Source organism: Rhipicephalus microplus, chromosome 10 (assembly GCF_043290135.1).
Source record: "Rhipicephalus microplus isolate Deutch F79 chromosome 10, USDA_Rmic, whole genome shotgun sequence".
In the NCBI taxonomy this organism is placed as follows: domain Eukaryota; kingdom Metazoa; phylum Arthropoda; class Arachnida; order Ixodida; family Ixodidae; genus Rhipicephalus; species Rhipicephalus microplus.
The window spans coordinates 27,843,702-27,987,880 of record NC_134709.1 but is presented as its reverse complement, the minus strand read 5'-3'; the positions used below and the strand labels follow the sequence as shown (position 1 = coordinate 27,987,880).

General features: G+C 46.6%; 3 protein-coding genes across 9 annotated transcripts in view; 1 reads left to right on the top strand and 2 right to left on the bottom strand.

Moving 5' to 3' along the window:
- Positions 1–2,059, top strand: part of LOC119181309 (microtubule-associated serine/threonine (MAST) protein kinase dop) — a 259,056-nt gene extending 256,997 nt beyond the window's left edge. For all 5 annotated transcript variants that reach the window (XM_075875311.1, XM_075875310.1, XM_075875312.1 and 2 more), the window contains one exon: positions 1–2,059. This exon is cut by the window's left edge and continues 194 nt beyond it. In XM_075875311.1, the coding sequence (XP_075731426.1) occupies positions 1–1,615 (1,615 nt within the window). In that variant the 3' untranslated portion in view covers positions 1,616–2,059.
- Positions 2,060–6,658: 4,599 nt separating this feature from the next.
- On the bottom strand, positions 6,659–10,136 carry LOC119181308 (isochorismatase domain-containing protein 2). The gene is made up of 3 exons (XM_037432517.2): positions 9,855–10,136; positions 8,580–8,829; positions 6,659–7,382 (listed from the first exon to the last, which is right to left on the bottom strand). Exons 1-3 carry the CDS (start codon positions 10,048–10,050, stop codon positions 7,199–7,201), a joined length of 630 nt encoding a protein of 209 aa, XP_037288414.2. The 5' UTR covers positions 10,051–10,136; the 3' UTR covers positions 6,659–7,198.
- A 31,201-nt stretch (positions 10,137–41,337) lies between these two features.
- On the bottom strand, positions 41,338–137,708 carry LOC119185003 (crustacean hyperglycemic hormone). Of its 3 annotated transcripts, none has more exons than XM_075875308.1 (4): positions 69,532–69,675; positions 67,203–67,334; positions 53,112–53,347; positions 41,338–42,042 (listed from the first exon to the last, which is right to left on the bottom strand). In XM_075875308.1, the coding sequence occupies exons 3-4, from the start codon at positions 53,345–53,347 to the stop codon at positions 41,934–41,936; spliced, it is 345 nt and encodes a 114-aa protein (XP_075731423.1). In that variant the 5' UTR covers positions 67,203–67,334; positions 69,532–69,675; the 3' UTR covers positions 41,338–41,933. The 3 variants fall into 3 exon arrangements, with proteins under 3 accessions (XP_075731423.1, XP_075731424.1, XP_037290033.1); XM_037434136.2 differs by lacking the exon at positions 41,338–42,042 and adding an exon at positions 51,638–52,047; XM_075875309.1 differs by lacking the exons at positions 67,203–67,334; positions 69,532–69,675 and adding an exon at positions 137,476–137,708.
- Between the last annotated feature and the right edge of the window lie 6,471 nt (positions 137,709–144,179).

The following is a 144,179-nucleotide window of genomic DNA, read 5'->3' as shown; positions in this document are numbered from 1 at the left end:
CCTCGCCGACCCTGGCAGCGCATCGCCGCCGTCACGGAGCAGCGGCATTGTAGTCAACTTCAGTAAAGAAAGGTCATCGTCAGACTCGTCGCACTCGACGAGCAATTCCTCGCCGAGCAGCTCGCCCAGTTCGAGCGTGCCAAACTCTCCTGCCGGAAGTGGAGCAATACCACCCGGGGTCGCAAGCGGATCAGTGGCGACTGCAGTCGCGTCTGTTCAGGCGCACTTCCAGCGGCCTAGCTCGCTGCATGGGCTCAAGCACAAGTTGGCCCAGACCTTCCGGTCGCCGCGTCGGAAGTCTGTCGGTCACATTCCACTCTCGCCACTGGCTCGCACCCCATCTCCTTCGCCACTGCCGGTGATCAGTCCAACTCGGTCACCGTCCCCGCTAGCCTTCCCACCAGGACAGGCTCCTCCGTCTCACCACCCGCATCATCCGCATCATCACCACACACATCACCCGGCGTCCGTAGTGGCGGCCCAGTCGCCTCAGGTATTCACGGCAGGCCGGAAAGCATCGCCTCCGACACTCGTGCCCGCAGCGGCCACCGTAACCTCGTCGGCACGGAAGTCGCTGATGAGGCCCAAGAGTGCAGAGCCCGGCTCCCCCTTGTTGAGGCGAGCCCTCTCGCCAGACCGCCTCCATCCAAAGTCGGCGGAATCCAAACCACGACGAGAATCTTTCTGCACGCACGCGTCACCACTGGCCCTGACGTCGACACCGTCCACGTCACAAGGGTCACCTCCACGAGTGGTGTCTACTAAAACAGGCAGCTTTCTGTCACGAAGCACACTCACACTGTCGCCAGCTGGAGGCACCCGAATTCCAAAGTCAGCGAGTACGCTGGCACCCGGGGAGGAAGGCGGTGAGGAGAAACCGCAGGGTGGACGAGCCCGCAGTCACTCGCAGAGCGAAGTTGAGAGCTTCGTTGACGGCGATGAAGATGTGGCTGCAGCCACCGCTGATCCGAGGCCCCCCTCGCCACTGCAGCGTTCTCCAAAAGAGCAGGACCTGGCCACCGGCCACGTCGAGCTTCCTTCCGAAGTCCCGTCCTTTACAGTGACACCCAGCACTCCCCTTCCGACTGCAGACAGTGAAGACTGTTCTTCCGGTGGTGAAGTGTGTAGTGACGTGCAGTGCAACAGTGGTGTTGCTACGACGATTACGGTCACTGCCTCTACGAGTGTGGCCACAGCACCAGTGCCCTCTACGTCAGTTACAGCTGCAACTGCGAAAAGAACTGTTTCAGCTACAAGTGTGTCTAATGCTGTGACAGCCACATGCGCGACTCCACCACCTTCACAGACATCTGCTACGCCGTCTGCAGCTGCGATTGTGAAACGGCCTCAATCGACAGCAGCAGCACAACCTAAAGGCAGTTCTACTTCATCATCACCGCAACCGGCTTCTTCAACTGGTGCTAGCAAATCCCAGCCTTCACAACCGCACTCAGCAGAGACTGGAACGAAACAGGTGCAGGCGGTGGAGATGAAAAGGGCGCCCTCGAAACAGCCGGCAAGCACTGATCAGAGGGCATCTGGTGCAGTGCCACAGAACAAGTCAAAAAGTGCACCAGAACAACCTGCGCACACGACGAAGCAGGCCAAGTCATAGCGGCGCTTGCAGAAAGGGTGATGCGGTTTGCTGCTCGTAACGTTCTCCAAGTGGCCCTGCGCTCTTGAGAGTACTAGCACGAGGCATGTCCGCAGTATTTATTATTGTATTGAGGTGTCACGCTATCCCAGATCTCTCTCCTACTCCTAGCTCCTTAGTGGCCTGACCAGGCTTGCGGTGTTGCCCCTCCCCTTCCTCCTCCTGTTCCTTCTCTCTCTTTTCTTTTATCTCCCCAAGGAGACAAACTTTTTGTGGGGCCCGCATCATAGATGCAACCAGTCAGTCAAGTCAGTGACCAGGCCATTCACATGTGTAAAGTGTGCAACCGTTGATATGCCTAGCCCTTTTTCCTCCTAGCTTTTAGACTGTTTCACTTTTTTGTTTGTTCGTTTTTCTTTTTCTTCGTTTGTTCATATGATGAAGAGTGAGAGATGTTTCTTGCAACCTGTTGAGTCTGCGGTTTTTGCGTTGCGCGCGTTCTACACTTGTTGAAGGTTGTTACGTTTTGCCATAGGTGCACCCGGCGTGATTATCCAGTACGCGACCCGCCGGTGCCGCTGTATTTACGATATTACTCTTGTCCAGCTGGGCTTTATTACCTTTTTCTCTAGTTGTTAAGTAGCTGTTGGCATCCTTTTGCTGCTATCCTGGTACGACTCCATTGCATGGAAAATGCAGTCAGTTCTCAAGGGAAATGGGGCCAGGTTTTAAACTAAGTTGCCATGCAGCTATTCAACTGTAAGACCAGTAGAATTGCAGCACCGGTTCTTGTAGCACTGGTTCTGGCAACACTGGAATTATATCATTGGTGCGAGATTAGCAGCCACAAACACTATTGTTTCAAAATTGTTCTCTATTCGAGTTATCAAGAAACTCGCTGCTGATGCTTGAAAAACAATGAGCATGCACTCGTTTCAATGTTTAATTGCCGAGGAAAGCTGCTGAACATAAGAACGTGATTTCCCGTAGCAGTACAATATCGACACGCGGAAATTTGACAAACCCCACCTCCATGCAGCGGAGTGCGACAGGAAAGCCATTCTTCTTGGGTGTGTTCTCTTTGCTGTGCGTTGTACGTGCCGAGTGCGTGAGTATATATATTCTCCTCGCTTCGTTTCTCTGTGGATTACCACCTGGCCAACTTCGTGTGAACCCCTTTATTTCCGGCAGCGTGCAATCACACCGTGATCATTCTCCTGTCCTCTCTTATGTGTCGCCTAAAAGCGAGATCACATTGTTGTCCAGAGGCTGTCCCATTCTCTCTCCCTAATGTAGTGCAGTTTACATTGTTGCAACAGCCACCACTTTGTTTTTATTACCCCCAACATTGCAGGTTCCTTTGATATCTTCATTTCTTTTGTCATCCATGCCCCAATATCAAACCAATAATTGGAAAGTGCTAAGGCCAAGTTCATTGGGTGTTATAACAATGGTATCTAATAAACACCAGAAGTGCAAATCAACTCTATTAAGACCTAGGCACTTTCATGCATTGGTTTGCTATGGGTTTTTGGGCAGAGGCAAGCGTGTGATTATGTACAGCAGTTTTGATATCACTGGAACTCTTGTCATGTACTCGTGCAAGTACTTCTCATTGCTAGAAATCCATGTGCCAGCCCAAGCCATAGCCAATCGTTCAATGTTATCCGCAACCGCTGATGCAAATTCTCATACTAAATAGCCCGTCGTTATCCGTAGTTGTCCATTGCGAGAAAAACTTTCGCAGGCAAATGTCATTGTAAAGCTAGGATCTTTCAAGCAAGAACACATAGTAAACTTTCACTGAACAAACAGTGAAGGGTTATATTTGGCATTCTAGACATCACAATGAAGGGCGCTAATGAGTTTGTAGCTACTAACCTCATGTACTCAAAAGGCACAAGAATCCACACCAAATGGTTGGCATTTTAGCTGTACAAATAGCCTGCTTGCGATAATTCGCTTGTCCATCTTACGAGCTGTTTCAGTGATTAATAATCAAATGTCTTAGCATACTATTATCATCCGCTTCCAACTAGCATCGTCAATTTCATTACTTCGGCGCACAACATTCGCTTACATCCTCCGTTTCGTTTCAGCGCTAAGCCAGTAGAATCGCGATCATGGGTACTTCTCGAGGGACTGGTGCTTTATATTACACCGCACCGACATATCAATCGTCAGCATTGTTTTTGGCGACACTGCTCCTTTCCGGCCACCACGTTTTTTTTTTTCAGCAGCGTTGCTGTAAGTTTATGATAAGCTCGCAAGCATGCCGCACCAAGGCGGGGCAGTCTCGTGATGACTGTAGCGTGCCAGCATCATGCGGTTGCTGCAGAGTGTGGCACAGAAACTGCCGTGGGTGTTTGTTTCCGTGATTTTGTTTGTTCTCGGCCTGCCACCTTAGCCTCTGGAGGTGACAGCAGGCATTGCCGGGGGACTGCGCCGGCATTGTTCGTGCCATATGATGCGTGACGAGAGCCGATCCTGTCTCGATGTCATGTGGTCTTTTGTAACATATTTCTTTTTTTCTTGTCACCCCACGCACCTGTTTGAGTTTCAACTGCATGGGTGGTTGACATTTCTAGCCCTTTCTGTTCGCTCTGCCTCTAACGCTTCCTTGTTTCTGTGTTGTCTCTGCATTCAAGGCATGGATGTAAGCAGGCTAAACTAGAGTTATGTGTCACCATACCGTTCCCCCTTTCATTCTCGTCCTTCCTCAAATCAATCGTCTTTGGCGATGTACCTTTCTTTCTGATATATGAATAAAAAGAAATCTTGTCATCTCTTTCCCTTTTACACAAACTGTTTCCTATGCCGACCTCTGTTTTCTATTTTATCGGCACTGCTATTATCAGGCAGCCTGATTTATGTGTAAATAGCCTGGTTACCAGAGTTTGCAGCTAGGCACGCATTAGCCTCAACTCCATAAACTGGGGCCAATAGCCTAATCGATGTATGCTGCGCGGTATAAAACAGGGACAAGAAGCAGACAAGGATAAGCGCTCATGATCGATCATGAGGTGTTCAAGGTTGCTGTAAATGTGGGCGGCCTATCGGAAAAATATTGTCATCATAAACAGGTATATCCCACAGAAATAGGGTACTTCCCACTACTTACCACAGTTGAGGAATGCACCATAGGCATGAAGGGGGGGGGGAGAGAAGGGGTTTCCTGTAAGGTGGGCAAAATCTCACTGCAGCCTCCCTCCCCCCCCCCCCCCCCCCCCCGTTGGCTCATCCAACAGGAAACAAGCTTCCCGATGGTTACAAGCATGAAAATTAAGGAGCAACAACGATGTCTCACAATTACATGCCTTTGGTCCCCAACTTTCTCTGTGCACAAGCATGCGCAGAGTTCCCGATCAGAGTAAGGTTCTTCAGTGCCCTTACCCCTACTTGGCCATTGTGCAGAGCAAATTTTGGACACCCCCCTCTTAGGTGACTAGGGAAGCACATCCTTCTCCCTTTCGTGTGTATGCCTATGTCTGCAGGTACAGTTGGAATGATGGTATAGGTCCCGGTTACTGAAGGTATGGACTATGAAGCAGACTTGGCAACCCCACCTCCCTCAAATGATTGGGGGTGGGGGGGGGGGCTTCCTTTCCCCTCAGCATGCACATGCCTATAAGTATTGTGACCAAGAAATGAACAGCTAGTATCTTTGCAATGTGCGCAGTTTATCTAAGCTGGACCTCGCAAGCAGCCTCTTTTTTTTTTCACTTTTGTCATCTTTTCCTGTTTACTAAGTGTTAACAGTCAAACTATTAAATGTGCAAATTGTCGGGAAAACAGGAATGGCCACACATTACTGAATGAAAGAGTACATGCTTAATTGCAGTGTTACCAACCTGTAAGCTTTTAATGCTTTTATGAAGAACTTTAGGCAAAGACCCGTGTGCTTAGATTTAGGTGCATGTTAAAGAACCCCAGGTGGTTGAAATTGCCGGAGCCCTCTACTACGGTGTCTCTCATAATCATATGATGGTTTTGGGAAGTTAAACCGTACCAATTATTATTATAAAAAGCTTTAGGCCAGTGTGTTATTTCTGAAACATATAAGGCATATGTGTGGTGTCTAGACCGTATCGTAGATTTCGGTTAATGTTCCTTTTCCCTTCAATATGCAGGAAGCCGGGAAAGTTGCTTTGGTGGATGATGCATTTTCTTCATTCCCATACGTTAAGATTTCAAAAATGCCCACGAAATGTGAAAAAAGTCACGTGAAAAAGCAAATGCACACGCTATTGTTTTGCTCTCAAATGTGCAATCAGTGAGCAAGGCCCCTTTTCCACCCGTGATTACCTCCACATCGTTGCCCTCGGTCTTGGTTGTCTCATCAACAGTGCTTAGCCAGTAGCATGCATTTTCGACACCATGCGATGCAAGCCAGAATCCCAGATGCCGGTTATCGTCAAAACTTTCCCATTGCCACAGTCGTACTGCATATTATTTAGTCTATTGTACAAGCGTACAATAGGCAGAATGATAGCACTATGCAAGTGCTCCATCATGTCACTTCTTTTATAGTTCGTGGGCTTTCTCTGCAATGCGGAAAAAAGTACTACTACGCAAAATGTATCATACCGGAAACAAACCAGTGGGTGCTTCATCAAAAGTGCTCCACAATTCTGCAATCATACTCTGAGCCTTTCTTCAACAATTAAGAAGTTATGTATTTAGACATACTAAATTAAGGGGCAAATAAATATAGCCCGAGTATCTATACGGTGAACGCACACGTTACGTTCAATTTAGTTCTGACACATTTTTCATTCTCAGTCTTGCCTAGAGTTACGTGAAATGACCCGTAGAATCAATGTGACTTTGTGGGTGCAGATTGCAACGTATTGAGAAGCTCGGAGGAAAACACAGCTTAGCATTTTATTCAATACACTGCATCATTGTTGTGTACTCTTGAACACAGGCTCAAACTCAATATAGTTCAAAATAACGTAGCTTTATTCATAGTTTTAACCTACACCATTTCGTCGCTCAGCGAAGGAAGCACTTAAACTGATGGCGATGGCTATTGGTCTCTGCCAACACAAACTTCACATATCGTGTTTTACACATATAAAAAATAAGCCAGCACGAAACAGCAATCTAAGTTTACTTAAACGAAGCGGTAGACATTTTGAATTTGCTAACTGAGTACTTTGATACGTGGCACCTTCATTTAACTATGCACCTTTGTATTATGTAACAAAACAGGCTGGCATAGCCAGCACTCTTGCTTTCTGGCAGCACGCATTCATATTGTCTTGTGCCCGGTGGAGAGTAAAAACCCACCTCATGCACCCGTTCGCACATCTTTGCCCAATCAGTCGCATTATATTTATGTGGACACTGGTGATTCATCTTCCATCGAACCAGCATGTTCTTTTCCGATGTCGTAAAGTCTGCAACACTTTAACGTTTGCATGTATCTCAAGATTTGCTTAGCTCATATAAAAAAGAAACAATGTCCATTTAGTGCTCTCTCGTACCACATTCATAAGAACTCCCCAGTAAAACAGGAACAAAGCTATACTAGTATACTATCGTTGCAGAAGAATCTATGCTGCTCTAAATGCAGCGTAGAACTAATGCATAACACTGTTCCTATAAGGCACTCGTGTGTTTCTGAGCGAATCCAAGCAGGCCGCTGTCGGGAGCCGATTCCATGATGAGCTTCTGGACTTCCTTGAACTTTGGGTGCGACGAGCCTCCGAGCAAGCTCAGGATGACACTCTCGCTCGTCGTCAGCCAAGCCCCACTCGCTTTCATCCGCTCGAAGCCAAAGAATCTGGTGAGGAGCAAAAAAAGACTCGACCTGTGGGCCAACCTCTCCTGTTATATTCTAAAGACTTGTGCACCACAACAAATATTGAATGGTGAATGAGACACAAAAGGATGCAATATGCACTTTCTGTACTAGTATTGGTACACTGCTTGAAGACTGCTACTGCGCTTTACCAACAAGGCTGGACAAGGTCCTTGGGAGGTTTGCGCTTCCTTGTTATTTATTTAGTTTATCGGATACCTAAGGTTTAAGTCAGTGGAGGCTGGGTTGGCAAAAAGTGAAATAATGCAAAAAGTGACTTGTGAAAGGCAGTTTTTAATAAAATGTGTAACTGCACCAAACAGGTTAGCCAGTTCCATAAAGATCGGTGTCATTCAATTCTCATGAAAGAAAGAGTAACATGTTAACGGTGGCACTTTCAGCAAAATGGTGAGAACTTAATGTATTCTATACTCTTTACTTATTACTGGATGTGGTGCAATTGCAAAATGTGGACCTCGGAGGCATTTTTATTTTGGAGCATAGTGTGTTAAGTCGCACATAGTGGCTAGTACATTCATCCGTATCAATCAAATGTTTGTAGTTTTCGACAATATCCATTAGAGATAACAGTGGTATTGCAATTATTCAGCCAGCATGGGAATGAAGGGTAGTTACATGGGTTTGCCTAGTCTTCATGCTTGCACCTCTGAACATACTTGTGTTTTTCATATTTTGAGTTCTGTTTGGGATTAAAGAATGGCTTGTTGTGAGCCTTGCACGGTGATTTGAATTGGCCAGCCTGAAAGGGGTCAAGGTCGGGAAGTAGGACTTCCGAACGTCATCTTTGACAAAGCAGCTACAGGCCTCCCAGCGATGAAAGACCAAAGCTTAAGCAAATTGATGTACTACCCACGATTCCCACACTAGATGAAGCACCTTGTGTTGCTGCCCCCATAGACAGTAGCGCCAGAACTCCCTCTAGTGGACTGTTACGAACCTCCCCGCAAATAGCAATAAAAGTCTCATTTAAAGCCAAGATATGTTCTATACATCGTTCATCGTAAACATACGTTCATTTTATGCTGCTTTCCATGGGTATTTTAGTATACGCATTTTTTGTGTCGCAGTTTATATTTGTTAGGTTTGACTTGGTGCCCACGCCTTACTTTCTGATCGTGGGAGTGACCGATTGCCTTCCACCCAGAGCTGCGCACTCACCGGTCAACCATAGTGCGCGAGGAGCAGGCATCAACAGCAATATGTACATTGAAGCCTCGCTCGAGCAATGCCAGGGCCGTGTTCTGGACGCAGACGTGCGTCTCGATGCCACACAGCACGACCGAGTCGAGTCCTTTCTCTTGCATCGTCTTGGTCACTTCGTCAGTCATCATGGAGAACTGTGTCTTCTCAATCGGCTTGATGTCTGGGAACTCGGCAAGGCCCAGCTCCGGAACTGTGTTACCAAGACCTGCAGGATGAAGTTTTAGTAGAATCATAGCAACCGGCTAACAAAGGAACAAACTTTGGAAGTGCACAGGGGCACAGATGCAGTGAGATGGCATTTTACTGGAGGTGACCGGCAACTTTGCCCAGACCTAGGGAATCGAGGCTTGAAGTTGAACCGTTGCTACCAGCTAGTTAAGGAGCTAACAAACTTGAGTACTGCATAGTATAAGAGGAATAGGAAAGCTATAAGCAGAATTCGTTAACACTGGGTAATAAATACAGCTTTATTAGTGGCTGGGGTACAAATTGAATGAGATGGCAACTTATTTCAGGTGTCTGGGAACTCTGCTAGGTGTGTCACCGAGACAGAGCTACCGAGTCCTCATCGTAGTTAGTCAGGCAAAAAAGTTTAAAGCTGAGGACTAGTACGTTATAAGCAGTCATGGGTAGAAGTATAGTAGGACGTATCAGGGATAAAGCGCAGAGGTAATTTCAATGACATTACCACTGAAATAGACCAGGTTATGTATAACCTAACGTGAGCAGCAGCGAACCAGTGATACGGTCGTGCATCTATCGCATAGTGTAAAAAGGCGTTGGCGCGCTGAAAATTCGACGTAGTTAGGCAATTTACAGGAGGTCTAGAAAACGCGCCAATGTAAATTCGGTGAGCGCACAAGTGGCAGAGCACAGAGCTTGGGTTACAGCTTTAAATAGTGAACATCGATGGTGGTGTAGTTATGGTCAGGAAAACGAAATAAATTTCTCATCCGAAGTGCAACCTCAGATTGCCATTGAATGTTTCGTTCGGCGCCGACCAGTGTTCGGTGAGCTTCTTGAAAGGCTCTTGACCTCAAACGTTATCGTTCACCGTCAGTGAACAAACTGTAGGAAGGCACGTTGGTAATGCGAGAGCGGTGCATTAGCTGTAATGTCTTATGTAACTCACAGCGTTACACAAGACGCGCATCACGACACGACTCGCACACAATATAGGGTGAACAGACGGCTCTGTTGTCGGCATGTGCGCATCTCGTGTCCGCGTACCTTTCGGATACTGTTCGGTGACGATGACAGTCATGTCGAGCGCGCGCCCGGCTCTCAGCAGTCGCTGAGAGACCGCCACGATCTGCGGGAAGTACTGTATGGTCTTCCTGAACTTCTCCTGCATGTCGCAAAGGAATATCGCCGTCTTTTGGGTAGAAAGGCGGCCCACATTTCTCACAGCTGCTTGCGTCGCCATAGCGGTAATGTTTGCGTGCCGAAGATTTATCGATGAGGAAGAACTGTCTGCAACCTATGTTGGCGCGCATCGGCCGATTCAGTCACAAAGTATCCGACGTAACGCCGAGCGCGTCGTACGCTTGCCTGGCGGTGGCCTTTAGTTTCGAATTACGCGGTAAATTTGAAGCAGGGGTTGACTCCAGCCAGAGTGGTGTAGGGGCGGTATCTTAGTGCGTCTTTTACTAGTTATGGGTTACAATTGAGTTGTATTTGATAAATGAGCATAATTATTAATTGCTGTTACGGCATTTAAACAACTGATGGGTATTTACAACGGAATAAAAACTTTAAAACAGTATTTTGAGAAAAGGTACGGAAAAGGCGAAGGGGAGAATTTTTTCTTTTTTTGCGGTTGTAGACAACGTTTGTTGTAGGTTAAGGCGGATGAAGTGTGATACGTCAGCGGTACACTGCAGGGGTGTAACGTGTATCCTGCAATTTGTGTGTGCATGGGAAAGGTAGGCGGAGCCGGGGTCGTGCCAGCCTTTTCGTGTTCGTGTGTTTGCGCTTGCAAGTACGTGCGTATGTGCAAAACTGAATATTTTCTCGCCTATGTCGATTCTGTAAAGGAGTAGCTGAACTGCCTTTTTTTAGGAAAGCTGATTTAATGTCACATTGATAGTACTCGGACCCTTGTTTAGTGAATTCATTTACATCACTTTTTAGTGCGGTTATCTGTTATCGCTACTTACCTGCGGATCTCCCGGGCCGCTCCTAGAACCGTGAGTTTTGTTCTTTTCTTGGTTTTTCCCCCTTCGCATGCAAGTTCTGCTTATGCACCAGGGCTGCTTGCGCATCTTTATATCTTATGTCATTCATACATCGCCTATATACCGGATGCTTCAATAAATGTGTCCGAAACTCTCAAAAATCAGGGAAATGCATTAATTGCCCAATGTCTTCCCAATTACTCCTGCAGGCTCAGCCATATCTTGATATAGCTAAAGGCATCATTTAATTAGAAAAGTTGATTGATTTGTGGGGTTTAACGTCCAAAAACCACCATATGATTATAAGAGACGCCGTAGTGGAGGGCTCTGGAAATTTCGACCATCTGGGGTTCTTTAACGCGCACCCAAATCTGAGCACACGGGCCTACGACATTTCCGCCTCCATCGGAAATGCAGCCGCCGCAGCCTGGATTTGAACCCGCGACCTGCGGGTCAGCAGCCGAGTACCTTAGCCACTAGACCACCGCGGCGGGGCATTAATTAGAAAAGTAATTAAAATATAATTGAATTAACTTTTTTATCACAGGAGCTAGGCGGTTATGTCAAATGGGAGATTCGAAGTTTTTCGTTGTAAGAACCCATTGCAGCCTTGAGATTTTGAACGAGTGGCATCGAACAGTTATTGGGGCGTAAGGAAACCCAATTGCAAAGGCGAAACCGAAGCACCAATGAGCGCAATTAACAAGCAGATGACCAGAATGACGTCACTGCAGTGACAATGATTGTAGATGTGTGCATTTCATCCGCGTTCGTTAACGTATGTGCGTTAGAGTGCTGAATTGCAAACGCACCCGCACACCCACACAGCGAAGTCATGATGGGCTAAAGCACTCGTTCTAGACTTCTCGGAAAGACGGCGCAGTTGCGTCGTATCGCGTTTAGGTTTAAGTTTGGTCGCTGAGAGAGGGTGGATGTCATTACTTCAGGGTGAAAATCGGGGTGAATTTCATTTCGGATGGTCTGTCAACTGGGGCAGTAGCAAACACTCGCACCCTCACAACCTCTAATTTGATTACGGCAATCGACCCACGCCTCTTGCATCTCTGGAACGCTCGCCGCGGCCTCATAAAGCGGTAGAAGCGTATAACAAACTCAATCGAAAACTTCGCGCTTGCATCGACGCGCTCACTGGAGAGGTGGTGGCATACTGTGCGCAGCTTGCCGATTCAAATTGGACTGACACCTGCACGAAGGCAACGAACCAGACGAGCTCTAAGAGCACGTGGTGGCTCTTTCGTAGCCTTCCGGATGCCTCCACCACCCGGGCGGAAACGCAACGGCAGCTCCACCGCGCTATGCATGCCTATCTGGACACTACAGATAAACTCGCGCGAATAGCGCGACCCAAACATCGATCGTACATTTGACCCTGCAGGCCCAGAGTATAGCCCCGCCGCGGCGGTGGTCTATTGGCTAAGGTATTCGGCTGCTGACCCGCAGGTCGCGGGATCGAATCCCGGCTGCGGCGGCTGCATTTCCGATGGAGGCGGAAATGTCATGTAGGCCCGTGTGCTCAGATTTGGGTGCCCGTTAAAGGAACCCCAGGTGGTCGAAGTTTCCGGAGCCCTCCACTATGGCGTCTCTCATAATCATATGGTGGTTTTAGGACGTTAAACCCCACAAATCAATCGGGCTCAGAGTATACGTATTTTGGAGACCCCAACGCCGAGCTCGACACCCCATACACGCTTAAGAATTCGCGGGCTGCACTGCGGAAATTCGACGGGTTTCGGTGGACTCCTAGCCAACCTTCCCGGCCAGGCACCCCTCTCGCTGCTTCACCTGATAAATTCAATATGGGATGGTTCCCCGGTCCTATCGGAATGGACGACACCACTCATTACATTCATACCCAAATCGGGCAAACCGGTCAGCATCGATGCGTTTAGACCCGTTACCTACTGCACCGGAAAGCTCATAGGAAACCATGGTAATTTCCGTCTTCCTGCATGCCACGGGGACCTTTGGCAACACAATGTCTGGCTTTCGCCCGCATTTGTTGGCGCAGTACTGGATATTGTACTCCAGCTTTAACCCGACTATGGAACCGAACATCGGGAACACTATGCCCGGTAACGATAAGGCCGTGCTTGCTCGCTCTCTGGATTTCGTGCCGACCGGTTGTGCCATCGCGATCTCCGACGACAGCGCAGCTCTGGCCGACTGGCTCGCCCTACGCCATCTCCTGACGCCGACAAGAGCTCTTGCCGAGTGGTGCCCCGTTCTCGGACCCTTGCGACCATGTCCACCTTTTCTATCTTCTCCTTACTTCCATGTGACTTTCCCTGCCCCTCTCTCTATCTCTATACCTTTAATTCCTCCCTATCATTTTGATCTTTCCTTACCCCCATCCCTCGTGAGCTACTGTTGAGGTGTCCTCCCCATGAGAGACAGTTACGGGGCTCACTTTTATCTTCTTTTCATTTAAGAATCACTCCCACCCCCTCTCGACCTTAGAGGGGCGTTTGATAACGTCAGACACAGGTGTATTTTTTTTAAATCTCTCTACCACAAACTCTAGACACAAGAAATTTTAATTACATTCGAGCATTTCATTCTCATCGAGCCGCCTTCATCCACCTCAATTCTATCGAACATGCCCCCCACCCCCCACCCCCTATTAGGCACACGGGGTACACCCCATGGGACAACCCCATCAGCCCTGCTTTTTAACCTGGTCACGAAGAACCTCTCATCCCTCCCTTTCGCTCGTGACTATAATACAATACGCACTAACACCGGCTTCCCAGCGCAAATCGATGAATTAACACCTACAAAAGGCTGCCCTTCTGGTCACTGGAAGATCCAGAGGGGGGGAGGGCGTTAGGGGCGATCGCCCCACCCTAGAACTTGTTAGCATCCCCCCCTTCTCTTCAGCGCTTACGGTTCACCTGCTATCCTTAATTTGTACTAATGAGCGGGACCACTTTGAGCACACAATAATAGTATTTATGCTCTGAGAGCGTTTTTGTGGTAGTAAAAAAATAATCACCACGCCCCCCTCTTCAGTGTTACTGCAAGCGACCCCCCCCCCCCCTTGAGTTGAGTGGCTGGATCCGCCCCTGCTTCTGGTGAACAACTAGTATACGCTGCTTCGGGCGGCCTTAAGTACTCTCCAGCTAAATCACCTATTCTCTCCACCCTAGATACGTATTCCGTGTGGCCCTGCCCCACCAGTCGAAAGAATTCAGATTCTTGGGCTTCATCTCGCATCACCATTAGATCCCAAGGGCACAATAGTAGGCATCCGACGCACCAGCGAACAGGTGAGCCGTATACGCTACGGCGAGTCTCTATACGGCGAGTCTCTATACGGCGAGTCTCCATACTGAGCGTGGTGGTCTCCGTGGGATCCAGTCCCTGCGGTTGGCCTATGCGTTTGCGACAAGTCACGTCCTGTACGGCTCATCTTACCTTCGCCTGCGTCGTCACCACGAGCAGCAGCTGGACGTCCTTCTTCTTTCAATGAACAAACGTACACTCGACCTTTCCATTGCCACTTCCAACAGGCAGTCCGCGGCACTGGGGGGCATTACTCTTTTGCAGAGCTGCGAGATGCTCATCGCGTTAGCCAAATTATACATCTGTCGCAGATGCCCTCAGGGCGCCGTCTGCAACACAGGCATGCCCTAAATGCGATCTATAACCAAGACACTACGGCACCCCTGCCGGAACTACAGCACCCATGCCGGAACTCGCCAAATTTTCCCGGGCTTCGCGCCGCTTCTACCCGGACCTCGCTCGTGGTATGGAGAAAGCGGACGAGCGTATACTACGTCACCTCGAGACGAACGCCTACATCAGTCTGGTGGTGCCAGACATTTTTTTGCCGGAAACCAGTAGCACGTGCTCGACCCGTCTGGCCCTAGCCAACACCTACCTGATGATAGTTATAGCGTGAGAACAGAACGAACACACAGAGACAAGAAGGACACGAGCGCTCGTATCCTTGTCTCTGTGTGTTCGTTCTGTTCTCGCGCTATAACTATCATCATGTCATACCAACTAGCCCAAGCTGCCACACTTATAAGACACCTACCACGTCGTCACTTTGTGCCTCGCCAACCCCCTTCCTTATTTTCCTTCTTCACCCCCTTTCCCAACCCCAACTAGAGGGGCTTGGGAGGAGTATACCTATGGCCCCTAGATAAAACAAGTTTTAAGTGTGAATACACTTTATAAGCGACCCCAAACTATCCACCGCCGTCGGCGGCGTCCGCAGTCTTCTATCTATCTTTAAAAGAAAGAGGACTTGGCGGGCCGCAGCGAGACGCTCTACCGAATAAGCCACGGACGCGACGCTGATATCGGTGTCAGTAAGGCGCCTTATATCTTTAACGCCGCTGCGCGCATGCCCCTCCCCCTTCGCTCACTGCAGCTGCGCGCGCACCCCTCTCTCTCGCGCGCCCGCCTTCTCTCTCAGTCTCCCGTCGAGAGCGGGTCGTGCGATGGATGTCCCGGAGGCAACGCTACCATCTGGATATAAGGCACGTTACTGACACCGATATATATATATATATATATATATATATATATATATATATATATATATATATATATATATATAAGAGAGAGAGAGAGAGAGAGGACTGCGGACGCCGCCGACGGCGGTGGATGGTTTGGAGTCGCTTATAAAGTGTATTCACACTTATTATATACATATATATATATATATATATATATATATATATATATATATATATATATATATATATATATTCTCAAGGGACTTGTTCGGCTGCTCCACCTTGAATGCTCAACGCTCCTTGGTGAGGCGCACTCGGGCAGCGACCAGCTTTATTGGCGTCCCGGTATATAGGGTCTGGCCACTCAAGCATGCAATATGCTGCAACTCTCTGGCTCATTCTCCAAAAAAAGAAAAAAAAAGTATTCTACCACCACTACCACCGAGTCAATGAGCCCCCTATTTCCAGCCTCCCGTTGTCCGGATCCCGGAAAAGACTTGAAAAGACAGCTGAACACTGTTGATAGCGTGCATGTACAGTCGAGTGCATAATTTTAGAGACCACGGGAGCCCGTGACGAGGTGCGTCGCTGCGCCTTCTGGCGGCTGAACGGCTCTGTCCGGGAGCGCGTACTGCGCACGCTCGTCCCATATCACCCGGCAGCCTGCCCTTTCGCTCGTTTCAACGGCGCGCATTTCGGAACGATGCGGACGGCGCAAGGTGTCACTTCTGTAGTCGCTGTGAAGACAATGAAAAAAGCCGAGCGCTAATGTGACGACAGCACATCATTTGCGGATTTCGGCGTGCTGCACATAGTGCACGTTACTCCTAGGCGATCCGCGGCGTGATCACATTTTGAATGTCGAGTTAGGCAATCAATAAGCTCAGCCAGCAGTGTTGCCTTTTGCGCTCTCATTCGCCGAACTAACGCACGTAGCAATACTCGGTCCAAATATCATGTGTCTATGAACATGCATGAAACCACCAAACGTCCAACAGCTGCAGAAAAGAGCCGAGGAAGAAAGGTGAAAACAAACTCGATTTATTAAGGATAAATCCTTTATTAAGGCCGCTGCGGTGGTGCAGTGGTTTCTATGCTCGGCTGCTGACCCAAAAGACGCATCTCCAAGTCTAGTCGCGCATGCCGTATTTCGTTAGAGGAGAGATACTTGAAACTAGTATACTGAGTGGACGTTAAAGAACCCCGAATGAGCAAACATTCCCAAGACGTTACTTTGGTGGAGCTCTATGTCATATCTCTATAATAAAATTTATTTCTCTGTCTATATCGTGGTTCTGTCACGTCGAAAGCCCGCACTTATTATTGGTAGGAGTCGAGCCTCGACTCAAGAGTTTCTAGGATTCGAATTTCAGATATTCATGTGTCGTCTTCTACTACTCGAACCATAAACCCCGATTGAAGTCAACCCATTAATTGGATGCATTATAGTAGATTAAGACAAGTAAGCGTGAATTAGTGCGGATTGAGACGTGCAAGAGATGTCATAGGCGTGACTTTCGAGTCTTTTCATATTTCGGGGTATCTGGGAATGTTTTTTTTTCCCGGAAACCAGAGAAAATCACGAAGGTTGAAAGGGGCGTCACCGCTTTCAGTATTTTAATAGAACTCTACCCATGACATATGCACGAAACATTCTTGAACGCGAACTAGTCGGGAATCGAGACTGCCTCCATTAACATCCGTCGCTCGAGCGTCATCGTGTATTCTGGTATTGTGGTCACGTTGTTTTGTAAAATACTGCAGTGAATTACAGACGAGCACATTTCAGTTCGAAGGGCTCAAATGTTGGAGGCCCCACAAGGAAACAAAAGTTAGTTCCTTAAGCTGTTCGACCAAATACCTCGCATGGCGGCACACCGCTCCTTTTGTACACATTTGCGTGGAAATGAGATTCTTTATTATAACTCTCTCAGAAAAATTGGGCACTCAGAAGGTTCACGCGTGCTTGCGGCGCAGGCGCAGTGCCATTTTTGTCAATTCTTTGCCTTGTTTCGTGGTCTTTCAAGCTTGGTGACGATAAGAAATTATCTCGTACAGCAAATGTTGAATGTGTTATGCCAGCGAGTCCTCGTCAAACGTCCGTGCCTCTGAAAAAGGCAATCTGGGTCAAGGCCAGCCCGCAGTCCGCCTGGCGCGATCAACTCGACGGCGTGAACACGCGCGGCGCCCCTCTGGCCCACGTGCATTGAGTCAGCTGCGCACGTGACAGCAAGCCGGCGTCCTCGTGTCTGGTGGTCTGACGCATGGCGCGGCGACCCCATTGGAGGAATCTGTCCTGACGACCAGCGGCGCTTCTGATTGGACATTTTGGTTGGACCCGGTGTAAATAAAAGAAGCCCTGCGGTGCGTCGCGATCGGCGGTCCTACGAGAGAGGAGTCCCCATGTCGGAGAGCCGACATGTGTGTGAGTCGGCGGTCTTAGGCGAAAAGTTGACCTATGTATTAGAGAGGAGAGCTCGGCTCTTCGAGTCTCTGTCGGCCCCAGTGCCGAAATTGTAACGCCTCTGTATATATGCTGTACATAAACCTTGTTTAACTCACCGTCGTCTCGTCCGCTCGTCTTATCAGCTCGGCGCAGAAGCAGTCGCGAGCTGAGAAACATACGCTACCAAACAGCTGGTTACCTTCCCGGCGGAGTTGAAAGCAGTGGCGCCTTCGGGGCCGTGTTGGCGTCCCCGTCTTTCGCAACAGTGGTGGCTTCGGCGGGATCGGTCCGTCTTTCGCAACAGTGGTTGGCAGCTGCGGGATCGACCGGCGTCAGCGACATCGATGCGGTGAGTGCCTGATGTTTTCCCCTCAGTTCACCAGACTACTCTAGCTCAGGTTGTAGTAGTTTAGAGAAGGGCTGTGTGAAGCATTGAAGGGAGCTTTGATCGTTTCAAGTCAAGTCGAAGCGCTTTGAAACCAAAGTTAATGCGGAGGGGGTAAACACGGGAGTGTGCAAAATTGCTTGCGCGTCTGGCTAGTAGGCTTATAGTGGGTACGGCAAGTAGATTCTTAACAGGGGCAAACAGCAAGAGGCTAGTGTGAACGATGGAGAACCTGAAAGTGAAGGAACTCATCGAAATTTGTGAGGAACTCGGCATTACTTTGGGCCGTGCGAAACGAAAGCAAGCGATCCTTGAGATCATGAAGGATGAGGGAGTGTCGGCTGAGGAAGTCGATGAGGCCTGGGTGGATATCAAAGCACGCCGCGAGGAGGCTGAAAAGCGAGAAGCTCGCGAACGTGAAGAATCTGAAAGGCGAGAAGCTCGCGAACGTGGAGAGGCTGAAAGGCGAGAAGCTCGCGAACGTGAAGAAGCTGAAAGGCGCGAAGCTCGCGAAGAAGCTGAAAGGCGCGAAGCTCGCGAACGTGAAGAAGCTGAAAGGCGCGAACGTCGCGAGGAGGCCGAGAGACAGGAGCGTCTCGAGTTGAAACGACTAGAATTGGCAATCCTACAGTGTTCGCAGGCGCCTAGCGTAGCTTCTCCAACAGTTCAGGTCAGCGGTTTTAGAATTCGGGACCAACTGCCACCGTTCGTAGTAGGCGAGGACATGGCGAAGTATCTCGTCAAGTTTGAACACGTCTGTGAGCGAAACGCTTTGGAGCGGTCTCTTTGGGCGCAGAACCTGTTAGCTCTTCTTCCCGGCGAAGTGTCCGACGCATTAACTTGCTTGTCTAGGGAAGCGTTTGAGAGCTATGACGAGGTTAAGGAAGTGCTCTTGAGACGTTATAAGTTGTCACCCGAGGCTTTCAGGCAAAGGTTCCGGTATGCTGAAAAAGGGAATGAGTCACACGTTGACTTCGCGTTTCGTCTTAAAGCCGATTTAATTGAATGGCTCAAGGGCGAAGGTGTGTATGACGACCGCAATAAAGTGGTGGAATGCGTTGCATTGGAGCAATTCTACCGCTGCATCGAGGAGGATGTCAAACTTTGGCTGCAGGACAGACTTGGGGAAGTACGGTTAAACAAGGCAGCTGAGTTTGCTGAGGAGTATTATACTCGCCGAAAGTTGCATAGCAGGGCAGTGCGCGTTGAAAAGGATGAAAGAAAACAGGGCTTTTCAAGGAAACCTGATCAACGGAAACCCGTTCCGCACCGTAATTTCAAAAAGGACCCGTCTCTTACGAAGGATAGTGTAGGGGAAGGGCAAACAGAAGCGGAGAAATCGAGTAAGGTTTCTACCACACAGGCAATTGAATCGGAAAACAAACGGAAGCCGCTAATCTGCTACAACTGCAAAAAGGAAGGACACATCGCGAGAAACTGTCAGGAAAAGTTTGCTTTCGCAACGATCCGAGAATCAGAAAAAAACATTCGGTTGTTGGAGCCGTATCTCCAAGAAATTAGGGTGAATGAGAAAACGTGCCGAGCACTTAGAGACTCAGCGGCAACCATGGACGTTGTCCATCCTTCATTGGTGTCTCCGGATGACTTCACAGGAGAATGCGCGTGGATCAGGCAGGTCGCCGAGGAGCAGAGTGTTCGCTTACCAATCGCCACGGTAGTCATTAAAGGCCCGTTCGGTGAGCTTCGCACCGAAGCGGCTGTGTCTGCCGCGCTAAATGATCGTTTCCCTTATCTTTTCTCCAACAACTCGGAGCAGCTTCTCAAAGAGCAGGGCAAATCGTTCTTCCCCAACTTAGCGTGCATGGCTCTCACGCGATCGCAAGCGCGGAAGCTATCGCGGCAGCTTGATCTGGTTCAATGCGGTGAACTCTCAAGTGACCTTGTGGGCGGGTCGACGGAACCCCAGAAAGGAAAGTTTCCGCATGAGTCATGTGAGCAGTCACGCGAGCGGCCCGTCGCCGACCCGACCGGCGCGGTTTCCGGAGAAAGGGGAGACGACATGGCGCCATTGAGTCAGAGCGAGAGGGCTGCAACGCTCTCGCCTGTAGCGGAAAGTTGGAGCGAGCTGCCGAGAGTTGATCGAGAGACGCTCATTCGAGAGCAGCGTGAGGATCTCTCGATTGAAGCGCTAGTGGAAAGCCAAATTGAAGCGCTAGTGGAAAGCCAGAAAAACGCGGCACAAGTGCTGTCGAAGGAGTACTACGAGAAATCTGTGAAGAAGCGCGCTTTTGAAGTTGATAATCAGGTAATGCTGCTGCAGCCATCCAAAAGGAACAAGCTTGAGGTTGATTGGGAAGGGCCCGCCAAAGTATTATCGAAGCCTTGCGATACAAATTATGAGGTGCAAGTAGGAAGGTGGCAGAACAAAATTTACAACTTGATGAAACCCAATGTTCAACATCAAGCGGTCGTAAATCAGCTGTTGAATGCTTCAGAGGAAGAGGAAGCAGAAATTTTGAGTTCTAGTGAGGTAATTGAAGGGGGATCGAAAGTAATCCGGGAGCAGATAAACCTAGAGCCTAGCTTAAGTGAAGGAGGACCTGAGAAAGAGGACCTGAGAAAGATTGTTTCCGAGTTTGGGTATGTGTTGTCGGACCGTCCCGGAGACACGACGGTGATCGAACACGATATCGAGCTAAGCGGTGAGGAGTCAATCAGTAGCAAGCCGTATCGTTGTTTCCCTGTGCAACGTCGCAAGTGTGAGCCGCTCTTGGTGCCTCATAGGTATCGTCGCCTAAAAGTGGCCGGTTACGGAGGTGGAGCATGTTGCTCCACAGCGCAACTTTGACGTTCGCTATCAAAAAAAAAAAAGGGAAAAGCTAAACGCTAATGCAGGTGCATTGAGCAGTGCGTTCTAGCTAGTACCTTCTCAACCTTTCGGTTTCTCGCTGGCGATTCGGGGCAAAATTTTGACCTCATCACGACCTGGGCTGAGCGCTCTCGTTCAGAGTGATCTCAAGGGGCCAACTTTGTGGTATTCTAATTCGTTACGTTGTTGTACGTGGAAAAAAAATTGAGTTGTCATTTTAAGAGTCTTTTGTCCCACATGTGCCTCTTGATATAGAGGGAACAAAATTCCGATAAACACGTAGATAGGTATATGTTGTATTATACTTTGTCTGGTGTTCTGTCGGGTGACCGAAGGCACTTGCGTGTGTCGTGTGTCGTCTGTTGTCGATCCGTTCTTGGCAAGTTGCAGAACCATCGACAAGTGCTGAAACCGAAGATGGTCCGAAGAGACGAGTGAAGCTGGTCGACAAGTTGTGGCGACAAGCCAGTGGAGCTGGGATCCGTCGTCAAAAAAAAAGGGGACGTGTTCCCGGAACAGTCTGGAGCTGTATTCTCCCCATGGCCCTGGAGGCGAACCTGGAGGGACCTGGCGAACGAGCGCACCTGACATCCGAGCCCCGTGGAAGCAGCTCGTCTTTCCGGTGCATTGTCTGGCGGCGGGGGTGCTGTTATGCCAGCGAGTCCTCGTCAAACGTCCGTGCCTCTGAAAAAGGGCGCGATCAACTCGACGGCGTGAACACGCGCGGCGCCCCTCTGGCCCACGTGCATTGAGTCAGCTGCGCACGTGACAGCAAGCCGGCGTCCTCGTGTCTGGTGGTCTGACGCATGGCGCGGCGACCCCATTGGAGGAATCTGTCCTGACGACCAGCGGCGCTTCTGATTGGACATTTTGGTTGGACCCGGTGTAAATAAAAGAAGCCCTGCGGCGCGTCGCGATCGGCGGTCCTACGAGAGAGGAGTCCCCATGTCGGAGAGCCGACATGTGTGTGAGTCGGCGGTCTTAGGCGAAAAGTTGACCTATGTATTAGAGAGGAGAGCTCGGCTCTTCGAGTCTCTGTCGGCCCCAGTGCCGAAATTGTAACGCCTCTGTATATATGCTGTACATAAACCTTGTTTAACTCACCGTCGTCTCGTCCGCTCGTCTTATCAGCTCGGCGCAGAAGCAGTCGCGAGCTGAGAAACATACGCTACCAAACAGCTGGTTACCTTCCCGGCGGAGTTGAAAGCAGTGGCGCCTTCGGGGCCGTGTTGGCGTCCCCGTCTTTCGCAACAGTGGTGGCTTCGGCGGGATCGGTCCGTCGTTCGCAACAAATGGCAGCATATCGCCGCACAGCCGAGCTATTAGACAGCTATTGGACAGTGCCATTCTCGAAAGAGTATAAGATCGGGGGTTTCAAGGCCCCCACATTCGTCTTCAAATATGTCGCCACGAGTATACCAGCTGATGGAAGGAGACGCATCGTAGAGTTAGGCATCCAAGGCTTTTCTCAGCGGGTCATCTGCCGGCTCCTTCAAAGGTCAAGAAATGCGGTGAGTCGTGCCATCCAAGCGTACCGACAAACAGGGGGGATCAGTGACAGAGACCGTGCTGGAAGGTCAAGATGCACAGAGGACGAAGTGGACAGGCTAATTATCACCACCATAGTAGCTGGAACCACTGGTTCTTATCGATGGGAACCTTTCAGCCTCCACGTACTCCCTTATAATAGAGAGAGAATTGCTTCCTTATGTCTTGAATGGGCCGTTCAAGGATGGTTGTTTCGTGTAGCAGCATGAGAGCCCGATTCACACTGCTCGCAGTGTGAAATCTTTGCTTGAGGGCCTTGGTGTTCGCACATTGGAATGGCCACCTGAAGGAGCGGACCTGAACCCCATTGAAAACGTCTGGGGTCTCGTGAAACGCCGACTTGCAGCGCGGAATCTTGGAAGTTCAACTAAGGAGACCCTATTCGCGGCCATACAGGAGGAGTGGGAAGCACTTCGTTCACGCCCCGAGATCGTAGCCGGGCTTTACAATTCGATGTCATCTCGTGTGGCGCAAGTGATTGCCAAATTGATTGTGGCGCAAGTGATTGATCAAATACTGAAAGCAGTGATCTTTCCTGGATAGCAGTTATAGCTATCGTTTTCTTTTTTTTTCTGGCTTATAAGAATAAACTGTTTATTTATCGCATTTCCTGGCTATTCATTCTGGACGCGCGATATTCAGTGGTTTACTGCATACCACTGCACGCGCGATATTCGCACCAAGAAATGCACCTGGCATAACGTCTCCGAGACAGAGCACAAAATTCATCACTGCAAGATGAGCATATCACGCAACTTCGTTTGAGAAAAGCTGAGAAACTGCATGTTTTCCGCGCTGCATCAAGGAAGAAAGCGTATTGCATGGCGCGTTCGAGCCATGCTATTACCTTAGAGGCATTACCGCCGCTATATTATCGCTCGGGAGTACCGGTGCTTGCACAGCGACTGCAGAAGTGGCACCTTGCACCGTCCGAATCGTTTCGAGATGCGCGCCGTTGAAACGAGCGAAAGGGCAGGCTGCCGGGAGATATGGGACGAGCGTGCGCAGTACGCGCTCCCGGACAGAGCCGTGCAGCCGCCAGAAGGCGCAGCGACGCGCCTCGGCATGTGCTCTGGTGGTCTCTAAGATTATGCACTCGACTGTACGTATTGCCGTTAATTTTCCTGCTGTACTCAGTGACACGGCTCTTATAGACTGGATGGCGAACGCTATAGCGCATTCAAGTTTAAAAAAAAATGCAGTTGCTGTTCGTGCGTGTGGAATATTGTTTTCAAGACAAGGCGCTCGTATAGCGATGCTTGCAAGAACAGGCTCGCACAACTGCGACCGATATGATAACGAGGGTGACACGTGAGCGAAACGCAGGTGCTCATTGGCACGCACGCCAACGCTTATCAGTTATCAGCTTCGGGTACGCAGTACCCATGTCACGCATGTTGAATCCCACCCACCCCCCTCGTCGCTACGATGAGGGATGGCTCGATCGGCAGGCCGGCGGCCATCGTTTGGTTTGGCATGTTGTGTAGCGTTTCCTGCTTCTCAGTACAAATTAGCGGCTTTTATCCGGAGTCAAGTAACCGTCCTCATTCTGTTTTCCGCATATCTTGCATCAGTGTTCCGCGAAACAAGTTCTTTTGTGTGTTTTCGCCGATGGTTCGTTTGAACAATGGCCGGATCTGCTTGCCGCCTTCGTTGCCGATAGGAAGCAGCTATAGGAACGTCGCACATTCGGATAAAGTACTTCTTTAGGTAAGTGAAATTAAGTGCCCCTGACTTTTCATAATTTCTACTGTAACGTTTCAGAATGGTGATTAAAACGGCAAATATGTCAGTTGTTTGCTTGTGGTTGAGTCTTGTTCGAACGCATAATTTTGGAGCACACGTCCGTGCGAATCGTAAGCCACACTGACTCGGGTCAGTGTTTCGGATAGCCTTGCTCTTCTGCGGGTTACAGCTCGTGTGTGGGTGTGCGCGTAAAAGTGACAAGCCGACATACTTGCAGACAAGCCTGCTTACAACTATGCTGACCTGTCGCTCACAAAGTGCAACGCTTCTACCGTAGGCGCCACGCCTGTGAGTGCAGTTATTTACAAATACATGACCGCGTTATGTCACATCTGTAATTGGAAATCCGGCTTTTCTAATTCATACTTAGCTTGCTTAATTTTTTTCTTGCATGCATCTTGTCACTGCTGTTTGTGCAAGACATTGGGCCATGGAACCACGCCTGCTAATGCGGCTGCCGGTGCACTTTCTTTGACGAAACCTGGAGTGCATTGTATGATCGTCATTGTTCGTGAAATTTCACTTGAAGACTTGTTTGTTTTTGAAAGTCACTTGTAGCTTTCAATATAAGTACAGATTGCTGCTAATATCTGTCACGTCCTTATATTTGCTTGATATCTTAGTTGCAGCATTACACGTTGTCAGAATAGCCAGGTAAATTGATGATGAGGTACCGAGGCCGGGGTGCAGGCAGTATTTTTTTTTTCTGTAAAAGGGGGGACTGGCGCTTGTCGGGGACAGGCAAAAGGTGATCTATGCCACGGAGAACAATATCTCAATGGGACACGCTTTTGTCAAGGCTTGCGTAAACACCCCCGGTCGTAGTGCGTACGTAGCACCCTCGACCAATCACGTGGACAAACATTCCATTAGAGAGCTTCAGAAATTTACCCCCGTATTCTAGAATGTCCCTTCATCAATTCTTCACCTTCACTTGAGAAAGCAGAATAAAGCGCCGCCTCTGGGCACGGTAAGTCACTGCATATCAGCAATATTCTGCTGTGATTCTCGAGCAGCGCAGCGTCATTTTCAGCTGCGCGGTGGCGCAGTGCTCAGCTCTGTCAAGTGAAGGAAGAAAGTTGAGTCGAGGAGTGTTTGTGAATAAGGCGGTTAGAGTCCCGTACTTCTAGTTACCTGCGTGCGCACACTCTCGCGTGCCTTTGTACTCACCGCCACACCTTTGGAGAATACAAGGAAACACAAGGGCCCAGGTGCGCAAGCCGCTTGGGGCCTTAGCACTGAAACTCTCTGTTGTGACAATGCGCACCTGACGAATGCTCTTTAATTTAAACAATATTACCCCGTACTATCGTGAGCAATATGAGCTCGAACATGCGAGCGCGTGGCAAATAGATTCAAAATCGAGATAACGTGCATGACGCTGCCGAAACTGGAGGGGAAAGGAGGGACGCTGTTCCACTGTCTGTTGGCACTTTCCGTTCGCCAGCGTTGCGGGAAAACGGCCGATGGTTGCGTGCAATCTGCAGCTAGCGATAATAACACGAAGAAAAAGACGGGCATTAACATGAGCAGCCAACACCACCTACACATAAAACAGACACGGCAGCTACGTCACAGCCGATATCTCAGCAGCTACATAGCCTGGTGGGTTATTGGGTGTAGCTGTGCGCGTTATGCGAGTTCATATCACCGCTGGCAACCCCTAAAACGCGCTATCAGCCGCCGTTTTGCAGCCACGATACCGAAGCGGGAGTGCCAACAGATGGGACCCGGGAGGAGCGCGCCCTTTCCACTTTGTTTCCGAGAACGGCCGATGCGATTCGGCCGAGGTAGGGTGCTAGGTTATTCGATATGCATTCGCGTGTTCGAACACACGATAGTACAGTCTGTTTCACGCTAAGGGGGAAGTCTCGGAGTGCATGGCATCTCGGTGCGGTCAGCGCTGCAGTCGCGCGCCGGCAGCAACTCGCGCAGGCGCTTGAGGAGCGTGGTGTCGAACCGCATCGTCTGCGACAGCGGTGCGCGCTGGGCACACTGATTGCTGATACGTGTGGTTTGTGTGTGTACCCCGCAGCGTGCCGAGGTACACACACCAGGAAATATACATGAACGCACTCAGTATCACGGCGTTTTGAATACTGTTTCCAGAACCCCGTTATCGCCAATAGAGAGTTTTAGTACTGCGGAATGGTGCTACGTACGCATCACGCAAGCGCCTTGCGTTACGTGGCGTCGTTTGCCACTAATCGGCTTTTAGTACGCCGTAGTACCCGCGTACGTAACGAGCGAGAAGCGTGTTGCGCCATCTGGTAGATCAAAATAGAAGCACGTGTTGTTGACAGCCAATGTGAGCCAATCCAAGTGTTATAGCCAGATTATGGCCATATTTTAAGCCACAGAGCCGGTCGGTGCTTGCCTTCGATGCCGCCATTTTGCAAAACGAAGTCTCGCGCTTTCGCGAACTTGTTCGAGAGCGGCGCGATAACCTCATACTAGAGTGCTAGAGTGCCTAGAATAATCTCCTAGTGTCATGAACAGGCACCTTCCCCATCGGCGACTGGGAAATTGATTTGGATTCAGCGTTAGGGGGCGCTACTTGCAACTGGCGCGTCAGTTTGCGTGCCGGCCGGGCCTTTCAACGTTGTGTCGGGTGGCGACCTGTCTGTGTGGTGAAGCGTGTTCTCGCTACGTTTCGAATATGTGCCTTGAATTCTCGTGCAGCGATTGTGTGTGACTATGCCTGAAAAAAAAAAGGAAGAACGTGCTTTGTGCCTTTGTGCAAAGGCGGGTACAAGTCTTTCAAGGAGAAGGTGTCTCTGTTCAGGGCTCCGGAAGACCCTGTTCGTCTTCGAGAATGGGCGCGAAACATCAAAAGAGGTGACAAAGTTCTAGACGAAACTTGTGTAGTGTGTTCTCGTCATTTTGATGATCGCTACATCCAAAGAACTTTCAAGCATGTCATCGACGGTGAGGACATCGAATTCGACCGTGAACGACCATCGCTAACGCCGGACGCCGTTCCTACCATTTTCCCGGATGGCCCCGCTTACCTGACTAAACCAGTGCCTCGAAAAAGAAGAGAGAGGAATATTGCTGACTGCACAGCTCCGCCTGCTAAGCGTAAAGTGCCGAATGAACCCACGACTTCCCAGGCCTGTGACGATGCTGCCGTTGGCGAGGAAACAGCACAGGCGCCGCACCCGTTTCACAGCATAACGCCGCCGTCAGCATTTTGCAGCAAAATTTGCTTGCCCAGTGACCCAGAAGCATTGTGATTTGCATGGCACTACAATACAGTGCCGGGTGACGTGTGCGTGTTGAAACACGTAGTGTTTTCGTCAAGCAAGGAAGTAGGTGCTGCAGATGGGTACCTTTGCAGTACTTACTGCCGCGGCATAAATGTGGGAGAGCACTATGTCAGCACCGAAACTGACGCACTCGCTTCGCTGAAAAGGGCCGACGATCTGCTTCTTTGTTGCGGCTGCGAAATTGAGCCTGCCGCTGGCACTAAGTGCGTCCGTTTCGGAAGCGGATGTTTTTCGCCCAAGTGCTTTGTTACTACGCAGGATGGGAAAGCTTGCTTGAGGTGCAAGTACCTGAGGAGACTGATTCAAAATCAGCGGAACAGACTGAAGAAGAAACGCAGAGGCACATTCAAGCAGCGCATTTCTAGGAAGTCTGTGCAGTTGTTCCGGGCCAAGAAGAAGCTGGCTAAGGCGCAAAGGAGCATTGAAGAGCTACGGGCAGTCAACAATGGAATTGCCAGGGCTGCTTTAGAAAAAAATTGAGTGGTCTGCCAGTGACGCAGCGTATTGCTGTCAAAACCTGCTTTCAGGCAGCCACTCGGAAGTCGACGAGAGGCATGTCGTATGACAAACTGTGGATATTGGAGTGCATTCTTATGCGAATGAAAAGTCCACAGCTTTACGAGCATGTCCGCAGGCACGAAATAATGGCTCTGCCAAGCAAGTCGTGCTTAGACAAGCATATGAAAGGCTTTAAGAGCGCATTTGGATTTAACTCCAAAGTCCTTTCAGCACTACAGGAGAAGACCAAGAAAATGGACGAGTTTAGCCGTCATGGTAGACTTGTATTTGACGAACTCAAACTTTCAGAGAACATTAACGTCAAGGCATCTGGGGAGCTGACAGGATTTGTGGACTTAGGACCATTTACGGATGACAGAAATAAGACCGAGGCCAGTGACCACGGGTTCGTGGTTATGTTTCAGCCATTCCAAGGTATGTGCATTTGAAACACAGCCGTATTGTGGATAAATGTTTACACACTCCGCATTTGTTTCGTTGGCTCCTTCGTCGGGTATACCGTGAAAGATGAGGTTGCACCTTCTGCTGCGGTTTTCAAGGTCGTCAACCTTTGACGTTAGAGACTTCAACACTCGTGCTTGAGTCTCACATTGTACAACGCACTCTGCTAAAGACGATTTCATTTCATCAAGGTTTGTGAACTTAGTTTCAAGGGATTTGATGGGGGCGTGAAACCGGCATGGCTGCAGCAGTACGCTTCACGCTGTTCCTACTGCTTATGCAGGTTAACGGCGCTTCTGCAAGACAGTGTCCCAGGAAAGCCGCAGCGTTTCTTCCACCGGAAGGAGCCACAACGCAAGGACTACGAGGAACAACCCTTAAAACCAACGTAGCACCTGATGACGACAGCGGGATGACGCCACCAGACGTTCCGGTATCCGGCGCATGTGCGATTCCTGTCAGTGAAAATCTGAGTGATTACCGGCTCGACGATAACGCTCAGCTTCATAAAGCGGGACTCTTCAGTGCGTCAGTGGGGCGTGAAACCGGCATGGCTGCAGCAGTACGCTTCACGCTGTTCCTACTGCTTATGCAGGTTAACGGCGCTTCTGCAAGACAGTGTCCCAGGAAAGCCGCAGCGTTTCTTCCACCGGAAGGAGCCACAACGCAAGGACTACGAGGAACAACCCTTAAAACCAACGTAGCACCTGATGACGACAGCGGGATGACGCCACCAGACGTTCCGGTATCCGGCGCATGTGCGATTCCTGCCAGTGAAAATCTGAGTGATTACCGGCTCGACGATAACGCTCAGCTTCATAAAGCGGGACTCTTCAGTGCGTCAGTGGGGCGTGAAACCGGCATGGCTGCAGCAGTACGCTTCACGCTGTTCCTACTGCTTATGCAGGTTAACGGCGCTTCTGCAAGACAGTGTCCCAGGAAAGCCGCAGCGTTTCTTCCACCGGAAGGAGCCACAACGCGAGGACTACGAGGAACAACCCTTAAAACCAACGTAGCACCTGATGACGACAGCGGGATGACGCCACCAGACGTTCCGGTATCCGGCGCATGTGCGATTCCTGCCAGTGAAAATCTGAGTGATTACCGGCTCGACGATAACGCTCAGCTTCATAAAGCGGGACTCTTCAGTGCGTCAGTGGGGCGTGAAACCGGCATGGCTGCAGCAGTACGCTTCACGCTGTTCCTACTGCTTATGCAGGTTAGTCATACGGAACCCCCTTTCTTGTTCCCCTTTTTCTTGCCGGTTTCACCCCAAAAGTTGTTTGACTGCATTCTGTCACATTCATGCACGCAATACCGTTCGCGGAAACAGTTTCGCTTGCTGCGTCGCTTCTCTTTTTATTTTTTACTTCTGCTAATATGTGGCGACGTAGAGGTGAATCCGGGACCGTCCACCGAGGCGACACTGCAGCAGCTCTTAGCAGGTCAAAGCATAATTAAGGATAAACTAAATGCTATTGAAACCGTTCAAGCTGCAAACAAGCTCGCTATAAACGATCTAGGTGATCGTATCAAATCCCTTGAAACTAAGTTCACAAACCTTGATGAAATGAAATCGTCTTTAGCAGAGTGCGTTGTACAATGTGAGACTCAAGCACGAGTGTTGAAGTCTCTAACGTCAAAGGTTGACGACCTTGAAAACCGCAGCAGAAGGTGCAACCTCATCTTTCACGGTATACCCGACGAAGGAGCCAACGAAACAAATGCGGAGTGTGAGAAACAGATCTTGGATATCTGTTCTTCGAAGTTAGGAATTCCCACTATAGGAATAGAAAGGGCACACCGGTTGGGACGTCTTCGAGCTGGGAGGAGCAGACCCATCATCGCAAAATTTTCATCTTTCAAAGAAAAACAGCATGTCCTAAGCAACGCAAGAAAGTTAAAAGGCACTACGACTAGCATTTCCGAAGATTTCTCCGAAGCAGTACGAAAGAAAAGAAAAATTTTGTGGGAATATGCAAAAGCACAAAAACAGGATGGCGTGAAAGCTATGCTTAGGTACGATTACCTTCTTTTGAACGGGCAGAAGTTTGTCTGCGATGATGCAACAATGCATGTGACCCCACAGAAATGACCGTGCCAGTCTAGTTCTGTGAACATTAGTATTCTTCTGCTGAATTGCAGGAGCATAAAGAATAAGAGAGATGAATTTTCCGCCTTAGTAGAAACTGTTAAGCCTTCCGTGATTCTCGGTACGGAATCCTGGTTAGATCCTGACATTGGTGACCACGAGGTATTTCCAACTGGTTACACCTGCTACAGAAAAGACAGGAACGGTCATGGAGGGGGTGTGTTCATTCTCATTGATAGTAGCATTAGGTCCTCCCAGATTGACGTTGATGCTGGCGTGAGTGAAGTAGTGTTGTGCAAACTAGAACTTCCGAACCGCATCGCCTTAACAGTATGTAGCTTTTATCGTCCCCCTAATGCATCGCCGGATGTTCACACTTGACTTCAAAGTGCGATTGATGAAGTTCACTCAGATACCGTGGTCATTGGGGGAGACTTCAATTTACCGGACTTGAAATGGGATGCATCGAACACCGCCACAGTTACTGGAATATGCAATACAGAAATGATGAACATGGTCAACCTGCATGCTCTGCATCAGCTAGTCCTCACCCCAACGCGGGGAAACAACATTTTAGACCTTCTGCTTACCAATCGACCAGAACTTGTTCAGTCAACGCTTGTGATTCCTGGCATAAGCGACCATCACGCTGTCGTGTCGACGATGTCGCTGGCCTATGTTAAAACAAAAAACCATGCTAACAGAAAACTGTACAATTATAAAAAAGCCAATTTCGATTGTATAAATCAAGCATTACAGGCTTATTTAGTAGTGTTCGAAACGGAAGCCGAGTGTAGGAGTGTGGACGGGCTATGGCGGTTATTTAAGCAGAAAATACTCGAATTACGTGAACTGTTCGTCCCAACTTGGGTGTTGACGGCGAGACAGGGTAGAAGCAAGCCTTGGTTTACGAAAACCTTGCGCCAGCTCACACAAAAAAGACAACGAACTTATCGCGCTTATTGCAGAAAACCTTCAAAAGAGACAGAGAAAAAACTGAAAGAAATAACTCGTGAAGTTAAAGAAGCAACACGCATTGCCAAAGACAGTTATTCGGGAACTATTCAAACAAGACTAAAAGATAAACCGAAAGTGTTCTGGAAGCACGTGAAGCAGAATGGCAGGGATGTTGTAACTATCCCTCCACTCGTGTCTGGTGACGTCATTGTTCGCGAAGACGCTGACAAGGCAGAATGCTTTAACGCCTACTTCTGCTCCGTCTTCACTCCTGCAGTAATGCCCTCTGAAGACGTCCCACCGGTACTTGAAACGATAAGCGACATGGATGATGTTGTCATATGTACACACGGCATTGAATCGTTGCTTCGAAGGCTCGACTCTTCTAAAGCGTGTGGTCCTGACGACTAACCCAATTTCCTGCTTAAATCATGCGCTGAATCGATAGCAAAGTACTTGAAAGTTATATTTGATATGTCACTACTCGAAGCTTCTCTTCCTGATGATTGGAAAGCAGGTATTTTGGTCCCTATTCATAAGTCCGGCCCTAGAAGCGACGTTTCAAACTACCGCCCGATATCGCTGACATCCGTTGCATGTAAAATAATGGAGCACATTCTATTCACGAGTATTGTAGCTCACTTGAATACTCATTCTGCGATTACGTCAGCCCAACATGGATTTCGTAAAGGTTTTTCCTGTGTTACCCAATTATTGGAATTCACAAATGATATTGCTTCTGCATTAGATAAACGGCTTGCGGTTGAATGTATTTTCCTCGATTTCAGGAAAGCTTTCGACACAGTACCCCATTCATTACTCATTGAAAAGATGCTCACATATAAAATAAATCCGGCGGTTGTCTCATGGATTAAAGAATATCTAACGTTACGCCGGCAATTCGTGGTTGTAAATGGGGTTCGGTCACGGGCACAAAGCGTTTCATCTGGTGTACCCCAGGGCTCCGTCCTGGGACCTTTGCTGTTCTTATTGTACATCAATGATATTGGCGACGGTTTGACATCGCAGTTGAGGCTGTTTGCAGATGACTGTGTGGTTTATAGGATCACTAACGGTACGGAAGACCTCAACCTGATTCAGCAAGACCTCGATCGAATCAGCACATGGTGCACTAGGTGGCGCATGCAGCTAAACCTCACGAAAACTGTCAATATGACATTCACTCGAAAGAAGAACCCTCTAAATTACTGCTACACCCTGAATAACATTGTAACTGGTAAAGTAACCGAATTTAAATACTTAGGTGTTTGGTATACCCCAGAATTATCGTGGCAGAAGCAGGTTAACTACGTAACCGGAAAGGCGGGAAAAATGCTGGGCTTCATTCGCAGGAACTCTGGTGCATTCAGTCAGTCCACACGTGAGCTACTCTACAAGACGTACGTGAGGTCCGTCCTCGAGTACGCTTGTGTAGTGTGGGACCCTACGACGGCGCGCGACGTTATTAAACTTGAAAGAGTTCAGAATCTCGGTGCGAGGTACGTGTCCCGTCAATACACAATTAATTTCAGTGCAGCAAGAACTAAGGAAGAACTCAAATGGGATACCTTGGTAGAACGACGCAGAAAGCTGCGCCTGAAGCTTTTTCATTCCATTTACTATGGTACGATTAACATGCAGAGAGACATATATATAATACCGCCTAACTATAGGTCCCAACGCGTGGACCATGAGCGAAAAGTAAGAGAGGTTCTATGCCGCACGGAACTTTTTAAGAAATCTTTCTTTCCAAAAACAATCCACGACTGGAATAGGTTACCTGCTGACATCGTCAACGTAGTTTCGAATGAGATGTTTTTTGCCCTGCTGAAATGATTGTTTCTTTGATCTTTTTAGGACGTACTGTATGTATTACTGTTCTTATTTTTTGTTCTTCTTTCTTTTGTCCTCACACTGTATGCAGAAGGGAATTGTGGCTATACTCCGATATCAAATCACTTATTTTTCCTGTTGAAGTGACTCAACCTTGTAGTGTTCTTGTTTCTCACATATACTGCATACTGCTGTGAATAACTTATATTGTCGATCTGCTGTAGCTGTTGTTGTTGCTATTACCGTTTTCCACGCTTTATATATGACAAAATAATGAACTGTCCAGACTGACTGTAAACCCCTCCCCCACTGTAATGCCTCTGGCGCTGTGGGTACTAAATAAATAAATAAATAAATAAAGTACTTAAATTTATCAGCAGTGTTTGGTACTATTACTCTATTGCCTCTTTGACCTGATTTCATCTGGGGGGCTACTCATGCATTGTGGGATTCGATATCTTTGCAGGAAAACGGACTCAGATCCTTGGCGTCTTTGCCTCAAAAGGCAATGTAAAAGCCTCGGTCCTGTCTAAAATTCTTCTGGAAGCCACAATCCTCGCGGAAAACGCTGGACTATTTGTTTATTATTGGACAAGCGATGGTGCAACCTGGAACCGGGCTCTCTGAAAGCTGTTTGGAATCAAAGGTGTGATATCTCTACTTTTAATTTTTAAATTAATTATATGAGCTGGTAGTCAACCAGGTGCTTTTTTTCTATTTGTGCAGCTACCTCCAAGAGAATCACCTGCAAAGTTCCACATCCGGTCGAGCCAGGGAGGAACGTGCACTTCATATCAGACTTTCCTCATCTGATCAAGTGTATCCGAAATGCATTTGTGTCGACAGGCCTGCAGATCCCAGATGATCACGTCCATGTTGATGTTGTCAGAGAGGCATGGATTAAGGACAGCAAGTCACTGACACTAAAAGTGATGCCGCACATCACGGAGTCACACGTGCAGCCAAAAGCATTTGAGAAAATGAGGGTAAACCTCGCATTTCAGCTTTTTAGTGAGCAAGTTTTGAAAGAGATTTTTCTTTTCAAGGACCACCTAGTTAAGACGTTTAAGATAACACAGTTTACGGAGAAGTTTATTCAAACGATGGAAAGACTGATTTTTATAATGACGGCCCGAATCCCTTCGAAAGGCCTTAGATGTGGTTCAGCAAGTGCAAAGTTTTTGGAAGACTTTCTCCCATTTCTGCGAGAGTGGGAAGAGCATGCTGCCAAGCACGGTGGGGGGGTTTTAAGCGAGAGTACTGCTTTAGGGCTCCGGGTGACTATTCAGAGCACACTGTCACTCCTCAGCTACGTTACTAGCACACTGAAGTACACATATTTGCTAACTGCAAACCTAAGCCAGGACAAAATGGAAAATGTGTTTGGTGTCGTCCGGCAGGCCTTTGGGAGCAACGATCACCCCTTCCCTGAGCAATTTTTGGTCGTAATTAATAACATGGCATTTTATAGCCTCGCCAGACCCCCTAAAGGAGGTAACTCTCCTCCTGAACTGGTTACTGCTCTTTTAGAGACTTCTGATGTGCCCGAACAAAAGGGAGCTCGTGTAACAGCCCTTGTTGATAGCCTTCTGGATGAAGGAAACCTGCCGCATGCTGAAGAAGTGCTGGAAAGGCATGCCTCCCTGCTTGAACATGATGGCATGGTAGAAGAAAAGAGCGATAGCCGGCTAATTTTCTATATAGCTGGCTATGTTGTGCGCAAATCTCTGAAAAAATTTCCATGCCGTGATTGTGCATCTTGTCTCTGCATTATGCCTCTGCAAGCAGAATCGAACTGCAATGCCACGCTGACCAATCAGTTCAACCATGGGGGCCTGCTCTACCCATCAGACGCTCTTGAAAAGCTCATCACAAAGCTTGAAAATGCTTTCACTGTGTTTTTCAGCCGGAACAAGCTTCATGCCGAAAGCTTGGTTAGCTTCTTGCTTTTTCTTCAGGGTCATGAGCTTGAAAAAGTTGGCTGCATTGAGCACGGTCGTAAGCTCACATCAGCGATTATTAAGTTTTACGCACTCACCAGACTGCACTTCTTCACGAAAGCAACAAATAAGAGCCTGTCCTCTAAGCGAGAGAAGCAAAAGCTCTTGAAAATGCGGTGGTGTCAGTAAGGTGTTCAGTGCTGTTCATGTAAAAAAATGTAAATAAGTTCCTGGTACAGTGGCTTTTGTAATTAAGAAATCTGGCATTGTGAATCTGTTAGGAGTTCGGAGCTGCCAAAGTGAAAATTGTAAATAAATTCTTGACACTGACTTCTGCAATAAATGTTGATATTGTAAATTGACATTTTGTATTGGTTTGTTTTTTCTTACTGCTGGTAACTCATTCGCAGGGGGTCCTGTTCGCCAGTGGTTTCGTCTGGCGCACTGTCATTGCTTTGGCATTATTTATTTTTCTGATTACTTCGAGGCGAGAAGGGCCAATCGAAGAGATAATGACCCTTGTACGTGGGTGCGTCCAGGCCTGCAACCGAGTGCAGGAAAAGTAAGTGTCCATAATGCATTGTATATATAAAAAGTTGCGAGAAGAGGGTTTGTACAGTGCCTGCGATTCTGCACATGACAACAAAGTCGCGACAGCAGCCTACGGGAGGGAATGGTGGTCGCGGATGAAGAGAGAAATATGTGATTTTTTGTGTTGAACAGTCGTACCGCTGGGAGTTCCCGGTTGGCCCCCCCTTAATTACCACAATTTAAAAAGTTGCATTGGTAACGCGCGAGCGGCCAATCTATGAAGAGGCGGCACGGCAGGAGGACACAAAATCTCAACAAGGCAGAGAGCTCGCATACATTTCATTCAAATTCACACGCTTTATTTACAGTCTGCATGGAAAACGCAGGATAACAAGGCAATCGCGTGCTAAGCCATCAAACCACCACTGCAATTTCAACGCAAAGCGTCTGCTCCGGCTTGCTGCCTCCCCAGCTTGCCGAAAAAGCAGCGCGCCAGAGAGCGGTACTGCCACCTGGCGGCTGTATCGCATACCGTTTCCCCTCGGCCGGCCCGTTCACGACACTAGGAGAAATATTCTAGGCACTCTAAGAGTGCCTAGAATATTTCTCCTAGTGTCGTGAACGGGCCGGCCGAGGGGAAATGGTATGCGATACAGCCGCCAGGTGGCAGTACCGCTCTCTGGTGCGCTGCTTTTTCGGCAAGCTGGTGAGGCAGCAAGCCGGAGCAGACGCTTTGCGTTGAAATTGCAGTGGTGGTTTCATGGCTTAGCACGCGATTGCCTTGTTATCCTGCGTTTTCCATGCAGACTGTAAATAAAGCGCGTGAATTTGAACGACATGTATGCGAGCTCTCTGCCTTGTTGACATTTTGTGTCCTCCTGCCGTGCCGCCTCTTCATAGATTGGCCGCTCGCGCGTTACCAATGCTACTTTTTAAATTGCGGTAATTAAGGGGTGGCCAACCGGGGGCTCCCAGTGGTACGACTGTTCAACACAAAAAATCACATATTTCTCTCCTCATCCGCGACCACCATTCCCTCCCGTAGGCTGCTGTCGCGACTTTGTTGTCATGTGCAGAATCGCAGGCACTGTACAAACCCTCTTCTCGCAACTTTTTATATATACAATGTATTATGGACACTTACTTTCCCTGCACTCGGTGGCAGGCCTGCACGCACCCACGTACAAGGGTCATTATCTCTTCGATTGGCCCTTCACGCCTCGAAGTAATCAGAAAAATAAATAATGCCAAAGCAATGACAGTGCGCCAGACGAAACCACTGGCGAACAGGACCCCCTGCGAATGAGTTACCAGCAGTAAGGAAAAACAAACCAATACAAAATGTCAGTTTACAATATCAACATTTATTGCAGAAGTCAGTGTCAAGAATTTATTTACATTTTTCACTTTGGCAGCTCTGAACTCCTAACAGATTCACAATGCCAGATTTCTTAATTACAAAAGCCACTGTACCAGGAACTTATTTACATTTTTTACATGAACAGCGCTGAACACCTTACTGGCACCGCCGCATTTTCAAGAGCTTTTGCTTCTCTCGCTTAGAGGACAGGCTCTTATTTGTTGCTTTCGTGAAGAAGTGCAGTCTGGTGAGTGCGTAAAACTTAATAATCGCTGTAGTGAGCTTACAACCGTGCTCAATGCAGCCAACTTTTTCAAGTTCACGACCCTGAAGAAAAAGCAAGAAGCAAACCAAGCTTTCGGCATGAAGCTTGTTCCGGCTGAAAAACACAGTGAAAGCATTTTCAAGCTTTGTGATGAGCTTTTCAAGAGCGTCTGATGGGTAGAGCAGGCCCCCCATGGTTGAACTGATTCGTCAGCGTGGCATTGCAGTTCGATTCTGCTTGCAGAGGCATAATGCAGAGACAAGATGCACAATCATGGCATGGAAATTTTTTCAGAGATTTGCGCACAACATAGCCAGCTATAGGCTGGCTATGTTGCGGCGCCTGTGCTGTTTCCTCGCCAGCGGCAGCATCGTCACAGGCCTGGGAAGTCGTGGGTTCATTCGGCGCTTTACGCTTAGCAGGCGGAGCTGTGCAGTCAGCAATATTCCTCTCTTTTCTTTTTCGAGGCACTGGTTTAGTCAGGTAAGCGGGGCCATCCGGGAAAATGGTAGGAACGGCGTCCGGCGTTAGCGATGGTCGTTCACGGTCAAATTCGACGTCCTCGCCGTTGATGACATGCTTGAAAGTTCTTTGGATGTAGCGATCATCAAAATGACGAGAACACGCTACACAAGTTTCGTCTAGAACTTTGTCACCTCTTTTGATGTTTCGCGCCCATTCTTGAAGACGAACAGGATCTGCCGGAGCCCTGAACAGAGACACCTTCTCCTTGAAAGACTTGTACCCGCCTTTGCACAAAGGCACAAAGCACGTTCTTCCTTTTTTTTTCAGGCATAGTCACACACAATCGCTGCACGAGAATTCACGGCACATATTCGAAACGTAGCGAGAACACGCTTCACCACACAGACAAGTCGCCACCCGACACAACGTTGAAAGGCCCGGCCGGCACGCAAACTGACGCGCCAGTTGCAAGTAGCGCCCCCTAACGCTGAATCCAAATCAATTTCCCAGTCGCCGATGGGGAAGGCGCCTGTTCATGACACTAGGAGAATATTCTAGGCACTCTACTCATACGTACGCACGCACGCATCTCATGCGTGCGTACGTAGCGGCTGCGTACGTAACGTGATACGTGCGCGTTGCGGTCTGCGCATGCGCACTACGCAGAACGTGGCGTTTTTACGTACACAACGCCGCCACGTACGCAGCGTACGCAGTACTAAAACTCTCTAATGAAAGCTGATAGGTGGGCATCGGACTACGTGTAGTACAGAATATCGGCCTAGTTCTGGCCAGAATATCGGCACCAACAATGGAATCAGCAGGCTGCCCGACAATGCGACCAGCCTCGCCGAGGTGGTCTAGTGGCTAAGGTACTCGGCTGCTGATCCACAGGTCGCGGGATCGAATCCCGGCTGCGGCGGCTGCATTTCCGATGGAGGCGGGAAATACTGTAGGCACGTGTGCTTAGATTTGGGTGCACGTTAAAGAACGTGGTCGAAATTTTCGGAGCCCTCCGCTACGGCGTCTCTCATAATCACACGCTGGTTTTGGGACGTTAAACCCCACATATCAATCAATCAACGCGACTGGCCGTTGTGGTAAAGTTTGAGGAAACTTTAGAGATCGTTAATCGGAGGATCACCATCTGATCTGCCTTTGCGCTGACTACTGTAAATGCGCGCCCAAATTCGATGAGTGCGCCGTTATATACAGACGTACCCAATGGTCGAGGCTTAAGCATATAAATGCGAGCTAGCTGAAGCGCACGCTGACGCCAGCCGTCGATGAATTTGCACATTACGTCTAGCAGCTCTGTCTCGCCTATTCCTCGCATGCATTCCCGATGAACAGGTGGCCCTCCATGCCTGCGTGCGCTTGCGTTGGTGAATTTTGTGTCTACTTTTCGTTTTCGCTGGGTCCTGTTCCGCTGGGTCCGTGTTTGAACGCCCACCCTAAAATTTTCCAACTCGTCTCGACGGTTATAGTGTTAGTCTGCTGACCCCAAAGTCCCAGTCGTGGTGGCCGCATTTCAATGGCGGCGAAATATGCTAGATGAATTGTGTACACTTAAATCTAACCCCCGTATTCAGAATAGCTCCTTGACTTGAAGCCGCCTTCAATGCAGCGCTTTTGAAACGCGTCTGTGCGTTTGTGCTACCTTGGCACCACCTAAAGACAGCGCATTCGAAACGCGTTTGTGCTGCATTAAAGTCGGTGGCAAGTCAAGTTCAAGTCAAGCAGCGTTTTAGAATACGGGGGTAAGTTCACATTAGAGAACCCCAGGTGGCCGAAATTTCCAAAGCCCTCAACTACGGTGTCTCTCATAATCATGTCGCGTTTTTTTTTTCTTGGCGGGGGGGGGGGGGGGCGGTAAACACTAACAATTATTTTTTACTACTACACTCTGTCCCGCGACGTGGGAGCAACCGGCATCAGTCCTGGACTGATCCTCAGGACCTTAGTAAAGTCCTTCATACCGTACAGACACCGATCTACAATCACGTGATTTCGTCACTTGTACAGTTGGGCATAATAATAAAAAAGAAGGGGCGGCACCAGCAGGGGCTTAAGCTTGTCCACCTTTTGCTCCCCCCCCCCCCCAAGAGCAAAATATAGCCAAAGCACAAAAGGCCCAACTACCCCGCTTGCCGTCCCGCTGAGCGAACTCACTTGTCTTCGGTACCCTTAGTAGAAAAATCTTGCTTCGCCCCTGATTAAGAGCGCTGATATAACAAATTATCAGTAATTTAGCGAATTAAATTCAAACTTTCGTTGGACATGCTTTATTTCAGTGACGCTCAATTATCGCGAAACTGAAAGTGCGAGCGCCACCGCTATATCGATTATAACGAAGGTATACTTAACTTACACATGCCCTTGGCTCACAACTAAAAGGGTATAGCATAAAACGCAATTATTCAAAAACAATTCACAACCACCCTTTTTACAGATTTGATTGTGACACTATAACTTTGGTTTAAAATGTGGCCACATTATTCTTCAAATACATGTTAGCGCAGGCCTGTTTTTGTCAAACTTACCTCGTTCTTTTGTTATTTTAGCTTGTTATGTTTCGGTCCCAATAGCTTGACATGCCACGAGGAGACTGGCACAAATGACCTCGTGAATTTGAAGAGCAGAATAATTATTTTTTTCTAGTATTTTCGTGGCAGACAGACTGCCGATTTTTCTGTGCCGATTTTTATCTCGACTTTTACAACGAATTTCGGATATAACGAACTAATTCATGGTCACCGCACCGCTTTGTTATAGTGAGGTTTTGTACCGTAGTTCAAGTACGCCGTAACGCAAAAACTGTCCGAGTTTCGCGTACTTCGCTGGCAAAAGCTTCTCGCTGGAAAGACCGGCAGAAGTGCGAGCAACAGCGGAGCTAACAGGACAAAGAACGGCGCCTCTGTTTTGTCCTGCGTGTTATTTTTTTATTTTTTTTTCTTTCACGATGAATTCGGGACGTATCCAAATTTGCTTCATGCTGTGCGCCGAGTGACAGCTTATGGGCGTTTGACTGAACGCTATAGCAATTACCGTTGCTGCCTAAAAGCTTCCGGAAGCTTTCTCAAGAACGAAACAAACTATCGTTGCACGGGCAAGACGGGCAAGTATAGTCGCACGTCTTCGATACGCTTGGCAATGCACTAATACTGGTGTGATTACTTACCGGTGCTACGTCGCGGATACTATTGAGGCTGAATATAAAAAAAAGTGCCTCTTCTTAAGCCTTGTTCCTCAACAGCGGTATACGAGCACTGCACACAACACGCGTATTTGCTTTTCGTATTTTTATTGAACATGGTAAGGTCGGGAAATGGAGGGCGCACAAACGAACAGAACAACGATGAACATGCGTATAGAGCATAAAAAGCACCAACTAGATTGATATTCTTCGGAACATTAATATATATATATAATACTCTTTTTATCTTTATTATCTACAGCTTCGAGCTGCCGCCATCACGGCAGAAACGGAAAGTATTGACGATGCTTGGCAGGCACTGGAGCACACAAATTACGCTTCGAACTAAGCCAAGAGCAGAAGTCCTTGAGGATCGCGAAGGCAGTACAGCTTTGTCACAGACGCAGAAGGACGCGAAAGCGGGGCTCCTCGTACCACGTGACCCGGACCACGTGTTGCGCCTTACCGGCGCTTGGGGGCACCACGCGCCGATGCAGCGTGAAGACCACTTTAATGCAGCGGCAGGCAGCAGACTGAGCTATAGTTTTCTAAGGGTGCAGGCATCAGCAAAATATGTTATTTTTTTAGAGATTCTTGAACAAGGCAGATGGCGCTGGAGATTTCCCATGGCTCCTTGCAAGCGTTGTGTTTCCGTAGTGATGTGTCCGGTGGCGATGATGGTGGTTCCGTTTCCGGGTGGTGCTGGTATGGTCGAATGGCGTTTTGGCGTGTTGTGTATTATTACAAATCAAAAAATAGATTGCCGAGCGAAGTGGCCCATACTCTCGTTAGTTTCTCTCTCTCTCTCTGTTGAACTCTTGCTCAGCGGCTGTAAAGGTAATCGACCTTGCTCTTGAGGCTGTCCATTTCTTCTTTTAGAAGCAGCGCCTCGGCACACTTCAAGAAGTTCTCGTTCTTGAAGCAGTTTTCCCTGCGCATGTGAAAAGAAGGAAGCGAAAAGTTGAGACAGGGGAGTGTTTCATCGACGCTCCGGAATGTCACAATTTTACACCAGAAATAAAAAAAAGCACTGCACATTCTGCTACAATAAAATTTTCACCGCAAGAAGAACATTGGTTGTGGAAGAAAATGCAACTTTATAGGCTTTAGGGGGGCTTTGGTCTGGGCAAGTTGGTGTGATATCTGCGAAGTTGAACAGCACGAAAAACGCGGACACCATTAAACACACGTGGGCTTTTTTGTAACCACATGGTTTGAGCACCGGAAAGCACAGAAACGGAAGGCGTTCTGCAAGAAAAAGTCCTTCACCAGCAACGATGCGTATGTTCCCTGCACCGAAGAAAAAAAACATGAAACGTATGCGCATGGCAACACGAACTTGTGAGACATATATGCTGTGCAGTCGGGCATCACTAATGGACATTATTATTGACAGGTTAGGTCTGCTGCATTTCTCTCATCGCGAGCAGATTAGCTTTGGCTCATGCCCCCGCTTTGTGCGAGTGGCTTTCTTACCAGGTTAGGCTGAGTGATCCGTGGGACAGTGTTAAATCTGCAGGGGGATTGAATATTGAAAAAAAAAAAAGTCGACGGCAGATTCGTCCAAGGTACCTTCATTACACGATACGTTGGGCATGAGCTTGTTCATTAAAGCTGTATGGAATTTTACGCTTGAAAACCACGCCATTATGATGGGTCATGCCGTAGTGTCCGTCTTAAATTTGACCATTTCTGGGTGTTTGGTTGATGTGCAACTTAATACCAGTACACAAGCGTTTATGCGTGTCATCCTCATCGAAAAGCACCCGCTGCAACGTGGATGGAATCGAACACGCAGCCTCGGGCTCGGTGCATAGCCGTGGGTATGCGCCATATACTCGGAGGCAAAGTACTCTCTTGGAAGTCCCAATCCGTTCCTGTAGTGAGGTTGAAGAACAAGTTTTACGCAGAACGTATGCTATAGCGTTTGTGCACAAGTAGAATATTGTGTCACTAACGACATGACGGTACAAGAAAAAGAAAAAAAAAGGTTCTGGACTCTATAGCATTAACATAAGGGGCGTAACCAAAATGTCCTTAGCAGATATGGGCAGTTTTGCCGGAAAGTAGACCTTTATTGCGTACGGCACACGCACGAATCTCGAAAATTGATGCGTAGAGACCAATACGCGTGCTATACATCCTTCACGACTGAAGAAAAAAACAACATAGCAATGGTAGATAGCCTCGCTGTTTGAACGGTCGTGCTTGTTTACAACGCGATATTGTTCCTATAGTAGTCGTTGCAGCGACTTCTTTTGCAAGATGCTTTTCCTCCAACTCCTTGTACTGCACATTATTTTCAACCAGATGTACGCTTATCAGGTAGATTTTTTTCGTCTCTCCTTTGAGACCAACAGCCACTAAAGCGTGCGGCGGCTCCAATCTATACATTGTATATGCCTTCCCTCCTTTTATTGGCTTATAAAACACGCCCCTGAGTGATTACCTCGATAACGAACAGCGTCTGGCAGTGATTTTGTTAGTCGCAGATTTTTTGTTTTTTTTTTTAGGGCGTACTCAGTTTTCCTCTGATTTTTCTGTTATTAGTCCTTCTCTGGCCATCTCAAACAATTCCTTCAATCATTCGAGTGGTTGCGTGCGCAACAAATAATGTTTTTTTGTCCTCACAGCGTTCGTTTAGGAGGTCTTGCACGCATTAGACCAATGTTATAACAGGTACTGAATGGTGCTGAGCAGGACAGTCACTGAGCAGCAGGTACTGAATGACAGGTATACTGAGCAATGCAGATACTGAACAGAAGGTACTGAACAGCAGCTGTTGAACAGAACCTACAGAACAGGACAGCTATACTGAGAAGCGGGCACTGAACAACAGGTACTGAACAGTGCTCCGAACATGACAGTATACTGAAAAGCATGGTACTCAGCAGCAGGCACTGAACAGCAGATACTGAACAGCGGGTACTAAACAGTGCTCTGAACAGGACAGCTATACCGAGCAGTAGGTACCGAGCAGTAGGTACTGAACAGCAGGTACTTAACAGCAGGTACTGAGCAGGACAGAACGAAGTAAAAACATGCAGACCACGGCTCTCTGAATTTATTCTTGCATAAATGTTTTGACTGTTTTATAACAATGTATAATCCAGTATGTGCCAGCACAACTTAGCAAACGCACGTCACGACCCGTTATTGGCCACGCCGTTTTCCTGCCCAGCACGACGTCGTGAAAGCACTTGTGTTGCTAGCTTAGCGACTGTTGCGCTGTTCGTGGGCGTGGGTTCACTTATCGCCCTCGGCAGCCGCGTTTCGTTGTCGGTGGCATGCGAAGACGTCCGTGAATTTGAGTTCTTGGTGCACGTTACTGAGTGACATGTAGTCAGTCATTTACAAGTTCTCCACTACGTAGCGTGTTATATTTCAGGACTGCCATCCCTAGAATTTATTTCTTTTACGACGTCACAGTTTGGAGCCCCAGTTGAGATCGCCACTCATGGGTGGCGTGCAACACAAACACGCTGGTGCACCGGAATTTACTATATCTTACTGGATTCTGCCAGTCATTCCTAGCGACGCTTTACTAGATACCATTAGTTATAACCGTGTTACAACGTAGGTGATTGACAAACGGAAAGTTTACGCATGTCAGTTCACAATAATAATAACTGAAGGGGTTTGCCTTTCTAAAACCATGATAATATTATCAAAGACGCCGCCCTTGCGGCGCACCTGGTGCGTTAAGTTTCGGTTTCTCTCGCATCGTGGTCGGAAATTCGGCGATAGCTCTCTGGAACTACGCGCAATATTTTCTATTTTCGAGCTGGGCTTGACGTAATTCGTGATGTCGAACAACTTTGCTATATTGTAATGCACTTTTCTAAAGCTTTGTTATCGCGCCATTACAAAGTGCGGCCTTGTGCAACCACACCGATGGACTCAAGAACCACCGAGATGATCGTAGAACCTTCCGACGCGATTACGCCCACAGCGTGAGCATTACCGATTCTTCTGGAACTTACGTGAACGCAAGCGGCAGCACTGGAATATTCGACAGCACACGCATAAATGCCGACGCGCATTTATACATGTGCCGTGTCAGCTGATTATTGTCAGCTGATCCATGGCCGATGCTTTGTTCGACCCTATCAGTGCCAGTTTGTATCGACGTAATCTGACTTTCTGGTTACCAGCCACAAGTTCAGCCAAATAAACAGTTTCATTTTGAACAAGTGGTTTCTGCCTTCGTCGACGTCACGAACCACTCTAAAGTGGTAATAAAAAGTTAGTTCCAATATTTTTGTTATTCATTTCTGAGTGATCTATAATGAGAGGCAAATCTTTTCGCTTTGGTCTAGAAATTGTCTGAGAATACTGTAAGAGCTTAACTATTAAATTTTTTGAAGGGTAGCAGATGCTTGCACCATTATTCCGCGAATGTTTGTTCTGGAATGTTTTACTTTATCTTCATGCCACAAACAGCAAATTGTCCTTGTTGTACAGAAGAGGATGACAAAACTGTTATTCAAAACCAATTAAGATGGCTTTCTTCATTTTCAAAGGCGACGAGGGCTATTGTCATACAGACTTCCCATCAGATTTGTTTTGCCTCGCCACGGTGGTCCAGTAGCTAAGGTACTCGGCTGCTGACCCGCAGGTCGCGGGATCGAATTCCGTCTGCGGCGGCTGCATTTTCGATGGAGCCGAAATTGCTGCAGGCCCGTGTGCCCAGATTTGGGTGCGCGTTAAAGAAACCCAGGTGGTGAAACTTTCCAGAGCCCTCCACTACGGCACTTTTCATAATTAAACGGTGGTTTTTGGATGTTAAAACCCCACATATAAACACATGAATCTCATTTCTTTCCTTTTTTGTCTACTTTTGGAACGTTGATGGTGTATTTTTATAACTTTCGAGTGAAGAGCCTTTGGCATGAAGGTCTCTGCGTCAAATAGCACATTGTTTATTTTTTGTTGTTAATTTGAGGATAACGACGCAGTGCAAGAACATTTCACGCATTGTATTGCAGTACACTATATTATTCAAATAATGAATTCTTCCTGTTTTCTTTCTTATAAATTGACCAATTGAACATTTTATTAGAGAATGTGAAACTGTTCGGTTCTTGGCCAATACACCAGCGTGGGTGTGTGCCACAGATTCAAGGATCTACTCTACTCAACAAAACATTGCGTTAGAAGGAAGTGCAAGACTGTGGCGCTGGCAGCGTACACCCAGAGCCGCAGTTTCGAATCGTGCGCCTCGAAAAAACATTTAACAATATAACATTCTGTTATATTACGTGCCGAAAATCACCCGTAAGAGTCTGAGGTACGGCGTAGCTGGAGACTATGGAATAAATTTCGACCACCTAGGGTTCTTTAACGGGTACACAAGTCTAGAGCGACGAATGTTTTTTTTTTTTCATTTCACCCCATCTATGTGCAGCCGCCGTCACCGGATATAGAACCCTAGTCCTCGAACTTCGCAGAAAACGTGGCAGGGATTCAAATCTCGCGGGAGCGTTAACTAATCAAAGGTCAGACGAGCAAGAAGTGGTTAGTGTATTGGTGGCAGTAATGAGTCTCTATAATGAACAGTATATAATGAGTCTCTGTAATTAACAGTTTATAATTAGCATCCATAATTACCAGTCTCTAATGAGCCTCTATAATAAACAGTCTCTATTGAACACTCCCTATAATGTCTTTACAGACATTATGGAGACCGCAAAAGATAATCACCCTAAGCAAGGTACTCGACTGTTTGTGGCCACCGCGTTTCAAAAGAGATGTATCGCTACTGTATATGTATGTATTCACGACCTCAGTAATTAGAACCAAACGCCGTTTTGAGAGAACGGGACAAGGACAAGTGCCGACCTTGTCCTTGCGGCTGATACGCGTCCTTCTTGTCTGCGTCCTTATTACGGTGGTCCGTTCTCAAGGGGAATCACCGACACGCCCGATCCTCGTTTGCCTACTTTCATTCACGGCTATGCAGAGCCACAAAATGTTTACTATAGTTTCTAAGTAGAATATGGCGTTTGTTTATCGCCGTGTTACCAGAGCTGTTTGGGTAGAGAGAAAATCGGGGTGAACAGTGGAAGTGCCTCAGACAGGCTGGCCGACGTTGCGATAGGAGGATTTATCTTTGTCAAAGGCGGCTTGTCATCCTTGGCCTGTTAGCTTTAAGGGTAAAAAAAAACTAACATTCCATCCAACAGGCCTTAAAACGAACACGCCAAAGATTACAAGCCGTTTTTGACAAAGATAGGTCCTCCTATTGCAAGGTCGGCCAGCCTGTCTGAGTCACTTCCACTGTTCACCCTTATTTTCCCACTGCGTGTTTTCATCTGTCGTCTCCCATCTTGATTTGGGAGCTGTTTACGGTGGGCCGTATACAGGTTGCTCCATGTCACTTGGGCCCAGACTTTACTCTGTGGTACTCTACTGGTATCGTTCAAGAGCAAGGTATATAACAGCTGCATCTTACCAGTATACTTACCTACGAGGTAGAAACCTGAAGGCTTACGAAGAGAGTTCAACTTAAATTGAGGAAGAATTATTCAGTATGCTTAATTATCTAACTTTAATTATTGCCTGAACACTCAAATACTGTGCGCGGAGGTGTAGAGACCACCGACTCGATTGTTTCCTGCAGGTGTCAAGTTCAATGGAGCAGTGGAGCGGGGTGACCTTCCTTGCTGTTTTATTTCTTTCTTTACTTCACTTTTTTTATTCTGCTTTCTGATTTTTTATATCTTCTTTGTTGCTCGCTAAACCTTTTTTGGTCTTGCTCTGTACTCTTTTGACTTATTTTTGACCGTTTCTTTCGCTCTTTTTATTGTTTTATTCTCCTTAATTATCCATATTTTCTCCTTTCCTTTTCGTCTCAGAAGCGTATAAGACTGCGCAAATAGAGCCTCTCTAAAACAAACCTGTTATAAGCTCACATCTACACACACGTTGCCCTTCACTTCTCTCTCTCTTCTCCTTCAATCCCCTCACCTCTTCCCCCAGTGCAGGGTAGCAAACCGGACGTGCGTCTGGTTGACCTTCCTGCCTTTCATTTCTTCCCTTCCTCCTCCTCCTCCTCCTTTCCTTTTATCGCTCTCTTTCTTTCGAGCTCCTGTGGTATGTGAGGCCCTGTCGGTAAGGTATACGCCCTCGTTAAAGAAAGATCGCGAGCTACGGGATGGCAGCTGGCAAGAAAGGGTATTCCACACTCGCCGTCTTAACCACAAACGGTGCTGACTAACACCCGCCGGTGTGCATGCACGCAAACGCCCAATCGAGTGAACCAGAGGGCGACTGCCGCCGCATAACTCTTCTGAGGAGAGCATCGGACGCGTGATTCGAAGGTCGCAGGTTCGCTCTCTGCCGGCGGCAGGATGCCTTTTCATTCACTCTACTTTCTTCACATTATTTTGTCGCAAACACAACTGTTCAGGTAAAACAGTGCAACTAACATCTTCGTTCCGATGGAGGCGGAAATGGTGCAGGCCCGTGTGCTCAGATTTGGGTGCACGTTAAAGAACCCCAGGTGGTCGAAATTTCCGGAGCCCTCCACTACGGCGTCTCTCATAATCATATGGTGGTTTTGGGACGTTAAACCCCACATATCTATCTAACTAACATCTCCCATATTTTCGCTAGCTTCACCTCTTTCATTGTCTGCTGATTTTAGTTAATGTCGTAGTGACATGGTGGTTTTGGCGCGAGAACTTCATAAACTTTATTATTATTATTATTATTATTATTATTATTATTATTATTATTATTATTATTATCATTATTGGCGTTCGCTTCTCCAGGAAACTGGCTTTCAGGAAAGTTTTGATGAATTAGTCGTTTATTAATTAGCTGTTTATGTGATTTCCCCTCCTTTCACTTGCTAATTTGTAAGATTTCAGGCGACGGGGATCAAACCAAGCACCTTCAGTCGCCGTCTTGGCACACCCTCCGCGCTTTGTCGGAGTTAAGCACAAACACAAACGAGACATGAAGGTGAGGGAAATGTAGAGGTTTGTAACGACATGACATCGTTTAACAAACTTTGAAACGCGAGAAGGAAAAGGAAAGAAAGAGAAAAGAATCGAACGCAAGATGTGATTTGCATATTTCAAATTTATTTATGGTCTTTTTTTTTTTCTCGTCATGCTCCCGTTTCTTGCTTGCGGGGAGGCACCTTCCTTCTTATCTCAGCTTTTTTCCCGAGATTGTCTTTTTTCCTTGCTTCATGTGTAAATATATATCATCTATGTCCTCGTTTGATCGTTCGTGAACAATTGTCCTCTTTTCACCAGGAAGCCACGAAGAAATTAAAAAAAAAAACGCGTGTACACACACGGTGTAAAAGAAACAACATCTTTGAAACAATGTCACATCAACTCTATAATTTTGGGGGCTAATAAACGAAGTAAATGCACAATTTGAACAGACAGAACATAAGACATTCGAAATCGTGATGTCGTGAAGTAAACGACCCACATATGAAATATCATAATCTCCAACGTGCCTTTAAAAGCGCCGTTTTAAAAACATCGTGTGAAACATATTTCACGCAGATTCTCCCATTTCAAGCCACCCTGAGCACACGTTCATGAATCGCTTAGAAACGAAAAATATCCCACTAACGAAAAAAAATGTTGAAAACACAATGAAATGAATCAACATTCTTAACAGAATAATTCAGCAATTGTCCACATAAACGAAATGATGACGTCACGAAGGAGATAATTACAATTGTTCTTCAAATAACGTTTGTGTTCATTGCATTTTCTCATGCTATGAACTTCAGTTGAGATGCAATTTTTGAAAAGGTTATGCGGAGGAGTTTTAGAATCTCGGCTCTATCATTGAACCTTCTGCAACATTCACGTTACAACACCCTGTGTATGTTTATGCACAACTTAGAACATAAATAAGACGCGCGAATAAGATATGTATATTAAATAAATAATACTGCTTTTTTTTTCTCGGAGCATAAAATAAGGCATATATTCGCCTTCAACATTTCATTTGTACAATAAAATACAAATATCGGAAGACATACAGGCACATTGTGTGCACGGATTGAAGTAAAAAAAATGAACGTGTTCTCAACAAATGTTTTGTTTTTTATGTACAAGCGTACTCTCTCTGAAGACAGAACACAAAATGTTGTGAGGTTAAATACAACAAAACACATTTGCAGAACGAAAAAAAAAGTCTCAACTAATCTCAGTCGGTGACCAGCTAAAAAATGCAATCGTCTAAAAAGTGTAGTTCTGTACAGAAAACGCAATGTTGTGTGCGGTATGTACAAAATGAACAAACACAAGCAAGTACGAAATAAAAGGCGTCAGCTGCTGAAATAGGAACACGTCCAAGCGATAAGCTATCAGATAGCTATCGGATTCTCGGCGAAGCTATGCTCTTGGTGTGAGAGTGCAAAAAACCTTCGCCGATATCGGCGCGACTATCCTTATCAATCGATTTAAAGAATTGGGTGACCGCTTCTTGATTGACTGTTTTATTGAGCTGTGATTTTGATTGATTATTTGGCGCTAATTTTCTTGCACGTATTCATAACTACCGTACGTTTTAGCTGATCGAAATCATTCACGTTGTTACTAGAAACTTTCAGGTCACGTCGCTTGCTACTATAGGCGAGTTATTCTTAACTGCACCGGGAGCTGGCGGTTTCATCGCGAAAGGAGAATTGATGCTGCGTCACAGGCCAAGGAGATCTCATTCGTTATCTGCCAAAACGCCTTCCGTAATCTTTTTTTTCCCATAAATAGACGTTACCAACTAACACATTAGATGTGTACATAAAGATAGCGTTTTCTCTTGGTCGTCGTTCCCCTTGCCAGTGAAGCGACCCTGGGGCGTACTGCACGGATTTATTGAAGCGGTGCACACTAATTTTGTTTGTTTGGCTGTTACGATCACCGGAGCTAACCTACAGGGCTGCGCATTACAGCGAAACCAGACACGCAGGCATTCGAACCTCGGACCTCAATGGGCGCGCTTAGCACATTCGCACCAAGAACATAGCTGTTATCGTCACCGTACCGCAGCCTTGTACAGACGTCGCAAACCGCTCTTGCGGAACGCATTCGCTCCTGACGAGTCGCTTCTCCCGAATCGACGCATGGCTAGAGCCGAGATTCGATGCGCATCGACTTCTAATTCGACGCTATACGCGAGCGCCATTGCGAACTCTCTCCCAACAGAAACAAATGGCTTCGCATGAGCGACACAGTTCATAGAGGCAACAACAACAAAAAAAAAACGTAACAAAATCGAACAAAGGGAGACTGGCGTAGGAATTCTAAGAACTAGTTCGTCTGACGGCTTCGTCTTACGAACTTAACAATGACCGGTGGCTACTGTACAACGGAACAGACCGAAATGAAAAAGCTACATGGCGTGCACCCGGTACAATCACGATCGTTCACGACTCGTTCTCAAGATGATGTCCTAAAAAATTAGTCAATAAATAAGTTATACAATGTACAATAGAACAAAAAGTTCGTTCTCTCTCTTTTATCTGAAGTCGTGGACGGACGTTTCGATGGGGCGTTGGACGTGCTGTCGTAGCGTAGGAGGTTGTTTCGTTGTATCGTTTCGTAGATTTGTCGTTTTGTTTTTTGATTTTTTTTCTATATCGTTAGAAGGAGCCAGAGAGGAAGGCTGAGTATTTTTTTTCTCTCTCTCTCCCTCTCTTCGCTATCTTATCCCAAAGTTGTACTTTCTCTCAAGCCTCTCTCTTTCTCGTTCCAGTCTCTACGAGGAAGGACACTCTGTCTCGGCCTCTCCTCCTCCCTCCCTGACTGCCTCCCGTGGAGCGCGGTGCTGGATGCGTTCTCTGGGAGTCCGGGATCATCCGTAGACGTAGTTGATCATGCGTCGCAGGTCAGTCATTTCGTCTTTCAGTAGCAGGGCGTCGGCGCACAGGTCAAAGTTTTCGTTCTTGAAACAGCTGCCCCTGTGGTGACCGATCGTAGGTTGGCCGAAGAAGAGAAACAAAAAGAAAAAGGAAAACAAAACAAAACTTGGTGGTTAGGCGAGTTGTCATAGATTACGAACGCGACAGCATACAGTGCGCCTGCTTCGGGTTCACACTAGGGCGTTCACACTAGAGCGTTCACACTGCAGCGTTCGGGGCCAGATTGAAGGAAAAAGACAGATGGGGAAGAGCGGATGATGCATTGTTACAGATGAATTAAGTAAGCCCAGGTGGCGGAAACAGTGAGATCATTCGAATTTGAACGCAACTCGCTTTTTTTTTCTCTAGCCCTTCGACACCCGTTGTACACTATTGTGTACACAGCTTCTTTTGCTAACTATGTCGACTAGTGGCGAAGGAACTTGACCAGTAGCTGTGCGCATTTTTTTTTCACAATGTTTAATTTTCGATGGTAACGTGTATTCAACGTCAAGACACCGAGCTTTGGATGCAATTAATCTACTGCGTAACTAGTGCGTCTTTATTTACCTTTTAAAACGGCGCGTAAAACACATAGACATCGCCTACACAAACATCTGTCTAGCCTGTGTCCCTTCATTTCACGCGCTATTCTTCGACGTATTCACGACGACTAACTCGCGGTTTTCAAAGCTACGCTGTATAGGTCCGTCCTTTGTATTCGATGGTTCGTTGTATCGAGTTTAGGCTTCCACTATCGGGGTTCAGTTAGAGTCTAGCCTGTGTAACTGCGTAGTAAACGATGTTCCACAATGAATTCATACCAAACCATCTTGGCTTTCCCAACTACTTCGTTATAACGTTAGTGCGTAGTATCCGACGCTTCGTTATATCGAATTTCGGCTCTCTGGTTCATTCAATAGGATCCATCGTGAACTTACAGCGCAACACCAGAAAAAATACAGGACAGGGAAGGAGCAAAAGAGAAAGAAAAGACGGCGCTGACTCACAACCTTCCCTGTCCTGTATTTTTTTCTGGTGTTGCGCTGTAAGTTCACGATGGATCCTATAACCAACTGGCCCAACTAACCGTCTTACTCATTCAATAGGCCAAGGCGCCGTACCTGCACAGGTTGTACACCTGCGGCTCGCGGTACAGCTGGTAGCACTCTTCGCAGACTCGCTCCAGGCGGGCCAGGTACGACTGCTCGAAGTTTCCCCGGCAGCCGAGCTCGACGAAGGAGCGCTTGTGCAGGATGCGCGCCGCGCAGCCGCCGGGCTGCGTCAGCGCCACCAACGAGCACGCGAGCAGCGCAGCCGCCAGCCAACGAGCGGACACCACCGGGAAGCTGGCACTCATCTGCGAATACGACAGCAAAAAGGAAGCTAAGGTGAGTTTTGTGCGCCGTAGAGCAATTTGTATGTTTCACACACCAGTAGCACAGAGTTGTCTGCATGAAAGTAGCCAACAGTTAGCCACCGCTAGCCACTAGCCAACGTTGCAGCCAGCATTATTCGACATTTTAGCAGGCACTCACATTCAACTGAGAGAGAGAAAGATTGATGATTGATTGATTGTTTTGTGGGGTTTAACGTCCCAAAACCACCATATGATTATGAGAGACGCCGTAGTGGAGGGCTCCGGAAATTTCGACCACCTGGGGTTCTTTAACGTGCACCCAAATCTGAGTACACGGGCCTACAACATTTCCGCCTCCATCGGAAATACAGCCGCCACAGCCGGGATTTGATCCCGCGACTTGCGGGTCAGCAGCCGAGTACCTTAGCCACTAGACCACCGTGGCGGGGTGAGAGAGAGAGAGAGAGAGAAGTGTAACTTATATGTGTTATGATGTATACTACAACACATCCGCAGCACTCAGTTTCTAGCGGAAAAAAACAAAGAAACCTATAAAACTAAAAAAAAGGGCAATAATGTCTGTTCGGTGTGTCCAGACAAGAACGAATGCGAGGACCTGGTCGGCATTGCCAATTTTGATGACATTTACTCTGGGCGCGGATTCTAGAACCCAGAAGAATGACTTCGAAGTAATTTTTTGAGAAGACAAACTTGGTTCGTCTGAAGAAAAGAAATCTTAGGTTTCGGACGCAAGAAGCACTTTTCCGCTAACTTCCTGATTTCTGAACTCTGAGCGCACCTAGTGAAAAAAAAATGCTGCGCTTCTTGTTCGCAATATTTATTTCCCTTACAAAACAAGTGAAATGCTGTGCTGTGAGTATTTTAGTTGTGTTTTTTCGACGGTTAAAAGTATTTTGAGAGAGAAAAAAAATTACTCGCATAGTAAACTGCACAAAATACCCGAACTTCACGAATATATTGCTGCACATAAGTTAGACTTCGAACAATAAAACTCGGTACATGTGTGCTTTTGATGCAAGAAGAATTTTCTTGCATACAATACGCAAAGAACGTATCGATTATTCGTTCGAAATGCACGACTGCAAGGCGCTGCATTTATGATTCGATGTTGCTCCAGTATACGGCACCGCTGCACGGCACTTGCGCATTTTGCTCTTTTCTTATAGAAAACGTCGGCGCAAAAAGGAAAGACGAAAAATTAAAACACAAACGTTATGGTCGCGGAATCGCCCACCGCCTTGTTCTGTGCGCGTCGTAATGTCCGTGTGTCCCTCGGCGCAACTGATGACCGATCTCGTCTGGGCGTAACTACGGTTGCAGGCGTACGAGTTTTCACTCTCGCGTGGAACTACAAGGACGGCAGGTCTCTTTCGGCACGGTCGTATAAGTGTACGCCTCGGTCTGACGCAATGTTTCAAATCGACTCCGGACGCGACAGCGATTCGCGCCGTTTCACATCCATGTCCAAACAAGGAAGCGTTCGGAGTGGAGAAGTTATTACTTTTTTTTTTCAAACGAGTTACGTGGAGCCAATGCAGCGGCGCAAATCCAGGGAAATTAGGAGTTTTCCAGCACACCTAATTGCATTATTTTATTGGGTCTTTTCTGAAACCTATCGGGCGGCAGTTGGGATTTCTAGTCTCACACTGCTGAACAGTATTTTAACAGCGGTACAGCGAAAAGAAAAACGCGTTGAAGATGTTGAACACGCTATACTGAAGTGTCAAGACATTCAATATATTATGTTTGAAAGCTAAATTTTACAGCGGGGTTGGGGTGGAGGGGAGGGCCACTTGAAAGGGGTGTCCGGCCAGTCTGAGTGCAGAGAACCCCTGACGCCCCCCCCCCCCCCCCCCCCGCTGACCCGCCATGATTTACGCCGCTGAAGCACGGTGTGTACAGAAAAAGACGATAATACTAACGGGGAGAAAAGCGGCATTTAGTCGCATCAGCCTATTTATAGCCTGATATCGTTATCAAGACGTTTCTTTTATAACGTATTACAGCTAATCTTACGTATATCTTTGTTTGTCAAATTCTCCTCGCCGCTTACAGGGTAGGAAGCTATAGGCAGTGTGGCTAACCTCCCTAGCTGCATTTCACTCATTCCATTTGTCTTTGCAAAAGTCTGCAACTTCTTTGTCTAATGTAATTGGTATTTCATTATTTCGGTGCGACTACCCCCAATTCACTTAAGAACTCGACGAAGGCTTTTATATAGTCAAGCAGCATGTTGGGAGATAAAATTATGCAGTCATCGACCAAGTAATCTAATACTCTATCTAAAGGTTATTTGTGCAATATAACACCTCATCAAATACTTACTTCGTCTAATACATAGTAATACGAAATATTGCACTTTATCTAACCCTTATTCATGCATCATAACACGGCATCTAATACTTAGTCGTGTATCGTCTAATACTTCATCTAAGTCGTCATGAGAAATCGTGTTATCTTTTTTTTTTGTATACGACTGTAGCTCGCATTTGCAGCCGATGATTAAAACGCCAGTATGGTATTAAGCAAAGAGAACGCGAGAACAATCTCTAAGCATACGAATTATTCCATCCGAGAAGCGCTTCACAAGAAACTTGGACACTGCACTAGACAAAGGTCTGCATCGAAGCACGAACCTAAGAACTTCTGAAGCTGTAATAGCCCGAAAACTGCATTGAATTACGAACAAAACAAAACAAAACAAAGCCCGTACGCTTAGAAGGAAAAAAAAATTCGAGAAAAATCAGTTCGAGAAAAATCGTCGTACGTAGGAGAGGAGCCGACGCGGCGAACCTCGACCGAACGAGTCCGCCTCTGAATTGCGTCATCTCGAATACAATGGTCACTTCCTGTGTGATTTCAGAAAAAAAGCTATGCAACAGACACGGATGACGGTTATATAAAGAACAGAAGAGAAGGGTGGACTGCGGAATAGTGAATCGCGCAAGCCTGGTAGATGATGACGTCACGTAATGAGGTGGGAGCGAACTAGAAGGGGTATAGTCGGAAAAAAAGAAAATAAAGCGAATGCAAGACAGATGATTCAGATAAAGAAAAAAAAGTACTGTGTTTGGCTCGGCACGCACCCATACTTAACGCATCGTTTCGTTCGCACTACTATAGCTTTCTTGTCGGCCATCTAAGTAGAGAAAGGGGCTACTACGCCTGCAGGAACCTAAAAAAAAGAACTGCCTGTCGCTAAATATATGTGTATGTTTCCTTGACTGAAGACCCGTACGTCTACTGGAGGTATTCTTCAACCCTCCGTCACTCCCCGCCCATTGATGGACCTTTCGAAGGCGTAACCGCATTCTTCAGGTTTTTCCTCGAGTCTCGGAGCGCGCAGGATTACACCGAGTGTATAGACCCGTGTTTTTTTTTTTTTTTCTCCAGCTAAAACTAGCCGGCCGGTTTACGTCGGGTTGCGTGCAATCCTACACGAGAGAGAAGAAAAAAAAGAAGTCAAGCGGTTCTCTCGCTTGCACGCACGAGTCGTGCATGAAAGCTCTGCCACTTGTGTGGCTTGATCGAACTGTTCTTACAGACGCTGCGAAGGACGCATTTTCGAAACCCACGCTTCGCGGTTAAAAAGCGGGCGTACCATGGACGCACTTGAGACGCGCAACTCTTTATAGATCCGGCGCGGGACAATAACGCGTTTTACGTGCCCCGAACGTCCTAGAACGGAATGTGCGGCTCTGTTATATGATTGCTGTTTACAGAGGAGTCAGTCTGAGTGTTTCGAGGGGTACGCTGGAACCTCCCCTTACCCCGATCCCCCCCCCCCCCCCCCCTTTACACTCCGCCACCCGTATCCTGGGTCACATACCTTAGCAGCCCGAATTACCGGCTGCATTGCCTTTGCTTTTCAGACATGTAGTAATGCTGCTGCAATGTAGCTTGCGTATACATAAACATCGGAATATTGATTTCGACCCCCGTAATTGCGGAATTCTGGACCCACCACAAGTGCCCGCGCTTCGCTGAACCTAAATGCACGAAATACTGCCCCTAGGAACTGATTATCAAGCAGAAAATATTAAGGGGGGGGGGGGTGAAATGGAACGAACTGCTCATTGATGGAAGCACGCTAGCAATCTCGCGTATCGGGGGTGTGAAGCAAGTTTTTTTTTTTGTTTCGGGGGGGGGGGGGGGGATTGATGATCTGTCATTATGTTCGTGCGTTTCTTGGAGTGGGGTCACCCCCCCCCCCCGCCTAACCACGCCAACGTAGTGTATACAGTTGAACGGATAACTGGAAAGCTCTATGCTGACGCAGCTATACTCAAGAATTCAAAAAAAAAAAAAAACACTCGCTTGTTGTCGGAAGGCAAGGATTGCGAGGTTGGAGCGAAACCACATCTCCGGGGTTACTTCTCTACATCTTTTTGTTTCCTCTCTCTCTCTCTCTTACTGGCTTTTTGTTTTACCGCAAACGATGCTGCTGGTCTGGTTCTTGAGTCATAAAAATACCGGGAACCCGGGTAGCCTCCGTCGCTCGCTTCTCTCTGGTGTGCGGATCCTTCTTCGGTAACTTAGCATTTGCGTCGTCTCTAAACGCTTGATGTAGTCGTCGTTCATTGCTTGCGTGCATCTGGCTAAGGACTCGCTCATTGCTTGCGCGTCTAGCTACAAAGCTGTGGTGCGTGCGCCGTTGGAGCACTGATGGGAATTGATGTTCGACTGCGCTCCACTTGTGAGCGAGCATTCATTGCGTGACAAATATATGCTTATGTGGGCGCGCGCGTGCGTGCAGTCACGTACGCACAGCCGGAAGTTCTTCGCAGTTGCGTCGATGCCATGATTCGGCCCACCTGACGAGAAGATTCCGGGGCCGTTTCAAACGGTGACGCGAGACAATGTGTTCGTATGCGCGTAACTATGTATCGGCGTATTCTCTGTATAAGCTACGTTTCCGCGATCAAGTGATTCAGCGCCGGCGTCGTTTCGACGGTTTCCGGGACGAGGCGCAAGCTTACGGGAGACATGTTAGATGGCCGGTCGGGGAGCTTCCGCACGACGCCCATAATTCATACACAATGCGGACACTTTCCAGAAACGGGTGTGTCTCTTGGACCAATGTATGTGTGACTAGACGCACACTTGCCCATATACGCAAGGCACGGCGCCAGCTTGTCACTCCGATCATGACGTCACCACCTGAGCCTCTCTCTCTTTCTGTTTGTTTTCAAATTAGCAGACGACGCTCTACAAGGGTGAGATGCAGACGACGAGACTTTGTCATTACTACTACACTCCAGCTGCATACCACTATACTGCTACTATAATTAGCCTACGTTTTGCGTATGTTAGCGTAGCCCGTCGCCATAAGTGAAAACTGTGAACGCTGGGTGGTGGTGCCCCTCTAAGTAGCGAGCACTAAGCGGAGCTTTTGTTCTGATCGTGACGTCACCAGTTGGGTTTCTTGGATGCAGCAGCGTTGTAGTGCAAAAAAAAGGAGTACTTAGATTTATGTGCACGTTGAAAAAGTCTGCACACGTAAGGCTGTGCACACGTAAGGCTGTGCACATTAAGGCTGTGCACACGTAAGGCTGTGCCTTACGTGTGCGTATAATTAAGGCACGCAAAAACCACGGAATATTAATTATCTTTTGCTGATGACGAGGGGCTGTGCAGATGACGAGTATAGCTGTGCAGAAGACGCGATTTCGTTGCTATAATTTTTTTTTCGTGCAACTCACAAAGATGAATGTTCCTTGAGAATAGGCGCGCGTAGTGATAGAATCAATATTGATGGGAATAAGCATGAAGAAAAAAAAGTTACGGGGGTGTGAAAGTCCGGTAATGAAGGCCTTTGTCCGGGGCTACCAGTCCTTCGCATTCTAATCTTCAAGGGCTGCCTGCTGTACACTTGACACAATTAGTGTACGTATATGCATACAAGTGGCTGCCGGCGTTACAGGTTTTGTGGCGAGCTAAAGCGCGTCTCTGCTAAAGGCAATATATCTATAGGACAGAAGGAAAGCCACTTCTAGGACGAGATACACCAAGTTTGGACCCGGCCTTTGTGACAATCGAGGACGTTCGCGAGCCTTGTCCTTATAAGCGATCCGTGGGCAATGATAAATGTAATCTGTCTCAACCGCTGGGTTATACGATATGCGCTTTGAATGAGAGCGTATAGATGCCATATTTTCGAGCGCAGGTCAGGTATATACAAACAGATTTTCGTTCTAGAGATTCAGGCCTGCTTCAGCTTACCTCACCTGCTTTAAAACAAAGGCTCCATTTTAGTTTTTTTTAAAACGTCGGAATCCCGGTACGACGACCCAGGCACGCTGTAGGGGGAGGGGTGTAAGTCAGGATAAAATTTTCACAACCTGGTGCTCCATTGAAGTGCACCCAAGTGGCGCACTGGGGCTTTTGCATTTCGACCTCATCGGAATGCGGTCGCGGACAATTGAACCCGCACCCTCGTTCGTAGCCACTTGCACGGTGGGTCGCATATATCGGTGCGGCATGTCTTGATACACGCATACCTCGATTCGATGTCGCCCATATTACGCCATTACTTGTTACTACTGTAGACGTGAACGATGAAACAGTTCGCGTCTATGGTACAGTTCTACAGTTCGCTACAAGATCCGCCACAAAACTACAGATGATTGCCATAACTTCTCGTTATATTCAATAGCCCATCAGTTTTTAGATGAAAAAAAAACGCATCGCACGATGTACGGCAGAACAATGGACAGTACTTCCTTATTCAGTTGATACTGCAAGGCCGGGTGACACTCCCCGAGTTCGGTCACGTAACAGGTGGCCTATGGATAAGCTTTTAGTTATAGGTGCCAGGTTGCCAGTATTTAGGTAGTCCTTTATTTTACTTCATCGCTAAATGTCAGTATGTTCGCTGTACCATTCCTATTGCTAAAACCGGAACTAGCGGGTTCGATCGCCGGCGTTCGCATTTCGACGGTGGTGCAGTGCTGGGGTCCCGGCGTACTGCGCGGTGCAAGAACCCCAGGTGGTCAAAGTTTACCTGGAACCCTCTGCTACGGCATCTCTCGTAGCTCATGTGTCACTTTGTGATGTTAAAGCATTACACGCCTATGAAACAACCAACCTCCTCTCACACCAATCTTCCGATAATCCGTCGGAATGTGAGTGCGATCGACAGTGGTATCCTTCTTTCCCTCGTCTATTTCAACAAACAACCAAATTAATGTTTCTCTCCCACTCTCAATGTGTCGTTTCAGCGATAGGTGTCAGGTGTAACCTTAGGAGAAAGGAAAAGAGAGCAGATTGGGTCAGGAAACAAACGAAGGGGGGGGGGGGGTCAATCGTAGTTGAAATTAAGAAGAAGAAATGGTGATGAGTTGGGCACTTATAGTGTTTATCCTGCTTATAAGCAGGATAACCACCGCTCATTAAGGGTAACTAACTGGACTCGAAGAGAAGGCAAACGCGTGATCGAGAGGGCGAAAGAAAATTAGGTGGGCAGGTGAGATTAAGAAGTTTTCAGGTATAACGTGAAAGCAGAAAGCACAGGACTGGGTTGATTGGTGGAACGTGGGAGAGGCATTTGCCCTCCGGGATGATGATGATGATGATGATGATGATGATGATGTCACTTGAAGCTTCAATATATATGTCGCGGCGTTTAAGTTCTATATCTCTCTCTCTCTCTCTTTCTCTCGTGCATCATGTTGGCGGGCGAGAAGCAAAGCCATCAAAACAACAGGTCAATCGAGATGCCACTGACCTTCATAAAAAAGAATGCCGCACCGCTCACTGCACTTCACCGTATACGTTATATACGTTCGCGTTTGCTGCAGCTACCGGGCGCAGATCAACAACATCCGGCGTTGCGGATCGCATTTCGCAAGTATAGTGTAGTACATACACACGCGACGACTATAAAAACTACAGCGATAAAATAAAGGCGGGAACGGCTCCCACGAGGTCTTCCGGCGGGGTCACGAGCGCGAATCGCTTTCAAAACAGACGCTTGTTGACGACACTCTTCTCTTTTATGATCCCGTTATGGTTATTTCTCTCACGGTGACTTGTGAGCACAGTGGCACGTGTATGTATGTGTGTGTGTGTGTGTGTGTGTGTGTGTGTGTGTGTGTGTGTGTGTGTGTGTGTGTGTGTGTGTGTGTGTGTGTGTGTGTGTGTGTGTGTGTGTGTGTGTGTGTGTGTGTGTGTGTGTGTGTGTGTGTGTGTGTGTGTGTGTGTGATTAGTCTCCCGTCGTGTAGGAAAACATTGGCGATGCATGTTTGTGTGTGTGGTCGAAGCATTACTAAACGCTGTATTACGCACAACAAACAAACAATCAGAGAACAAACAGAGGAAGGGATCGACATCGCACTAGACAATATTAAATGGACACTTGAGGGAAAAGCGATTTTCCTCGCGCTAGTATGTTAATCTTTCGCAATACCAAAATTACCGCGCTTACAGTGAGAAGAGACGTTGGGTAAGAGAGGGAAACCGCAAAAAACAAAATGCGACTGGCGACGCCACTTTTTGAGATTCCCGCACCATTCACCATGACATCATACATTTTGATGGCATCTATACTACGGAGCCTACGCAGTTTCTGATCAGTAAAAATAAAATATATTGCCGTCTGACACGATTAGAATCTTAACACACCTTGCATGAACGAGCTTCGTTGAGCCAGTATAACCAAAGTACGAAAAATCCACTTTGGATCCTTGACCTTACGCATAAAGGTTTCGGTGCTAAACTTAAACATGAAATTTAGCCCGTCATTTTCTTCTATGTTAATAAGCACATGATGTCTGAATGAACGACATTATTGTTTTTAGAGCTTTTACAAACACCAATGTGTTCAAGTGATGTATCTAAAGCGTTTCGTTACAGCACTTCAGTGTCTCTTTAAGGAGAGAAGAAGAAAAATATCTAGGTATGCTCCCTAAACATCTAAGGAGTCACCATTTACAGTGTATAGGTCTTTTGTTTGTGTGTATGTTTACAAGTACAATACTTTTTTTTTTCATTTGTATAGTTCTATCCATTTATTTATTTATCGTATGTGATACGCCTGCATGTGCAATGACATACTTTGGCCGCAAATAACACACACACACACAAAGTAAAGTACGAAATAGGCCAACGATCAGTATTGCATGTGCAATGTTTTACAATTTTCGCTCGTTGACTGCGTTTTAGTTCCTTCCGCCATGTGTGTTACATGAATGTATTTTTGTTGGGCCTCAGGCACACGCGAGCTACAGTTTTGTAGCTTTTGTTCTGGAGTCCCTTCCTCCTTTTAAACGGGGAAAGTAAAGACAACTATTATTTATTATTTATTTACGTCCATACTGTCCAACCTGTACTTATACTGTCCAACCTGTACATAAGAGCGTCCTCTCATGACAATGAAGGTCTTCCATATTAATGACGGCCAGTAACAGCCCATGACGTTGCATAGAACTGCTTACTTCCAAACTTTAACCGGTACCTAAGGCAGGCCGCTGCAAGAAGTACCCAGCCACTTATTTTCATGTTTTTCATCCATTGCTTGTTATCTTTTGGACTCGACCAACAAAATACTCCCCAACTACGGCCTACCCAATATACAACCCTGTGCACGGGTATGCATGTACATAGTCTACTCGTCTCGTCGCATGCTCCTGCTCCAAATCAATCTGAGCATAGCATGGCATGCAGGCATAGGCGTATTCAAGGGGGACGTCATGTCAGCCTCATATATTGACATGATAAGGGGGAGGCCCTAGCCTAGCCCCCCCCCCCTCCCCTTGAAGGAGGACCGTGCACACGCTTACGCACACAGGTAAAACTCATTGTCGGAACTCAAGCCAACTTCAACGAACACGGCCATCAAATAGCAAATGCATAATGCTCCAGTTGGTGCCGAGACACTGCGCTATAGACGCCATAACGGTGCGATCACTGATAAAAAAAAAAAAAGATGAAGTGGACGAATACCAGACGCGACTGAAGCCTCGCAACCGGATAGGTCCTGTCTGCGCGCGTGGTTCGACGCAACTGTGCCGTTCTGAAGAATAATGCACATGCCCTGACGGGCGCTGCTGCTGGGCTATACAGACAATTCAACGAGCGTGGATCTGCCAACTTTAAATTCCATCGTGCCGTTCGCGACTTGCCCTCCATACGTCTAACATCACGAGAGCAACATGATATCTGGGTCTTCGTGGACAGGTGGTGTGATGGTAACGCTATACGCGCCCGTATGGTTTCTAGCGTTGCGTAATTAGAGGGTCTTACAAAGCAAAAAAAAAGAAAACAGCAGTTGGCGAGGTCCGGCGAACAATGGCTAACACCAAGTGACTCACCGCCGACCGGTATTCAGACGTCAAGGCCGCGCCAAGGCCATTATTTGTGCGGCGTGAGCAAATAGCGGACGGTTTATGCAGACTTCAACGAAACCTCGAATGTTCGCGCTGCGAGTTGCCCCTCTCGAAGACAAGTGTGCCGTAGCAAACAGGTCGGCGCCAGTGCCCAAGAGTCTGGACAGTTGGGTCTGACGTTAGGAATGATGGGTATGGTGCGCCCTGCCGCGGTGGTCTAGTGGCTAAGGTATACTCGGCTGCTGACCCGCAGGTCGCGGGTTCGAATCCCGGCTGCGGCGGCTGCATTTCCGATGGAGGCGGAAATGTCGTAGGCCCGTGTGCTCGGATTTGGGTGCACGTTAAAGAACCCCGGGTGGTCGAAATTTCCAAAGCCCTCCACTACGGCGTCTCTCATAATCATATGGTGGTTTTGGGACGTTAAACCCCACAAATCAATCATGGGTATGGTGCGTGTTTAGGAGACAATTCGGTCCTCTGTTATAGACGCAACGAAATCAGTCCGTGGGACAATTATGCCAAGAAGAGCGTAAGAGGCATTCATTGTTGTCGTCAGCTGCAGCGCACCAATTAGGACGTAAAATTAAAGTGGATGAAAAATCACTTTCCGTTGGTGGGATTCCAACCCGCAACCTTCAAACGACACGTCCGCGCGATGCTCTACCGATCAAGCTGCGACGGACTCAGGTGGAAGATGTTGTGGGTTGGAATCCCACCGAGAGAAAGGACAATTTTTCGTCTATATATATACTTTAGTTTTTTTTAATTACCACATCACAGTTATACAGTGTCCCCTATGTTTTTCTTGGCATAATTACCATGTGCACACACACAAAAACGAGTACTCCATAAAAAATACATTTCTTTCGTTCAATTTCGTCCTGAGGTTTCGAACGAGTCTGCAGCATTGAACGGTGTGACTTTCTTCGCTTCAATTTTTTCACGCAGCCACGTTCTTGGAGTGACGTGTACGGATAATGGGCAGCGTCTGTTATGGACGAGAAAACTAACCGTCCTAACTAAGTAACTAAACTAACCAAGCGTGGCTAACCATTAAAATATTCTTCTCCATATATTTTCTCCCTGGTTTCGCGTTTGACGGCTCCGCAAGTGGAGTGTTTTAACTGAGCCGCTTCAACGCTGTGATCCTCTACGGATGCATCGACATTTCGGCATTGATTTTCATAGGGTGAATCAAACCACGGCTGTTAAGTTCGCGATTTCGCGTGCACGTTCTCGAGCTAAGCCTTGTCGATTGTTACTTTGAATCGAACTTAGTTTGATCTGTCCCGCTTTCATGTGACGTACAAAGGTTTTCAGGCCACTACCCCATGGCAGCATGGCCTGGGAAATTTTGACCGACCCTGTACACTGAGACTGAGGGAGCTGAAAAGGCGTTAATAAGAAATTCTAACCAGCTCGTAACGTCCACAAGCAGTCACGGGTATATGCGTATGCACAGGGGGCAGGGGTGGGGCAAGAGGGGGGCGCAGAGCCAGCCCAATACATTGGCATGATAGGAACGTGGGCGCCGTGACGAACCTCCTTTACCTCCCCCCCTTTTCATCATCATCATCAGCCTGACTACGTCCACTGCAGGACAAAGGCCTCTCCCATGTTCCGCCAGTTAACCCGGTCCTGTGCTTGCTGCTGCCAATTTATACCCGCAAACTTCTTAATCTCATCTACCCACCTAACCTTCTGTCTCCCCCTAACCCGCTTCCCTTCTCTGGGAATCCAGTCAGTTACCCTTAATGACCAGCGGTTATCCTGTCTACGCGCTACGTGCCCGGCCAATGTCCATTTCTTCTTCTTGATTTCAGCTATGATATCCTTAACCCCCGTTTGTTCCCTAATCCACTCTGCTCTCTTCTCGTCTCTTAAAGTTACACCTACCATTTTTCTTTCCATTGCTCGCTGCGTCGTCTTTAAGCTGAACCCTCTTTGTAAGTCTCCAGGTTTCTGCTCCGTAGCTAAGTACCGGCAAGATACAGCTGTTATATACCTTCCTCTTGAGGGATAGTGGCAATCTACCTGTCATAATTTGAGAGTGCTTGCCAAATGTGCTCCACCGCATTCTTATTCTTCTAGTTACTTCAATCTCGTGGTTCGGCTCCGCGGTTATTACCTGCCCTAAGTAGACATAGTCTTTTACAACTTGAAGTGCACCTATCTCGGAGCGCTGCTCTCTTTCGAGGTTGTTGTACATTAATTTCGTTGTCTGCAGATTAATTTTAAGACCCATCTTTCTGCTCTCTTTGTCTAACTCCTTAATCATGAGTTGCAATTCGTCCCCTGAGTTACTCAGCAATGCGATGTCATCGGCGAAGCGCAGGTTACTAAGGTACTCCTTTCACCTGAAGGGAAAACCCTCTGCGTGCTCACACCTGAACCACATGCGTACCAATTTTCCAGCAACATAACTTTAATTACCAGCCACTTCCATGCTCAGGTAACGTGGTACGCGCTAACGACAACTAGCGGGACACTCTTTAAGTCGGTTGTATGAATTATGATGGCTTACTTCAGGCACTTCCCCTCCCCCGTTTTCTCCCTTACATTTTATAATTACTATACTGTCTTGGGCACAGTTGGCAAGTTACTCCGAAGTACCTAAATTGCAATAAAAATTACCAATCGGAACTGATTTAGTGCAGTTTTTTTTTTTTCGAGACAGGACAACCCGAAGGGGACACACACGAGCACTTGTGTGAATCCAATGGCATTACCATTATTTTTTATCAGTGATGGAATTACTTATAAATTAATTTAACCATTCCCACGCATGAGGTAGATTAGCTATCAGATTAGCTATCAGAATGACTAACGTTTAATTTTCTGTCCTCGGCGATTTTTTTTTTGTGCCACAAGGAAAAAGGACAATGATATAACGTATTGAAATGTAATCGGTAAAGAAATGAGTATCTTCAGGCAGTCGTTAGTTTGAAGTAGCGGGCTACATTAATTACCAGCCAGCTGCGTAATTCAATAAAGTTACGACAAAGGTGAATTTAAGTACTGTGACATCATTACCACCATGTCTGGTCCAGAGAGTTCTTACATCCAGAACACCTTCCCTCTCTGCTCTCTATCTTTCATCTCCCCCATCCCCCTCCCATGGGCAGGGTAGCAAACCGGCTGCCTATAGGCTGGTGAACCTCCCTGCCATTCTTTTCCTCCTATTTTACTTCCTTCCTACTTTCAGCCCCACCCTGTGAAATTTCAAACACATTGCTTGCAGCTAATACGTACTATACATTGTGTCCTGTTAGCTCTCTCCGCCAAACAGAACATCGTTTGCATCATGCGTGTAAACAAATGTCCTGTTAGCTCTTGCTTTCAGCGTTTCCCATCCCCCAACATGACACGGTTTACCCGTCGTATATGTGAAATATGCCCTCGCTTTCAGCATTTCCCATCCTTTCTGCCTTTTAACACCCACTTTCCGTTCTTCTCGCCACCAAATTAGCTCTTGGTGCTGCGCGGTCGTCTACAAATGTCCACGTACCTGTTGAGTTGGAAAACAATTGAGTCCGATTTCGGCCGCCGAGCTGATCTCGATGCGATTAGGGATGCCAGAAATAATGAGAGGCCGGGGTTGGGATCTCCTTCGGGGAGGAACGGGTAATCCAACTCAGGGCTATAATAATGTGGTTGGGTGGAAAGGGAGAAACAAAAAAAAGGAACAAAAACAAGGATAGACAAATCAAAACAAGGAACAAAATAATAAATAACGAATGGTACGAAAAAATTAAGAAAAAGTAAAAAAGAGGGCAAATTGATGTGGGTCGTGGAACGGGACGAAACAATTTGTGCGGTGTACAGCGGTGATATTGTGTAGTAGCAGATAAACGTTATAAAACCTACGTAAGATTTCAGGCAACTTTGATATGCAGGAGTAACCTATATTACTTTAATCACAGTAAATTTCATTTCAGTATATACAGGTAACTTACAATCAACTCAGAAAGTTTGTAAAAGCCAGTATGCAAAATAAAAAAAAACTAAAAGAAAGAATAGTTTTGCAACCTTGTGTTCGTACTTCCACTGTGTAATACAGTGGAAAAATTGTGTATGACATTGAATTACATTTAAGCAGAAAGCAGTCAACAGTAAAAAAAAAAGAAAAAAAATGTCATACTCTTGTGATAGCCTCGATGAACAGTAACATTAGTTGTTTATTTGCGGTTTTACTGACTACGGTCACACAGTGCTCGCAGAAACAACGTCACGATAAGAACCTGAATTGAGCATAACTGAAGCATTGAATTTCATTGGCGTAGCCAAAAAAAAAAAAGGTTCACCCCCCCCCCCCCCCCCTTCAAAATAAACAAATAAAAACTCTGGCAATGCCCCTGTTTACTGTCGCGTACGGGAGTTCCCGTGGTTCACCTACGACTACGCCACTGCCCATCTCTAAGCATAATTCGAGCAGATTTGCCAACCAATTACGTTTGCCCGTTTATGTGACGTCACAGAGAAGGCGGGCTTATCTCAATATCAGTGTCCCTGTAGAGCTACTTTAAAGAACGAACACACTCGGGGGTTACGGGCAATGTGGGCGGAGCTTGAGTCGAACTCTTACGCATAGTTTGTCGAAGAGGTTGGCGATTTCTCGTCTCTTGAACCGTAAACAAAACGTTCCAGGAAAGCAGGGACGTATGCCTACCGCCTAGGCGTAAATGCACGCCAAAGTTCTGCGCGTAGAAATACAAACACCATACGACAGTTATTACAGACTGAGTTCTGAACGGCTGTCTCATACGGTGAACAGTTCGTGAAGTATCAATTTATTCATTGCTAAACATGGTACCTCACCTTCCGTTGAGCTTTCATGATGGCGTGTATATCTGAGATATTTTGGATTTGTGCGACAAAAAACCTAAAAGTGATATTTTATGTGGAACCCACACTGGAATAGTTGGGTGCAGCATAGGTCCCAGTTACTGTGTCGCATGTGCAAAAATCTACGTTAGATCTTGGAATACAAGGTACGAAAGAGAAGCACAGCAGAGTTGAAAACATAGCACTCATACTACAACGTGCTACTCTTCTAAGTCGCGAACAATTACACGAGCACCGTTTAAATGCTAGTGCGACTCAGACCAACGATGTGAACGAAGTAACAACACTTCGTCCCGCGTTTGATTCGGTTCGGTCGAATTCACGTTAGCTTAAATTTACAGCTGTGCTACCTAACTAGTACGGCTAGCAGTGGTGTCACACGTACGAGATAAACGTATCCGCTTCTTCAAACCTTCAAAAGAATTCGTTGCTGAGCTAGTTACTTCATGGTATAGCTGTCAGTTCAAGCGCATGAATAAACAGAAAGGAAGAGAGGACAAGCGCTTGTCCTCTCTTCCTGTTTATTCGTGCGCTTGAACTGACAGTTATACCATGCATATCCAACTAGCCCAACTTTGGATTCTGTCAGTTACTTCATACTTGTAAACTTCAGAACGCAAATCGGGTACAGGACATTCAAATTGGTACTTCCATGTCTTGTACCTAACTTGTTCCCTGCGGTTTACCATTCTTTACTACCGCACAGGCGGCTTCGTGGACACCTGTCGCCGGACAGGTAGCAAAACAGTAAGCAAACAAAACATAGAGAAGAGCACGACAAGGTGGGAGTGGCGCGGAAGTCATCTACGCACCGTGCATGTACGGGGTAGGTCAACCGAATGAATGGGAGCGAGGTTGGGGTAAGTTGTAAGGAGGCAGAGGGGAGGGGGTTGCGAACGTTTGCGCGAGCACGTAGGCCGGCCAAAGCGAGTGAATAAAGAAGCGAAACAAAAAAAAAAGTGAGGCAATCAATTGAAAAAAGCATGACGCACCGATTGATTCCAGGGCGGAGGATGTTGCGGAGGGAGGGTCGACCACAGGTTTCACACCAAGCAGCAGGTAGGGATGCGAAGGGTGTTTGCAGAGCCAAACCAAAGGCAAAGAAAAAAAAATACACAGCTCTTGGTAATGCCAATAAGTACACCGTCGCAGAAGATACCCCCACGTCTTGTTGCTGGCGACTTTCTCCGTGGATAACGGTGGATGCGGTCTCGCACAGCGGTAGTAGCACCGTGGTGGTTGTGGCGATTCTTCGTCAAATACCACTCGAAGAGGTGTCGGGGAGGGTAGTGAGCGCCCCCTTTTTTTTATCTCCCGTGCGGTGGCACCTTTTTGCTTTAACCTCTCGACTACGTCGGCTGAGAAATGTACGCGCCCTGTCATGCCACGCTTATATTTTCCGCCTCGGAAGGGGGGCGTGGTAGTAGCGAGAGGGGGGCTCGCCCCGCGCTCGCCGCTCCCATTGGTCGCGAGCGCGGGCGTCGGCCCTGACGTCAGCTCAGAGCGGGGGTCACGTGGGATGCTGCGTACACGCGCGCACTCCCGACTTGTGACCGAGCTCACGCGCTCGCATAGCGAGGACTGCACTGCTATGTGTTGGCGTACAGTTTTCCTCGTTTCTTCGTACGCTTTTCTCTTGATCTTTTTTTTCTTCGTGTGACCAGCTCCAGGCATCGTGCGTTTATTTCTCTCTCTTGTTGGTTCTCGAAGTGGCTGATGAAAGAACGGCGGGTAGTTGAGGCAAGTGGAGCCGTACGCCGCTGTACAGCCGCGGTGAAGTTTCTGATACTTTTTTTTTTACTGATCTGGTACTGTTGGTCTCTCCGATGCAGCCTGCCCAATTACGCGCGCCGACGTACCTCCTCACCCAAACTCACGTGTTTCCATTCTTCAGGCCTCCCCCAAAGCGTACACACGCATCCGCGACTTCGCCTCGCAACCGATGCAATGAACCCCTCTCTACGCATACGCCATCTAGCTTAGCAGGCTGGCGGTCTCGTGATCGGCGGCATCTTTTCTTTCGTCATTTTGCTCTCGCCTTCTTTCCATCGGTGGCTACCGAACGAAACATACTCCTTGTTTTTTTCATTCTACATTTCCACTCCTTACATCTCCAGGCTAGCTTATCTCTCTCCCTGCGGTTTTCTTGAAATCTTTGCTCTAGACTCTAGAAGATGGAATGTGCGATGGGCTCTCCAAAGGAATGCGCTTTCTAGCGCGGTAGCAAGGGCGAGGGTGGGGAATCGGTATGGGGTGATCGGGGGGGATACTTAAGGGGGCCTCTGCTGCTTCTTCTCGTTTTGCCCCCCTCCCCCTTGCCTCCTTTCTCAACATCGCCCAATACCTTCGCAGTCTGTGAACTGCGTGGTCATTTCTTCGAGGGGAGCCACGGCCGGCTGGTTATACCTGGTCCTCTTCCTCTTTCTTGTGCCTTTTCCGTTGTCGCCGCGTCGCGCGAAAGAGAGAAGGAAAAGACGCGAAGGTCTTCCGCGCGACTACTTCGGGGGGTTTCGGAATATTTCCAGCGGCCCCTTTGTCGCCCGCTGACGGACGCAAGTCGCGGCATTAGTTGCGTGCAGTGGGGCGTTGGCGCCAAGTGCTCGGCGTTCGCGCTTTACTGAAGAGAATTCGTTTGTGGGCCGGTTAGTTCTCGTGTTTAAATTTTCAGCGCACAATTCATACGCGAACAGTGACTGGCCTAATAATTGCATGTGTTGCTTGTCAACTGTTGCACCTGACCATTCTTCATACGCGGATACACGACGAAATCTAATAGACTGTAAAAGGTGTGTTGGCGTCATGTCGAGAGGGCATTCACCTCGTCTAGCTACTGTGAGAAGTGGCCTGAATTCTCTCAGGATTCGCGTAAAGGAAATCGAGTCCTCTGAACTATTCGAAACGACACAGACAGTTAAAGCTTTAAGGGAGAGCTTCAAGGCTACGGTGGCATCGTTCTCCACTACTTGACGCTGACGTCACACTATGCGAAAGGTGTCAGGCCGGCTTTGGGGCAGGGGATCATGAATGGGCGAGGCACATCGTTCAATTGCTCATGCATTCGGCTAAGAACAGAGGCTTCTCGTTGCGATCATTTATGATGGCGCGATAGTACTCGGAGCAGTTATTACGAATTAGTTACGACGGCGCAATTGCACCGCCTACAGGATACGCAGCTACCACGGCGGTATTTTACGTTATTGCGGTTGGGGAAAAGTGTGCAGTAACGGCGATTCACGGGATGTTGTTCTGTTGTAAATGTCTTATCATAATTAAATAGGCATGCTTGTAGGATATTTGTCAGGAACCAGTCTGTCATACATATCGCCGATAGCCAGAGGTCTGCTAGTGCGACAGCAGAGGTTTGAAGGGCCGGTAGCAGACAGTGTGCACGCCACTTCCATTGCTTCTAAAGATAGTGTCAAAACTTCTAAACTGATAACAAATGCCTTACCATCTCGAACACACACCATCAGCACTCGATGAGTCGTCTCGGAGATGGGATTGTGTGCAGCTGAAGTTTGTAAATGTTTTCCAGGAGAACGATCTTGTGACCGACGTGGTTCGTGCGCTTGGTTCGCTAATGTGTGGCTAAGTTGTGGGTGGACTTGATTTATGGTGCACTAATTTAATTTCTAATTGGTGCAGTATACGTCCAGGGAGTTATGCAACCATACTGAATTGTGGACCGTTGTGGTCTTCTTGAAGCGTTCGCTCTGTGACCTCCGTTTAAGAGTTAGCAGCGTCCGATTGATTACTAAGTACATACATTAATAGTAATACTGTTAGCGACACTGCCCTCGTAACTAATATTTACCGCAGTTATTATAACTGTTATGGACAGTAACCGGAGCCATCCTCAAACCCCATTTTTCCCCTACTTTACTACACGTCTAGTAGAGCCACCACTCCTACCGCATTAGCTATTGCTAACTACAACCTATACTACTGCTAACTGCCGTGACCACCAACCCAGACTACCACTAATACTAGCTAAAATTACCCTATTAACGCTGCCAGCAACACTTCTACGTTTCTATAAAACTACCATCACTGCAGCACCTTTACTATTACCATAGCTACTACTAACCACTACCGTACCTCCGATATAACTACTATCGGCAATGATAACTGCTACCGATTAAGGGGGGGGGGAGGTATGGAGTTCAACCCCACCAGAATTCCCCCCCCCCTTCGCAAAGCAAGCATAGACAAAACACAACGCGTAGGTTCCCAGCCTCCCTTCCATCCTGAAAGAACTCACTTGCCATGGGTGCCACCTGGTAAAAAATACAAAAACAAAAAAAAACCCTGGCACCGCCCTGCTTTCGGGCCGCATACACTGCACCGAACTTGCGGCGCGAGGTGTTCGGCACGAAAGCTTGCTCCCTGCTTTCCTTCCCTCGTTACCTCCCTCAGAAAAGTTAAATAGATGAAGAGCAGGGGCCACACTCTCAGCAGGTGTTGCGACCCCTGGTGGCTCGCGGAAGCAAGATCGGGCATGTTCTCCTTCGGAATGTTTTGTCTGTCCTACCAGGCACGCCTCGGCGCAGTTTTTCAGGCGCTATTTGCGTTTGTTTGCTTGTTTGTCTGTGCGCAAAGTAGCGTGGGTTACGATGTGGCGGCACGTGTGAATGGCACCTCCAGCCCTGTTAAGAATGGACTCGCGTCCATACACGTTTTTTCGCAGTCTAGTATAGCCGGCGCGAATATGAGATCTTGAGGACGTTTTAGCTCTATCGTATGCCGCAAAAAAAAAAAAGAGAAAAAGAACGCAGAGAAGGAATAAAGAAAAAAGAAAGCGGTAGGTGGTGTCCCGACCGACGGAATACGGGTCGTGAAGCACATTAGCGAAAACGCCGCTAGCATCGGGAACGTGCGGCGTGCAAGAAACGAACTTCATTACGTCATGCGTCAGCGCCTCTCGGAGGAAAGTTGCCAGACCGTTGTGCGGCGTTCCGGTTAAGTATTAAAACTTGTCGTTGGGCTTGCTAGCAACTCGTAATATTGTAAGTAATTTATCGCAATAGTGGGGAGTGAGTGTAAGTGTGCGAGTCTTTCTGGGGATGCCCAAGTTTCGCTAAATTACTTTACAATATGACCGGTTAAGTGTAAAACCGCAACGTTGGCACCGCGCCCGATTCGGAAGGCGATCTCGCACGTCTCTCAATAAATGTAATTTACTTTTACCTGCTCTGTCTTACTTCTTCGGCCATGTTAGTTTTAGGTTCATGCGGAATTCCTTCCAACTTTTGAATACGCTCCACTGCACTAGACTTCAGCGAATGAATCCAACAGATAGGCAAAGGTAAACATGGGAGACACAAACTGGGGCCCAGCATAAGGGATACGGACCCAAAACCTTCGGATTACGCGTCTATTGCATAATTCGAATAAGTTTATGGAGTCGTATCCCACCGGAGGAAAGGATGATTTTTGGTCCACCTTTATTTTTTCCCCCATTATTTGCGTCAGAATCGCTACGCTACAGTTAAAGGCAACAGCTGACGTCTCCCTTGATTTCCCTATACTCGTCATGGTGATATAGTGGTTATATCTGCTCAACTGCTAACCCAAAGGTCGTGGGGTCGAATACCAGTCGTGGCGGTCACACTTTCACTGCAGGCGAGAATGCTTGAAGCCCGTGAACTTAGATTTAGGTGCAGGTTAAGGAACCTCAGGTGGTTCGATTCTCAGTAACCCTACACCATGGCGTCTCTCTTAATTGTATGGTGGTGCTGGGACGTTAAACCCCGATAATTAATATTGGTCCTGTCCAACAACAACAACAACAAAAAAGATTCAATCCTTAGCGGAAAGTCCCCTTTTTATTCCTTCATTCGACAATGCACTGTGGAAATTCTGCGGCGAAGCTACCGATAAAAAACTGCCTATGCATTCAAATGCATAAGCTTACAGTCTATCGGCCCTGCATGCATGCCCACGCGTCATCGAAAAAACCCCAATCATCGCGTGACGTACAAGCATAAGAGTGTCGCTTCTATCGCCCGCGCGTTCCCTCCCCGTTCGATCTATAGCTGCTGTAAAGAGCAAGAATAAGACCCGACACGCAAGCTTCATCTGTCTATACTTTAATTTTCACCCCCCGCCCCCCGGAACACTCTTTACAGTCCGCCTAGGCACTCAGTGGACGGGTCAGACGCGATGAGAACGAAACACACACACTCACACAAACACACAAAAAAGAAACACGGAATATCCACAAAGTCAATGACAAAGAGTGGGCGAAGCAATGAAATCGTTCGTTGTTACAATAGATCACTCGGAACATTGACCACTCGCGCATGCATATGAATGACAAAGCGATTTATACAAGGTTCATTGTTCATAAATGGTACGTTGGGTTGAGTTGTGAATTTCATCTTGCCTTCTATATTACCACTTCGTGGTATCGGATCTAGCCTCAAGTTGGCAAAGACGAGGTCTGTGCACGTTCTGCTGGTGGGTGTTGGTTGTTTCTGACCATACGAAATGCATCGTATAGGGCATATTGAGACATCGAATCAGCGTCATCGTCATCAGGTCTACGGCGCACGCCAACGCTGCCAACGGACAAGCCTCCATCTTAAGGGAGCTTCACCGCTAACACAAAACGTTAAAAAACATTCCCGAGACCTCTTTTGCGAAGCTAAGAGGAAATCTCTCGAGCGACTAGCTTCTTCCCAACGTGCTGACCAGAACTTTGTCTCCCATGTGGCCTGTGGCTCACGCAGAGGACGTGATCCTTCCAGCGACTGGCCGTTTCCACGCATCACGCCGACGGACGATGCGAAGACGAGACTACGCCCCCGCTACCTCAGGGAGCAGGCCGAGAGCTACGCGACAAATCATCTCTATACAGGCCTGCCTCCTTCCAGGAGGGGAACATGACCAGTGATCCGTCAAGATTATCGTCCCGCGTTTAGCGATGGAACTCGGGGCCGGTCGGTGTCTGCGGGGTGGTCACGTAAAGATCAAGCAACGCATACGTGACAAGTCTTGAGGGCGATTCGCCTATAACCCTCAAAGTCTCTCGTAGTTCGTCGTGGCGATTCTCTCGGTGCTTGGTGTTGGACGTGTGCGTCGATGCCGTCCTATATCGTTGCGGTATGGATGCTGTACCTAATTTTGTACGCAGCTTGTACGTGCGTGCTGCGCGGGGTGATCGTGGTTGCCCACGATTTCCAGGAACGGCGCGGAAAAGAAGTGTACTGCGGCGCGAGTTCTGTGGAAAGGCGAGAGATGCGTGCGTCATGTCCCGCTGAACGAAATATTCGGACGTGTCGAGGTAGACGTCGGGATATTTCGTGAAGCCGTGCTGTATGTACAGGCGGCATCAGAAGTTAAAGGACCACGCGACGCGAGCAAACACCCGCTGCTTTGGCAGACAGCCTTTAATTCGGATTACTTGCGTCTTCTCAAATGATGGACTGCACAGTTCGACTGAAAGAAATCGCGAATTGCTGTGAAAATCGAAGTTTTCTCTGAGATGTGGTCTCTGAATTTTTTAGGCCGACCGTACATGGTGCCAGAAGGGGCATCGCATTGTGAGCAGTACGTTTAAAGACAATCGTTCGTCTGTCTGTCCGTCCGTGCGTCTGTTCATGCGGCCGTCTCTCTCTCTTTCTATTCATCCATACATCCGTCCGTCTGTGCGTCTACCGCTCTGTCTGTCCGTCCGTGCATCCGTCAGTCCGTCCATCTGTATGTCCATCCATCTACCTAGTGAACACTCCAAGTACAGCCATCTCGCATCTTTTCATCATGCATTCATCATATACAGGTGCCGTCATCCAGCGGACATTCTAAGGACCACTCTTTCGGGTATGAGCCACGCCATAAGGAGCTTCGCTCTTAAAACAAAACGAGAAAAAATACATTTAGGATAGGATTTGAATCCGGCCCTTCTGCATGTCAGTCGAATATTCTACTCGGGAGCCAGGCTGGTTTGCTTTCCTTTTTATCTACTGCACGGAAGTTTCCAGACTTGTCACAGTTTGAAACTCCTTCGCATAAAAAGACCCTATGCGGGTCTCATGTCAAGCAAGGAATGGCGTTAACACATGTAATATAGCGTGGCAGAAAAGTAAAGAAAGAACCAGGTGTCACACAATGAGAATCGCGTAAGTAATCGGTCGTTCAATGCTTCAAACCCATATCAAAATGCTCAGTAATAATTCCTCATCTGCATCAGGCCAGCATCCAACAAAGCGCCTATTTTCATTAGAGGTCCACATAACGGGTAGTTCGCTTAAGCCGAGTGATGAATAATGGCATAGTGGGTGATTCCATTTTTTTCACAAAATTTGTGCTGACCTATGGGCGCTATGCAAGGGCACCTGTATTGCTTTACCGAAGAGCGGCTCACGAAAATTCATTCTTCCAGCTTTCTTTGTGACTGCTCCGAGTTACGTGTAGGCCTGGCAATGTTTTCTTCACTTCTTTTTTTTTTGTGTGTGTGTGAGCGATTCCTGCATTGTTATTCGAACCACCGCCCTCTCGGTTGCGAGCGGGAAGTTCTACCCGCAGGACAACCGGGCCGTCATTGGAGGTGCATGGAGAAGTTCCACTCCATGATTTTTTTAAACCTCAAGCTTAATAATTTTGGACCATCTCCCCTAAGGGAACCTTGATGAGATGCAAAGCAGCCGTGGTGCGCATGCCATTGACCCGGCTAAAACGGGCGTCGACGCGGGTGCTGGAAGAACGGTTTGAAGCGAAACTCGGTGTAGCCTTTACTCGAGTAAACGTTTCTTTGAAACGCAAAGACACGAGAGGCAGGTTGGGTTTAGGGTAAGTTTGATCGCAGATAAACGAGCCGAAAGACTGTTTCCCCTCGACGTGCGTTGAGCGTTGCGGGCAGTGGAGAGAGTGATGCGAGTTAGAAGTGTGTTGCGAGTGAGCGGTGGAGCAACGCCTCTTAGGTGTGTTGCGAGGATCCGGAAGCTGCTGTGGGTGAGGGAGAGATTGACGTCAACGCGCAGCTGCGATTTGACTTACTTGGCATCAATCCAACAGCTGCAGCGGGGGGAACGCCGTACGGCGCGTTGGCCCGGAGACACGGACGGACAGTGCTAGTTAAACAGCTGCTTCGCATCTAAAAAATAATGTGAATCCCGGTGCACTGTACGTTTCTGCTTGTTAAGCGACTCCGCCCTCTCCGTTACGAGCTTGACACCGCGCTCACTCGATTACCTAATAGTGAAGTGTGTTCGGTAGTTTCTTTGAACTGTAGTTCGGACAAGGTCTCCAAAAAATTAAGCTCTAGCTCTGTACGTGTGGACCTAGTGCTGCTTCAAAGTACGTGCTTTACTTCTTACTTTTTTTCATTACCGGCGTTCACTGACTGCCTGGGTTCGAGCAAGCCATGGACCTAGAACGTTCGGCTAGCAGAACGAAGCAACAAAAATTGTTCAGTTTCTCTGACCATCACATCTCCAAAGGCTTAAAAATTACAGCATGTCCACGGAATGAATGATTATGAGTGGGGCGCAGCGTCCGTGCGTCCGTTCGTCCATCCATGTGCCATGCCGTCCGAGCGCACCTCGTGATCCTGCCGACGAGCACAAAAGCGACCTTCCGCACGCAGCGCTCCTGGTCGTTCATGGTCCGCCAAGCAGCGCGATCAGGCAAGCGGACTCGTGCGGTGACGATCCTGGATATTCAGAGATAACGGGCGCACCGGCGGAGCCCCGCGCAACAACCAATCGGAAAGCAGCTGCACCACCAACGCCATCTAGCGTACCTTCACCAAACTGCCATATTGTACGCACGTCTATGGAAGCGAGACGAGAAATGAAATGGGTAGATCGCATGCATACAGCGCTGCTGGGTACAGAGGATGATCGACGACCGATACCGATCGAGCACCGGCCAGGTATCGCCATAAGGAGCTTTGCCCCTAAAACGGAAGCACAGGGAGGTTAGCAGGTTTCAGACCGGCTGGTAACCTTGTGCTGGAGAAAGGTGTTACGGTATACATGATGGAAAAGAGATGTTACAAATAATAACGAGAAAAAAAGAACAATAATACATTAAAAGATACCGCTTAAAGTCTTTCTCTGAGACTAGGTACGTATAAGGAACGCAACAACACTCGCAAAACTCTCCTAGCCGAGGACGGTCTCAGTAAGTGTCCTAAAACATTTTCCTCCGACAATGCGCGATTGTCAAGTCTATCGAACACTTTCGTCGGTTCGTTACTTGACGCACTTTAGCGAGGGCACTCGCACAGAAAATGGGCGATTGTCTCCTCGCAGCTACAGTTATCACACGTCCGGTTACAGGTCACTCCGATTCGAAATGAGTAAGCATTCCTGAAGACCACACCGACCGACAGGTGGCACAGGAGCGTCTCCCGAGCTCTAGTTATTCCCGACGGAAGACGGGGCTGTAGGGTTTGCAGTTGTGAAGACGTGCGTTGGCGAATTCCACCTGGTTCCACTGTGCGAGTGTTAGTTCACGTGCAAGTGAACGAAGCGCTGTAGCGGTGTCCGTTCTTGATAACGGCACTGGAGAGTATCACGAGCAGATCGAGCGGCTTCATCTGCACGGTCATTTTTGAGGACACCGCAACGGCCCGTTGTTCACTGAAGCGGCGTAGCCAGGAATTTTTCGGGGGAAGAGAGGGGGTTTAGTCATACTTTATGTTCGTGCGAGCGTTTGTATGTGGGCGTGCAGATCTGCGCGAGCAAAATTGAAAAAAAATTCGGGGGGAGGTAGATTTGAACCCCTCTCCCCGAACCTCCCTTGGGTATACGCCACTGTCCACTGATTGATTATGTTGCACGGTTTCTCTATAGGGAGATGATGAAGCAGTATTGTGCCAGTGACTAACTTTTCGTTTGGTCCATAACGATATGGCGACATAGTGCACTGAAGGGCAGCTTTGGAGTCGATGAAGACTGACCACGCCTGTGATGGTTCTTCAACTACGAACTCTAGAGCAGTACGGATGGCAGTGAGTTCTGTTGCCATCCATGATGTCGAGTTCGTTTTTTTTTTATTTCACAGAGACAGATTTATCGGGGATAACCACTGCCTTGTCGAACTCGCCAGAAAAAACTGAACGACCGCCCGTGTGTACATGTGCGGGCGTCCGCTGCGTTTTTAATGCAGGAACAGTAGTGTATAGTTTGTTGTAAGGCCAAATGCGACGACTGTTTTTTCCTTCTTCTTTTGTATTTTAGTAAAGGTTATCAGGTCTTTTAGTTCATGTAGACACCGCAACGGTTACAGCGCTGTGTGCATGAAGTTCGCAGGAATGACTGTGCGATGCGAGACAACGATATTGCTGGACTCATGAAGAGTCCAAAACGCTAACTGCCTCTATGAGGAGACGTTTCATTTTAGTGTTATACCGATTCTTAGGGCAAAGGGATAAGCCATGTGTTTTTTTAAGTATAGTTCTCAAAAATGATGCCGTATCTGTGTACACGAACACTTTGCTGTCGAAACTGAAAGATGTGAATCTGAAGCAAATAAAAGCACCAGGTCGGAGCTAGCCAACTACACTGCGCACAATTGCCACTCCATTCATAGATTCGAGCTAATAGATGGCTACCGTTTTGGGTGGTGCAGCCATGTTTTTCGGGCTCTTTTTGGCATATCAAACGTTTCCGGTAATGGGTGCGCGTGCGCAGTTCACACCCGGTATTCCAATATGCACGCAAACCTTTCTGCGTATGTAGCGTGATACCGCTAAAAAGTTCGATTGCTCAGCAGCTGTCCGCCACATCGAAAGCCGGATCCTGATTAGACGCTGACTGATCACGTAGATATTGTAGTAACGAGACACACAGACCGCACCAGTTCCTGGGACTGCTGCTCCATATTGCCTTTCGCTGTTCTCTTGTCAGCTGCCCGCGCGCCCAAGGGCCCGTTTTCATTCATTGTCATCACAATATTTTGGATTATGGATTTTGCATATGTCGATTTGTTAGCGCTGATATCGCAAACGCACACGTTAGTCGAGGTGGATGGAAAGTGGATTCGTGTGGTCGCTCGGCTAATGCGTTGAGGGACCTTCCTGCTGTTTTGCTCCGATTAGTTCGTCTGAATGTCCACCTTTCTGAGACTCGTTGAATACGATATGTATGACTCTTTCCTCTATTGCGACCATGTAGAAACATTGTTTGTTTGGTAGGGCGATTGAAGGCGTCGGGAATGTTATGGTATAGTTTCAGAATTCTTCGCGCTTGAACTTTCTGTGGTCGGCAGGAGGCGTTTAACGACGTCACAACATCCGCAACTATGGACTCAGCTATCAATAAGCGATGGCAAACGGTGTATAAACGACGGTCTGATCCTTAATGATCGTAGTGGGATAATCAGTGTGAGCCGTGGAAGTGCCCCAGACGGGAGGCACTTCCACTGTTCACCCCGATTATCCCACTACGTTGTTTCCATCTGTCGGCTCCCATCTCGACTATGGATTTCCTTGATGATTGTGTCACACGTCAGCGAATACAGTTGAGACCATTTTCTGTAGTTGAATTGAGTTTAGTGTCACCGCGCAACAGCGATGTAACGAACAAGCAACTGCAGTATAAATTCTGGCAAACAGTTTTCAATACGCTTCCTGTAATTGTAACCCCGCCATGGTGGTCTAGTGGCTAAGGTACTCGGCTGCTGACCCGCAGGTAGCGGGATCAAATCCCGGCTGTGGCGGCTGCATTTCCGATGGAGGCGGAAATGGTGTAGGCCCGTGTACTCAGATTTGGGTGCACGTTAAAGAACCCCAGGTGGTCGAAATTTCCGGAGCCCTCCACTACGGCGTCTCTCATAATCATATGGTGGTTTTGGGACGTTAAACCCCACAAATCAATCAATCAATCAATCAATCCTGTAATTGTACTAAGATTAATCGTACTCTGATTCCCCTGCGCGTCGAAGTGATCGATCGACATACGCGCCTTCCAGTTTAATATTTCGACTAGTGAAATGTGTTAACAGCAACATGCACCGCGCACGCTTCTGGACAGCTTCGCAAACGGAAGATTCCCGGGACCACCGCCGCTGCCTGTATGTGGAAAGTTTCCAACACAGGGAGATCCGAGCCGCTTCTGGGAGAACCATTTGAAAACGGAGATCTCGTGCAGCAGCGTCGCGTGAGGTCGGGGTGGTTGCTTGCATGCATTCTCACGCGTTGCAGCGGCATACCAGGAGGCAACACGAAGATGGATCAATTAACTGTTGTACCGTTCGAGCAGTACTGTTGTGTCGTTAGGAGTTTCCACGGATGGCGGAAAAAAACTTCGCGTGATGTTTAACAGCAAATTATACCCCGCACCTGCTTTCAGGCAGGTTCACAACGAAAACTCCCGGAAGCGCCGTCCCATTCTCCTGAATGTGGAAAGTTTCCATCTGGGGGAAGACCGGAGCTATACTTCTGGGAGAACCAATTAGAACGAAGATCTCGTGCCACAGAGTCACGCGATTCGCGTGTAGTCGGGGTGATTGCTCGCATTATCACTCCTTCGCTGCGACGTATACCAGAAGGCAAAACGTTGAGATACGTAAACTGTATACTGTGTACGAGCCAGCGCGCTGTCATTCGGAGTTGCCGCGGATGCGTAACACTTTCGCGTTATCTCGAATCATAAAGGGTTGTCTCTGAGGTGGCTGATATTTGCATGTGCACCGAGTAGCGTTGCTTTCAGCGGCAGGCCATCTGCGGTCGCCTGCGACTCTGAAACCAAGCCTAATTGCTACACGCTACAAACGGAGCGACGTCATAGACGCGCGTGCAACAAGTCACGGGACGTGGACGGTTGGGCGACGGTATAGATGCGACGAGTTCGCAGACGCTCACGCGAGCCGCTACGAGGGCGGCGGCCGTTTGTTGCACGGCTGTGACGAAACACGAGCAGAGGCGCTCGCTGTTATGGACCATTATAGCACGTGCCTCGAGCGACTTGCGTCGGCTTTCTCGCCGCGACCTCGCCGTGGGGTAATGCGACTAATTCCAGGTCGCGGGACGCTGCATGGGTAATTGCGCGTGTTTCTTGTTTCCTGCACGCTTGTTTCGTTTGTCGTTCATTTCTTCGTTACTGCCAGCTTGGTCTCGTAGTTACCGCACTTTCACTTTGCGTATCGTCTTGTACTCTTGATTGTCGCGCCACTGAGTGAGGGAGAAAGATTCGTAGTGTCTTTTTTTTCTTCTAATGGTTTGCTCGGCCTCGCACGCGCCGACATTCTATAACGAGAGAAAAAAAAACACACACGCGACCGTAGACAAGACGTGCATTTCGCTGTGTGTGTGTGTGTGTGTGTGTGTGTGTGTGTGTGTGTGTGTGTGTGTGTGTGCGTGTGTGTGTGTGTGTGTGTGCGCCCACCTACACACGCACACACACGTTTTAACCTAAACACATGCGATGAACATGTTAGAAAGATGCGGCACGGTTTCGGAATGACTGTGCGTAAATTTAGTTCTAGTAAAGACAAAAGATAAAGAAACAGCCTACAACAGTATCGAAGGAGCAAACAAGGGCGAACGGGCACTTTAAGGAACTGCGATGCGAGTTTTCGGTATACTGGTGTGTGGAGTTCTAACTTTAGTGCTTCTACATCGGTATTGCATTTTTGTTAGCTGACCGATATTCAAGACACCCGGTCCCGAACTTAATATTCTGCTTCCGGGAGCTACACATTTGGTTTCTCTTTCACGCGCAAGTCAATCTTCCAATTTCACTTCGTGTTGGAAGCTATTCCGATTTATCGCAGTTGTGGGCAACGTTTTCGAGGCGGAGCCCCACCGCTGTGGTCTAGTGGCTAAGGTACTCCACTGCTGACCCGCAGCTATGTATACAGGGATCGAATCCCGGCTGCGGAGGCTGCATTTTCGATGAAGGCGAAAATGTTGTAGGCCCGTGTGCTCAGATTTGGGTGCACGGTAAAGAACCCCAGGTGGTTGAAATTTCGGAGCCCTCCACTACGACGTCTCTCATAAACATATGGTGGGCAAACCCCACATATCGATCAATCTTTTTGAGGCGGAGGACCGAGTTGCATGAGACTGACACGGCGGAAGCCGCACAGAAATCGGGGAGAGGTGGTCAGGCAAAGAGAGAGAGAAAAAAATTCGGTACATTGACAATAATTTTCAAAATCTGAATAGAAATTATGCCATCATGAAGTGGTCTTTCTTTGTTTCTGCTGTATACACTCTTTCGAGGTCAAGACTGTAATGTCGACCTTCAAACAGGAAGTCGCAGGGGTATTGGTCGGAGTGGGGGGGGGGGGGGGGGGTTGCTTCGCGGGTGACCCGTAATATTATGCGGCCCCCCCTTATTTGTAGAATTACGGAAGGCAAAGGTCTCATATTCCAGCGGAAGTTTGAAACTCGGACGCGACGAGCTCTTACGTCACGTCCGGCCGTTCCAGGGCGCCACCACGGCGGCGGTGCAAAGTTCACGCGAAGGAGCATGCAACTACGCGTTGTACAAGTAAAGCAGGCGCCACTGCATGGCGAGGCAACAGGACCATCACACCTGGCTGCCCTCGCTGTCAATACCTGGCTGGCGACGCAACAGGACAATCACATCAATACCTGGCTGTCCTCGCTGTCATAATCATGGTAATTAGCCTGACTACGCCCACAGCTGGGCTCTCCCACATTTGTATCTCCCAGGCTTGTTCAATTAAGCTGGTGCTGCGCTTGCGGTGACCACGCAACCTATAGGCAATTAGCTAATCTGATCTGCCCGCCTAACTTTCTTCTGTTCCTATAGCCGCGCTTGCCTTATCTTGGAGTTCAGTGTTACCGTTAATGAGCGTCGGTTTACCTCGCGTTACCGTCCACGCCCTGTCTATGCACATTTCTTCTGTTCCCACTGAGATACCAGAATAAGGTTTAAGAGCAGTTTTACATTACGCTCATAACGCGCTCCTTCAACAATTCGAACAAGACGGCCTGATAGTGCCATTGGACTCGCTTGTTTCGCTGTGCTGCTCAGCTTCGTCTTACCCAAGAAGCTGGCGATTTGTGTGCGCGTGTTTAATGACCAATGAGAAACGCGGGAAGATTGAGTTATACACGTTTGACGCTCAATAATGGGTGCGAGATTTTTCAACATCAGTCAGCCAATACTATTCACCACCAGCTAATGCTAGCCGGCAATTAGGCGCTACTGGTACATCTCGATGAAGTACGGCACCTATAGCCGAGCAAGGCCTCGGTTTGAGACGAGGCGAGGAGAGATTGTTGGACGAGGTACGTGCTGCAGGTATTTACCTTTCTTTGAATATCCGTTTCGTAAACGCGTCCCACTGCGCGTTTATCTCGAGGTGATGATGCAACGTTGCATCACACATCGCACTTGTGGACAAATTCTCGAGCCGTATGCCACGGGGAAGTGAAAACCGCGACGGAAGAAAACGTAATCTAGGTGCTATATTTATTGTTTAGGCAGACGTGCTTCTTCTGATTCCATAAATGCCATTGCGTATGCCAGTTCTCTAATGAGACTTCTTGTCAACCAAAGAAAGAATGCAGAGAAAGGAGGCGCGTCCTTCGACGCCGAACGTCCCAGCCATTTTGGTGACCATCTCAAATATTTTCGGAAAGAAAAAAGAATTGTGCTGACTTATCACAATGAAAATAATTAATTGGTATAACATTTCGGATATGAAGAAATTCGGTCACGTGGGCACCTTCAGAACTGCGCAGAATGCCGTGTGAGTTATGTTTTTTTCCGAAAATTTTATTGAGAGTATCATTTCTCGTTTTAATACGAAACTCGGTTCACATTAAGCGAGTGCGTTTCTGTAGGGTGTTGGAAGATTAATAGCACTACGCCCTTTTTTTACTGTCATATACACCTCCTAAAATTATGCAAAAATGTTTTTTTTTTCGCTTGTAATATAGCGCTACGTATGAACGTCTGAGTAAAAAATACTTAATATGTGAAAGTTTATTTCGCGATAAAAATATTTTTAGACTACAAAGGTTTGTGAATCATAATAAAAAAAGACAGACTACAAACGAATCTTCAATTTGGTCCACATGGAGACGCAGTTCGCACCACAAGGGGCTATTAACTCAATTGAAAGCAGAGTTCACTAATGGCAAGTTTTTCAGTCAGTATATCGCTTGTGTAAAGGAAGAAATGATTGTTTGAAGTTCGCCATTGACAAACCATCACCCCGTTTGTTTATACGGCAGCTTCCTCTGTGAAGCTCATAGGTGCAACAGCACAAACGTAAAAAAAAAATAATAAGGGATACATATATAGACAGAGTGTTGACTTCAACTCGCGGTTTATTTTTTGGGTCAACTTGTGTATTTATTAAAAATCGTCAGTATCAGAGAAGATGTCACAGTGATTGGTTATTGAACTTCCTCATTGAAGTTCCCCGTTACGGTCAATGGGAGAACCTTGAAAAATACTTTCTTCATTTAAAACAAACAATGTAGAAATAAGACTTGCTACTTGCTCCCTGTTCTGCTGTCGGCTTTGTTCTTCGAAAGTTGTCTCCTGTTACTGGGTTCGTGCGATCCGTGGCCTTTACCCGTGTGGTATCTGGTGCTCGTGAAGTCGGCACATGGCTGCCACGAAATGAACAACGTCTCTGGCGGAACAGCCAATGGCGAATGTGCACGGGTACAACGTAGAGAGCGATGGAACTGACGGCACGCAGCCAATGAAAAAAGTTTGGCGTGACGAAAATGAACGCATTTTTTGTTTGGCCTAGCCGTACACAGCTTACGCTGTAAAACGGAAATTGCCGTTTCGGTTTGGCCACTCCTTTTAAGTCGTAGAATATCCTCGCCAAATAGAATATAGTTCGGCAGGTCATGCACAGATGACTAGAATACGTTCGTTAGGGAAGGAAGTAATGTTACTAAAATGTATCTATTCGTAATTGTTTAATGTTAAGAATATAGTAATAATAAATTTGTATTGTAATATAAATATAATATATTATTTATAATAATAATAATAGCTTAATAATAAATAATTTTTAGTTTAATATTAATAATAATATTCTTAATAGTTTGCTTAAATCCTGACAATGCACAGTCTTCTTGAACGAAAATTCCGATCACGTGATCAAGATATTAATTGAGGCGATAGTAAACGACAAGGCGGCCATATAGTTTAGGTAAGGGGCGCTCATATTGAAAGGCTGCGTAGTGCATGACATTGGGGAAAAATGAGGGGGGGGTGTGTGGGAAGGGGTGTCGTCATGAATTTAGTGAGTCCTTGGTGGTGGATAAAACACGGCGGCCATCTGCGTTCTCAACCAAATCCGGCGCTTGCAGTAAACAAGAGAAACGCCTTCGAGATTTGTGGCTGGGACTCGTATCAGACTGTCATCTAAGCCGAGGGTTGGGACCCACCTCTCAAGTTGAAGTTGATTGTGGACAACATTATTCGGCGCTATAGTAGCGGATAGCCAATGCTACAACAGACGGTAGCCACGACTGTTTAGCAGTTAGTAAAAAATAGCCAATCACTTGCCGATATCACGAGTTAGAGCATGCTATCCGGTACATTAGCCAACGCAATCCATCTCTTAGCCAACACTGGTAAACACGATGCGGCGCTGGTTGTGTGCGAGAAATTGCGGTAGATAGAATTGGCTGGCTACGATCTCGGGGCGTAATCGTCAGCCGTCACTGAAAGTGGGTCGAAACGTCTGATTACGTTCAAAGAGAAAGCCCCCATAATTGTAGTTCACGCTTAGTACATAATTAATTAAAATGAACAAACAAACAAAAAATACACGGAAGTCGGAACGCGGAAGTACAACGGGACCAACGAAAATCGCTACCACGTGACCAATATGTAATGACCGATGTTCGAACGTCGTTCCTCATTGCATACAGCCTATTTAACGGAAGGAATAGGACGCAAACGAGACGGATACAAGGAGGAACTGGACGAACGCCTACTAACAGCTGATTTTATTCGAACAAAAAGGGGGATACATATAGGCAAGATATATCATCTCGTACATATTTTATCCATTTTAAAGAACGCCTCATGATTAGCGCTGATGAAATGGTTGCCTATATGTATCCCCTTTTTTTCTTCGAATAAAATCAGTTCCCTCTTGTGTCCGTCTCGTTTGCGCCTAATTTTTTCCCCGGTAAATATGCACCGACTAGCCCAACAAAAAGTTTTACATACAGCCTATGTCTCACGAAAACCGCGAGCGTCGTTGTGACAAAACTGTCTTATTGTCATTCTAATAGGCATTTGAATTCTTCTTTTAACTAAAACTGCATCCACGCTATTCCGGCGTGACAGTGGACAGAAAAGAATACCTGAAGCATGTCGGTCTGTTTTGTTACCATTCTACGCTCTCGTTTTCTTCGGCGAATGCATTTTAGAAACAGCTCAGCCGAATACAAGCGTCTGCGAAGCTGTCAAACGATAGGGTTTGTCGTATCCGTAACTATACAATGTCATATCTCATGTCATTAAGTTTACTTCCCCCTCTCCCCTTCCCGAGTGCAGGGTAGCCTACCGGGGCTCAGCCCTGGTTAACCTTCCTGCCTTTCTCCTTCTGTTCTCTCTCTCTCTCACGTCATCGAAAAAGCTAGCAGGAATGTAATTGTCTTCGTGGGCACCGATGCGAGTATGTTCTCTGAGACTTTAAAGATTGGAAGAAGAGAAAAAAAGCGTGTATTCGTTGAATACACAGCTGGAAGAAGTAAGTGTTTTGCCGCACGGAACAAAAAGCTGACGACACAAACTCGTTCTGGGAGTTCAACTACCTACAGAGGGCGACCGCGCATCACCGAGTGCCTTAGACTTGGCACAAACAGCAGACGCTATATATCATAGTGCTTTGTGTGTATGTATCGTAGTTCTAAAAACGGTTATTTCCTTCGTGCCAAGAGGAAGTGTGTCCCGCATTTCTGGTTATTATGTACTGTATAGCCGCTTCGACAGCCTAGCCCAACAAAGGCTTGTCAAAAGTTCCTTATCAGGCAATTAGTATACAGGTCATTACACTGGCCTGGGATTTAGTATAAAGGTGATCTACTTTTTGCCATTATACGATTGAGAACACGTCTTCACATTCCAAATGTAAGGCTTACCGCATGCGAGTGCTTTGTGCACTGTTGTGCATCGGCTTCATCCAATAAAACAGGCAGCGACCGACCTAGAGTTTCCAGCTAAAATCGCGAGAGGGCACCGCTATATCGTTTCATCCCATATCGTGATATGGGATGGACATCATTTCAGGGCAGGGAAGCTAGCAGCAAGATAAAACTTGAGAAGCGATTGAGAGAAATGGGGGAGGAGCGTTGGGCTAGGAAGGTTTTCAGCTACTTGTACATGAAGAATGTCGATACAAAATGGAGGAAGCGAACCAGGAAGTTGACTGGTAAATACTTAGAAAACAGGAGGTGGCCAAACCAAAAAGAACTATCGGTTAAGAAGAAAGTGAAGGAAACGGAGACTGACATGTGGAGTATGGGCATGATTAAGAAGTCCGCACTAGAGATCTATCGAACTTTTAAGCAGGAAATTGCCAAGGAAAGGATCTATGATAATACTCGGGGTAGTTCTCTACTGTTTGAGGCCAGGAGGGGAGTACTGCGAACCAAGACATATGGCCAAATACGAAGGGGTAGACACAGTATGCAGTGCGTGTGGAGAGGAAGAAGAAACTGCCGAACATTTGATAATTTTCTGTAAAGGGCTTTACCCTGTAGTTAAGGTTTATGGCGCAGAGTTTTTCAAAGCACTGGGGTTTAGGGACCGGGAGGGCAAAATAGACTTTAAGCGGGTAGACTTAACTAGAAGGAGGTTATCTGATTGGTGGCTAAAGTCAAGGCACGAGTAAAAATTAAACTCTTCACTGCAAAGTACGAATCCTCAAACTCACTTTTTAAAGAAAAAAAATACATCTAGTTTTTGGTTCAATAAGTATTACGGCTTGGTGGCGCTAGCCACCGCCCGATATAAAGGGTACAGCCATATCCATTCATCCATCCATCTAGCGCGAAAAAGCGCGTGTTTTTTTTTTTTTTTTTGCGCGATACATTTGTTTGATTTAATGTCGTGTTTGAAGGCTTTCTGTATTGCTGGTTTATTGAGTATTGCACGTTTGCGTTAATTAGCCTGAATTTTGAAACTATATCCGACCATTAAATGCGCAAATTATAGGCAATCATATCAACGTTTTTCACGTATGCTTACTACCACGGAAGCATAATAACTGCGAGTCGTAGCAAAATAAGCTTCTATCTCGTTGAATGTGATCGATTTGCGCAAATACAAAGAATGGCCGTCCGAAATCACCGGTGGAACAAAGTAACTGAGGCAAATCCGTGCACTAGTTGTGGCATTACCGAGCTCGTAGAAAGTCAGCGCTTCTCGATGTCGCCCTGATGTGTGTTTTCTTTGTCTTCGTTTCTTCGCACTGCACATAATTAGTAAATAAAAGAACGGACAGCCGAGCTATTTCATATCAATTCATACTGACTTGATTTGTACAGCGCAAAATACGAGGCGGAAGACAAATTAGCACACACGTTGAGGAACAGCGCTGTCCGTGCGTGCTTCTACCTTCCGTCTTGTATTTCGTGTTGTACGAATCAATTCACTACAGACATACTTAGTGTATATCATTTCATGATATCACCATCATTATCATCATCCTAACTTCGCCCATTGCAGGGCAAAGGCACCTTTCCCGTTGCACCAATCAATCAGGTATTAGCATAATCAGTTTCAGCAAATGTAGTATATATCCTTCCAGTTGAGTTATTTCCATATTTGCAACACCTACTATTTTAGATTGATTGTTAACGGACGGATAGCAAAAAGGATGTAACAGTGCAAGAAAGTTAGTAACTACTGCATTTACTACCTACTTGGTTGTAGAGTGCCCTGGGTACTAGAGATATTGGCTCAACTTGCCATCTTACTACGTATTTGATTCCTATTGCTGTCTACTAGTCTATTAGTAAACAGTAGTAAAGAGGTAGCAAATATTTAGTAACAGATGCACCTAGTTACTGCGTGCTAGCGTAGGTAGTTAACAGGTAGGAAGAAGTTCGTTATAATGGTCTAAGAAAAGTAGAAAGTGCTGCAGTTCCTATTGCTACCTTTTTACTAACATCCTTTTTTTTAAAGTACAGTGACCGAAGAGCCGTACAAGTAGTCCCCGTCCACACTAACATAGGAGTTTCCCACGACAACTTTTCTTTTTGCTTGCAGGAAACACTTGTAGAAAGGGTAGAGTTCGTTCAACGAATATCGGAAAACGCCGAACGAGAAAATTCAGCTGGGATGCTGGAAGCTGAAGGGGATTTCCCACACTGGCGGCGGCTGACGCCGCCGCCCGCAGGCTCGATCATTTAAACGCACCGCTCGAAGACAAAAAAAGAAAAAAAGTCACGTGACGGGATAGCAACAAACTACGCACGAACGACGCGGAGCGTTAAGTTCGATGCATCATTGTGGGTGCATTCAACTTTAGTGGCAGTGCTACTATCGCTTAAGGCAACATTAAATAAAAAAAAAACGACTTGGTTTAGATTGGCGAGCTGCACTCTGAGAATTCTTATTCATTATGACGGTGAACGAAGCCGCGGAAAGTACAGGGGACATTATCATTGGTCGACTAAAACACTATGGAGCTCACTTACTCATTCAGTCAATATTTTCGCGCTTAGAACTCACTCGGACTCAGGCTCACCAAAATACAGGGTGTCCCAGGTAACTTTAGGAAAAGCCTTTGCTCTTTTAGTAGAACTTAAACTGAAATGCCGCTGTGGAGAAGGCTATGCTGTTGATCAGTGTTGTCGCAGGTTCGATTCCAGGCAGCGACTTCCTTATTCCTGCGGATAAAAAAAAATCTCAGGTTTTTCTTATTAAAGTGCGTTAATTTACGGATGTTACATCTATTTACGTACCCGCCATGGTGGTGTAGTTTTTACTATGCCGTAATGCTGACCCACAGGTCGCGGGATCAAATTCCGGCTATGGCGGTCGCATTTTCGATGGAGGCGAAACTTGAGGCCCATGTGCTTAGATTTCGGTGCGCGTTATTAAAAATCACCAGACGGTCGAAAGGTTTAGAGGCATCTACTGCAAGGCGTCTCTCATAATCACATCTAGTTTTTGGGACGCAAAATCTCATATATTATCGTTAGATCTATTTACGCTTTCGAGATTATGTGTCTAATTTTATTCGTGTTTGTTATCTTATCGATCGGTACGCATTCCTTATCCGCAGACGTGGAAGCTACGTCCGCAGCAACGCTGGCGCGTGATTTTTTTTTTTCTTTTTTTTTTCGATAAGCAGTGATTCTCGTGGAAGCTGTGCACGTTGGGAGTGCGTTCCGGCGGCCATTCATGCGTTGAAAGAATGTAATGCGTTTGGCACTCTCGCTATTGGCGTGTTCGGGAACAATTATCCGTGCCACAGATCGCAATTTAGCCAGCTTGGTCACGGTTCACTTGTGCTAACTTTTTTCCATTGCGACTGTGTGGTTTATTAGCCTGTACCATGAATAATGAATGAATGGGGAGAGCACACGTTTCTCGAGCACAATAACACCTTTCAATAGATCATTTAATTGCATTATATATTGATCTTTGATTGTGTTCATTTGTGAAACGTGATTGTTTATTTGTGAAATGTTACTACTTATTTGTGAAAAGTTATTGTTTCTGCATTATATTTCTAGTTTTCCTTTTCACTTGCTGTATTCCTGAAATGTGATTATACTTCACTGCTTATAACCTCCCGCCCCCCCCCCCCCCTAAGTAATGTCCTCCAGGCCCTTAGCGTATCCAAATAAATAAATAAATAAATAAAATTAAGATAAAACGAAACACAACATCGACAGAACCAACCAACTATACTTGCTTCTACTCGTTTATTTTTATTTTCATCAAATGTTCATTTTCTTTCTCGCGGATTATGTTGAATGAAGTCAAGTTAGTGAATGTGGAATGTTTTCAAGACCGAATACGGGGCACTACCAGACGCAGAAACCGATTGTCCCTTCGTGTTTTACGTATACATCTATGTGTGTCCTCCTGAGCGACGAAAATGGTCGTAGCAAAATGCGTTCGTACAACCGGTTTCGAGGTAGCTGCACCAAACTACCGGCTCACAACGTCTAGTAGAGAGCGCTCGTTTAACGGGAAAAAGGTGCGGGTTCGTGTCACTGCAACGCACGAGTCTGCGGTTGCCCACGTGCGCGTGTTCTTAGTCCGTTTCGTTTCTTTCGAATTGACGCCCACAGGGGGAGGCGACAGCTTAACAAAGCGGGCGATGGTAAAGAAGGGGAATTCCCTTTATTTTTTTTCCTTTTATACTGCGTTGCAGTACAGTAACACGTGACTCGATGGGGTATTTCCAAACGTGCGCGTAAAACGATAGGGCAGGAACGAAATAAACAAAGAACGTTAAAACATCAAAGCAAGGATGGAAAAAAAGAGAGAAATAAATAGAAAAAGAGTGATAGAGAGAAAGAAAGAGCTCAGGACTACATTTCAGTGGACGCAGCGTATAGATCGCAGTGCAGCGCTTAAAAAAACAGTTTTGAAGCAACGTCATGAACAAATATGACCTGTAGGCAGAGAGAGAGAAGGTGGGCTTCAGCATCGGTAAGTTATTAATAAATAAATAAATAAATAAATAAATAAATAAATAAATAAATAAATAAATTAGTTATTTACATTTTTTTGTAGGCGCGGCAGATACTGCGAGTTAGCAAAAAAAAAAGTGAAAAATGTGGAACTCTTTCGGAATCACTCATGTTTCGCGCTTAGGGCTCACTCAAACTAACCAAAAGTTTTTCCGGGCTCAGACTTACTAAAATTTTACTCAAAAGGAGTCGCTCGGACCCAAACTGACCAAAATATTGCTCACCCGGACTCGTGACTCCACCCGAGTCTCACTTGATATGAGTGAGCCGGCTCATGAGGTAGTTTAACGACCTGTGTATCACCACTGCATCACCCATGTGTCAGTGTGCTGTCCTATGCGCTCTCCAAGAATCAACTTTGCTATTAAGGGGTAACACGTGGTAGCGATAGGTTAAATAATCCGCATCACTTTTCGGTTTTGAATACGATTGACCCCTTTATTTTTTTTTTACTTGAATAGATATTAGTATAAATATGAATTCGAATATTAAAAAAAAGTGTGTTGAAGTTTTAGCGTTTGCTTGTGTCGTATTCTTTCAGGGACTTTTTAAAGAAGTTTTTGCGCTAAAAAGAAATCAAGGTTACCTAATAAAGACAAAACACAGAGAGAGAGAGAATGACAAGCGAGGTAGCCTAGAACGCGACCTTGACTGTGACCCTTATGTTCCATCTCTCCTTACAAAAACAAATAAACGAGTAAGCAAACAAACAAAGAAACAAGGAAACTTTAAGCCCACGAGGCCGACTCTGTACAGTTTTCTTTTTTTATTGTTATTCTTTACTCCGATTGACAATCACTCCACGTCTTCCCACAGACGGCACAAGAAGTTCGGGACTTGTTTATTCACAAGCTGTTCGAGCACACGGCGCACACAAACAACTCGTTCAACGAGCCACGCGTCTCTGAGGCCACTCAGTGACGTGACCACACTACGCTGGCCTCCTCGTCCGCTCAGACAATTCCCTCGCTATTCAGTCTGTGCCTAACTCGGCCCCTTATGTGTGCTAAGTATTTAGACGTGTCAGCTATTCAGCTTGCGCCTAACTCGGCCACTCCGCTGTGCTAAGTATTTAGACGAGCTTAATTCATGCCACGGCCTTGACCCGGTTTCGCTATAACTAATAGACTTGCGCAAGTGGATGTAGACCAACAGTAATGGTGTATACCACCACTGACGACTGTGACGTCATTTGCGAGCGCTCTCTCTGTCTTCCTTTATTCACTCAACTTTTCACTATCCCTCACTCCTATCCCAAGCGTAGGCTAGCATACTGGTTTTCCTGAACTAGTTAACCTTCCTGCCTCTCCCCTCCGACCTATTTAATTGATGGTGCTATTGTCCTGACTTTACTTGGTCGCCTAGTGCCGTTACAGGTTCTTCTTCTAATTCATTCATTTACACACCCTTCTTCCTCACAACTTGAGGATAGCAAACCGTAAGTTTTCTCTGTTCACTTCCCCATCTTTCCTTTGGCTTTGTCTTTCCCCTTGCCTTTCAAAAAAGCAACGACAATCAAGTCAACCAAGTCAAGTAAAAAATACAATATTGTAACCTAGATTAACTATTATATTCATGTAAAAACTAACCAATTGAAAAGAGACGCTTATTATCATTAATGTTGTTTACGACTCCCTGGTCCCACCGATGCTGCAATAACTTCAGATTTTCACATCCTCTTAAGGGAAAAATCCCACGTAAACGTATAGCCATTTTTTTTTTCAAGACTATCAGAGCATGCCATATTTGTAAACTGATGGGTTGCTTGTCTCGTTTTTTTTTTTTTTTTTTGACGCATGAGATCGCTTCTCAGATCTCAGAGTAGGTGTTGAGCGGAAAATACTTACGTCAAAATCTGTGCACATTTGTGAAACGTTCAGCGAGCCATTGATTTAGCTTCGAATGAAGCAGCATAGAACACAAGCTAGAGCCGGTCTATGATGACTAGGTACTTGTAATGTCATCAGCATAACATTATCGAGTAGTGATTTATTCATTCATTCATTCATTCATTCATCTATTCATTCATTCATTCATTCATTCATTCATTCATTCAACATTTCGAACGGTTGAGATCGCCATAATCGCACTTTATCTTAGGCACGTCGTATGTCAATTTACCAATTCGAGCTCGTAGAGTGTAGTTGGGCTTCTCCTTAAGGAAAACTGTGTGAGAAGAAGCACGCTTTAAAGGGGGCTGCGCACTACTTTTGTGCAGACACACTCGAAGTCTCGAAAAGCTGTTCAGCAAAATGTGGAACTACACTGGGCCTACGCTGCGAACATTCGCGTTCTCTTTATTACGGCGTTCCGCTGTACCAGGTGTGACGTCGCGAGTTCGACTCCCTGCGGCCCGCGGGTTCAGCTCGTCCAATGGCAATTAGAACACGCGTGATGGATTGGATTGTGAAATTTACTCAATCAATAGAGGTGTTTCTTCGATGCTACTCGCTGGTTCCTCTTCTTTGTTGGACATTCCAGCATTACTAACATCAGTCCGACGTTATATTAACTCGTCATGATGCACAGGGAGTACCATTTAAGTTTACTAACTACGGGATTGCCTTCTGTATGAACATTGTCACGTAAATATCAGAATGAATAAACTGGTGTTCCTACAATGATAAATGATACAATGCTAAATGGTAAAAGCGCGTGAGGGAGACGCTTACAATGATCTTGAAGTGGGGACATCAAATGGCAATTTTTAATGAATTCCACTTCATTTCAATAAGAAGCCCCTCAAGTCAATTTCCGAGTCAGCATTAAAAAAAAAAGATTACACTGATTACAAGGTTTGGTGCTTCAACATACTTAGAGCTTCAAAATACATTATTTAAATTGAACCAATAATTATGGACATCTCACCATAGAACAATTGTGCCAACCGCTGAATTTTATTTATTCAATCAAGCAAACCTAACCAAGTTCTGGACTCAATACAATTAAAAAAATAGATTTCTCATTTATGTCTGCTTAAAATTGAAATTATCCAGGTTAATTTTGCACTGTGTTAAAAAATTGATGAAATTTTATATACTGCACTTAGGAGGCAACGCGAGTTTTCTAAACCAAATCAATTTAGGAAGTGGCTTCCCGGCATAAAAATTATGCGAACGCCGAGTTGCACTCGCTACCTGATTGTCCACCCTTAATTCGGGAACAAGGTTTTTCACTTTGTTGGTCATTGCACGCAACAGAGCGAAGTAAGAAAGGTCGAAATCTGTCGTTGGAATTTACAGACGATTCTCGGCCGGTTAGGGACGAAACTAAATGTAATATTAAGCCCCTTCTCGCTGTCTCTCATATGGAACGCTCATGCCGCCAGCCCATATTTACGAGAAAACATGAGGCTAACATCCACTTAAACATTCGTCACAAGCAGGAACCGGAGGCAGTCAATCCGCTGATGGAATAAGAAATGCGCACGCGCTGTCCACGCAGAGAGCGTGCATACATGCGACACTCAAATCGCCAAGCTGCATAATCTCCACCAAAGCACGTGTGCATCTCTATGCCGCCATTAATTTCTGAGCAGCCACCTCGTTCCGAACAAGGCGCATGACGATTACGCTGGCATTCTTCTGTGACAGTGCATGCTCGCGCAGTGTAGCTCTTTTTTTTTTCGCCACGTAATGTCTTATTCAGCGTTTCCTGCAGAGCGTCCGGGCGTTCTCGCGTGATAGGAAATGGAGTCCAACGGAGTCTAATGTCGTTATATGGAGTCCAATACCTCTAACGGACGCGTCCTTGATAGAGAGTTTCGGCCCTCACGTATATAAGACGTAGTGCGGCTTACGAAGATCGGAAGGCTTTGTAGAATACTAAAAACGCGCATTTCCGAAATTCGCCACCTACGGTTTATGGAACAGCGAAAGAACAGTTTATGGAATTCGAAATAATTGAGCACTATACCGTACACAGAGAAGCGATGTAATTCCAGTTGAACCTCTTTATAAAAGGCATGCTTTGGGCAGCAATTCTCGTCTTTTATATGAAGTGTCTCTTACAAGCAGGGTACTTCATGCGCGTTTTCTTATGATACCGTATTTTACTGTGGGCAAACTGGTGTTCCTTATACCCGTTTGTCTCTTATATCGGTGTCCCTTATAAAGGGGTTTGACTGTATAGCTTCAATAAATTACACGTATCACATTAATTCCAGATCGCGAAACACCGAAACCATATTTATTGAACATTGAGATAGTTCACGGTATATCAAACATAAATATGAAGCTTATAGCATATGGCTGGGATATGAGTTGATGCATTACCACAACACCAGTTAGTGAAACAGCAAGAGTACAGTTCACAGAACGATCAGTGCTTCTTTCTCGGCAAATCAGTTCCTTATAAAGCAAGGAATTGCCGGAGTGAACACATACACACAAGAGAAACGAAAAGCACGCACAAGCGACGTTTGCGTGTAGTGGTTATGGCACTTGGCTGCTGACCGGAAGGTCGCGGGTTCGACGCCGACGATCACGTTTCGATAGCGGCGAGATGCTCTAAAAGCCCGTGTAATGTGCGATGTCAGTTGCACACTAAAGAGCACAAGGTGGTTAAAATTTCTGAAGCCCTCCTTTACGGCATCTCTCACGATCATGTCATGGTTTCGGTAAGTTAAACCCCAGATATTAGTATTCATCACAAGTGCTGTGTGTGTATTTGTCGGTATATAGTGCAATAAAAACGGTTTTCGGAATACTGAACGCACCGAGAAATGGACAAAATAAAAACGGAAGCAACCTCCGTGCGTTCAGGAACTGAAGGTTCGAAACACCGAACGTATACGGTCTATGGATTAAAGAGACAGTTTGCTGACTACTGAACCTTCAGGCAGTGTAAGGCTGCTGGAATAAAACGTCATGTATCACCTACAATTGGCTTCCGCACGGGGTTTCATCAATGTTTTTTTTTTGTTGTTGTTGTTTAGCTGTCTTTCTCGGCGGTTATGTTGCTTCTAGTGGGGTTAATATCTCGCTTCTGCGAGACAACCTAAGTTTTTTGGAGTAACAATAATGTGAATGTTTCTCAAAAAAAAAAAAACCTAGGTTATTCCCAGTGTTGCTTATTTTTTCACTGCGAGATTTCATAGCTGATTTCAAGTGAGAACGACATGCTGAGGATGAAAACTTGATTTTGCTCCAGTAAACTGAAAAAGACAATCCGCGAAATCTTAAAAGGGCCTCTAGGCAATCAACTTCATTACCCACTGCAAGGTCAGAATATTAAGAAAAACACTGGCCACGCCAGACTGCATTATCAAAGTGATATTTATTATTATTATTATTATTATCATTATTATTATTATTATTATTATTATTATTATTATTATTATTATTATTATTATTATTATTATTATTATTATTATTATTATTATTATTATTATTATTATTATTATTATTATTATTATTATTATTATTATTATTATTATTATTATTATTCAAACTCGTCTATGAATGGTGGACGTTTTTATTTTTTGTTATTACGGTCTTCACATCACATTTGAGTTCTTGACGACGGTTGATTTTGCACTTTGACCCAAAAACACTAAAGACCTTTTTCATCAGTGTCATGTAAACATCTTGCAAATTGTGCAATACTTTCCTATAAGTTAGAAGAAACAGTGTGAACTGTCGGTGGCAAGCACAAAGATATACAAATACGTACTTGTGAAAAAGAATGAAATAAAAATGTAGAAAAAAAGGAAAAAAAATTCAAACCGGAGGGCCGGTTGAGCTTTGATGATGTGCCCCGCCGCGGTGGTCTAGTGGCTAAGGTACTCGGCTACTGACCCGCAGGTCGCGGGTTCGAATCCCGGCTGCGGCGGCTGCATTTCCGATGGAGGCGAAAATGTTGTAGGCCCGTGTGCTCAGATTTTGGAGCACGTTAAAGAACCCCAGGTGGTCAAAATTTCCGGAGCCCTCCAATACGGCGTCTCTTATAATCATATCATGGTTTTGGGACGTTAAGCCCCACATATCAATCAAGCTTTGATGATGGCGCAAAGAAAGACTCATAAAGACTACGAACAGTGTTGAATAATCCGTCTCAGTGTACGAATAAAAAATATTTGACTACGTTACGATTGATATTCAAACATTGTGCACTGCTTTGATAACATTCCCGTTGCTACTCTTAAAAATAAGAAAAGGGGGAGGGGGTTGACTATAGTGAAGAAAACTACAGATTGCTAGCTCGGTATTAAAGAAAGACATCGCTGTTTTGCAGTGAAAATTCGACGTGGCGCCTAAGGCGAACAAATATAAAGTATGATCTCACAGCTTATATGCGAACTTGTTGCAGCATATAAGAGCGTTTTGCGTCAGCACTAATTAAGAATAAGTGGTTCTATAACGGTAGTGGCAATGTGACCCCCCTATGTGCATTTTTGTCGTTGCCGTGATGCTCTGTGTAAAATATATGTCTGTAACATTACCCTATAAATCATGTGTTTTATATTCTAGTGAAGGAGTTCGAAGGCCGCTGACGGCGGCACCTCAAATGGAGAGGAAACACACTGGTCGTTTTTAGTATTGAGCGATAGGCCCTTGACGGCATGGGAGGGGCCCTCTGGGGGGAGGGCCTGCGTCGTTTTGGCAGAAACTGCGTACTTCGATTAGACGGGTGCGTTCGTGTGTGGTCTATCATGACATAAATCAGCAGACGAGTCGTACATTCGTCCCAAAGAACAAGAATTCTTGAGGAGGCGAAACCTCACTCGTTCGGGCGGCCCGGCAATGTCACGTAGCTGGGCACAGCATCGACGCGCCCTCTGTCGTGATATTCCGTCAGCGGTGAAGCTCCTCGGCTCGAGGCCGTTAGGTACCGATTTGCCCCTCGCGCTTTACGCGCGATCGGGTTCGTATGTTGAAATTGGTGAATTAACAAGAATAAAGGCGTCGTCACGCCGGAAGCGCCGTCTGTTGTGCTGAGGCAAAAACCGCATTTCCGCCGCATGGCCTTCAATATTAGCCGGAAAGGGCACGCCGTTGCCGGCCAATCTCGGAGGCCACGTCCTCCATGACGCTATATCGGGCCAGCCTAGCGTACTGCGGCGGCCTCTCAGCTTTGCCTTCTTTTTCTTCCTCCGTGCTGCGTACTCACCGCTAAAATAGCGTTGATATGATGGATTACAATGATTTCGCTCGCATACACCCGACGCGTTTCCTTTACACGCCAGAGCTTTGTTGAGTTACGAGAGGTCGAACGCTAAAAGGGTGAGCCTAACCACGTGTAACATTTTTAAGTGCTGCTGTCCCACTTGTTGTTTAGCCCCTGCGGCAAGCAGTGGCTTCTTTTGTAACATTGTATATAACTAATATGACGCTTTTGATGGCTCATACGTGTAGTGTGCACGATTGCAGTATTATTTTGCTTTCCAAAACATCCGTACCGAAGTTCTGAAAGGTATTTAGAAAATTCTGAATTTCTAGAGATCTTCGAAAGACCTAACACACGCACACACACACAAAAAAAATACTTGTGACAGTCAGTATACCCTGGTACTTTAGTTTTAAATAAGAACTCCTCAAACTTCACCCATTATGGTGCACCGCACGAAGGATAGAAAATGGTTTTTTTTTTGTCTAAATAAATCTGAATGCACTCCAGAGAATGCAGAGTTATCTCGAGAACTGTGTGATCTCGGTGATTAAGGTTTACAAAGAAACCCGAACCACTAAACCAAGACACATCTTGATTTTCGGCGGGGGAGGCGGGTGAGTGTTAATTGGGTCATGCCGGGGAAGAGTGTAAACAAGACACGAATAAATATATGGACGTTCTCGTAAAATTCAATTAGCAGCCTCACAGAAGCTGCCGTTCGACTTGATTTCAGTGTAGAAACGCTTCACATGGCGCTTTTTTTTTCTTCTCTTTCAGCCTTGATGTTTCTATCCGGCTATTTACGGTCAGGGTCATTTTTTAATTATTCTTGGCCAACTGTGGCTGCGGCGCGTGACTTAATTACCGCCATATACGTCAGCTCACGTTATGGCTCACCCTTTAAGCTTTACCCACAAGAATCTCTCTTCATTTATGAAATCTCTCCCGAATAATAATCAAATCACGCAGTCCTCTTACTAAGATAAATGAAACAGAAACTAATTTCACTTTGACATCAATGAACGTGCATTCTTTACAGCAAGGCCGCTTTAGTGGCGGACCAGCCACCACTTTGGAGTGGCGTCTATTTAGGAGAGATTTGGGATTCTTCGCGGAACGACGAGGTCGCACGGGTTCAGGGAATATAATTTTCTGGGAACTCGAAGAATATTTTTTTCTCGAACTTTTCGGGAAGCCTGTATTTAAGAGATTAATACATGCTCCGTCCAGGACAAAGAGCTTGATTGATTGGAAGCGGATGTTTCCTTTATTTACCGAGTTAGCTTTTTTTTTCTTTAGAAGTTTGGCGGTCCTAATTCGCCGTTCGTGTTCGCGCAAAACAATAGATAATCCTAAAACGATTACGGTTCCACTTAGGCACCACAACAATAGCAAAACTGGATAATTAACCCAACTGCTTGTTTTTTATTTCACCCGGGGTTGGCACCTTGATCCCCTTTTATCAGTCTTTCCGTCTGAAAAATTTTAGTGACGTTGCCTACACAGAACAGACTGGCCTAATTTACGCATCACGCTGACGTCACGCTAATGTAAAAAAAAATGTCCCATTTTCACGAACAGTTTGAGCAGACCGCGTGCAACGAGTAGCCGATTTATAGCAGCACCATAAGGCTCAATTTAATTTCGCAACCCACACTTTTTTTTTTCTGAAGCGCTCTTTAAGGCAAAGCGAGAGCTCAACCGAGTACGCGAAAGAAGTTCAATATGGCTGAAATATGTTGACTTTTTCTTTTCATTTAAAAATATGACAATTATTGACAATGTGACGTTTGCGAGGAGGCGATATCACAAAGATAATGCTCTTGATACCTCTCTGGAATAAGTATATGACGTCATTAGACGTTGAGTTGGTCGGCCGCTGAACCGACCCACTATGACGAAGGCCGGTCCTGCAGCCGAAAACGTCCGTCTTTTCCGGAACAATTATTCCTACGTACTCAATTCTTTAGAACTTTAACGTTCGCGTCCTGCCCCGCCGCGGTGGTCTGGTGGCTAAGGTACACGGCTGCTGACCCGCGGGTCGCGGGATCGAATCCCGGCTGCGGCGGCTGCATTTCCGATGGAGGCAGAAACGCTGTAGGCACGTGTGCTCAGATTTGGGGGCACGTTAAAGAACCCCAGGTGATCGAAATTTCCAGAGCCCTCCACTACGCTGTCTTTCACAATCATATGGTGGTTTTGGGAACTTAAACTCCACAAATCAGTCAATCAATCAACGTTCGCGTCCTATGTTTCATATTATATATATATATATATATATATATATATATATATATATATATATATATATATATATATATATATATGCGAAAACGACAAGAGCTTAACTGTCATAGGATTTGTAATAAAAATCTGCGTTGATTAAAAAAAAAACACCCGACGTACGGCTGTCGCCGCGTTAAAAGTACTGAGGGACCCTGGTGTTACGTACGAGTAATAATACATCCCAAAACAACGATATGATTGTAAGAAACGCCGTAGTGGAGGGCTGCGGAAGTTTTGACCACCTGGTGTTCTGCGACGTGCACTGCACATCGTACAGGCTTGTATACCATTTCGCCTCTATCGGAATTCGACCGCCACGGCTGGGGTCGAACCCGTGACCTCTGTATGAGCAGCTGAGCACCTTAGTCACTGATCAACCGAGGCGTACTCCTTGATTGCATAGAGTTTCTCAAAATTAACAAGCGGGCACTCTGGCGCTGCGATCGTTCAGTGACCATGGGAATGATGGGTAGTATACACATTTGCCTAGTCTTTGTACTTGCGGGCGGTGAATCGTACTTGCGGCTTCGTTTATTGCTGTGTTTCGGTTTTGTTTTCAAAAAAAGATTCAACCCTTTTGAACTTCGTGAGCCGATTTGGAAATGTAAGTCTAAAAAAATAAAACGGTGAAGCGCAAGCGCTGGAACATTGGCTAATATTTGTTTCGTGAGAAAAAAGCTCCAGGCCACATGAACACACACGGAGCCAAAATCGGGCCAGAAGTACGAAGTTTAGACAAATGTGTGTACTACCCATCATTCCCATGCTCGCTGAAGCGCCGTGCGTTGCAGCTCCCATAGACACTAGCGCGCCAGAGTTCCCTCTAGTAAGTATTGTAGGGAACTGTATGCTTCATTGTACAGGAGAGCAGTAGAACGTTTTCAATCGGTTTTCGAAGAATCTGACATCTTTTTACGGCATCTCCGAAAACATCGCGCTGGTGCTCCCAGATGCCACAATATCTGGACGGGTATACTTAATGGAGTGCTTTCTACGTACCAAACTATGAGAAAACAGGCTGTCCTCAATGATTAACAATGTCTACAGTGATTAAGCAATTGTATGCTTGTAAAATGCGGTAGGCGCCGTCCACATACTGAGGCGCTTCTAGCAACGTCACGGCGCGCATGGCTCCGTCTATAGGATGAATGGATGGATTGATGTGGCTGTACCCTTCAGATAGGGTGGTAACTAACGCCACCAAGCCGTAATACTTAGTGAACCTAAAACTATATTTATTTTTTCCCCTTTAAATTGTAAGGTTGAGGACTCGTACTTTGCAGTGAAGGGTTTAACTTTCACTCGTGCCTTGATTTTAACCACCAATAAGATAACCTCCTTCTGGTTAAGTCTACCCGCTTAAAGTCTATTTTGCCCTCCCTGTCCCTAAACCCAAGTGCTTCGAAAAACTCTGCGCCATCATCCTGAACTATAGGGTGAAGCCCTTTACGGAACATTATCAAGTGTTAGGCAGTTTCCTCTTCCTCTCCACACGCACTGCATACTGTGTCTACCCCTTCGTATTTGGCCCGATATGTCTAGGTTCGCAATGCTCCCGTCCTGGCCTCAAACAGTAGAGAACTACCCCGAGCATTATCATAGATCCTTTCCTTGGCAATTTCCTGCTTAAAAGTTTGGTAGATCTCTAGTGCGCACTTCTTGAGCATGCCGATTCTCCACATATCGGTCTCAGCTTCCTTCACCTTCTTCTTAACCGATAATCCTTTTTGGTTTGGCCCCCTGCTGTTTTCTCAGTATCTGCGTGTCAATTTTCTGTTCGCTTCCTCTATTTTGTATCGACATTCTTCATGTACGAGTACCTGAAAACCTTCCTAGCCCAACGATGCTCCCCCATTTTTCTCAATCGCTTCTTAAATTTTATCTTGCTGCACACTTCCCTGCCCTCAAATGATGTTCATCCCATATCACCTTGTGCTCCCTAATTTGGTGTATTCCCGTGAGCTCCTAAGGCAAGCCTACCTATTCCACGTCGCTTAATTTCTAATCTCGCTTGAACTTCTGATCTCATGCACAAGACCGCATTGCCGAACGTCAGACCAGAAACCATGACCCCTTTTCATATTCGATCCTTTCAAAACATCATACCTAATGTAATTACACAGTGCCCTCTTTTTCATCACTGCTGCATTCCTGTTACCTTTAGTCGTCACGTATATTTCGTGTTCCCTCAGGTACTCGGTCCCATTGCTTATCCATTCGCCCAGATATTTGTATTTGTTTGTTATCTCTAGCGTGTCGTCCTGTATCCTAAGCTCACTACCTTCATTGTCATTAAAAATCATGACTGCTGATTTTTCCTTACTGCATCAGAAATATAACCTATATCCCTCATTACCGGAGATGTCCATCAATCTCTGCAAATATTCCTTGTTGTCAGCCATTAGCACTATATCATCTGCGTACATCAATGCTGGTAGTGCCTGTTCAATAAGTTTTCCTTGTTTGACGAAATAAAGGTTGAAACCCTGTCCACTTCCCTCTAATTTGGCCTCTAATCCTTGTAGGTACATCATGAATAACAAGGGTGACAGAGGACACCCCTGCCTAAGCCCCCGATTTACCTCTGTGGCCTTGAATACCTGTTTTTCCCACTTTATAACTACCTTGTTACGTTTATAGATATTCTTTAAAAGATTAGTGGCTCCATCTTTCACACCTAGTGTGTCCAGATTCCCCATAAGTCCTCTTGAATCACGCTATCGTACGCTACCTTGATATCTGAAAATGCTAGCCACAGGGGCCTATGTTCCTTTTCTGCTATGCACTGCGTCAATAAGAACAGATTGTCTTCCAACCTCCTGTGTTTCCGAAACCCATTCTGTAGTTCTCCAGCACCCCTGATCCTCTATCTGTGCCTGCAGTCTTTCCTTTATAATCTGCATCGCCAGCCTGTAGACCACTGATGTCACTGTTATAGGACGGTAGTTGTTTATGTCAGCTTTGTCCCCCTTTCCTTTATAGATCATGCTCATCCTGCTAAGTTTCCATCCATCGGGAACTTCACCATCGATTATTATTGTGCTCACTGCCTCTCTCAAAGCCTGCTTAGACTTCGGACCTAATGTCTTTATCAGCCTAATTGGAATGCCGTCTGGGCCTGTTGATGTACTACTAGGAACCCTTTTCTCAGCCCTTTCCCACTCTTGTTGTGAAAATGGAGCCATTGCACCACTTGATTCGTCCTTGTCTATTGTGGTGCATAAGCACATCTTTGCTGATTTTTTTCTGTCACCCTTGTTCTTAAATATTCAATAGCTTGGTCCCCTTCTAGCCTAGCACCTTGGGCTGTAGTTATAAACCTCTGATCTGGGCTTGTCTCATTTCTTAGGGAGTTTAGATGGTTCCGAAATTTCGCAACTGCTTTTCTACCCTTTTTATGTACGTCTGCCAGCCACTGAGCTCCCTTTCTTCTAATCTTTTCATTGATCAGAAGGGATGCATCCCTTCTGCAGCTTAGACAGATGTCCCGTTTTCTTTCAACATCATCTGTCGGTTCACCCAACTGCTTAGCATGTCTGTGTTCCCTAGAGGCTTCCCGACTTTTGCTATGGCTCTCTTAACTTCCTCATCCCACCAACTTTTGGGTTTGTGTCTTCTTTTCCGGGGTGACTTGTCACGTGCCTTAGCAAGCTCTAGCTCAGTCTAATTAGATTCGTGTATGTCCACACTGTTTTATTATCCTCAGTGATTACTTTCTCAGTCTGTTTAGTAGCTATTTCTATTTGTCTTTTTAAATAAAAAGTTTCCTGTTGCTGCTCATTTTGTCTCCTTCCCACTTTCACTGCTCTTCGAAAACTTAGCTTGATACGTTTGTGATCACTATCCAGACGTCTGCAGCCGCATTCATCTGTGTGCATTCCCCTGAGCCTATCATACATCCTATGTGACAAAAGTGCGTAATCTATCGTCGACTGCAGCCTTCCTACCCAAAGCTGGTCAGCTCGTCAGCCCAAAGTTCGTCACTGCCCTCTATCATCACTTAATAACTGGCACAGCTGTTACAAAGAAAAAAAAACGACTTGAGAGTGTGTTTAGAAAAATGCTTGACGATTTAGAGTGTTTATAAAATGTGGGTAATGATTTTGAGTTTGAGTACCTTTGTACTCTACAACGGGAGAGCATAGAGTCGTCCCATGGGCCTCTCACTTGATGAGGCCCTGCGCACAGCGCTACGTAGACAGACAGCGTGCGTTTAGAAAAAGTGGTTAACGATTTAGAGTAGTAGATACTCTACTATGGGACGACATGAAGTCGTCCCGATGACTATTCCGTAGGCGTGAATGACTCGGTAATTAACCGCCCAACGAAAGAACGCATTTTGCAGATATGCAAACGCATCTGTCACAGCGGCGCAAGTTTGGCTTCCCACGTTTGACAGAACATTAGTAGCCCAAAATGGCAAAGGCTAATGATTACTAAACAGCGACGAAGAATTACCGCTTTACTTCGTGGCTTCTAACTTGGCGAAGGTAAGAAAATAAATATACAGTGAAGTATTTCTGTTTTTTTTTTCAAAGTGACCTTTCTTTTCTTTTTTTTTCTTACACCGTGCATAGTGCCGTTTGCCGCACGTGGCGTTTTTCTGTCGCGAGAAATGCAGTATGCATTTCTCTGTTTGAGAAGTTCCCTTCAGCACTGTGCTACTGGGCCCCCAGCCAATAGGAAAGGTGATTAGCCCTTGCATATTTATTCATCCGCGTCGTGTCGTCTGCTCACCGTCTTCACGGCGTCTGCTCGCCTGATTGTCCTTGCACACTCATTGCACGTAACATGGGTGGTTTATTAACTTTGAGAAATAAGTAAAACTGTCAAACCAGCCACTACACTTCTACTTCAGGAAGCTTGGCGTCTCAACGATACGATTTGTGGCTCTACTGAAGATCGGTGAACGCTCATGCTGGCGGATAATTTTACTTTGTGGCTGTGGGACGCTGTTCGTGGCTCTGGCGTGAGGGCTTCTCTGTCAAACTATTTTCTCCCGTATCTCGCTGCGATGCTTCTTTAGTATCTTTTTAGGGGCGAAGCTCCTTATAACGGCACCCGTTCGTCCCCCGTAGTATGTAACAAGTATAACATTTTGACCTCCAAGGTGGTGCCGGTGAGAGACTTCTTCTGTGCGTTGTTGAACAATAAAAAATAGTGCTCAATGTACATGTCAATGGCTGCTAATGGGGAATGAGAGACAGGAGCATTCGGCTTTCAGTTAACGCGCAGGCTGCGATCACCATTAGCAGCCATTGGCATGTACATTGAGCACTATCTGACAAGAAAGGGTTGCTACGTTATACTCGCTGGGCGTAACCTCCTTAGCTTTAGAAAGGTTTAGCTAGCGTTGTGCCGCAGTGCCATGAATACAATTAACTTGTATCAATCAATCAATCAATCAGTTTATTATCATGTCATAAAAGGATGTTACAGGGAGTAAAATATACAGAAGAGGGTCCCAAAGTACAAGACTGCAACGGGACCCTCGACATTCATGTATATACATGAATTCATGTATATACATGTATATACATTCATGTATATACATGAATATACATTCATGTATATACCATGAATGAACTCGGGGTGGTTAAAAATGGGAAGTAGATACGAAGCGCAAGCCGTAAGAAAGTAAAAGCCGAATTCTCCGCCTCTCGTTTCCCATTAGCAGCCATTGGCATGTACATTGAGCACTATCTGACTGAAAAGTTTGATACGTCATACTCGCTGGGCGTAACCTCCTTGGTTTTCGAAAGGTTTAGCGAGCGTTCGGCCGCAGTGCCATGAATACAGTGAACTAGTATATACCATGAACTCGAGGTGGTTAAAGGTGGGAAGTTGACCCGAAGCGCAAGCCGTAAGAAAGTGTGCGTGTGCCACCTCTCGTTTAGTCCTTGGAATGTCCGCTGGATGGCGGTGCTTCTATATGGGGAATAGGGAGCCTACATGAACGGCCGTTTTTAGGGTGATGTCAGCCTTTGACCCACTACATGCCGCCAACGCACCGCCGCCCGCCAAAACACAATGTTGCCAGACAGCAACGCCGCGCTGTCGCCCCATCTTGGTGCCCGCACTGCGTCTACGCCCGGTTGCGTTTAGTTCTCAATAATACGGCGTCGAACGTTGCGGTAGCGTGTTAAACGCTGCCGGTGAAGCCTTAGAATGCCTGGATGCTGCGTACCGCTCTGCACTTACCACAACAGAAAGGGGGTGCGAATGTTCCGCTTCCCAGCGAGCCCTGGCCGACGACAACTATGGCTGGCTCAAGTGAAGCGAGACGGCTGGGAGCCCACCAGTGCGTCTCGTATTTGCTCTGTGAGTACTGCGTATTTCGTTCACTGTTTTTTCCTGCGGCACACGTATATGTGTTTCGCGGTGTTCGCGAATGAGTAGATAACCGAAGTTGTCGTTGCTGCGTCCACGCATTGCGAGTAGGAAGCCCACAAACGGGACGCGTCCGCGCGTTCGTACGGAGACGCGCTCGCTAGTCTGAGCTGTTGCCACGCTTGCGTTCATGTCAGCGTAACCTCAGTATTATGTCGCAAGTGTTTGTGTGTGGGCTGCGAATTTCTTCGTGCGCTCACTTTGAGAACTGGGTCACTTACACGACCCTCAGAACCACCGCTGTCAGAAGCCCAGGTGTTGTGTGTTGTTGCAAGGGCCTTTTTGTTGCGCCGTACTTCGCGTAGCTAGAGGGAGCGGCGGCTGGCTCCAAAATGGCGGCTCACAGAATACTATGCTGAATTTGGTGGAAGCTGGCAACAGCGTGCCCCCGTTGCCCGCTGGTTTTGCTGAGTTTCTTGAAGGCACTTATTAAGATGTCTCCACCCTAAAAACGGCCGTTCATGTAGGCTCCCTAATGGGGAATATATGATGAAAAGATGCGAGATGGTGGTACTTGAAGTGTTGAATAGATGGACGAACGGACACATAGACAGGTGCATGGATGGACGCATGAACGGACGCAGGGGTGGCTGCATGGACGAACGCAGGGACGGACGCACGAAATGACGCACGCACGGACGGGCTGATGGACGCATGGACGGTCACACTGACGGACGCATGGACGGACGGAAGCAAAAACGAATGGACGGACGAATTCTTCGCCCCACTCTCCATCATTCACTCCGTGGATATGCTGCCATTTTTTTTGTTGTTCACCGAAGGAGCATCCGACACGCGCGGAACGCTGTGCGAGGTTGCATGTCCGATATTTGGAGAGGCAGCACTCTTGGTCTGGCGACACAGCCCAAGCCCTGGCCTCGGCGCGTTAGGCTTATCAAATACGGCTACGCAAACAGCATATCTCGCTAATCACGGCCAAACGTGCCTGATGCTTCATCCCCAGAGCAAGATGAAACAAATCGGTCACTGATTTCACGATTTATTTGTTGGTGTCAGAGCTGTGGACGTTTAGCAGGAGAAAGTTCGAATCGAAGTGGGCGGTTGCTTCTGGATGGGGGCTGCCATGTTGATTTGTAACCATAGTTTCTGCGGGTAACCGACACAACTAATTAAATGCGTAGCAAATAAATGCGACGAAGAAACGCATGTCGTGTATTGATTTGGCGCAACACACACCAAACAAACGCCAGTTTTAGACAGCCCTGCCATTTTTCAAGGCACTTATATATAGAACTGTGTTTTACTGCGCAAGCGTGTGGCTTTTTTACACCCCGTAGCTTTGGTAGGGCCGAACTAAAGTGGTGAAACAGAGTAGAGCAGCTAGTGTGCACGGTTAAAAAAAAGTACTATGAAGTGAACAAAACAAACAGCGTTCTCGGCTTGGCATTGGCGTTTCACAGCGGCGTCTCAAGCACACATTTTTGGATGTTCTTCAAAAGGGCCCAGCCAGCGAACGGTCGAAAGTGAGGCGCGAGCGCACGGGAGAGTGGAACGGAGGGTGGAGAGAGACTAAATTGCGAGAGAAGGATTGGCGAAGCACTGCACCTACCCTCTCCTACACTCTCGCACCCCACATGCCCAGATTGCTAGGAGTGAGGATAAGCGCGCGCACCCGCAGCTGTTGGAGGGGGCGGTGGACGGATCCCGATGGACGCCTGACATAGCCCGACTAAGAAGCAAGAAGCGCATTCGCGATTAAATGTTACGAACCATCTCTCGAAGGAAACGCCGATGGGATGCGAAGCAGCAGCGGTGTGCATGGCGTTGACTCGGTTGAAACGGGCGTCGACGCTTGTGCGGGAGGAACGGTTTAAAGCGAAACTCGGTGTAGCGTTTACTCGAGTAAATGTTTGTCTGAAACACGGAGAAAGAAAATACTGAGGAGAGGCCCTATTGTATCCCAATACATTGGGAGAAGTGTGGCGGAAGTGACGTCAAACTTATGGGGAAAACAAAACAGCAGACGGTTCGCGGCGTGCTTTCAGCGCTGATTCGCTTCGGACTTATAGTCCCGGCGTAATCTCAAACACTCGGCGACAACTTTTCTTGGCATCGGAGCGAAGGCTACGGAGCCTAACGGCGGGCATCCTGCCGCCAATGAATGTAGCTCCACAACAGCGCCCGTATTTTCAACGTGAAATATAGAAGTTCCCCCCCCCCTTTATTTTCTTCGTGGACCTATTTGAGACTGTACGCAGCTCCCGACTTTTTCCGTGCACCTCAAACTACAAGCGGCGTCTGCGTGTACATGAAACGCTGACGAAACGCGTGTACATGACACATGAAACTTTTCGTGGCATTACGAGACGCGCGCCAAAACGGACTACATCATGTAGTGGTACATGTGCAGAAGCTCTGCATCCGTAGCTTTTCCTTCAGTGCCAGAAAAAGTTGTCGCCGAGTGTAGTCCTGGCTTATAGTCTCGGCGTAAACTTAACGCGCTGCCACGCACTAGCGCGTGTTTCGAAGAGACACTAAAGGCAACTATTAAGTCGACGTTGATTGTTGGAATAGCGGTCCAGAAACCTCGTAGTGTTACTTTTGTGCCAAGGAAGGTCTCATCTTGAAATAAAATCACGTTTTAGTGGCCCGCATCGGGTTATCACACATTAAGTTACCCGCCTCAATAAGCGGACCTACTCACGTCGCTATTGCCGTGCACAACGTTTCCCGGCTTTACTGCGCGGTCACCGACACTATAGTAGACAGAACGAAAGCAGCGTGAGCCACAGCAGCAACAACGGCCATTGATTAATTTTCAGCCATTGACTCCGAGATAGCAGACGTGTTTTGGTTCAACTGCGCCCCGCTAGATGACACGACCTGTCTAGTTTAAACAAGCGAAAAATGAACTTTCTAACCACTCGCGCCATTCCCCATATAGTAACGTCCGTTTTTTTTCATGAATCAAACAAAAACGAACAAGCAGCTTTTTATTGCGTCTTTTGATGCACGGAAGGATCTTTATTTAGTGCAGCTAGATCGATTACTAGTTATTAATTGTAGGTGGTTCGTCTGACGCCATTGGTATCATTTTGAGATTGTCCTACTGCGGCGCGTACATGTATTCTTGTGCATTTACCTAAATTTCTCGGTAAGTAGGGCACAGCTGTTTATAATATTGTCGTTTTAGATGTTGTCTTACGTTGAGCTTTCACTCTGACGTAGACTGTTATTTGACTTCATGGCCCCTTTAACTAGCATTCAACGCGTTGGTTTATCGCGTGTTTGCAGGATCTCGCTCCCCGACGCCATCACGTGATTGCTGAGAGAGTTTAAGGGGGAGGGGCCACATCATCTTACCCAGCCCCTTACACGGGCCAGAACGCGCTATAGCGCGTGAGCGTGTTCTGGCAGTGCTTGAACTGGCTGGTGCGCATGCGTAGGAAGGGTGGTAAGGCATACCGGATTGAACTCGGCCATAAGCTGCTTCGCATCTAAAAGCATGGATCGGACAACCAAGGACACGATGCGTAACAGTCACATGAATTCGCCGCTATTGCATACTGTCCTCACTGGAAAAAAAAATGCAGCAGTGGTTTTGCTCGGCTATGTCAGGAAATACGTAGTGTGAATTATGCATGAACGGATGGACGGATGAACCATGGATGCATAGATGGACTAATGGACTGAATAGAGAGCGAGCGATCTCATGATGCAAGGCAAGCGCGAGCCCATTAGTGACACGTCACTCGAGGAGCTTCCTTGACTTCGGCGCCCCGGTTGTAAGCTGTGTGACGTCACTGCACCTTGCGGCTGCGCAGAACTGTTCACCGTAAGCCACGCAAAACTGCTCAACGTTGGTCAGTGTAGCCTACGCCGCAAAACAGCTTATTCGGTACCAAAATTAACATACTGAGTGCCCTTAAACAGAAAGGGCCATCGAAACTGCCATGGGGATCTTTGAACGTGCTTCCACATACACAGAGACTACTACGATTAAGTCTCCACAAACCCTGGGAGGAGCTTGTAAAAGCACACAAATTAAAGTGAATTTGAACGGCATAGACTCAGTGGAACAGGTCGGGTGACACCTCGATGATTGGGATATTCAGGACCCGTGCCACAATGCGACGAGAAAATGATTATCCCAGCAACGATGAGACTGTACCTCCCAGACGCCCATATCCCACAAAATATGCATGCTACGTAGCGTCTCGAAAGAATAGAGAACAAGGAATAAAGAAACTCCGACAAGACTACGGCCAAAATCCGCACACGAGATGCATCAATGAGGCGAAGAATACAGGAATCCCAGCCCGCGCTGCCAGCGTAGCCGACAGCGGAGGTGGTGGCGGTGGTAGTGGTTAGAAGAGGAAGAAGACGCCGAATTTCTGCAGCCCGGTAGTGAGAACGGCGCAGCGCCTGCAGAGAACGCACAGTACACGGGCCTGCTTTTCTCCTCCACTGAAATGCAATTGCCGCTGTCGGTATCGAACCCACAACCTTTGGGCTACACCTCCCCCCCCCCCCTGGCGCGATGGACTCAAGTTTATCCCTCAACGTCAAACTCGGCAGCTGTTCTATTGTTGCTTACTTGAAGGCGCAAAAACTATGAGCACGATTTTGTCATTGACAAGCCTATTATTGATCCTGAAACTTTTACATAACTTCGGTTCCTGCTGATCCAAAGCGTGCTTGTGAGAACACAGTGGGCGTCACAGGCATCCCGCTGTTAAGAAGCCGTTGTTCAGGTGCACGAAACTACATTTGAATTGCGAGAGCGCTTTCGTACTAGGTACCCTTGGCTCCAGAGAGTAGGGCGTAAGTAAAACGATTACGATAAACGTAGGGATTTTCTTCCATAATTAAGCTCGTTAGCTGTTGCCTTCGAAGTCGTATTAATGAGTTACGAGTTTGACGAAGACAGCAAGGAGTTTCAATAGTTTAGGAATAGTTTAGTTTAGGAACAAGGCAAGCATTCGAGACATTTCTTCGACGTAGACACTAACGTATATGTCCTTTTGTCTTCTCGACTATGACACGATCACGCTTGACGCAATTGCTGGCGAATGCGTTCGAGAGAAAGAACATAAATCAAAATGTATTCATTTCATATTTGAAAACTTTGTTGAAGCGCACTAAAAAACAAATGGACAGGAGAGGCTGAAAAGGACAGCGCTTGCTCTCACAACTGAAGGTCATGAACGTAATCCAACTGACCCAACTTTCCACCGTGCTGTATTCATTTCACACATTCAGCAGCGAAATATAGGGCTAGTAATTGTTCCCGAGGAATGTTGTCTGAAGCCATAGCCGTAATCGCAACCATAACCAGTCCATAATCTGTTTCAACTCGCACTCATGGAAAAGTATACAAGGGTTTACTTTTTTGTAGTGCCTAACATGCCAGATTATTAAGCGAGAATTTGTAGGGTTCCATCGCAAAAAAAAAAAAAACTTTCTTCTGAGTGATGCATATTGTGCTCCTCGTGGACTACCAAGATGTGTGTGAACCAAGGAGGTTTTAAAAAATTGCTGGAGTGAAAATTCTTGCCCACGAGTGAAGCTGTGCCAACCGTAAGACGGCGGTGGCGGCAGCCATCTTCCTAGGGGCATGATGAGCTGCTGCCGTTCGGAGATTGAGAAGGAGCGTTCTCCTTGCACGCCCGAGTTTAACGTGGCACCCTTTTCCGGTTAGATAGCGTCCAAAGTGCGTCTTTGTGTTACCAGTTTTCTCTGGTAAGCCTTGAATTCAAGGTAAATTTTGTTGGAGATTACGTCACCGATACTAGTCTCTTTAGATTATTTCTTCGGAAACAACTATCTTTTAATTTGAAATTAACGTAGCCTTCAGACTATACCAAATCAGAGCCACTTGATGTCCAACTGGGCATAACTAGAAAATAGCATGTTTCTGAGGTTTTCGGAGGGCAAAAGCTGGATTCACTAGTGCTGGCAAAGCATTGCTGGTGCTTCTACTCCAGCAATATTTTTAAAACCTCCTTGGTGTGAACACGCAGTTTCACTTGCGGTGGTAAGCAGACACCTAGCGTTTGTACTGTTCCGAGAATGCTGCAGCATCGTTCCGTGTAGCCTCCGAGACCTGTTCTTACGCGGTGCTTTCTTGGCGATAGCCACTGACGCTCAGTGTCCGTGTCATCTTATGTGAAGCCCCTTTTCTCATATTTTGAAAGGCTTGACTTCTTCAATACAAACAAGCGGACACAGCGAAAGTAAAAGACAGCTCGTGATGTCCTCTACTTCCCCTGTGTCCGCTTGTTTGTATTAGCGAGGTTTAACCTTTTAAGAATGAACATTAACCAAATAGCCGAACTTGAGACTCTTCTGAATGCCTACGTGCCTGGCATAGCAGAAAAGGTGTTTGCCATGATCTCGGACTGCTCGGGCAGCTATTACTCTTTGAGCGCACACCAGAGGGCGCCACATAAGAGAAGAGAAGCCTGTTCAATTTCACCTCTGGTAACATGACCATAATATAAAGTTCTACCAGTTCTACTTCTTTCTGTATGGTGACCATGACGCCAATAAAAAAAGTCACAGCTTTGCCGCAAGGGCGAAGCAATGAATGCGATAGCAACAAATTGTAAAGTGACGCGCAGAATGGCAAGCAGTTCGAAACATGCCCCGCGTTTCTCACGCACAAATAACGAACGAAACGTACTCACAGGTACAGATGAACGCGAATAAGCGTCTCAGGCAAAATCCAGCCGAGAGCGTTCATATAATTGCTATCGCAATTAAAATAAACATATGTTCGATAAATACGTGAGCTCATTAACAACGCTGCTCACTATTCCGATTTTCAATTTTTGAACTCCTTCGACCAGGAGCTATGCGTGTTGGAGCTTATATTAGATGCGACTGCAAGTGAACGACAATTTGCGCAAAGCCAATGCAAACTTCTTATCACAAATCATTTCAGCCGCTGTTTAGAGTCAAGGGCCCCCGACTTGTGTTTTTTTTTTGTTTAGAAAAAGTTGTCGCTATGCGTAAACTTTGAGGCACAGGCCGAGTAAATTGCACTTTTGTCAAAAGCAAGGAAATAGGAAAACGGCCGACAGTTTAATTTCACTCGTCTGATTTTTAAACTCGCAGCATTCTAGCGGACGTCGCCAAAAACTAAATGAATGACGATGGGTGGGTGTTTTTTTTTTCTTTGTATACAAGCTCCTTCTTCGATGTGCGGAATGTCACAAAAACAACAATGAAACGAAGCACAATGCAATCGGGCGCAGTAGCGTTGCCGACTTCGAGGTGCATTCGCGCGGAGTCGCAACCCAGCGGACGCGCCCTGGGTTTGACTAGCCGTTCCGGAAGCGGGAACCTGTCCAAGACAGGTTCGCGTTAGTGTCGCTACGTGGTGCTCTCTTCTTTTTCCTCCACTGCATCGGCGTTCGAAGTCGCCGAGCACGACCGAAAGAGTGCGAGCGAAGAAAAGTCGAACGAGTTTAGCAAAGATTCAACATGAAAAAAAAGTTAGGTAAGGAAACGCGGACTCGCGTACGTCAGCAGGATTTTGTGTTTTAGGTTTGCAAAGCCGTGCTGAAGCGCGGTCGGGAGTGGGTGTTGTGGGGGGGGGGGGGGGGACTGTGCATTGCGCGAGTAGGAAAGGGGAGGTACTACTTTCGTACACCTCCCACCAACGTCTGCAGTAATACTTCTTACATACCTTCCTACATGTCTTCTTCTTACCTGTACCTCTCACATGTGTGCAGTACTACTTGTCTGCAATACTATTTGTCCACAGACTACAGTACTTATTCTTGCGTCAACTGGCGCGGAGGACAGGTCGGCCTCAAGTGAAGGTCGTTTGATGTTTTTTTCGAAACGAGTACAGGTATCTTTCTATGCACGCTGAGACGCACATGAAGGTTTCAGTGGTTTCGTTTGCAGATATGCAGCTTCGGCTCACTTATCGATGTCGTTGGGTTGTGTTCTGTCGGTCGGCCGCTGTTCGGTTCGAGCATGGCGTTAAAGACCTCTGTCTTTCTTCGTTTATGAATTAACGTCATGGTACAATGACAAGATATCGGCGGTGACGGCGCGACAAAAGCAGCCATGAGGTCGTCATCATAGTCGTCATGAAACACCGGAATGAGTTCACTTCAGGGCAAAGGCCTCTCCCATGTTCCGCCAACCAACCCGGTCACGTGCTTTCTGCGGTCACGTTATACCGAAGAACTTCTTAACTGCATCTTACCACCTAACTTTGTGTCTCCCCCGCGCGCGTTTGCCTTCTCTAGTAATCCAGTCAGTCACCCTCAATGAGAAGCGGTTATCTTGCTCACGCACATGTATACCGTGCCCGTGTCCATTTCTTCTTGATTTCGATTAAAATGTCCCGAACACCTCTTTGTTCCCAGACCGCCTATGCCCTCTTTTTGTCCCTTATGGTTACACCTATAACGTTTCGTTCATTGCTCGCTGCGTCTCCCTCGACTGAAGTTGAGTCGTCGTAGTAAGTATCCAGGCTTCGGCTCCTTAGCACCAGCAAGATGCAGCCGTTATATGCCTTCCTCTTGAGGGATAGTGGTAGACTACCATTCACGATCTGTGAATGCCTGCCGAGTGTGCTCCGTGTCATTCCTCTGTTCACTTCATTTTAAGCTCCGGCGGCGCGGTCACTACCTGTCTTAAGTATATGTATTACTTTACCACTTCCAATGCATCGCTACCAATTGCAAAGCTCTGTTCTGTTTCGAGACAGCTGCACGTTACTTGAGTGTTCTGCCCATTACTTGAGTGTTCTGCACATTACTCGTGTTCTACACTTTCTTCTTCTCCCCTGTCATGTGATAATTTTTTAAAGCGTGAATACCCCAAAGATGCCGATAGTATAACGCCTGCATAAACAGCTTCCCCGAAGAAAAGAAAAAAACAACAAATGATGCAAGATTAGATAGTGTTGGCAGAACGAAAAAGAAGGGACGACGCCATGGTGACGTTATTAGAGTGTAAATAGCACTCCGTTTACCGGCCTCTCAAGCGCCTTCCGAGAGGGACAGCGGCAAAACACTCGAATCTCGGCATCGTATACCGCTGACTCTACAGCATGGACCAGCATCGTCGCTTCACAAAACGTCCAGCTATGGCAGAATCAACGTCACTGAGGACAAATGGCGGCCGCAATCTCCGGTCGCACGAGAGGAAGCATGTGAGGGCGAATAAGCGCCGCCTCGACGGAGGAAACGAGCGTGCGTTCAGCTTGCCGACTGGACAGTTCACTGTCTGCTGCACTCTTTCCGCCATTCGATGGAGTGGTCAGTTAATAACAAAGCTTTCTTCGCATTCTCCCACTGTTCATCGACCTTTTCCTTTTCGTTTTGCTCGATTTTGTTTTTTTTTTTTTTGCATTCATTCCCGTGTTTCGTTACTTCGTCTCGCCACTCCAATGCAGCGCAGGGCAAGGCTCGCGTCGGCGGGTCAGTGACGGCTGTCGCTCGGTGTGTTTGAGGCTCGCCGATTGCGTGCCAAACGCTAAGGCGATGAAAGGGTTATGAGATTGATTGATATGTGGTGCTTAACGTTCCAAAACCACCATATGATTATGAGAGACGCCGTAGTGGAGGGCTTCGGGAATTTCGACCACCTGGGGTTCCTCAACGTGCACCCAAATCAGAGCACACGGGCCTACAACATTTCCGCCTCCATCGAAAATGTAGCTGCCGCAGCCGGGATTCAATCCCGCGACCTGCGGGTCAGCAGCCGATTTCCTTAGCCACTAGACCGCCGCGGCTGGGCAGAGGGTTATGAGAGGAAAGCAAACAACGCAACTGCTTATTCTATGTTAATGCCAGTTGTATCTCTCAAATTAAAACATCGAGACACATGGTGTGTGTGTGTGTGTGTGTGTGTGTGTGTGTGTGTGTGTGTGTGTGTGTGTGTGTGTGTGTGTGTGTGTGTGTGTGTGTGTGTGTGTGTGTGTGTGTGTGTGTGTGTGTGTGTGTGTGTGTGTGTGTGTGTGTGCACGAAAGATATAATCTTAAAGAGTCAAATAAGCAAGCGGTCATCATGACGTAAAAGAAACGTGAAATTGCGTAAAGATGTAGCGTTGGAAGGAATACAGAAAGGCTAGAAGAGTACAGGACGTAGCTTTCGAACTTGCTTGTAAAACAGGCCAAGTAAGTTCGGCAGCCATGTACCATCTTCTTATAATTTTCTCGAATTTTGTCGTGATTACGTGATTTGTTTTGCGATTATCTATTTCCGTTCTATGTTCGTATACTGGTCCGAGCGCGGTGCTTCTAACACCTGGGGCTGGCGCTCCGCCTGCGGTTTACTCTATCGTAGAACTGTGTCCAACTCTTTAGCTGGCGTTTCGTTGTCGCTTCGCTGGCTCGCACAGATGAATGAGCCCTTCGGCAACGCTGGCGTTGCCAGCGTGCAACCTTCTCGGCTTATGTCTAACAAACATGAAACCTGCGTGGCGTCAGTGCCAGTAATGAGACGACTGGGTGGTCCTTTAAACTGATCCGCAGCTCAAAACTGCCGCAGAGTGTGGACAGCTTGTCCACCTAAAAGGCTGGGCGTGCTAACACAGACAATAGGAAGACGTCAGAACACCACAATGGTCGCATTTCCTGCCATCGAAGGACGCGGCAGGGGTTTAATCACGTTAGCCTCACTCAAGGGCTTTAAGTCAAGCCGGCCAAGTGCTGCCTATAAAGAGATGCAAAATAGACGCGCTGAATGCCGTATCGAGTGCAAGATTCGCTCGGTGGTCTCTTTAGACAAAACATTTATATTTCATAAAGCGGAATTATCAAGCCTTTCCCGATGTATAGGCTTGCAGGCACTGCACGTATTTCGTGCCCGGCATACGCGAGTGAATACACTCGCGCACGCCATTCCATGGCTTAGCGTTAACGCAATTTGCCGCGGCTCCACTCGTGGCTCGGGTACACACATCGATCACGTGACGCAATATCCCAGCAGCTCCCTCGCAGCGACGTCCACGGGACGTCCGTCGCTCTTAGCCGGGGACATTGGCGTCCGCAATCGACGCTTCGTTCGTCTCAATTACGCTCCCTGGCGGAGCTCTTAAGAGACGACGCAGCGGGGCTCGGATGTTGTTCGGGCCCGAAAGCTCACTGCCCAGAGCTCCACGGTGTCGACGGAAACAGTATATACCGCGTCCTCCGGTTGACCAGCGCTTGACCGCGTGGCTTCGGTACACACTATAGTCGGGGATGGGTCCGTGCCCAATCAGAGTGCGCCCTCTCAGTCACAAAAGTCAGGCCGAGACATGCCCAGTTAGAGGGCGTCCTCTCTGTCACAAAAGTCAAGCCGAGACCATGGGATTGCCTCGACCGTAGGACATGTCCCGGAATCGTTTATCCACTGTCCCAGTCTCTGCTTTGCTGTTAAAACAAGCAGCCAATAATTATCGCGCCGTCCTGTCATTTGGGCAAACTCTAATGTACCGCTTACGTATGAAAAAAGCGGAACTCCGCAAAAGTGGCTGCCATTCGCTAGAGCAACGCTTGACCGCCCGCGGCTGTATACATAACCTAGAGCAAGCACGTGCCCAATTAAAGCGCACCCTCCTGGTCACAAAAGTCTAAGACCACTGGATTGCCTTGACCATTGAGCCGCTCACAGGATCGTTTATACGTTGTTTCACTATCAGGTGACCGTTGCTCATTGTACCTTCTTGTAATTTAGGAAAGCTAATGCCCCACTTACACATGAAAAAGTAGAACTATGACCGTTCGTGTGCATCGTGGAGAGTACTATCGATTGTCCATTGACTCAACGCTAAGATGAATGAGGGTTTCATTAATTCATTCGAAGGCGTCAATTAGGTTCAGGGCCTTAGAGCCAGTTTCGAGCTGCTTGGATGTAGTCTGGACTAAGGGCTTCCACTTATCGCTGAGAGCTTGGGGTTCTTGAGCCGTCATCGAAGGAAAGTTATAAGCTAGACCAGCGGTGAGCAGGAGATTGACACGGGTGAAATTAGAGGGCGCCATTATTTGCCACAAGTTTCTCCGAAAACATTGAGACGGCTTGACTGGCAGACCTACACTGGCATCGCTTATTGAAGTCCTCCCATGTCAAGAGTATCTAATGTTGATTCGAAGCTCGGGTGATAGGGAGCTTCAGTATAGATAAATGATTCGTACGCTTCAGCATGACTTCCCATATTAAGCAGTCATGCTAAAAGTCTGTATTAGGCTGACTCAGTGCGAAACAGAGACGCGAGAAACAATCAAACAAAAATGAAAACGAGGATAGGCCATCCTCGTTTGATTCTGCTTTGTTACTGTTTCGCTAAGTAGTATCAAAGGTCGGCTATTCACTGAGCATCGACATTGTCTTCGTTCTTAGGAGCCCGCCCAGCTTTGCCTTAAGACCGGTAAAGATTAACACACGTGCAACGGCAAAGTAAAAGTAGTTAACGATGGATGAACGCCGAACGAGGGACATCGATTAGTGACTAACCCGCGAGCTGCCCCAACTAACGACCTTCAAAAGATTGGTGAAGAAACGGAAATATTTTTCGGCCTCTGCGCTTGCACTTGGTAGTCTTGGATGTCCTGTTTTATTTCTCATTACACTTCAGCTTCCGCGTCATTAACGAGTCACATGGGATTTTCTCTTCCCGCGAACAGCCTAGTAATAAGTAAAAAAAACGACATCTGTAAGAAAAGTGCAAGTCACTTATGAAAAACTTCATAAGGCATGAGCTAAGGGCAATACGAGTCTGAGGAATGCAGTAGCTAATCCGGAAGGATTACCTTTTCATTCAATGATGATATAATCTTTTAGCATTATCTTATTACTTAAATGACACTCAGTGTTACGCCAGAGCTCAGATTTTCACCTGCTACTATTCGTGTTTTTTGCCCTTAATCCGTCATTACCTACTGTAGTTTTCCCACGCATACGCTTGCCTTTAGTAGGTTTAAAAAGGCCCCGTCGCAGTGGCTTAGTGGCTAAGGTACTCGGCTGCTGACCCGCAGATCGCGGGATCGAATCCCGGCTGCGGCGGCTGCATTTTCGGTGGAAGCGAAAATGCTGTATGCCCATGTGCTCAGATTTCGGTGCACGTTAAAGAACCTCAGCTGGTCTAAATTTCCGTAGCCCTCCACTACGGCGTCTCTCATAATCATATGGTGGCTTTGGGACGTTAAAGCCCACATGTCGATCAATCGAGTTTTTAAATAATAATAATAATAATAATAATAATAATAATAATAATAATAATAATAATAATAATAATAATAATAGCCCCATCTCCCACTGAAGGGATCTATGGGGAGATGCGAAGCAGTGGGCGCTAACGCTTACACTGGTGGCTGCGTTAACGCTGACGCTCATCGCGTCGTTGCGCAGCAGAGAAACCTGGGGACGGGCCATGTTTTCTACTTGAACATGCCGATCGCTGCTAATGAGGAATGAGAGACCGAAGACTCCGATTGGACACCGAGACCCGCAGTCCGCTTTTAGTTGACACGCACGCTGCAAAATTCCATTGTTCAACAACGCACAGGAAAAATCTCCCACCGGCCCTGCCTTGTAGGTTGAGATCGAGTGCCCATATATACGGGGTGGCCTGTGAACGGCTGTGCAGCGCGAGCAGCTGGTTTTTTCAATCAAGAAACTCACTGGCAGACGCTGCCTGCGTCGGCGTTGCGAGGCGAGAGGGGGGAGGGAGCGTAGGAGAAGAGGGTGTGCGAACGGCACCACGAGGAGTGAGGCCTAGAGAAGAGGAGGAGGGGGGCGTAGACAAGCAAATTCTGCTTGCGTGGCTGTTGCGAGGCGAGGGAAGGGTGAGCGTAAGAGAGGAGAGAGGGAGGCGGGTAAGTGCATGCGCGGTAAGGTAGTCACGCCACACACCGGATTGAGCTCGACCATAAGCCACATCGCATCTGAAATATTCCAGCCTGCTCAACTCCACGACAGCCGTCGAAACAGCAAAGCTGATGTCCCTATTCGTCAGGCTGTCATCTCTATATTGTCTACGTCCGCCGCGCTGGTGTAGCGGTAAAGGAGCTCGGTTGCTGATCCGAAGGTCGAGGTTCGATCCTGGCTAAAGTGGTCGAATTTCAATAGAGGCGAAATGATGAAGGCCCGTGTTCTGTGCGAAGTCGGTGCACGTGAAAGAACATCAAGCTGTGCAGGTTTTCGAAACCCTTCACTATGGCGTGCCTCATGATCGTATCGTCGTTTCGGCCCGTAAAAACTTAGACACTATCATTACCATTGCCTACCTTACACAGCTTTTTTCGCGGAGGGTGAGCAGTCTTGGCCATTCTAGAAGAAAGAACTCGCGAAGAACAGAGAGACGTTTTTTTTTTGGGGGGGGGGGGGGGGGCTCCATTGAGCCCCTCACGGACCTACTTCTTGCAAACAGCTGGGTTCTCACGTTTTTTTTTTTTCGCTGAACCTCACCCTCGCCTTCCTGGTTAATTTCCTTGCCTCCTCTCTTGTTGTTCCTTTCTCCCTTCACCCTCGCGCCTCTTGGCACACCTATACCTAATAAGCGGTAAACGTATGTATTCGCAATAAACGTTTTTTTTTTTGTTACGCACCAGGAAAGAGAAAATGTGTGCGATACACGGTGTTGTCAAGTGTTGATGTATGCACGTAGGTTACAATTTATGGTTGCACATGTGACGTATGACGTTGGGGAGTACATATACTAGCGGGATCTGCGAGTAATAAGCTGTTGTTAAAAGTTAGCGCTGTGTTGTATTGAATGTGCTTTCTCTTGTCCATGTACTTTGTCTGCACTACCCTATGTTATCATGCTACTACACAAACAAGCCTGAATTGCCACCCTCATCGTCCTTTCCGCCGAGTCTCACCTACGCTCCTCTTGGCGCGACTTCCAGTAGTTCTCCCTTTCCACCAATCTTCGCTTTTCCTTTAATCAAGGCTCTCTCATTACCCTTTCCACTAGGCCTCTCTCGGCACAACATAGCCCTTCCCTTTTATACCGAGCATCACTCTCACGACACCATAAGGTCATGTGAAATGTGAATACTATTACACCAGCGGTGACGGCGACGGGTCGACTAGCAACGGCTTCGCTTTGAAAAAGTGCGTGACCTGAGGCTTTGCGAGCCCGCTGTATCTGAATTGATAAAGTTGTAGTACAAAATATCTGAAAAAATTGAAGGCTTAAAGCTGTAGTAGAGAGATCTCAGTCGTCGTCCGGAGCCTGTGCGTGTTTTCTCACTGTCTTTTTTGTTCTGACGACGTTGTCGGCACTGGCACCACACAAGCTCGCTTTTTTTTTTTTTTTCAAGAAAACACGACAATTGTCCACGCTCAACAGCAGAGGGCGATAGCCAGCGAAATCTCAGACTAGAAGCTTGTCACATCCGGCTGCGAAAAAAATCGGCTAAAAGAAGACATGACAGGGTGCCGAACTACTAAAAAAAAAAGTCTCTTCGGTTGGTTTACTAGGGGAAAACACGCTTCGATTGACAGTCTAGTGCTGCGTCCTGACTCATCTCGTGTATTTTTTTTTACCTTAGAATATTACGCTTGTCAAATTATCTAGCCGTGCGTCCGCACGAGCACGCCCAATTTTCGCTTCTGGTGGAAATCCGAGATCCTTAAAACACCGCTCCGCGTGTGCGCTGTCCCGCAAGTCTAGTCTTACGGCGGTGAAGCTTGCTTTAACGGGTGACACGAGTTGACTGTCCTTGATCGGGCGTTCCCCTTCAGAGAAAAGTCAGTGCGTAAGCTTCTGTCGATGTTAATTTAGGTACAGGAGCTGCCACCAGGGGCGCAGTATCTATAGAAGGCAAAGGCGCGATCATGTGTCCAATCTTGTATTTTGCAGGTAGCGTACAAGGCTGCAAAAACAGCCTCGTGAACTAGCAAAACTGGCAAAATCAGGTGAGGGGCGGGGGGGGGGGGGCGATTCTAAAATTGCTAGAAGCTGATCCACGCACGCACGCACGCACACATACAGAGAGAGAAAGAGAAAGCCCACCTCCCTGCTGAGTAAAGCCAGAGTCGAAGCACTGGGCGTTGGTTTAAAACTTTCGCTAGCAACACGTTTAAAAGTCGTACGCTACGTAATTTCATTCGTTATTACAATTCCAGGTTTCGCGTTGTAACCGGTGGCACTTCAGTAACAAAAAATATATTGGGCCTGCCTGCCTGTGGTATATCGAACTAAACTTGACTGGGGCAGGAAAACTGCGCTCACATTTATTTGAATAAAAACTCATTGTCTTCATCTGGTGACTTTTCAAAGCACTGCGTACTTTAAGAATGCGGTCCCAAGCTGTCTTTCAATATTTGCTTTAGTTTTCATGCCACATTTCCAGTTTCAAGTCTTGCCGAACGAAATGTTTGCTGTTGTTTTTTTTTGTTACAGTCGATATCGCGGCTGGTGCACCTTCGTTTTTGTTATGAAAACAATCGCTGTCTCAGAAATAAAGCGGCAACAACAAAAGTTCTCATTCAGTTCGTTATACACGATAATTCGCTACATCATTGTTCGCTAGAACTAGGTGCAACTGTACCCACTGTAAAATAGCGTCTAGACACGACACGTTAAAGTGGACGGCTGCGGAGACACTCAACCGCGTTTACTACGTTTGAGCGACTTCAACTCTTCTTTCTTACTGTCTCCAAAGTACTGGGTACCTCACCGGGATCATCTCAGCCAATCTAGGTTTTTTTTATTGCTCTATGTACAGGTACTTTTACCGTAGTAATACGTCGACCAAACAGTTTTTGAAAAGCAACCAGGAATTTCGATACTGATTAGTGATTACTTTGCACCACATATATCCCGTGCGTGCTGTTCTTTCTTGAAGGTTAAGGTTAAGGATGTTGTTGGTAGCCGGCGGATCTAGCCTTGCATAATTTGCAGGCAATCGCCCCGCCCGGTTTTCTCTTTGCTAATTGTAGCTAATGTCCTTGGTTTCTTTTTTAACTAAGCATGAGTAGGCTTTTAAAATAAAAATCGTGCATTGCACGACGTGATTCTGCACAAGACGGCGGCCTTTGTGCTATTCCACGTGCAGTATTGTGCCGCTACTCTATCTCGCTGCACTATACCCCAAACATAATTGTCACTTATCACCAGATAGCAGTTATTGTGTTACTCGCACTATAATCGGGATCCAATTGGCACGGATGTACGCGCGCTTTGAGTAAGACTTAAGTTCCCTGCCCGGGATCTCCCAATAGCCGGCTGTTACGTCAGTCGGCTTCAGGTGTTACGTCAGGTGGCTCAAGCGACACAAAAATTGACGAGGCGTTACGTCAGGTCGTACGCCTTCTGGGAGTTTCCCGATTTCGCTGTAACGCACAACCACTTGCAAGTAGTTCACTTCCTTCTGTGCAATCGGGAGGCTGTTCGTAACATCGTTCGACGCATCGGTTACGTCTCTGCTCTGTGCTTTACGTGAATTCCCAAGCGAACGTACTTGTTCGAAGCCTATCATAGGATATCAGGAGACCGCGTTTCCTCGATAACAAATACTATCACATTAGCATATACTGGCGTCACACAGCAAGCTTGCCATTCCATTGCATTCTGTCCGTTGGAAAACCCCAGGTGGTCGAAATTTCTGGAGCCCTCCACCACGGCGTCTCTCATAATCATATGGCGGTTTTGGGACGTTAAAACCTACACATCGTCATCATCATCATCACCATTGCATTTTGTCGCGCTTCTTCGTTATTCTTAATTGTTCGACGCTGTACAAGATTGGTTAATACACAAAGCCTGCTTACTTAATGAACGCGTGCCTTTTAAAGGTATGTCTATTCTTTGTTGTATGGTATTTTACATTTGCGCACCTACATTTATCTCGGTTTAAAGCGTTATCTCTGTTACGCTGCACGCAAGCTCACGTTCATGATGTCTTACGCTATATTATAGCACTGATTACGCCTTCCTGTCAATTAAAGTTACGTATAATACAACCTGTTACTTTACTCTATTTCTAAGCCCTTTCCGTCAAATTTATTCGTTATCTCACCAGTTTCGATACCCTACGCACCTCGCTCATTATCAGTAGAAAGCGTCGATTATATGCCGTGCTACTTAAGCTTCTGGCTTTATAATGTTTTGTCTATAGCTTACCATCGGTTATCTCTGCTTTGTGCACGTCTATTCTACCCGAAGGTTGGCATTCGGTATATCTTACGCCGCTAGCTAGATAATTTGATAACTGTGTTATGCGTGACTCTGCCATATACGTCGCCATTCAGGACGCTTAACTATAGCATAGCACTAGTTATAAGTAAACGTTTCTCCTATACTAACAGACTTCGCATATATACTAAAGGTATATATGCACGCTACCGGTGAGTTTGGCTTTATGATGCCTTGCGCAATCAAGTTAACTGGTTACATATACTAGACGTATCTGGTATATGCAGTGTTTTTTTTTTAAACTGACTCATGTCTCTGCGCTGTGGTTTTGTTACAAATTACCTTATTGCTGCTTGAAAAAAAAAATCAGGTAGGATGAAAATTTGTCGAAAAGGAATAAATAAGGAATAACAAAAATCGCAACATTCCACAAAGTTCCATTGAAGAGGAACTGCATACTGATGAACTCGGAACATTTCGGCGTTTACGGTGGGCAGGTTGTCGACACCTTCAGCGGGGTGAATGTTTCACAACCTCTACAAACATTTACTCGTCACGTATGGTATGCCGCATGACAATCAGTTTCCAACAAAAATTTGTAGACGCAGACCATTTATCCTTTATATTGCATGTCCAAGTCATGGTTCTTTCTTATTTATACTTTCTTTTTCGACGTTGCGCATGAAAAAAAAAGAAACGAAACGGGACATTAAATCCCCCCCCCCCTGTCTCTCTGGTGAATGTTTTGCCGCAGACCGCACTGAAATCGGATACACTGTAACAACACCCGATGAATTAGGTCGCTTCTGAAAGTATCACCCTGTATCGTCCTGCAAAAGATCACCCCACCGTTTAGAAAATGTTTCCGTAATATACCACTAGTTGTATACGTTAAAGCCTGTCAGTCTTGTCCGTGTGTTCATGACGCATTGCTCAGATAGACCACAGCTAATTGGTCCTGACCAACCAAGGACACTGAATTGCTCCCGTACTCTTCCGAAACGCCGCCTCTTGGCCACTAAAAGAAGCCGCGGGGCTAATAAAAGGCACCGAAGGGTTATGCCGTCGAGTTGCGTCATAATGCCGCGGTATAATGACGTCCAGAACGACCATCTCCGTGGGCTCTCTTTTCACTTGTTCATCGCGAATGGAGTTGACCGGAAGCATTTTATTTCATCTTCTTCTTCTTCAATAGGTTATGAGACTCACCAAACTTTGAATTTCTTCTTTTTCTTTTTTGCCCAGTACTCGCCTCTCAAAAGAGGAGATATTGAAGAGTATGTCCTCACTATACCTTTTTTCCTATCTATCTCTCTTTTTTATTCGTGTTCATTACTCTTCTCTATACAATGTCGCACCAATAACGTGCATTGCTGGAAAGCTTAGCTACAGGGCTCGCAGAAGTGATCTTGGTAATATGTGCCAGAAGAGAACTAGAGAAGGAAGACGAAGGCAAGCGCAGACTGTCAAATGAAGGCTTATCATTAACGCAGCATAAATGTAGACAGGGATAACAGGAAGCGAAATAACCGAAAAAAAAACGCAAGAGGAATAAGCGCCGACAAATAAAAAAAGAACACTGAACAACAAGATGACGAGGCGAATTCATTATCTTGCGTTTTCACTTTCACAGTATTGTATATACCGAAAATCATGAATCACCAATTCGATTAATCATCCCAGCTGGTCAAGCTTGCAGAAGCATTTCCTGGTGGGTCGGCTTGAGAAATTCATTAGAAGACGTGCGTCAAAGAAGAAGCGTATTTCACGGGCGCTTTGAGTAAGCACTTGTGACGCGCAAAAAAAAAAATGTTACGACAATCAATTTGGTTAACGTGATAGGGCTACAATCGGTGTCAACGTTCGTTTTCTGACTACGGTAATGAGCGCTGTGTCATAAGCGTATGAGTACGTTTCATTCGACAACCACAGACGCAGTTTGAAAAACTCGTGCAATGCGGAGCGTTAGGGAGGGGGGGGGGGGTATACATAATGTAATTTAGGGGTAATACGTCGTATAGCCGTAATATGATAACGAGGAACGCTGTAGTTGAAAGCGCCGAAAATTTTTGGCCGCCTGTAGTTCTTTAACGTACATGTAGATGTAAACAAACGGACCTCAAGCAATATCGCCTCCACCGAAAATGCTGCCGCCGCGACCGGGATTCGATCCCGCGACCTTCGGGTTCGCATATGGACACCGTAACCACAACACCACCGTGGTGGCTGTAGCGCTGGGTCCGAGAAGCAAACATTTACCGCTGCGTCTTACTTTAAAGCGACCCTAAAGGAAAAAAGAGTGAATCGAGTCAGTCGAATAAATTTCACTCTCAGAACTATACAACTTCGTTACTATCACCATTATAAGGTTACTAGATTGTCATTAATATCACCGTTATAATGTTACTAGTGCAGCAAAGGTTCAATTTCCGAGTTTGACTTTTCGACCCAAATCTCTGTATGTGAGGTCCACGTCTTGAGGGTGTTCTATTCGTATTTCGACCACACTGATTCAAAAAACATTATTGAAACTCGGCATGCTAAACCTTTGGCACCCTCAGAAGACAGTGTACTCTACAACATATCAATTAGAGACTGCTACGCGCTTTTCATGATCATGATCATCATTATCATCATCATCATCATCATCATCATCATCATCAGCCAGACTACGTCCACTGCAGGACAAAGGCCTCTCCCATGTCCCACCAGTCAACTCGGTCCTGTGCCTGCTGCTGCCAATTTATACCCACAAACTTCTTAATCTCATCTGCCCACCTAACCTTCTGTCTCCCCCTAACCCGCTCGCCTTCTCTGGGTATCCAATTAGTTACCCTTAATGGCCAGCGGTTATCCTGTCTACGCGCTACATGCCCGGCCCATGTCCATTTCCTCTTCTTGATTTCAACTATGATATTCTTAAACCCGGTTTGTTCCCTGATCCACTCTGCTCTCTTCTTGCGCTATTAGACGTCGTCAAAATTTGTGACGTGACGACTATTGGTGCAGGAACATAAAAGTGGCTTCACCACCCGCGGTGCCTTTTATCGCTTACCGGGCGACAACTTGTAACAAGAGTTGAGCTTTCGCCGTTGTTGAAGCGTAGTTTAGTAATAGGAGCGAACTAGTATTTCGCTTTAGTGTCCCTTTAACGCGTGTCAGAAACCCGCCGGAACATTTGCCGGGAGAGGGGAAGAGAAGCGGGGAAAGACAGGGTGTTTACCTACAAACTTGGCTCCGTAAGCTACCCAGTCGAAAAATGCGCCAGGGCTCTGCTAGCTGGCAATCAGGAATCCTGTTGGTGGCTCAGGAATTCTTTGAGTCGCAGTTACAATGGAGTTCGCAATTAGGATCAATTAGGATCGCTACCCGTGGCCATACCCTATATGTAGGAGAGGGGACGGAAGGGGAATGTTGTATTAGAAAGAGAAAAACAACAAAAGAAATAAAGAAAAAAGAGAACAGCTAGTGAGAACACGCACGTTACAACACCATATCAGCCGGTAGTTCACAGACGCTCGCTAAGTTCGGTCGCCGTCTACACCCGCCGAAGTTTCGCACATGCCGATGTACCCTTCTAACCGCTGAGGGTTATCTCCGAGGTAGGTCGCTGGGCGTGCGCATGCGCTGATTCGTGCCGTACAGCTGTCTCTGTACTGCACGAAGTTTGCGAGGCGACAACGCGGGGGACACGTTTTCCACGCGATATGCTCACCCGTCTTTGCTCCTCGACATGCCTTCTCCACTGGCATTCACCCTATATATTCTTCTCGGGCTATGAAATTATTGTCGACGTCATTGTGACGTCGCGGCGCCTCTTGTACAAAAGAGAAGATGCCAAAAAGAAAAAGAAAAACGCACCTATCACAAATGAGAGAAATGCCGAAAGTGACTTCCAGCGAGGTGTCGTCAACGTCCTTTCGCGTGGCGCAAGGAAAATGGCACAAGCAATAAAAGAAGGTATAACGGAGCAGTGGAGGTTGCCGCGGCGCGCGGAATTTTACTCTAGCTTCAGGAAACGAGAAACGATCGAAAAAAAAGGTCAACGAAACAAAATTTGACAGCCCTCGCCCCCCCCCCCCCCTTCAGGGAAGAAAAAAAGAACGCGAAGTTCCCCAAAGGGGCACTGACACAAGTTTTCGACGATGAGTAGGACTTGTTGGACAAGTTGGTTATTCTCAATGGGGTATACATAACAGCGCAACTTGGAAAAAAGACAGATTTGAAAAATGTAGAGGGGAGGGGCGGCAGAAAGGTGCTCCTCCTGCTCTTTTTATCGAATCTGTCTTTTTACGTGTTTGCGCTATTGTGTACCCTTTCGACAGTGAGTTTATCCTTCCGCAAAAAAATGTACAGACAGTTGGTTGTGATCAAGTGTGAAGTTTAGTAGGTGCTCATTATATGCTTATTTTATTTCAACATTAGAATCAGTTTTCCCACGGTGCATCTACTTATATCGATGTGAACAGGACGTCAGTCTACAGTATCAGTTATGGCGACTACACGAACCAGCTTGGCTAGTCGTGATGACGTGAGTGACCAAAACGTTCAGAGTGGTCGCTTGTGCGTCACCGAAACGTTGGAAATGACCACTTATGGGTCAGCAATACGATATCACAGGTCGTAAAAAAACTGCCTAACGTAAAGCAAGAACACAATGATGTCATCAGACGAGATCGTCGCTAGGTGAAACATGCGGTGATCACGGAGGCAATGCAAAACCTAAGCGAAATAATAAAGTTTTTGAAGGTATGATTAGTAGCTCGACTGAGAGTACAAGGAAGGTGACTTCGTATAGGTGAAGGCAGAAGCAGCCCTGTAAGCTTGTCACGTGAGTGAGTGGAGTGAGTGAGTGGGCGAGAGAGAGTGAGTGAGTGGGTGAGCGGGTATGAGTGAGTGTGCGTGGATGTGTATCTGAGAAAACTCACAAAAAGTGTCTCAGTCGACATTCAGCGCAGAATGAAACCGCCAACTTTTTTTTTCCATCCAAGGAGAGGAAACTTCAAAGCGTCAAAGCGACAAGTTGACGCCAAGGACGAAGTGATGCGCCTCCTGTACATCAATCTATTCAGCCCTATACGTTCCCTCGTCGCTAAGCGTCTTCGTTTGGCGGACATAGACGCCAAACGTTGCCCAACATCTTCTTCACAGCACACTCGCGTACACATATTGAATCCGGGTATACAAGGTCAGGACAGTCTATACTGTGTCTGCCAAAATGGGACGTTTTCATATATGCGGTACATCGAGGATGCATTAGTGCACGACGGTTTCCGCTAGCCACATGGAAGATGGCCAAGTCGAAGCCATATCGGAATATGCGCGTTAGAGAGTTTTTTGGGGAGACCCGTGAGACGCACTGCAACCGTATATAGCTCGCTTAAAGATTCTGAATCACCTAACATGCTACTTTCGCAAATAACGTCGGCGTATTCATTCATCCGGAGTTTTTCGGGAACTAATCGGTGTTTACTTCACTGATTGCGTGATTTTGCCATGTTTTTTTTTTTTCAAAACTAATGTACGTGAGACACGGTGGACCACACTGTGATAGCAAGAGCGCCAGATTAGCGTCAAAGACTCGAAATATTTCTTGTTTAGCCGCTGAAATAACATGCCCATCAGTGACCTTCTCTATCAGACAAACTATACAGCGCGTTCTTGCTACCGACATTAATATTTTTGTTAATTATTAATCATTCGATGTTACTAGCAAATGTTTATATGCAGCATGCCTAAAAGATACGCGAAGAAAATTAGGAGAAGTAGAAAACAACCGAAACCGGAATACACACGCACACAGACAAATTTCATCCAGAGTGAGACGCTTCATGTGTATGTAGGCCCGTGTTCTCAGATTTGGGTGCACGTTAAAGAACCCCAGGTGGTCTAAATTTCCGGAGCCCTCCACTACGGCGTCTCTCATAATCATATAGTGGTTTTGGGACGTTAAACCCCACATATAAATCAATCAACCCTTCGTGTGTAGAAGGGTCCCTTGGATACCCATGGCGAAGCACTTCAAAACTTGTTAAAGGTCCTGCCCCAAATCAGTTAGTTTGCAGTGATTAGCTGAATACTTATGTCATGCCCTAACTGTAATAGACTGACTTTAAAAGTAAGTGAGTAATAAGTGTGCGTAAACTGTAGTGATAAAAAATTGATGATTGAGAGTCAGGAGGAGAGTTCATAGAAAGTCTCTATAAAAACTGTTTACATTTGGCGCGCCGTACAAAGGATGGGCGTGCTTTTGAACGGGGGTAAAGGAAAAAAAAAACGAAATGGTTGGAGCTCGTGCGAAGCTGACTGGTTCATGGTGGCTGGTCGAGTCGACTGTAGCAAGGCACCTCTACTGTTGGCTAATTATTGGCTATTGCTGGCTATCAAAGTATTAAAGTCTCTGTTCCATCCTCTGTTTTAAATCTTTACACGAAATAGTGTTGATATCGAGTATATGGGTTTGACCTTCAAGCTTTCTTTTTTCCCTCACGAGACTCTTATCTGAAATTTTAAACGTGAAGTGGCCTTGATGATAATGCATTGTAAGTGTTAATTTTCTTGCATGTAGACTACATACGCACGTATTCAAGGTTTTCACTTTTCTTTTGCGCAGAATGTGTGTACTGCTGCTGTGTGAGGCCAATCTGTAACAAAAGTTCCTCCGAACTGTCTTCTCATGCGCTCTGCTCTATGAACTGGTAGATTAATTATATCAAGTGAAACTGAAGCTGATTTAATGTAATTCGTTTCTCTCTCCTTAGCCCCCCAACCACCACTCATTTTTTTTTAATATTATTGTCTCCTCTAAGCCCGGTAACACATCTAAACAATTGGGCAGTCGCGCATTGAAAAAAAAAAAGAAAACGCAGTCGTTTCGCAGAAGCGAATCTGCGTGAAGATGCAAAGGTTTCGCAAGCCTGTACACGTCAGTCCGTCCATCTCGTTGCCACCCGACTACGGAACTTGGAAGTGAGCCAGAAGAGATTGCCAAACCGGCAAAACTTCTCTTTGTGGTCTAATAGCGTCGATAAAAAAAACGTAAGGAAGGAAGGAGGCATACGTAGCAAGGAGTGGTGCATACTCGGCTCTTTCTGCATTAGGTCATCCATCACTCGAGTACCACAACTTGTGGCCGTGCATGAATAGGATCCCGGCACGGACGTCTAACCAAGGTGCGCCCCCCCCCCCAGATCTCTCTGTCGAATTAACAAACTAATTGCTTAACTATCGAGCTAACTAAGCAACAAAATAACTAACCAAATCTCACCGGTCAACTGACCAATCAACTCACTTGCAGACTAACTAATAAGTTCACTATCAATTATTTAGCCGGCTAACTAATCAGCCAACTAACTAATAAACTGACAAGACCACTAACTTACTAGCTGACTAGCCAACCGACCTCCATATGAGCCATTGGTTGTTGTATGCGAGTATAGGCCACATTAGAGCCTGCTATGCGCCAACATATTTTCCGATACTGGCCAACATTCCGACACAGCGAATTTAGCGTGGATAGATAATCACACTACACGAGCAAACAAGGTACCAACTACCATAATCGACAGCGAAACCAATATACTACCATTTTACGTCACCCGTAACTTTGATGCGTTCTGATAACGAGCCTCGCGCTAATCACCGCGATTACTACGGCTCGGTTAACGTTGGCGTTAACATACATTAAGGCTGTCTCACAAAAATTAAATCTGGTGGGCTCCGAAGACGACTTTGCGCTGTCTTGTTGCTTATGCTCGCCGCAGTGAGAAAATTTAGACATTTTTTTAGAGCTGCGGTGCTTCAAAACATAAACGAAAACATTGAAAAACAAAATAAGCAAAAACGAAACAAGGCGACGCGATTAATACAAACACGTGCTACGTTCACGTAAAAAGTTCAACGAAAAAAAAAGAAACTTTATTTATGAAACGCGAATGTCCTCTTAACGTTGTACTACGGTCATTGAATCCCTTAATGACGCCCTACAAGCCATCACCTGACCACATTTAAAATTACCGTATAGATGACATCATTATATGAAGCAAACATCGCATGATCGAAAGCGATGCAAGTATCAACAGAATCTCCCTACGAACACCAATGACGTGTAAGTGGACGCCAGACCTTCGCACAAAATGGCCACACTGGAAATGGACAGATGATTATAGTACGTCAGACTGAAATAAAACTTCAACGAAAGAATCGGAAGACTCGGATAACAGCCAAAGCGTGGGAGGACAAGACCGATCAACGTGCATGTCTCGAACGCGGAAGATACAAATCACCGCATACAGAACGTACACTACCCCCGCAGAAGTTGTAGTGTATACATACGTACGTCTGCGACAAAAAAAAAAGGGGGGGTACGGGGTGGATTGGAGTCGTGAAACAGCCAGCTAGAAAAGTCAGCGACTAAATGTGTAGAATGCGGGGACGAACGCGGCAGTCGATTGCTTAAGGCGAGGGCGTACGTGAAACGCTGATGTCAACGATGACGTCGGTCCGCATTCGGTGACGTAAGCGCACAGGAACTGGGACTTGGGCGTTATGCTGAGCACCGCACGCTGATTGCTTTACAATTAGCGACTCGTGTTTAGTTAAGAGCGCTTAGATTTAGGCGCACGTTAAAGAACCTCTATAGTCGGTGGCAACCTAAGAATAAATGTAAGCTCCGCCCACAGCGGTCACCGTCCCACGTAATTTGCATAAGTGTGAAAGTAGCTAACGAAATTAAGCTTAATGAAAGTAGTTAAGTAGTTACTTGGTACTCTACTATGGGAGAGCATAAAGCCGTCCCGCGGGTATCACACTTGATGAGGCCCTGTTGACAAAAATTACGCCGTGAACCAGTTCACGAGAAGTCTCAGAAAAACCACGAAGTATAGGCAGTACACAAAACTGTCGTGACGTGGGTCGCACACGGAATTGCTATCAATCATTTACGTGAGGTCGGGCAGGTTTCGCAAACGTCACGCATATCACTTGCCCGCAAAAGCTAGTGTTCACTTCACTAGTTTTTGTTCGAAAAATTTCACTTCTAGACAAATTTCATCAAAAGTGCCGACTGCATTGTTTAAAAGACTATAAACTATAAAAAATCACAGCATATCCACGGAGGGAATGATGACGAGTGGGGCAAAGCGCTGGAGGGTTTCATCGCTAAACTGTGAACCATCGGCGAATATCGCTCACTACATAATCAAAGACGTGAGGAACACTGTATTATTTATACAAGAACTTTTATTGTTGGTAAGTGGTAGCTATACGTGGCTTCCGTTGCCCCTTCATTATAACGACTTTTATGGTCGGTGAAGTGATGGATCGGTGATGGGGGCGTAGCGGGATGTTTGCGAGGAAGAAGTGGTGGGCAGTTTGCAAAGGTGGAACTATAGGCAGTCACGTAGAAACAAGGGATGGGCACAGTGGTAAAATCTATGATTCTTTAACGCGCACCTGGATACAAGTACATGACCATCTTGCATTTCATATTGGCTACTTCTCAACAGTATTGGCTTAATGGTCGTTGAAGTGGTGGATCGGTGATGGGGTGTAGTGGGATGTTTGCAAGGTGGCTACGTACACCAACGTAGGAAGGACAGACCCACACCCCAAGGAGCTTAGCCCCTAAAACGACGAATCTTTAACCTATATATGTGTAGCATTCGCATTACCAGTGACAAGGTACTCGTGGTTAGAACGTAAATCTGCCAAACATTGCTCTGTTGTGCAGATCAATGACAGGCGCGCTGCAGTACTTGAGGTGCAGCGTGGAATTTTTCTTAGCTTGTAAGTATAAGTAAAGTGCTCTACTATAAGTGGTCGAAATTTCCGGAGCCCTCCACTACGGCGTCTCTCATAATCAAATTCTGGTTTTGGGACGTTAAACCCGAACTACGAAATGATTAAAGCATCTTATTTAAAGGCGCACTGACAGCAAACAAGTGTAAAAATCGGTGAATGGTGGTAAGATATTTTATTTTTTTATTTTAAGGTCAGGTTTCGTGGGGCGCTCCTATCGGCATTGACACCAGAGTGTTGGCGGGCTATTTTGTCAATTTTGTCTTAACTGAGTTGTGATGCGGAGTTTTTGTTTATGGATGTTGTATTTATTACTATTGTTATATTGTATGTGTCGTTGTATAACAGTGTTCAGCTGACATTATACTCTCATACTGTTCGTCTTTGAATTGTTCTTACATATTTTCTTATCGAGGGTCACCCTTCCGCCTTTGGACTTTAGGAGCCTAGGCTGTAAAGCGTCTGCTTCGTTCTGTATATAGCCACTTCGTTAACAATAAACTTCGTTACATCATCAATTCTACGCTGCCTTTATGAACCATTTTGGCTATTCTCTAGCTTCTATAGTCACATCTCTCCCGTTAGTTTTTTTTTTCCTTTCAAATATCTCTTTCAAAATAAATGGAAGAAAAATTACGCGAATGGTATAGAGCGCCGTCGTCAACGTACCTTAGGGTGTCGGGAAGTCGTCCGTGCGAGAAGTCGCGGTGGTAAGAAATCGGGGAACGCTGGAGCCGATGAACCGTGCGCACACCTCTCCGGTGACGGGACGTCCCTCGTAGGGAAGAAGAGTCTGCAACCAACGGGCACCACGGGATACAGAGGGGAGAGCCGACGAGACGAGGAAGCGTTTCCCCCGAGTTGATGCTGCGCGCGTCTCCCGAGAATTCGCTCCCGACTCGGGCAACCGGAGGCCACTTTTGTACTCCTCTGGGACCCGGAGGGAGGAGAAGCGGACGAGTCACGTGGTATTTCCCTCATTTCCCTCCCGCCCTCGCCTTCTCTTCCCTACCGCATCGCGCTCTCCCCCTTTTCTAGCGCGAAAGAAAAGCGCTTCGGCGTCGGTCATCCCCAATTCCACTCGCCCTCTTCTCTCGCTGGCCAACTTCGATTCTTGGGATGGTTTCTTCCCGTTTTTTGTTAAGTCTGTCCCCATTTCCATTCCCCATCGCTTCTCTTCTCTAAAAACAAAAGAAAAACCCATCCGTTTAAACGTGTTCAGATTGCAAATGCACTGCCCTTCCCACGCATTCATGCTTTCCCATTTAATTTCGCTGGCTCTACACGATCGTTTTTTAGCGTCCTTTCTTTATATCGTTTTCTTTATATTGTTTTTTTTCACCCAAGACGATGAAGTGCGACTGAGGTACGCTATTCCTTTCCTCCCAGCGTTGGCAACAAAACACGCATACGACAGAATAAGCGATTATCTTAAAATAAATACATGCAAAAAATTGAATGAAACAAGGAACGTGGCTACTCTCGCCGTGTTGCCATGTCTCCTTGGTTCTTCAGACTTCCTGTTTTTTTCTACTATTTACTAAGATTTAATACGACGCGCCTTATTAATTACCCTTTTCACGTGTTCCTGCTCTGTGTTGCGATAGCGCGGAGGCTTAAATTAAATTATGGAGTTTTTTAGTATATACTTTTTTTTAATTATGCGTCTTGGTGTGTTTTGAGGGACGCTGCCCATGTAGGACGTAATATTAATTTCAAACCTACGGGCTCTTGTAACGAGCGAGCGAACTGCCCGAATGTTCTCTGGCATTACGCGTCCCAACTGCCTCCCGATCCTTCCCTCCAATCTACATGCGGCTACCACGGCCCTGAAAATTAACCTCCGACGATGTGCACAACAGTCCTACTTTAGAGCATAGAAGTTCGAAGTAGGGGTCGCTTCCTCCACATTGCGTAATGAGTGCAATGAAGTTGAGAGTACGCAGACCACCCGCATCTGGTCCTGCGAGCGATTTTGCCGTGAAAGGAAGAGACCAGTGGACGACACGGAGAAAAACAGGGTTTCTCCACGAAACTACGGGCAGATCTTGTTTCCGAGGGTTGTGCGGATGTAAGCAAGTGGCTGGTATTTATTTATTTATTATGTAATATTTATTTATTTTTATTTATACAAGACTGCAGGCCACAAATGGGCCCAAACAGGAGTGGGGGTGTTACAGAGTCGTTAGATCAATTATACACTCTTTAGCAAGGTAAAAACAATAAACAGGACAATACAAAATATTTTTAAAAACACTGGGAAATAGTATAATACAAAATTTACAAGTCAAACCTTTGATCAACGAATTTCAGCACATTATCGGATGAAAGAATTTCATGTGGAAGGTTATTCCAGTCGGTTATGGTGCGAGGAAAAAAAAGGAATACTTAAACTTGTTAGTGCGCGCTGTGATAGGCGTGAACTTTGCAGAATGGTGATTCCTGGTGGGACGCGATGATTACAGAGTCTGGAAGGTCGATGTTTTGAGTCTGATATTCCCGTGTGATAATTGGAGAATAAATTTTAGCCTATTTTTAGAAATCTTTGACCAAGTAATCCGTCATTCCTACGGATTACTTGGTCAAGCCAGGTCCTTTCATTGTTTCTTTTTCTTCTTTTTCGCTTATTGTTAACTAGTATACTAACTGCACCTGTGGCGCTCGTGGTGGACTCCTCTGCTTCTTTCCGATGTCTTACTGTCACGTCTATCATGTTCCGTTCCACCACATGCTGCGTAGTCCAGTTTTTTCTTCTTGAGTTCCTTTGTTACCGTCAAAGTCAAGGACCCGTACATAATATTGGTACTCATAAACTGGCACCAAAGTGGATGACGTTCAGCGACTCAAGGGCGTTATTGCAGCCTTCGTCGCCTTTGCGCAGCGGTCCTCACGATCAACTGGTGCTACAGACGGTAAAAGAGACCGGAATCGGGAAAGGACATGAAATAACTGTTGAATAGGTTTTAAGTCTTCGCGGGATTATCGGCAATTACCGGGCCGATCAAGCTGCCGCGTCGGCCTAAAAACAATAAAGTAATAATGTCGCTCTCTACGGGACTGACGCTGCCCTGAAGGTCGGCGTGCTTGCTCGCCAATGCGTCACGTCGCACCGGGACGAGCCGCAATTCAAGCACGCACGACCGTATTCCCCGGATCCAACTCTCAGCCTTTCGAATGTTTTCCAGGACTTCGTCGGCTGTGAAGGTAATGGTCGGGTGTCGCGTTTGCGCACGTCTTCCGTATAGCAATGGCCGACGCCGCAGCCTGTGACCACTGCGGCAGCGATGAAACGATTCCACACATTCTGTGCGACTGCCCACAGCATACTGTTCACAGAGGCAGTCGTTTTGCAACGCGCTCGATAAAGTGTATGACCGAACTTTTTCGTACGGAAAAATAAACCCTGGGCTATCGAGAGAACACATAAGGGTGCTGTACATGCGTTACTGCGCTTTTTGCGTTCAACAGGTCTCTCAGAACAGCTCTGATTGGAAGGTCCTGAATTTGGTGTGTGTGTGTGTGTGTGTGTGTGTGTGTGTGTGTGTGTGTGTGTGTGTGTGTGTGTGTGCGTGTGTGTGTGTGTGTGTGTTCGTGTGTGTGTGTGTGCGCGTGCGTGTGTGTGTGTGTGTGTGTGTGTGTGTGTGTGTGTGTGTGTGCGCGCGTGTGTGGCTTTATATATCGGTCCTCTTTCCCACCCTTATTTCTCCACCAGTGGAGTAGCCAATAAGTGAGGCTCAAACCCTCTCTCCCTCCAATTTTTTTTCAGTTTTCCTTGCGTATATATACACGCACACTGTTATAAACGCACTCACGAGCATACATAAACTATAGTTGAACCACCTCCCCGAAAGAAAACATTCTGCCTACTCCACGGAAACTGTAGAAGGATTGAAAGCTGGGCTAATTGCATCGGTCCGCAGAAAAATTGGAGCTCACTCAGACTCACTCAAGAGATACAATTTTCTCTCGGGGCTCATTCCGACTCGCTCATCAATATTTTTCATCAACCGCACTCACTCGGATTCAAGATCACCAATGTATTACTCAAGTGGACTCACTCGTACTCAGACTCTCTATACCCCGCCTGAGTGAATAGAGTGATGAGTGAGCTTGTCGACCTAGTTTTGCCAGTTGGTGACAGTACTTGAACGTTTTAGGGGCGAAGCTCCTGTTAGCCTAGCCTTGTCATGCGTCACTCGTAACAGAGAGAAGAGACGAGAAAGAAAAAAAAAGGGCAGTATCTCCCAAACAGTATGATACATGGCGCTTTCTAATAGAAGTACATTCGATCATTGGGGTTTAGGGACAGTGAAGGCAAAATAGACTATAAACAGGTAGAAATAACCAGGAGGAGGCTAACTGATTGGTGGCTACAGTCGAGGCACGAGTGAAATGAAATCCTTGAACACACAGTGATAGTACTTAACTTTATGGCTAGGTGGCGTGAGCCACCGCCCAATCTAAAGGGCACAGCCGGATACATCCATCCATCCATTCATCCATACATCCACATACAAACTGCAGTTGAGTGGGAATATTCTAGATGGCGCTGTACCGCTGCTCTCCGATTGTCCGCTGTGCGGGCTGTGCCTGGGTGCGTGGAGAACGAGTGCTTCTCTGTTTCCTGGATAGTCGCCGTACGTAGCATGGACGAAACAGAGCGGTAAATGCGCTGATGACGCTTGCGCTCAGCTTCCTTGGCTCGCGTCTCGTCGGTGTTACCCGCTTGCCGTCTGCATTCTCGAACGTGATCGGACGCATAGACGAACGGACACTCCCCCCCCCCTTAGCCCCTTAGCAGTTAAGGGGGGGGGGGGAGTGTCCGTTTTTCTATGTGTCCGTTTGGGGTCCTGCGACTCGAGTGTCGCTTTCATCGCCTCCTCTGGAACTGTGGAATGCACTGATGTCATTGCACAAGTGACAACGCGAGAAACGACGCTGCTATAGCTTTATTTCAACGGACAAAGCGCATTATTTTCAGACTTGAGTGACACAAAACGGCTATTTTTGAGATTGGAAGTGATGTTTCATCACGTGGGATTTACGACATAGTCCTTGCGTATTGACTGGTTTGACGTGACAATTCACATCTATACTAGCCTCCACGTTACTCGGCAGACGCATAAAAATAAATGCAGGTTAATGAAGCTGCAATGGAGGCTAGTCGGAACGGCTTTCCTTTGTTATACGCTGCCCTGTACGAAATGAAACGAAAAAAAATTAAAAAAAAAACAGAACACGGTGATTCAAAAGCTCGCAACTTGTTTCATTTCGACCATGCAAGGACCTCTGTACAAGGAGAAAATTGAAGAAGAACGAGGGCAAAATGAGCAGTCGGTTACAGTATAGAATAGTCAAACAAAAAAAATCATGACGTCTACAGTAAAAAAAAAAAGTTATCTTTAAGCATACCTTTGTTGGTGGAGAAAGGCGGCAAATAGATCTTATAGCGGCCCGAAACGTGCTAATGCACGTTCCGAAGGACCCATTAAAGTCCATCCATCCTAAATTATTAAAGTCCAGCCATCTTAAATTATTAAAGTCCAGCATCAGCAATTAAAGTCCAGCCAACTAGTGAATTTCAAGAAATTGAAAGATTGAAGTTTTGCAAGTACTTCATAACAATATTGACGTAAAATTGCAACTAAATCAATTTTGGCAACGCTTAGAAACCCAAGGATCACAAAACTCAAGATTTCAGATAGAGATATATTTACCTTTTTCTTCAAGGAGGCCAGACAACTTCGTGTGCGCCAAGGCTCAGACGCACCAAGTCAGCATTTAATATTGAAGGGGATTCGCATTATACAGACCGATTTCTTAACTGTGTTATCAAGTCCGTGGCAGTAGCGGAATCGGTAATGTGTTCAGGTTTAAACAAAAAGGTCATTGGTTCGAATCATTGTTGGGGTGGTGTTAAAGGAAGAAAAACGCAAGGTGATGTGTTCAAGGAAGCTAAAACGCTGAATTCCATTCTTAATTTTTAATTGTGACCTGTAGTGATGAGCAGACCAAGTTCCTAACATTGTATCCAGTGCCGTGCTGGTATGGCGGAATGCTAGTAGTGTTCGGTTAATAACCAAAAGGTTGGTAGTTTGAATGACAGAGCTATAGGATCGCTGGTAGTTCGAATCACATTGATGAGGACGACAGCGGGATTAGAACCAGTGACATTCCGGATAATAAACGAACTTGCGACTAGGGTTCTGCGGTATTTCAGCCCATCGGTGAAATCAAATGGCTTGTTTTCATGTAAAAGACACTATTATGACATCAACTTAACAATTCAGGTGACGTTTTTTTTTTTTTAGTTTGAGTGTTAAGCTGTTATCAGTTTCCAAAAATTTAAAAGACGAAGGTCAGCCTAACATTGCAGGTAGAATACCAATCTATGATAGCGGCTGAGAGGTTGATTGTTCATTTCATAACCGGCAGGTCGGGGGTTCGAATCTCGCTGTCAACACCATTCCCAACTAGAATTCGCTAGAGCCTTTAAAATTTTTGCTTTTGAAGTTTTCTCGCTCTCCACCTTGTGGAAACTCGGCGGCATGGGAAACCCGGGCCTTTTGGCCTGATGTCGTTGTAGTGTTGGTTCCCTATTTTGTAAAAACAGACTGTTTTTAGGAGAAGAAGAAAAAATGTCTGGATAATTTTATGGCTTACAAGGGTCAGCCGCATTTTTGTTCCATTATGTGACAGCACGTACATCTCAATTATGGCAGTAATGTATCTGGGTGACTTCCTAGTGTTCCAGTAACTTCAGCTCTGTCAATCGAACCACCAACCTTTTGGTTAGGAACTGAAAACTATTCGCAGTCGGCTACCGACCCGGCACAGGATTCAATGTACAGAACTTAGTCTGCTCATTACTACAGTTCACGATTAAAAATAAACAACAGACTTCAACGTTTTCGCTTACTTGCCCCCATCGCCTTGCGTTTTGCTCTTCCTTTAACACTACCGGCACCGTGATTCGAACCGGCGCCTTTCCGGTTTAAAACTGGATACCTTCCCTACTTGGCTACTGCCAGGGACTTGTTAACACAGTTTAAAAGTTGGTCTGTACATTAGGCAACTCATTCTTCAATATTAAATACTGGATTTGGGTGTGCGAGCTTTGATACACAGACAAGTTTTTTTGGCTTCCTTGAAGAAAGAGGCAAATATATAGCTGTCGGAAAATTTAGGTTTGTGCTGCTTCTTGAATTTCTGAGAGTGTTGATAAAAATGATTTACTTGTCATTTCGCGCCGAAATGGTAGGCTTTTTGCGTAACTTTATTGTTTGGATTTCTTCGCATTTGCTTGCATTGGAATATTGATTTTTTTACTACTTTTCACCGAAAAATGTGTCGGGGTGGCTTGCACACGTTGT

Coding starts and splice junctions, on each gene's coding strand:
- LOC119185003 (XM_075875309.1), bottom strand. CDS start 53,347: ATGAGTGCCAGCTTCCCGGTGGTGTCCGCTCGTTGGCTGGCGGCTGCG. Junction 42,043..53,111: donor CAGGTGTACAACCTGTGCAG/GTACGGCGCCTT, acceptor TCACATGCGCAG/GGAAAACTGCTTCAAGAACG.
- LOC119181308 (XM_037432517.2), bottom strand. CDS start 10,050: ATGGCGACGCAAGCAGCTGTGAGAAATGTGGGCCGCCTTTCTACCCAA. Junction 8,830..9,854: donor CACCGAACAGTATCCGAAAG/GTACGCGGACAC, acceptor TTCATCCTGCAG/GTCTTGGTAACACAGTTCCG. Junction 7,383..8,579: donor TCGCGCACTATGGTTGACCG/GTGAGTGCGCAG, acceptor GCTCCTCACCAG/ATTCTTTGGCTTCGAGCGGA.